General features: G+C 53.5%; 9 protein-coding genes and 3 long non-coding RNA genes across 20 annotated transcripts; 9 read left to right on the top strand and 3 right to left on the bottom strand.

The window, feature by feature from the left end:
• The first annotated feature begins 3,848 nt into the window (after positions 1 to 3,848).
• On the top strand, positions 3,849 to 11,278 carry HOXC13 (homeobox C13). The gene is made up of 2 exons (XM_007518161.2): positions 3,849 to 4,638; positions 9,814 to 11,278. The coding sequence occupies exons 1-2, from the start codon at positions 3,924 to 3,926 to the stop codon at positions 10,068 to 10,070; spliced, it is 972 nt and encodes a 323-aa protein (XP_007518223.1). The 5' UTR covers positions 3,849 to 3,923; the 3' UTR covers positions 10,071 to 11,278.
• A 3,159-nt stretch (positions 11,279 to 14,437) lies between these two features.
• HOXC12 (homeobox C12) lies at positions 14,438 to 22,735 on the top strand. 3 transcript variants are annotated; one of them, XR_009550833.1, is made up of 2 exons: positions 14,438 to 14,758; positions 20,252 to 20,388. XR_009550833.1 is itself a non-coding variant. In XM_060195214.1 (2 exons), the coding sequence occupies exons 1-2, from the start codon at positions 19,101 to 19,103 to the stop codon at positions 20,488 to 20,490; spliced, it is 837 nt and encodes a 278-aa protein (XP_060051197.1). In that variant the 5' UTR covers positions 19,086 to 19,100; the 3' UTR covers positions 20,491 to 22,735. The 3 variants fall into 3 exon arrangements, 1 of the variants encoding a protein (XP_060051197.1); XR_009550834.1 differs by lacking the exon at positions 14,438 to 14,758 and adding an exon at positions 15,163 to 15,353 and having other exon boundaries at positions 20,252 to 20,343; XM_060195214.1 differs by lacking the exon at positions 14,438 to 14,758 and adding an exon at positions 19,086 to 19,698 and having other exon boundaries at positions 20,252 to 22,735.
• A 13,911-nt stretch (positions 22,736 to 36,646) lies between these two features.
• Positions 36,647 to 40,391, top strand: HOXC11 (homeobox C11). The gene is made up of 2 exons (XM_060195213.1): positions 36,647 to 37,605; positions 38,880 to 40,391. The coding sequence occupies exons 1-2, from the start codon at positions 36,912 to 36,914 to the stop codon at positions 39,110 to 39,112; spliced, it is 927 nt and encodes a 308-aa protein (XP_060051196.1). The 5' UTR covers positions 36,647 to 36,911; the 3' UTR covers positions 39,113 to 40,391.
• A 4,640-nt stretch (positions 40,392 to 45,031) lies between these two features.
• Positions 45,032 to 48,206, bottom strand: LOC132539319 (uncharacterized). Its single transcript, XR_009550569.1, has 3 exons — positions 47,983 to 48,206; positions 47,066 to 47,158; positions 45,032 to 45,693 (listed from the first exon to the last, which is right to left on the bottom strand). It is a non-coding gene; the product is annotated as an uncharacterized LOC132539319 (long non-coding RNA).
• Positions 48,207 to 48,686: 480 nt separating this feature from the next.
• On the top strand, positions 48,687 to 53,838 carry HOXC10 (homeobox C10). 2 transcript variants are annotated; one of them, XR_009550832.1, is made up of 3 exons: positions 48,725 to 49,565; positions 51,040 to 51,252; positions 52,686 to 52,790. XR_009550832.1 is itself a non-coding variant. In XM_007518160.2 (2 exons), the coding sequence occupies exons 1-2, from the start codon at positions 48,815 to 48,817 to the stop codon at positions 52,961 to 52,963; spliced, it is 1,029 nt and encodes a 342-aa protein (XP_007518222.2). In that variant the 5' UTR covers positions 48,687 to 48,814; the 3' UTR covers positions 52,964 to 53,838. The 2 variants fall into 2 exon arrangements, 1 of the variants encoding a protein (XP_007518222.2); XM_007518160.2 differs by lacking the exon at positions 51,040 to 51,252 and having other exon boundaries at positions 48,687 to 49,565; positions 52,686 to 53,838.
• A 4,067-nt stretch (positions 53,839 to 57,905) lies between these two features.
• On the top strand, positions 57,906 to 66,645 carry HOXC9 (homeobox C9). Of its 2 annotated transcripts, none has more exons than XM_060195210.1 (3): positions 57,906 to 58,319; positions 63,392 to 63,938; positions 65,721 to 66,645. In XM_060195210.1, the coding sequence occupies exons 1-3, from the start codon at positions 57,966 to 57,968 to the stop codon at positions 65,963 to 65,965; spliced, it is 1,146 nt and encodes a 381-aa protein (XP_060051193.1). In that variant the 5' UTR covers positions 57,906 to 57,965; the 3' UTR covers positions 65,966 to 66,645. The 2 variants fall into 2 exon arrangements, with proteins under 2 accessions (XP_060051193.1, XP_007518221.1); XM_007518159.3 differs by lacking the exon at positions 57,906 to 58,319 and adding an exon at positions 58,339 to 58,890.
• Positions 58,169 to 100,357, bottom strand: LOC132539497 (uncharacterized). 2 transcript variants are annotated; one of them, XR_009550828.1, is made up of 3 exons: positions 100,335 to 100,357; positions 59,170 to 59,291; positions 58,169 to 58,303 (listed from the first exon to the last, which is right to left on the bottom strand). It is a non-coding gene; the product is annotated as an uncharacterized LOC132539497 (long non-coding RNA). The 2 variants fall into 2 exon arrangements; XR_009550827.1 differs by lacking the exon at positions 100,335 to 100,357 and adding an exon at positions 59,596 to 59,759.
• Positions 62,298 to 63,385, bottom strand: LOC107522266 (uncharacterized). Its single transcript, XR_001601416.2, has 2 exons — positions 62,860 to 63,385; positions 62,298 to 62,421 (listed from the first exon to the last, which is right to left on the bottom strand). It is a non-coding gene; the product is annotated as an uncharacterized LOC107522266 (long non-coding RNA).
• Positions 72,080 to 76,095, top strand: HOXC8 (homeobox C8). Its single transcript, XM_007518157.3, has 2 exons — positions 72,080 to 72,945; positions 74,289 to 76,095. Exons 1-2 carry the CDS (start codon positions 72,510 to 72,512, stop codon positions 74,579 to 74,581), a joined length of 729 nt encoding a protein of 242 aa, XP_007518219.1. The 5' UTR covers positions 72,080 to 72,509; the 3' UTR covers positions 74,582 to 76,095.
• On the top strand, positions 80,290 to 93,915 carry HOXC6 (homeobox C6). 2 transcript variants are annotated; one of them, XM_007518156.3, is made up of 3 exons: positions 80,290 to 80,427; positions 91,648 to 91,993; positions 92,747 to 93,915. In XM_007518156.3, exons 2-3 carry the CDS (start codon positions 91,840 to 91,842, stop codon positions 93,052 to 93,054), a joined length of 462 nt encoding a protein of 153 aa, XP_007518218.1. In that variant the 5' UTR covers positions 80,290 to 80,427; positions 91,648 to 91,839; the 3' UTR covers positions 93,055 to 93,915. The 2 variants fall into 2 exon arrangements, with proteins under 2 accessions (XP_007518218.1, XP_007518217.1); XM_007518155.3 differs by lacking the exon at positions 80,290 to 80,427 and having other exon boundaries at positions 90,203 to 91,993.
• HOXC4 (homeobox C4) lies at positions 80,313 to 119,122 on the top strand. 3 transcript variants are annotated; one of them, XM_060195211.1, is made up of 3 exons: positions 80,313 to 80,427; positions 116,225 to 117,402; positions 117,911 to 119,122. In XM_060195211.1, exons 2-3 carry the CDS (start codon positions 116,964 to 116,966, stop codon positions 118,261 to 118,263), a joined length of 792 nt encoding a protein of 263 aa, XP_060051194.1. In that variant the 5' UTR covers positions 80,313 to 80,427; positions 116,225 to 116,963; the 3' UTR covers positions 118,264 to 119,122. The 3 variants fall into 3 exon arrangements, with proteins under 3 accessions (XP_060051194.1, XP_060051195.1, XP_007518215.1); XM_060195212.1 differs by lacking the exon at positions 80,313 to 80,427 and adding an exon at positions 100,551 to 100,901; XM_007518153.3 differs by lacking the exon at positions 80,313 to 80,427 and having other exon boundaries at positions 110,644 to 117,402.
• On the top strand, positions 80,324 to 99,701 carry HOXC5 (homeobox C5). Its single transcript, XM_007518154.3, has 3 exons — positions 80,324 to 80,427; positions 95,557 to 96,611; positions 97,296 to 99,701. Exons 2-3 carry the CDS (start codon positions 96,158 to 96,160, stop codon positions 97,508 to 97,510), a joined length of 669 nt encoding a protein of 222 aa, XP_007518216.1. The 5' UTR covers positions 80,324 to 80,427; positions 95,557 to 96,157; the 3' UTR covers positions 97,511 to 99,701.
• Positions 119,123 to 135,359: the final 16,237 nt, after the last annotated feature.

Genomic DNA, 135,359 nt, shown 5'->3' with positions numbered 1-135,359 from the left:
AGGAAATAGATGGGGGCTAATGGAAGGGAGATCAACAGATGCTTAATTTTCAGAGGAGGCATTCTGAGTATTGACTAAAGGCTCTGTTAACTCCCTCTATCCTCCTTCTCCCTAGTCTAGTATTCAAGCAGCCCCCAGCTCTCAAGTGTGTGCACCAAGCTCACACTCTCCCACTGCGAAGGCTACTAACTTCCCCCTCAGACTCAGTCTTCAATTCCACCCCTTGACTTAGACCTCTACCTCTTCCCTTCCCTTCCTAGCACCTTCCTGGTGGAGGTGTTGGGGTGGAGAGGGGAGACGGAAAGGGTGTTTAAGCAGAGAACAAGATAACAAGATGAGAATGTGAGTTGAGTGTGGACACCGAGAGAGAAATAGGCCAGCAGAAATCTGTGTTTGCAGACAGAGGGGGCTGCAGGAGGGAGCTGAGTACCTTCATGAACACATACAACTGCTAGCCGAGTGCATGAGGGCTTGTGCCACAGGAGAGTCCCACACAGCACCCCACACCTACAGGCCATGCAACACACACACACACACACACACACACCAACCACCTATGCCTAGTATCTCCTCTGTGTTGGGTCCTTTCAGAAGAATTTTAGAGGTGAGCTGAGTCAGGAGCTTAGTCTGGAGAGGGCAGGCTGGCTCCTTTAGCATTTGCAAAAACAAAAACAAAAAATAAAACCCCAAGCCTGGGGCAGATTTTTCCCTGCAGAGGGACCCTGTTCTGTGCTCCCTGGATATAATGCAAAGCTTCCTCTCTCTCCTCCAAGTTCCCGCAGCTAGGAGCTCAGCAAGAGACATGGGAATACATTCCTTTTTTCCATTTCGCTTTATTTTCCCAGGATTTCGCCCACAGTCTAGCCCATAATCCCGGCCACCGATGCCGAGGTCTGGGTTCCAAGGCCCAGAAGGTCGTGGGCTGAGATGTGGCCAAGCTGGAGCTGAGCGCAGAGCCCCGTGTTCCAGCTCGCGGCTTGCATGGGCGGGATCGCTTCGGAGATGTAATTACTACGTTTCCAGTAGTGCATATTCTCCTGGAGTGTTTAATTTGGTTTTATTTGTGTCCCAGCGAGATCCACTTTTTTTTTCTTTTCGGGATAGTAGGGAGAAGCGACCATAGGCTTAAAGTTAATTAAGCGACGAGGCTCTCCTCCTTCCCACCGCCGCCGACCCCGCAGGCTCAGCCCGCCGGCTCAGCCGCCCCCCCCCCCCCCCCGTCTCCCTCCCCGCTCAGGGCGTGCCCTGGCCTCCTCTGAGTTGGAGTCGGTGAATTCGGAACCGAGCGAACGAGAACGAGCGGGGAATCACTCAAGGGCTGGAGGACTCACTCTTCTCCAGCGGCTTGCAATATCCTAAGACCCGAGCTTTCCCTCCTAACCTTCCCTCTCCTCCTAAAATTGCTTGGGGGTCGGGGGTGGGGTCTCCGAGGCTGGTTATTCTTGATGAAGGGGTTTTGGTGTCCCTGCCTTCTAGTCGCTAAATTTTGGCCACTGGCGCCCCTAATAAATGGAACTGTAAAATTGCCGGGTTAATTAAATCTATATCTCATTGCAAATATGTATAGTTAATGTCCTTATATAAACCTGGGAAAGAACGTAACATTAATTTTATTTATGACTAAGCCACCCTATACCCAGATCCTTCCCTCCATTAAACAACCCCCCCCCAAGACTGAGGGACCTGGAGGAGGAAGCCTGGTCTAGCACCAGGCACCCCAGGCTGGAGAAGGAGCCCCAGGGATGGGGTGGGCTGCTCTTGCTCTTTGTTTCTCCCTGGGGCCTGCGAAGCCGGGTCCACATAGTGGTTCTCCACTTGGACCTGACCTGACACTTCACAGGAGGGAAGCCAGGGCTTCTGCACCATCTCCAGTCCAGACCCTTGGCTTCCAGCTGGCAGTCCTGCACAACCCACCTGACCACACCAGCCTGACTGCAGGGGGCAGGGTCACAGGGCCCAGTCTAGACTGACCAGCCCAGCCCTCTGTGCCGGCTCTCCTCTTTCTACCTTGACCTTGGATTGGGGAAAATCAGCTTACCAACCAGAGCAGGCTCTTTGCAAGACACCCCCCTTTTCCTGGGGTCTCCTTATCCCCCCCCCCCCATTGCTGCTCTCAAGGCACACTCAAGTTAGCCTGCTTCAAATATTTTGGCACTTTCCTGAAGATCCTTCCCTTCCACTGCCAAGCCGATCAAACTCTAAGGTGGCCCTTCCAGATGAAGAGGATACTGATAAGAATCAGGCATCTCATCCTACCCCCCCCCCCATCCTGTGCTGGCACCCACTAAGCACCACCATTCCCCTAGGGGAAACTGAGGGAGCTGTGGATACAGACCTGGCCCTGGAGGAGTCCGTGGGTCCTGCTTAGATGGGGCAGCTCTGCATGGGCAGGCCAGGTGCAGTGTGGGGCAGGGACACCCCAGCATTTAAGATCCGAGGTACAGGCAGGAAAGCAGGAGACACTGCAGCCCTGACCCCCCCCACACCCCTTCTTCCAATGGAGGCCCAGTACCCAAATGGAACTTGACTGGATTCCACATAGATATTCCCTGGAAAAGGGGCGACTCGGTTCAGCCACTAAACTGGTCACTAGTGGCCCGATGAGCAGGGAGATTGGGAGGGATGAAGAGGGGGAGCTTTTGAAAAACTTGTAAATTGTTGGTGCCCATCCCTCTGGAAAGAAAAACAGGACCATTTTAGAAACAACCCACGCTAGCTACAACGGAGTGACCTAGAGAAAGCTGTAGCAGTTACTGTGGTGTCCAGCTGGGGACTAGGCGACTACCAGTTCCTGAGACTCTGTCCCTCGCTGTGGCTTGATCTAGGCGCCCAGGGGCCGGGGCAGCCGGGCTGGGGCTCCGCTGGGAAGGTCCCGCCTCTGGGGCAGCGCCGCAGGCGCCCCCGCGTTGTGTTCTGCGTATGAGAGCTTCTGAGCTTTCTTAGCCGGAATCATATGCCTACCCTCCAACCCTTCCTTGAAAACCTCTCGGAAGCTTTTTATTTACGTTACACATTGAGATCTCAGTTTCTTCTGCTGCCCTTGCTTCCCTCCTTTTATTTTTCTCCGTTTCTCCCCCCCCCCCACAGATTGCATCTCCTCCCGTCTGTCAGTGTATGTCATTTTTTTTTTGGGGGGGGGGTCGTCGTGCTCCCCTCCCCTCTAGGCTTGAGGGAGATTTTTCTCGCAGCCAGCGCGCATCGCGGCGGGCTCCTTCCAGCCGGGAACCGAGGGGAGCAGCCAGGACCGCGGCGCGCCCCCACCCAGCGCGGCTGCTCCATCCCTTCCCCTCTCCCCGGCTCATTTATTAAGCGGGAGAATCGGTTGCTCCCCCCGCCCCACATCCTAAGCTCGAAGCCTCACTCCTGACACTCGGGCAGCGGGGCGGGAGGGGGGTCACTCTCCACCCTGCGCCTCCGACTCCGAGGAGGCGGCGCCCAGGATCCATCCTCGACTGGCTGGATCCCTTCGCCACAGCCAAATACAGGCCCTCCCTCTTCCCGCCCTTCCCAGGGGCCCGCCTGGGGGGGCGTGACCTTGTCCCTTTAAATCCCCCAGGCTCCGCCCATTTATCACTGCGGCGGCCCAATCAGCAGCGAGTCTCTTCCTCTCCTCCCCGCCCCGCCTGAGGGGTGGGAACCCCGGGAGACCGGACCCCGGAGTCACGTGCGCGGGCAGCGTCACGTGGGCGCAGGGGGGCACGGGGAGGGGGGAAGGCGGATTTCTTAATGAAGTGTCTCCGCATGCGTAGACAGCGGGGGGGGGGGGGGTAGGGAGCCAGGAGCCGAGGAGCGAGGGAGGGAGGGGAGCCCCGGGAGGAGGAGGGGGAGGAGAGGGAGGAGGGGGGAGGGGAGGCAGCGAGGTGTCTCCCCAGATCGCTGCCTCTGGCAAGTGGAGTTTTTAAAAAGCTCGGGCAGATCATGTCATGACGACTTCGCTGCTGCTGCACCCGCGCTGGCCCGAGAGCCTTATGTACGTCTATGAGGACAGCGCGGCCGAGGGCGGCGGCGGCGGCGCGGGCGGAGCGGGGGGCGGCTGCGGCGGAGCGAGCCCCGGCAAGGCCCCCAGCATGGACGGGCTGGGCAGCGGCTGCCCGACCAGCCACTGCCGGGACCTGCTCCCGCACCCCGTGCTGGGCCGCCCGCCCGCACCCCTGGGCGCCCCCCAGGGCTCCGTCTACACGGACATCCCGGCCCCTGAGGCAGCTCGCCAGTGCGCCCCGCCGCCCGCGCCCCCCACCTCGTCCAGCGCCGCCACCCTGGGCTATGGCTACCCCTTCGGCGGCAGCTACTACGGCTGCCGCCTGTCGCACAACGTGAACCTGCAGCAGAAGCCCTGCGCCTACCACCCAGGCGACAAGTACCCGGAGCCGTCGGGCGCGCTGCCCGGCGACGACCTGTCCTCCAGGGCCAAGGAGTTCGCCTTCTACCCCAGCTTCGCCAGCTCCTACCAGGCGATGCCCGGCTACCTGGACGTGTCGGTGGTGCCGGGGATCAGTGGGCACCCGGAGCCGCGCCACGACGCGCTCATCCCCGTCGAAGGCTACCAGCACTGGGCTCTCTCCAACGGCTGGGACAGTCAGGTGTACTGCTCCAAGGAGCAGTCGCAGTCCGCCCACCTCTGGAAGTCTCCCTTCCCAGGTAAGGACGGGGCCCGAGCCCGCCGCCGCCGCCGCCGCCGCCCGCCTGCCCCGGGGCTCCGCGCCCCAGCCACCCCCGCCGTCTGGCCCTGGCGCGCCGGCTCCGCGGGGCCGCGAGGGAGCCGGCCGGGCGAGCCGCTGAGGAATGCGCGGGGGAAATCTGCTCCGACACGTTCTCCGGAGCGGCCCGGCCCGGCCCGGCCGAGGGTGAGGCAATCACAGGCGCCCGAGCGCCGGCCGCCCCGCCGGCTCTGCTCCAGACTGGAGCTCGCCGTCTCCTGCCCTGCCGGCCGGCGCCCCCCCCCCCTACAACCCGCTTAGGGCCGGGAAGGGGAGTGGGGTGGGCCTTGGGTGCCGAGGCCTCCATCCACAGCCAGCAGGACAGACCTACCCGGAAAGGGGGCCAAGTGAGAACCCACACACATTTCCTTGGCTTCGATTTTTTTTTCCAAGCTCGCTCAGAACAAGGTAGTTTTGATTTTTTAATTTGTCTTAATTAGGGTTTAATTTGCAGGGGTCTCCAGACTCACAGGATTCCCCTCTTTGATTTATTTTTAATTTGGCCGCGAAGCTTCTAAATGAGCTTAAAAAAAAAAACTCACAAAGGGGTGTGGAGAGATAGGAGTCTGCATGTCTCTCCCGGGGTATATTCTCTGCCTTCCTGTACACTAAGCTCAGAATCTCCGTGTGTCCCCACTGCCAGCCCTCCCCAGGTGGGGAGAAAGACTGATACCGCTGCAGACCCAGAAAGGACATGGGGGAGGGGAGAGAACTATTCTGGTAGGATTTGGGGAGCAGGCCCTAGTGGGGACCCCAGCCCCCATCTTGCCTGGCTATGTGTGTAGTATATGTGGGGTGGGGGCTCACCTGTGTCCTGTTTCCTTTCCAATTGAGGCTATCTCTGCCCCCAGAGAATTCTTAACCCTTCTCACACCATCACCACCACCACCACCATAACCCAGGTAGGAAAGGCCAGCCCCAGATTTCTCAGAACCACCCGAGGCAGTCTGGATTTCAAGCTATATGGAGAAATCACATTTAGGGTCTGTGAACGCCAAGCTTGAATCTACTCTGACCATAAGCAGAGCTCAGGGGAGAGGACTGACTGACAGGCTCCCTCCCCAGCCCAGGTATTAGGATTGGGGGTAGGGGTGGGGGTTGGGGATAAGCTACAGATTCTGTCTACCCGTAGTACCCAGACACCCCCATCCCCAGCTCCACAAGATGGCTCAGGTACATTTTCACTGGAAAGTATAGACTTGAAGAAGCCCTCCATCCTCTGTGTGGGCCCAAGATTCCTTCTCATCCAGGATCTGAGCAGAGATAGACTGAAAAAAAAAAAAAATCACTGAGTGATGTTAGAAAGTGTAGCCAATGCCATTCCTGTAAAGATCATGAAACTGCTCAGCACACCACAAGGAAATGTCTGGGTGTGAGCCACACTGAGCACCCCATCTCTGGCTTCCAGGAGACTTAAGACTGGTAGAATTTTAGAGCATGGTATTGTGCACTATCCTGTGTTGGCCACAGTATTTTAATTAGAATACAGTATACATTTTGTTATTAGTTGTTGGTGTGAATCACAGAATAATGTGCTTTTAGGGAGCTCTGCAGCTGTGCATTCAAGAGAGATATCCCTTCCATTTCCCATCTCACCCAGGAAGAAAACTCCATAGGAAATGGGGGGTCCCCCCCCCGCAGGAATTTCTGGAGCCGAGGGAGGCAGTAGGTCATGCCAAGGGGCCAGAAGGCAGGGAGCAGACACCCAGCAGGTCCAATGTGGGTGGAGGCACAGGTCTGGGGCAGGTCTGTGGATTTTGTGTGAAGAAATTGAGGAGAGGAAGCTGTTCTGTCATCTGTGCATGCATATGCGGAGCATGGTAGAAATATTTTTTTCAGGACTGAAAAATCTTAAGAACTCTCAGGGAAAACAAAATATTAAAAATAAACTTTTAGATTTCAGCTTCCTAGAGAAAAAAAATAGCTTAATTTTGAAAAGAAAGAAAGAAGCAAGGAAGCCCAGTTGAGATTTACCACACTTGCAAATGACAGCATGGGAATGAATGTTAGTTACTCAGTGTGGGTCAGTGCTCATACAGTGACTGTGTGGACATGGTTTCAGGGCTGATGTGTCTCCATGGGTGCAGAGAGCCAGGCAAGAGGCAGATGAAAAAGAAATTACCTTCAGACACCCTCCATCTTTGTACCCACACAGAGATCTTTTAGAAGTAGTGAGATTTCCCGATAACTCTGTCTATGCAATTGTGGTTTGCTTACCAGCATCTAGGCATAAACACTACTGTCTCTCTTAAGCGCCTCTGGCTCTGAGAAACCTCATGTATGGCAGTCTGGGCTGGTGTGTGAGGTGCAGGCAATTGGTCAGAAAGATTCAGATAATTAGGCCCAAGGTGTGTTGTGGCTTCTTCCTTCCCCCAATTATACGGACCCTGTTTCATTGCTTTTCCGCCCCCCTCATGGTGCATAGTGACATTTTTTACCAAGCAAAGCAGAATTCCAAGACAAGAGTCAGCAGAAATTCCAAGAGAGAATTAGAGCAAAAGCTGTACTGGGGGAGACATAGGGAGAGACACAGGCAGACAGAGACAAAATTCAAGGAAGGAACACAAGAGAGAAAGACACTAGACTCCTTGGACCACACTGGAAGAGTCTGTTAAGAAGTCTTTGGATTTTGATTGAGAAGAGGAACTAGGAGTTGTAATTGTCCTCTTTCAAGAGCAAGTTGGCAGCAGAACCCAGAACCCCCAGGAAGAAGCCAAAGCTTCTGACTTTTACTCTCTTTTCAAAGGTCCCCAAGCATGAAATGGTGTGTGTGTGTGTGTGTGTGTGTGTGTGTGTGTGTGTGTGTGTGTGTGTCAGTCTGTCCGTCCATATGTCCGGGCAGACTGGAGGAAGATTAGGAAAGGTCTAATTGTAGAATGAATAGTCAAGCCCCCCCCACACACACACACACTTACTTAGGCAATATTGACACAACTCTTAAATCAAAGCTTCCAAATATTTCCACATCTGTAGATTCCACCTTCTTCCCAGACGAGACAGACACAGCAGATAACCAAAGGGGACTACTTTGAGAAGCAAGACCCAGTTTGGTCTGGTCCATGATAAAAGGTGGCTAAATTAATTCTTGGCATCCTGTAGAGAGAAATAGCCAAATGTCTATACCAGCTGTCTCCAGTCTTTGGGGTTGTGCTTATGAAGCTTCACTGGAAATTTAGAACTGGGGTTAAGAGAGCTCAAAATGGGGTAGGTAAAGTGTAAGTATTTACAGAAAGTGAGATTTTTAAAAATCAGGAATCTGATAAATTTGTAATTAGTGACTTCAGGACTCTGAACCTACCTTAACCCCACTTGACTCTCCAGGAAAAAGGAGGTGTTTTCAAAGTTGGATTGTACCAGGCACCCTATTTCCATTTCAGAACTTACTGTGTCATTACATTGAGTCAGAAAAGCTGGCCTTAAAATCTGACTCTGTCCCTCTTTTTACCAACTCCAAACCTCAGAGTCCTCATCTTATAAAAAAATGGATTTTAATAAAAATGAGCCTAGAAAAAAATGGTGTGACCATTAAAAAAAACACGCCCAAGCATCACCATTTACCCTTTTTCTTTTACTTTTGTCCCAGAATAATTAATTTACCAAGTCACAGTTACAGCTACAAGAGAAAAAAAAATTGAGAACTGAGAGATTTAAAAAATTCTAGCAAAAATTCTTTTAACTTAAACTATTTTATTAAAAAATTTTCAGATTATTTTTTTACAGCTAACCTATTCCTGCATACGCAGAGAAATGTGGTGAGTTTAACATTTTTCCTGAGAAACTGTATCTACAGACAGACAAAGCAGGCCATTGGAGTTCCCTGTTCCCATATTCTCTTATTTTCTGTCGAATTTGACTGTGGCTATTTTTTTAGACAAGGGTACCGGGGAGCAAGCAGGCCCAAGGAAGTAGTCCCTGCAGGGAAGGTGTTTCATGAGAATAGAGTGAGAACAAACATTTTAGGTAGAGTTTCCTTCTGGGATGTGTTTCTCTTTCCAAAGAGTAATAGGAATGAAAAACCCCAGATATTCAGTCCTAGGTGACTTCTGTCTGAAGTAGTGTCACTGTTATGTTTTTATATCATGCAGAAAACCTACCTAGTTCCATTTTCCCCCTTCAAAGTGATGCTTTTGTCTTTTTATCGATAGAGGAAAGGATGGAGGGGGAGATAAGTACCATACATTATTTTTGAGTTTCCTATGAAATTCTCAGAGCACATAGGAATCAAACTTGTAGCGGGTGTGATGCAAATTTTCTGAGGGTCTAGGGAGAGGAATTCTGCGTGGAGTAGAGGCAGTGCCTTGTAGGAATGGCAAGGATAGTAAAGGGGGTCGAGCAGAATTTGCTTTGTTTTGGTCATCGGACATTTGTGAGGACAGGATACCAAGTTCTTTTTATAGAAGGCAGGTGGACAGCTGGTTTTGAACCCAAGAAGGGTTCTCCTGGTTGCCTTCTCTACTGGGCAGACCCTCAACTTCCAGGCCCCCGAGTCCCTGCAGCTCAGGGCCAGAGCTCCCACCTTGTGTGGTTTGAAGTGACTCACAACTTTGGACTGAATGGATGATTGGCTCAAAGGCAGGTTCTATTCAGCTAGGGCCTTTCTTTCTATCTACTAGTGCTTCACAGATTCCTAGGTTCCTGGGGCTGTGGGCTAACTTACAGCTGAATGTGTCTCTCCCTGACATTGAGGCAGAGCATAAGCTTCCCAGAGGATCTGATCTAACTGCAGGAAAGACGGGCTTTGCAGAGTACCTGCAATACTGAAAGTTCACAAGCCAGGGTGGAATTTGGAGTGAGTTCCCTTCCCAGGGCACAGCAATTCTAACTGGGTTCTGTGTGTGTGGACCCATATTGGAACCTGAGGCAAAAAGGGCAATCAGCAATACTGATTTTGGGCCCTTTTAAATTTTAATCCCTTCCCTGGTATTATTTTTTATTTATTTTGATTTTTTATAATAAGATTGAATTACAGTATTGTTTATCTTGATGACTGTGTTTGGGGCGCCCCCTTCCTTAAATTTTACTGAGGTGGCCTCCCTTCCACATAGCCTTGCTAATAACGACCTGGGCAGAAAGCTGTGCTTACCTCCCTCTCACCTTCTCTCCCCTCCCTCCCCAGACGTGGTTCCCCTTCAGCCTGAGGTGAGCAGCTACCGGCGTGGGCGCAAGAAACGGGTGCCCTACACCAAGGTGCAGCTGAAGGAGCTAGAGAAGGAGTACGCGGCCAGCAAGTTCATCACCAAAGAGAAGCGCCGGCGCATCTCAGCCACTACGAACCTCTCCGAGCGCCAAGTCACCATCTGGTTCCAGAACCGGCGGGTCAAAGAGAAAAAGGTGGTCAGCAAATCGAAAGCACCTCATCTCCACTCCACCTGACCGCCTGCTGCTCCACCAGCGGTTCTGCCCCGTCTATTTATGTCGCTGCTTTGTACCACAATGGAGCCCACAGAAGGACCCTTTGCTGATGCAGACAGATATTTAATATTAACAAGCAAGATGACTCCTGCTGTAGGGAGGCAGAGAGGAATGGAGGTCCCACACCTGACCCCACCCTCAAACCCCACCCCTTTTAGACGGGGCTTACCGGGACTTTGGAAGTGGGGCTAGGTGGGCCTGGTAGCAAGGCTGCCTGTCCTCGCTCCCCTTGCCCGCATCCCTTGCCTGGTCTGAAAGCCTATGGAAAGCAGAGAAGAGCTCAACTATTCCAACCGAAGCAGGGATGGGGGATCCCCATCCACCCCCTTCTTGCTTGAGCAGCTAGAGCCCTGTTGAGGGCTCTGTGGCACTGACAGGGTGCAGGGTCTAGTGGGCAGCAGTGTCCTTCTCCCAGTCCCACCTGCTCCCCACTCCAAAGGTTCTCCTTAGTTAAGCAGTGAGAAGATTTCCCAGTGAAGGTTTTCTGTCTCTGTGTTTTCTGTGTCTCTGTCTCGGGGGACTTTCCAAGTCCCACTAATAGATAGTGGCTAGGGGTCTGGCATTGTGAGTGGAGTGCTGGCGGCTTTCTGGCTTTTGTTCTTCCTTTCCTGTCCCATCAAAAGCTGGAACTGACCAAGGAGCTACCTATCCCCTAGAAACCATTAAACTGAATTTCTCTGGAGCCACCTTTGCCCACTCTCTGCCTCTGCCATTTTGCTCCAGGGTCACCATTCTGAAATCAAAGGACAGAAACTCCAGCCAAGCTGCTAATGTGTCTCTTCTCTCCTCTGTCTTTCTTTGGTGAGGTTGGGGGGAGTCAGACCAGGGGCAGAACATAACTGGGTTTTTTTTCCCCCTAAAGAAAGGGCAAGCCTCTCTTCCAAGGGTCCAGACAGTCCCCAGAATCCCCTTCTCCCTTTCAGCAGTAGCTCAGAAAAGAGGCCTCCCACTTTCACTTTTTCTGAGTGTGCAGAAGAAAGCGGGCTTCTTCTAGGAGGCCAAACTGGGCCCCAATTAGTCAGCTAAGGTCTATCCTGTCTAACGTTTCCCTCCTTTAAGACCAGTTTGGTGCTGGGGACCCCTTACCTCCCTTCCCATGGGCACATTACAAAACAGTGTTCTTTTGAAATGTTCATCAGAAATAGGCTTTTTTAAAAAAATAAAAACAATGTTGTGTATCTGTATATAGTATTGTGATGTCTGAATGACAATGTACTGAATGCAAAAAAAGAAAAAAATCACAAACCTGTTTTTAAAATAAAATCTTTTTTTTTTGCCTTGATTTTATTGCTCAAGATTCCTCCTCAAGCCCCTTCTGTCCACTGCCCCCCCCCCAGCTGGGTAGATTCCAGACCCATATTTTATTCCACTGAAGGGTTTTCAAGTTAGTTATTTGGGTGGGTGATACCTGGGAAGAATATACAACACACACACACACACACTTTTTTTTTTTGATAGGAGGAAAAGTAAAGAGAAATGTATTAATAACATACACCTCCCTTATTCACAGAGACTCAGCAGAGCTGAGTAGGTAATTCACAGGCTTTTCAGACAGCTTCTTTCCTCATGGTGACCAAAACAGATGGGTGTATCTGAGGAAAGGAGAGAGTCTGTGACTTGAAAAGCCAGGAAGCAGGTTAGTGAGAAAAGTATGCAGTTGCTCATTTATATTAGCAGTTGGGGTAGAGATCTGCTTCTGGATGCTGAGGAGGCAGGATCCTGGCTAGAAGTTAGACATTATGGTGGGGCTGGTGGCTGAGATAGTGGTGGGAAACTGACCATAGGTTCCTGGGGTGCTACTCTTCCCAGAGGGTCGCAAATTTCTCCAGCTAGCTCGGGGCTAGGGAGAAAGCCTGCCCTGCAGGTTTAGGCTGGTCGGTATGAGCTCAGCATTTTCCTAGATTTAGATCTAGTTTCCTAGATTGCAGGCTTGCTTCCTTCCCCATCTACCTGTGCAGAGAGCTTGAGCCACTAAGACTCCTTGGGGTCCCCAGTTCACTAAACTAGCCCCACTTTTACTTTTCAGCATCCCTGGGAACCCCAATCTTCCAGGCAATCAGGAACAATCTTGTAGACTCTGCCACTAATTTGTTTTCCTTGTCGCGTCTATCCCTGCCTATCTCCCTATCTGGCTGAGTTAATGAGATCGTTAAGTTGTCAGGTTAAGAGACTTTAACAAAGCAATATAGCCTAAAACAATGTTATCTCAGATTAAATCTTTACTGTAGTAATTTTTATTTATATATGATTTTTTCACTCTCCCAAGACACAGAAAAGGCTGGAGGCATCTCATCGGGTTGGAAATCAAGAGTTCTCCAATCCTCCTCTGCCTGGTGGCTGAAGTTTTCAGAATGTAATTTGAATAATGTTTCTGGGGGTGAGCAGACACATACAGGGGTGTGTGCACACACAGTCTGAGAGACAAGGAGCCCAAGGAAGCTGCCCTGTGTGCTACATCTACTTCTGCGCAGCCTCCACTTCAGTTCTGCCTTCACTACCTCAGAATTGTATGCTGGGTGGGGGCTGAGGGTGGGGAGCTTTGGGGGGCCCAGGAAATCTCCCAAGAATAAAATGTATTCTTAATTCCAGCTCCCTTTCCTCTCCCCCACCCACTCACCACACCAACCTCTCTCCATACCCTCAGACTCCCCTGAGACAGGAAGAGTTTGAGACTACCAGTGTGTATTGGCTAGAAAGGACTTTGGGTGAGCAAGAAACCAGGGATCCTCCCGCCTTGACTTGAGAGTGTTTTTATGTAGGGTGCTGTGGGCACCCTGGAAGTTGCAAACTCAGTGGGGAAAGAGAGGTCTAAAGCTGCCAGAGGGATTCTCCCACTGGTGTGTGAGTGTTTGTGGACACACATACAAGAGACAGACAAAGGAGCAAGGTTGCCTGCTCTGAAGGCCCATTCCAAGGGCCAGAAGAAGGTGATGGGAAAAAGAAGAAGGAACACTGTGTGCAGGCTTTTCAGGGCTGCCGTGTGAGCCAGCAGCCCAGGCAAAGGCTATTGGCCCTTTGAGTCCTCCTCTGCCTCCTGTGCCAGGGTGTTTAGGACCCTCTGGAACACCACATTAAATATGCTTGGGTTGATTTCCCCAAGCTCCCTCTCCCATAAGATGACTGACAGCCCCCACATTACACAGGGTGGGTGTGGGGGCAGGGGTGGGAGCTGGAGCAAGCGCCTTTGTGGAGCATTTTCCCCAGTCTCTCCTGAGTGTAACGTGAGTAAAGGCTGCTGTGGGTCAGCACACATCTCAGGGTGCAGAGTGAGCATTTTATCTCCCTTATTCAATATTATAAACAGCAGTGCTGGCAGTCAGGGAGGTGGCTCCAAGGAATGTAGGGACCCCGGTGGGCACAGGTCCCAGGCTGGCTCCACATCTGCCAGAACTGTACACTGGTGCTCTCTCTCTCTGATTAAGTATATTAATTAATCAATCAATCTTTTCTTTGAAAAGTTGCTTGTTCCCAATTCACTGTTTCGGTGTTTGTGTGAGGATGATGCTGCAATGACAATGCAGGTGCAAGGAGAGAGGAGAGAGCTGAAGGGCCAAGGGCACAGAAGCTCCCCCCAGACACAATCCTTCTCTGGGACTGAAGCTACAATTCCCCCTCACTTCATCTGGAGGACCCTCTCTGATCCCTCTGCACCCCCCCCCAGCACAACACAGCGCAGGGGTGTCCAGATGGGCCAAGGCTTCACAGCACTCTATTTATGAGTGACTCTCTACCAGAGTGTCAGGGAGGGCACAGTTCAGAGCTTGGGGTGTGGGACCCTGCCCCACTGTGTCTCTGTCATCTCTGTCTCTAGGCTTTAAGGCAGCAGGAAGGCCTCCAGCTGGGAGTCCCAGAGCCAGGAACCCACCTGAGGGTGCAGGGCCAGCCACCCTCAGGGGCGCCCTCCATGACTGTCTCCAGACCAAGTGCTGATTCTCAGGCTGGCAGGCAGTAGATGGACTCTGGGACACTCACCACCTCTCAGAAGAGAGAAGCTGGGGACCCTGCAGCAGCCCTCTCTGTTCAGAAAAGAATCCCCACCTCAGAATCCACATGGGTCCCACATGGATGGCCGCCCAGAGCCCCATATCTAAAAACATATTCCTCCAGGACTGGTCCAGGCAGATGTGGATCCAGACCTGTGCTTGCTGGGGAAGACTGAGGGGCCCGGGGGAGCCTGGGGCTTCTGGGAGGAGGAGAAGGAGGGGGCCAGAGCCTTTGCAACCAACCAGGCTCTTCCTCCTTTTAGCCTTGACCGTGACTAGGTCTTTCTGACCTTGACATCACAGGGAACACAAGGAAGGGGGGAGGGTAGAAAGGCCTTGATCTTCCGGTGGTCAAAGAATGGGAGGGCCGCTGGCCCCCCTAGACGCGCCATCCCCCTTCCTGCCAGAGCCCGCCGCCTCTGTATACACAGAGGAGGTGTCGCCTGCAGTCTAGACAGGGCGCTAATAACGCCCATAAAAGGCGGCCTTTCCAGAGTGCTGCGACTGGGCTCTGCACGCCGACCAGGGCCGCTCCCTCTGCCTCTCACACCCCGCCCTCCTCTGATACCTCAACTGAGCCTGCGGGTAGCCTTGGGGAGCCCCCCATGGGTTTCTAGAGACTGAAACCCCCCACCCCGCACCCTCCTGAGCCACGCCTCCAGAGAGGTAAGTGAAGCCCCTCTCTCCCAGCCTGGGGGAGAGGAGTATCCCTCATTCCTCCCCACCAGCCGCGAAGGCCCACTGCCCACCCTACCTCAACCCACCCAGTCGCACCTTGAGACTGGAGGCTTGGATTTGGGAATCGGCTGGGTATAGCTGGGTGGGCCAGACCCCAAACAGATCTCAGCCCCTCAGTGGGGAGCTTGGCCAGGCTGAGGCCCCAATCAAAACACCAGCTGCCAGCCTAACTTGGGGTGCAGGACCACACCGGGGTCCCCAACCCACGCAGGCTGAGGACTCCGGGATACACTGCAGGAGCCAGTGGGTGTGGCGTGTGATGGGAGCGATTGTTTTGAACTCGTCCCCACACCTTTGCTGACAGCCAGTCATTCACCGGGCGGAGGAGATCCTCTGCTGGCGGGAGGGGGGAAATGTCAGCGCTGGGAAGGAGCTCGCCAGCAGGGCGGGAGGAGGGAGACAAGGAGAGGGCCAGCGGTGGAGCGGGTGCTGTCCCCGCGGGTCCCTGCTTCTTCCCCACCTGCTGAATGAGAAAGGGGTAGATGGGGGTGGGGGCAGAGGACCGGCAGAAGCTCTGGAGGAGGTAAGGACGCTGCTCACCTCAGGCTGCCTTTGTGAGCCAGTGAGCTGAGGCCGACCCCCACCCCCACTCCAGGTTTCTCCAAGCTCCTCCTCCCCTTCCTTCTCGTTATGGGAACTGGATAAGAACCCGCAAAAGGAGCACCTGGGGGAGGACACCCCCAGGCTTCTCAAGTCCTGGGCTGGGGAATTGGGAGGCCGGACGGGGTGTTGCAAAGCCGGGAGGAGCTCGTTCAGAGAAGGAAGGCAGGCTGAGCCCCTGAGCTCACCCCCGCCCCCCAGCCTCGTCAGAGCCCCGCTAGTATCCAAGCCTCCCAAGCCCCAGTGGTCCCAGGAAAGCGCCCTCTCCAGCCCTACCTGCCTCCCTTCCTCGCCTCCCCACCCCAGCCCCGCTCCTGCGGGAGCCTGACCTTGCCTCATTTGCATACGCGACAGAACCGCTCTCTGTTGGGGAGGCCGTGACCTTGAACCGCGCGCGGCGGCCTAGCGAGAGCGGCCCAGCGCTGGTGATTCCGCCCTGGGGCCTCGCCCCGTCGCCCCTGTCTTTCTCTCCGGGGGCCCAGCACCAGGCGTTGTAACGAGCTGCCTTCGCCAGCTCGACTGTGCGGGAGACTCCAACCCCGCGCCGAAGCCGCAAGGATGTGGGAAACCCGGAGACGCGGCCAAGGCGACAAGGCTGCACTGGGGCCGCGTCCTGGCCTCGGGCTAAAGAGCAGAGCGGGGCCGAGCCCGCGGTCCCCAGGCCAGAGGCCGGTCACCCCTGCTCACCCCGCGCTGCGATAGTGCAGGAGCTTCGGGCAGACTTGTTACGGGTTTCCTGGTGGGTTGCGAAGTGCCAGCGGCTTGGGCTGCTTAGATGCTGCCTCCCGGAACCCCGCGCTGCAGCTCTCCCGCCCCCAGGCCTGTGCTTTAGCTGCCTTTAGATGGGAAGCCTCGCACCCGAGCCTCCCGCCGGACCCAGGGACCCAGGCTGGGAGCCGCCGCCTGGGGTCTGCGACCTCGTGCCCCAACCAGCAAGGGGCCAACGCTGTGGAGCCTTAAAAGCGACTAGAGCTCCTGGGGTCCCCCGGGGGGCCGGGTCCTCGCTGCCGTGGGTGCATGGCTGGCCTGGAGGAGCTGGACGCCGACGCAAGTGTGCCTGCCGGCTCGGAATCTGCCCGGGAAAAGCGGGGTGGGCTGTAAGCTGGGAAGAGGGGCTTGTGCAGGCGCCCGCGCCTCCGCGTTGAAAAAGCCAGAGACATGTTACTATCTATCTATCTATCTATCTATCTATCTATCTATCTATCTATCTATCTATCTTAATGGGGTCAAATCGGTCTGGGAGAAGCTGCGGTTCTGGCCGAAGGAAACCCTCTCTCTACCCTCATTGCCTGGCGCTGCTTCCTCCACCCCAGGCCGATGCTCTAAGTAGGGTTGGAAGGGCAGTGAACAACAGCTCAGGGACTGAGGTTTTTTTTGTTGTTGTTGGTTTTTTTTTTTTTTTTAATCTGGAAAGAGATGGTGAGAGACTGAGACCTAAATCCTGCATCCCCTTGGCGGAGACTGAAGTCTCTGTGTATGGGGGTGGGGGGAGAAGCTGCTGCCCCACAAGTACTAGTGGTCCTTGGATAAGCTCAGCTTCACATCCCTCATGCCAACAATAGCTGGAGAGCTGGAGGCCTGGAGGCCTGGTGACCTCACCACAGGCGAAATGTTCAGATTTGAAGCAGCAACACTATTCAGGTCACACCTTGTTTAGCTTTATAACACCCTTCCCTTTCATTTGCTTAAAAATAAATGTTCAGTGGAGTTTGTGGATACACGTCATCTCGCACAAGGGGCATAGGCAGGATCTCATCTCGGCGGTGTCAGTCAGCGAGATGCTGTCCCTGCAGCTTGCAGCCCCTCTGTCATTTAGGCACAAAGAGGCCAATCTGGCTGCTCCTCTGCTTGGTGCTGGGTGCCCCATGCTGTAGTTCTGCTTAGAGCCCACCCCCAAGCTGGCATCGCCTTCTCTGTTCTGGCTCTTGGACACACCAGTGGCCCAGGCTCTTGGAGGTGGGAAGAACTTGGCCTGGTTGGGGAAGAGGAAGCAAAGGTGAAGGACCCTCCTGGAGTTCAGAGCTGATGGTTAGCCCCAGGCAGGGCAATGCCCAGGCAGACACTGTTCTGTGAGAGTGCACAGCTCTGGTTGGGGATATGAAATCACCCGGAGAGATATGGAATTCCAAGAATCTACATCTTTCTCTGTGGAGTCCTGCAGAGCAGTGAGAGAAGGAAGGAGAATCTTCCGTTGGGTTTCCGGAGTGCTTTTTGGTTGACTATCAGATATTTTACCTTTGCCGTCTTGGAAAGCTCTCGTGCGCTGTTGGCCTTACTCGATCTATTTAATTTTCTCTAAATCATCTGATATTTTTTCTCATATTAAGATATTCACCGAACAGTTTATCTCGTGTGCATCTTAGAGCTGGGCGCTGAATAAGAGCCTAAGACCATCACATAGAAATCCACAGATTTTTTTTTTTTTTTGTCATCTACTGGTCTCCACTGGGGTGCATCTAGTTTAGAAGGTTTTTGTTTTTGTATTCATATCAGTTTTCTTGGCGGTGTCCTGAGATCAGACTGTTTCCAGTTTCCCAGATGTCAATGAAATTCGCCCATGGCTGGTGATGGGTTTTCAGACTTCTCTTGGAAGGAACCGCCAAGCTTAGCATGATAAATATAATTTTTTAACACCTCCAACAAGACCACCCTCCGGGTATTACCTAATGTCCCAGCCTCCAGCTGGTGTGAATCTGGAGCTTGGGGGTCTTCTCCACCATGCCAACCGGGAGCCCCTCAGCTCAGCTGAGGACCCAGAACCTCTTGCTACTACAAAGATCCCAGCCCTTCTGGCCTCACCCCCCCCACCCCAGCAGTTACTGGGAAGAGTAGCAGCAACCCCCAGATTTTTCCAGAGCAGACAGGTCTACAAAACACTGGTTACCTCCTTCTTCTTCCTCCTCTAACAGTGAGTAGAAGAGGTGTGAGGGGATAGACGATGACCTCCAGCTCTGACCTGACATTGGCGATTCTCCTGGTTTTTCCTGGAGGAGGGAGGCCCAGGGTGTCCCCCGGATTCCTTCAGAAGAAGAGGGGGAGGAAGAGGACTGTGACTCTAGCAGTAGCAGGGCCGGGCGAGCTGGTAGCAGAGAAACCTGTTCTCACCCTACTTCGCCTCTACTGTAAATAAACGCGGAGCCACAGGGCTCATCCGTCTCCTTAAACAGCCAGTAAACTTTATATGACACGATATCTAATAGTAATTTATTGGGGAGATATTGTAAATTCCAACGGTTTTAGTTAATAAAGGAGCTAATTAAAAAGGGACGGGCTGTGCTCAGCCAGCTGTTGGAGAGAAGATAATACATCTGGGGGGGAGTGCTGGGTGCTGAAGCTCCTTGTGTGTGTGTGTGTGTGTGTGTATTTTTTGTATTTTTTCCCCTCTTGCGACCACCTCGCTCTCTGCGTTGGCTTTTATATGAGTAAAACCCTCGAGCGCACGCTGAACCCAGCGAATAAATCTGCCCCCTCGTTTCGCTCCCCCTGCCCCCCCTGCCCCGCGAGATGGAAGTTGGGGTAGGCGCGGGTTGAGGGGGGATTCTGTCCCCACCCATCCCCCCGGCGGGGGCGCCCACGTGAGCCGGGCGGCCAATGGGTGGCGGGCACAGGTTTAACTATGTTTAATGTCAGCTAGCAATAAAGTAGACGCCGCTGGTCGGGCCTCGCGGAAATGGGCGAGCATAATCTCCTGAACCCCGGGTTTGTGGGGCCGCTGGTGAACATCCACACGGGGGACACCTTCTACTTCCCCAACTTCCGCGCGTCGGGGGCGCAGCTGCCCGGGCTGCCGTCGCTGTCCTACCCGCGCCGCGACAACGTGTGCTCGCTGCCCTGGCCGTCGGCGGAGCCGTGCAATGGCTATGCGCAGCCCTACCTGGGCGGCCCGGTGCCGCTCAGCCCCCCGTTCGGCCGCACCTGCGAGCTGGCGCGCGTGGAGGACGCCAAGGGCTACTACCGCGAGCCGTGCGCCGAGGCGGCCGGGGGGCTGAAGCGCGAGGAGCGCGGCCGCGAGGGGGCCCCGGGCGCGGGCTCCGGGGCCGCGCTGCTGCCGCTCGAGCCGTCGGGGCCGCCCGCGCTCGGCTTCAAGTACGACTACGCGGCGGGCGGCGAGGGGGGCGCGGGGCCGGCGCACGACCCGCCCTCCTGCCAGTCTCTCGAGTCCGACTCCAGCTCGTCGCTGCTCAACGAGGGAAACAAGGGCGCCGGCGCGGGGGACCCTGGCGGCCTGGTGTCGCCTCTCAACCCTGGCGGCGCGCTCCCGGCCAGCGGTAAGGCCAGGCGGCGGCAGGGAGTCGGGTGGGGTGGGGTCCCTATAAATATGTAAATGTCCCCATAAAAGAACTGCGGACATTCCCCTTTTCCTATGCCTGAGGCTGGGGCCGGAGAGCTCTGAGTCTTCCCCAGGCGTGTGTGTGTGTGTGTGTGTGTGTGTGTGTGTGTGTGTGTGTGTTATTCCTTGCACCCTTTCTTCTAAGAAAGTCCAGTGGGATGCGGGTCTAACTCTTGCCAGGGTCTTGCTAGCTGACCAGGAGTCCAGTCCTGTGTGTGTGTGTGTGGGGGGGGGTGTCCCAGAAGCGCTTGGGGAAGAGGGCGGGGAAGGAACATGGAAGAGTAGGGAGTGCTAAAGTGGGAAGTGGGCCGGGGAAGTAGAGAGCTAGACTGATAGGCGGTGACGTGGGAATGTGGAGGATGGAGGATGGGAGAGAAAGGAGCTGGAACTAGGCAGTTAGACCTAAGTGAAAGGGGCTGGGGTAAGGCTGGGGACAGGGGTCTGCCTCCTCTCGGTCCTTTGGCCAACCCTGCTGGTTCCTTTCCACCCAGGCGCGCCCTGGTACCCGATCCACAGCCGCTCGCGGAAGAAGCGCAAACCTTACTCCAAGCTGCAGTTGGCGGAGCTGGAGGGCGAGTTTCTGGTGAATGAGTTCATCACACGGCAGCGCCGGAGGGAACTCTCAGACCGCTTGAATCTTAGTGACCAGCAGGTCAAGATTTGGTTTCAGAACCGGAGGATGAAAAAGAAAAGACTTTTGTTGAGGGAGCAAGCTCTCTCCTTCTTTTAGGAGACAAGACCAGGGCACCAGTCCCAGACTGAGCCTGTCTCTGGCAGAAAGCAAGGGGGGCCCTGCCTGGGACACAGGCCCAGCTTAGAATGCTGCCCGCCCTCCCTGTCCGGCAGGCCCTCCCTGGATGTCCTCTTGTCTGTTTTGTCTGTGGTTCCCTTCCACACACCCATTGCAGGCCCTGCCAGGTCCCAGAGAGAAAGGAAGAGCCCATCCTGGGAGAGAGGAAAGCCCACAGTTCAGGTGGGGATAAGGGGCAGGGAGCAGAGAGTGCTGAGAGGCTGGGAAGCTGTGGGTTTTAGGTGGGAGGAGGCCTAGGCCTGTGACAGCATCTAGAGGGGATACCACCTAAGGTGGAGCCCCTCCTGTCACTTTCCTTCCAAGATCTGAAGTCTGTCTGTCTCCAAAAGAGTGAGAGGTGAGAGTGGAGGCCATGGGACAGGGCTCCCCAGATGGTAAGAAGCTGAGACAGTGAAGGAGGTGGGGGTGGTTAGGAGCATGTGTGATTTGGGAGAATGCATTTTGGCCAAGTCCCCTGGGCGCTGAGTTCTAGGGAACTCAGAATGGGCAGAGGAATGGATGTTGGGCCAACCAGGCTGATGACAAGGTGGTCTTTAGCCTTCTGGTCCCCAGTTCTCCCCCAATTCCCCTGTGCACCCATATCCATATAGGTGTGCTGCCATCACTCCTTCCGCCTCTAGGCAGCTGCTGGCAGGGAACCCCCACCCCCACCCCCACCCCAGAGCTGAGTGGAGACAGCCTACTATTCAGTATGCACTCCAGGCACCCCCACCTGGCCCTACCTGGAAGCTCTAGGGTCTGTGAAAGGAGTTTCAGAATGTGAAACTGGCCTAGAGAGTTTCTGGCAGCTGCTGCAGTGGCTGCTGATTCTCCCTTCCCCTCTGGCGTTCATGGTCATGGCTGGAGGCTGTACTGATGTAATTTATGGGAATTCACCTCTGAAGGGGCTTCTGGCCTCAGAGGCTCCCCACACAGCCTAGGTTTCCCAGGCTGGTGACAATGAAGGAGGGGGATGCTGCAGCCCCCCCATCTTACTCCTTTCTTTCTTTTACTCACACCCCCAATCCACAACCCCCCCCCCAATATCTCCTTTTGTTTTGAGATCCTCTGCCTCCCAAGCTGGTGAGCCACTGAGTTAGAGGACCAGAGTAGAGGGAGGCTCTCAGCCCCAGAACCCGGTGAAGAGCAGAGAGTGGCTGCTCCATCCCAGGGCCTTTGATTCCTGGTTCTCTTGGAAAGTAGTAGCCCCAACCCACAGATAGACCACCAGGCTGCCTCAGGAGCCACCTTCCTTCACTCCCCTTTCTTCTATCCCCTCCAGTCTCCCATCTGCTGGCCCACCCTGGCCCTGGCCCTGGCTGGGGGCTAGAAGACAAGAAGTAGGGTGCTGATGGGAGTGAAGACTAATCTGGACAGTGTAGAGCTGGCCTGTTGGTGGCTTGGAGTTGGAGTTGTTCTCACCTGGGGAGCATCTCCCCTAGCATACCCTCCAGAAACAGTCTCTAACTCACCCACTCCAGCACATGCTTCAAGCCCCTGTACAGGATTGTGCAGAGAAGGGGGGCAAACACATAGGTGAGCCTACACAGCACTGTGCCCACTTGTTCTCCCATTGCAGCCCACTCTCCTTTAAGCTGGCAGTCCCCCCCCCATACAGCCCTGCAGAGTGACTGTACAATCACACTCCCCCACTTCCCCTGGACTCCTGACACCCGACACTTCCCTATTCACCTCAGCTTGGTAGAAACCACAATGATTCTAGTTGCCTGCACTCCCTTTCTTTGCCTGGTGAGCCAGAGAGGCCTCCCCCCACCACTGCCCTTTGGGGAGCCCCCCCTCTCAGCCCCTTTTGTGACTTTGGGTGCTTAATTGGAGTTCTCCTACTCTAGCCCCCCCCACACACACACACACAGCCTGCTAGAGAAGAAAGACCAGAAAATGCCAACAGGGGCGGAAGGGTGAGGGGACAAAGATATGCAATATTCTCTTCCTGTTGCTTTAAACTTGACTTGTGTGAACTTCTCTGTCAATCTGTGTCCTATTCTCTGTGTGCTGCTAGAACCCAGTGTAGTCCCTGTGGGGTGGGGGGGCACCCTCCCCAACTCTCCAGTGTGCCCTCCTGTGCAAACGTCTGTCTCTAGCACGTTCTCCCATTGTATAGTTCACATACAGAGTTGCCTCATCATATTAATATCAATAATAATATTAAACCATGACTGGGTGATGATGTGTGTTTTTTTTTTTTTAGGAAAATGTCAAAACTCATACCTCCCCCTCCCCAGCATGGTCTCTTCTGCCAGAAATACACAGGCTCACCAGCCCTCTAGCTCTTCTCTTACTTGATATTCTCTAGCATAGGTGGATAATAAAGATAACAGATGCCTGTTGGTAGAGAAAGAGCAGTCAGGGCCACAAGAGGTAGAGGAACAGCCAAGAGAGCTGGTACTGCGCTGTCTCCAGTTCCAAACAATTACTAGCCAATAGAAAATTGGGAGAAGGTAGATTAGAGGGAAGGAGAGAGAGAGCTGAAGATTTCAGTCCTTGAGCATTAAAAAAAAAAAAAAGTACAGTGTGGGCAGCACCAAAGAGGTTAAGAGCAGCCTGGGGGAGGGGAGAGGTCTGAGGTGCAGGAACTCCACAAGCTAAGCTGGGGCTAGAGTTTAAGAAGATTGGAGCTAGGATGGGAGAGTGTCCCTGGATGAGGCTAGGCACTGGAGGGTCCACTCTTCTATTCCATCACCCTAACCCATGGCATCACTCTGAGAGCACATCCAGTGCATTGTGTGTAGCAGGGCAGAGGGCTAGAGACCTCCTGTAGCTGGTGAAGTAGGATCCATTGATGATAGAACACTGGGAGTCCCAGGTGCTTGTACCTCCACCCTGTCCTTCCAAATGGGGCACCCCTTCTTGGCCTCCAAGCTTGTGCCTCTGGTTCCTGGGTTTCAATCATGGAGTACACCCCCATCCCATTTCCAATCTACTCCCTGAATAAGAAAGACCCCACTGAGCCCAACCTTAGAGCCCAACCTTAGAGCCAGACTTCCTACTCTCCCTGCACAAAAATATTTATTTCTTCCTTTTCTTATTTCTGCAGCTAGAAAAACTAGCAAATTGAGACCAAATACCATTCTTTTTATTCTTTCTGCCCCTAGTCCCCAGATTGGGGGGGGGGGGTGAGCAGGAAAGAAATCTCAAGCCTTGGAAAAATCCTTGGGGTGTTTAAGCAGAAGCCCCCACCCTCACATTTGCTAAGTGCAGCTGAAGTGGGAGACCAGTTAGCTCCTGGCAGCCATATACCAAGGGAGGAACTTGGTGACTTGTCTGAATAAAGGAGAAGGGTCGAAATTTATTGGATTCAGGCAAGACTACCTCCACAGGTCTCTTTAGGAGGGTTCCAGTAGTAAAGGCATTGCTGGCTAAAAAGAAAGGAGGGGGTTCAGGGACATCAAGAAAAAATCGGCCTTGGTTTACCCCCTTGGTTGATTTATTCTGAAACCTTATAGTTACAAGAGAGTTGTGCTTTGTTGGGTTGTGTCTTAGAAGGTTCAGAGACCCAAGAGGGAGGGATTCTGCCAGAGAGATGCTATAATCTCATTACGATGATTAAAAAAAAAAAAAAAGCCTTAGGCTTCCAAGCCAGAGAAACTCCCACTTGCTGTTGGTGCCCAGACAAGGTCCTCCAAGGCTCAGCCCCCAGACCCTGGTTCCACTCTGCCACATGCTGTCTGGTTCACTTCCCCCAACCCCCCAGCAAAGCAATCAGTGTTCTTAATGGAGTCTCTCTGGAGGTGCAAGAAGAAGGGGGTAGAAGTTTCTGCATGATTCTGGTAGAAAATAATCTCGCTATTGTGTGCTGATATGTTTATACCATCCAAACCGATTATGAGCACAAGCATGGCGGATTATGTGCCCAGCCATACCAGTGCTGGCTGCATAGACAGCCCTGTGGCCGCTGGGGCGGTGGGCCCAGCTGCCTGGGTTCTGAGGACGCTGATACAGCGGAAAGTCGGGTGCCTGGATCCCGGACTCCAGTCCGCAGACAAAGCAAACTCCCAGGGGCCTGGGGTTTCGGACAGGCCAGAGCCCTCGACCACTCTGCATCTCCCAGACCCACCAGAGGACCTGAAATTGGGCCTCGGCCTGAAAACACTAGCAGGTCCACAGGCCCTGGACGACTGCGCGCGAGGTGGGCTGCAGACTCCAGAGTCCCGGCCTCACAGAGGCTGAGTCCTGCGTCCCAGCCGCCGCCCTCTGCTTCTGCAGCCCGGTCGGGACGCAGGGGCTGGTTTTCTGGGGAGAAGCACCCCCCACCAAGCGCCCCCCTTGTCCGGCCAGCAGCTGCAGCCTGCGCCGCGAGGCGCCTGCCAGAGACCTAGACAAAGGCCGGCCGCTAGGGATGAGCCCGCGCCAACAGCGCCTGCTTCCACGCCCACCCGGGCCCCTTGGTGTCCCGGTCTGGCGAAGCGGCCCTGGGACCTTGCTCGGTGCCCGCGGGCTGCTCCAGGGTTCCCAGGGAGTGAGCCGCTGCTTGCAGGCCCGAGGCCTAGCCGCTCCCTGGGCATAATCACAGGCCGCTGGCCAGAGGCCCGCATGACCCCTGCTGGCCCGAGCAGTGGAGGCCGCAGGGGCTTGAGAGCCCCGAAGCCAGGGGACACCCCGTGAGCTCACTGGAGATCTTCTGGAGACGCTGTGGGGTCCCAGGTGCTGGCGCAGTGGCTGGAGAACTGGAATTTCTCCCCTGCGTCCTCCCGGCTTGCTCCCCGCAACCCTGCCCAAGGTTCCTGCAGCCTCCCGCAGTCGCCGCCCTGCAGCCGCGCAATAGCGGACACGGCTTGGAGAGCAGACAAAGTGGGCCCATTAGCCAGAACGCTCCTTGCCGATCGGATCATCGGGGTAGGTTCTCTTCTTGAACCCCCAGCTGCTCTTCCCAGGACTCTGAGACCTGCTTTCACTTGGACAGTTTCTTAGAGCAGGCCTGGAGATGGACCTTCTAGAACAGGTCTGTGGAGGGGACCCCCAGGCAGTTCTTGCTGGGAGACTTTCCAGTGAAAGGTGCACAGTTTACACCAGAGCAAGTGCAGCCTAAGCCACAGGGCGGCATGACCAATATATTGCTGCAAATGTGCTGGTAGCTACAATGCATGCACATTCTGGACACTAGATTGTCCTAGAAAATACACAAACAAAAACACTTTTAACCTACTAGGGAGAAACTACACATAGCATCCAGCACATGTAAAACCCACTGACATATACCAACAGTACACTTGCATGTACTTTACACAAGGAACATGCAAACCCAGCTCTATGTAGTTCCATGGTGTCTCACTCTAGGACATATATTGTATGTAAGGAATGCATCCAGAGAAATCCACATTTTACAAAAGCAGAGAAAATATGCTCTATGCATGCATGAAGTGTGTAAAGATAGACAGTAATTGTTTGCATATATGCTGAGTGTAAACACTGAAATCCATTCTTTGGGTTTACATTTTATTGTGTTTATCATACATGTTTCTTGAGCAATCTTAAAAGCAGTAGCGGAGGCATTGGCAGTGATGAGTTCCTTCAGTTGAGCCTGTTTTCTGTCCTGTGTTTCTATTATTTCTGGCTTCCAAACCCCCTTCGGCATCTACACAGATCATTCATATGAGCCAGCTCCTCCGATTCCCCTTTGTATCTCTTGTCTGAAGTCAAGTTCTATATTGAGAATACTAAGCCTTATTTGCAGCAGGACCATGCCTGCATGGAGTTAGCATCATACAATGGGGCTATGATCCCGCATCTCTGAATGTTTTTCCCCCAGATCCGATGTAAGTGTGTGACAGTCACTCTAAGATGTCCGCTTAGGAGTGAGGGGTGGGGGAGAGCAGAGTAGCCTCTCTCACAAACAGACTGGTTCTAGGGGCTCTGGAGAGCTAATTCTTATTTGAATTTTTAAATTTGGTTCTTCATTCTTAAGTGTGGGGAGCAGCCCTGCTTCCAGTCACCCAGAGCTGAGAACATGTTACACTACCCTGCTTCTGGGATCTGGTTCCCAGCTTCAACCTTGGGCTGGGCAAGTGTGCACACAAGCTACAACAGAATCCACACCCCAGGCCTTCTGAGAGGTTAAGACAGGACAGCTCCAAACACTTTCTGGCACTGAGCTGACTCTCTTTTCACTCCCTAAAAATCAATTCTCCTTAAGTCTTTCTTTAGCAGCACCACCTGCTAAGGGAAGAAATCTTTGAGAGGCGATGCACTCCCAGCCAGCTGAGAATTTTCTTCTGAGTAGGTAGGTTCTGTGTAGACTCAGCCATATTTTACTGTCCAAAGGAATCAATTAATTAGTGCCTCGCCAGCCCGGTCCCCCCACCAGCCACTGCTGCCGCTTGGCTGAGCAGGAGAGACTGAGATAGATGTGCGTGGCCAGCCCGCTGGACTTGTTAACAAGCTTCATCATAAAGATGAAGATGATAAGGAGAAGGGAGAACCCTCATAGCCAGGGGCAGGATGGGGGGTGCTTTGTGAAGGGCCCAGCCTAACTGCCTGGGACCTAGCAGCCCTGCTGGGGTTCAGGCAGCATTCCACCCTTCTGAGGGTGTTCCTAAAGCCACTCCGATAATTTCTTCTTCAGTTCAGTTCCCCTGAATGCACCCTCTTCTTCACCACACTACAGTGATAGCAATGTAATGAAAACACAAAAACCTCTGTCCCGGAGCACTCTTGTCTGTCTGGTCCTCCGCCACCCACAGCCTCCTCCTTCCTCCACGCGGTGTTCCTTTCCATGGCCCTCTGCCGCTCTCTTCTCTCCTCTCGCTCTTTTTCTGACTTCACAGTTGCCTTTTCTACCAGGTTGGCGCTGGCGCAGGCCCCAAAGAGCTTGTAAAAAAAATAATAATGCAAACACTCCCTGGTTATCTTGCTATGAACAGGATGAACAGAATGAACATTCCCAGATAAACCAGCGGAAGTGGGGGAAGTCCACATATGTAATTGCTGGTTTGGGTTGCAGCACTTAATTCTGTTTATCCCCACCAATGTGCATACTTAACGAAGAGATATTGATATTAAAGGGCAGGGGGGAATTAATTTTACTTTTATAGTCATCTATTAAGAGAAAGAGATGATCTGAGTCTCCTTTAAAGGGACCAAAAGAGAAGGAGGGAGGGAAACAGAAAAAGAGGCAAAGGGAGAAATATGACTGAAGGCCGAACAAAGATCTTTGCCTGAAGAAACAATGTAACACTAGACAGAACTATAAAGTCTGGGAATGTAGGAGCAGGGGGACTCTCTGGCTTCCCCCATTTGGAATCCTGTCCCCTACACTTCCTGCTGAAACCCCAACCCTGACTACACAGTGGTATTCAAGGAAGAAGTCATGCAATTATCTGGATAATTGTAGGGGGAGAGAGAGAAAGCATTCCCTTTTATTGTGTGTGTCTGTGCAGAAGAAGTGGGGGAGCGGGTGCATTGTATATAGAGGAAGATGAGGTGCTAGGCTCTCCCAATATCATCCTGTTCACTGTAGCAAGGTGACTTCTCAACCCCAGAGGTCTTGGGCAGACAGACACTCACCGATTTCAGATTCCAGAAGACAGTGAAGATGTCATGAAGCTCCAGTTTCATTTTCTAGGATATTTGCTCGATTTGACTTTGTCTGCATAGACCTGCCTCATCTAACATTATAATTATAATAAGAACGTGAATAATAGATAATGACAGGGGTGCTGATAATTTCATTTATTTTATAGCCATACAGGATATGGTTAGAATTACTGTCAGAGACTCCACTGGAGCCTGGGAGGCAAAAAGTCAGGCCGGCCGGGAGGCCATTATGAATGTGCTTCTCCTTACTTGTTTGTATGTGTGATTATTATTATTCTTTTATTTAACCAGGCCACTGATCAGCTCTGGCTTAGGGTGGTGTAGGGGATTGAACCTGGGACTTTGAAGCCTCAGGCATGAGAGTCTTTTTGCATTGCAATTATGCTATCTACCCCTGCCTTGTTTGTGCATTTTCAAAAACTCTTAATTGTATAATTTTTTTCTTCAGATGTCTTTTTAAATTTTATTTGTTTGTTTTTGGATAGAGACAGAGAGAAATTGAAAGAGAAGGGGGAGATAGAGAGGAAGAGAGACAGAGAGACACCTGCAAACCTGCTTTGCAGCCTGTGAAGCAACTCCCCTGCAGGTGGGGAGCGGGGGGGGGGGGATTTGAACCAGGACCCTAACCGGTCCTTGTGCTTTGTGCCACATGCACTTAAACCGCAGCGCTACCGCCCGAGACTCCCTCTTCAGATGTCTTAAGGGCAATAACTAAGACTTTTGAGGTCCAGTGTGCAGAGAAAGCCAAACAGTAACTTGTTACTCAGTGTCCTCCTTAACCTTCTGCTTTATCTTGGGAACAGTAGTTTCCCTCCAAGTGCCCTCAGTAATCAAGGGCCTAGCCCTTTCTTTAAGACCAAAGGGTCTTAGAAACTGCTAGCAGGTGAGAACTGTGAGAGAGGACAGGGTCTTGCCAAAACCAAGTTCATTGTCATTCCCACTAGGCACTAAGCACAGTGAAGCCTCCTTAGAGCCTGAACTGGCTTTCTTTCTCCAGATCTTTTTCCTCGGGGACACCTGGCTAAGGGCAGAATCAGACTAAGATTGTGGTAGTCAGTGGGGTGGAGATGGGGGTGGGGTAGAGCCTAAAACATTTTTCTTGTTTCCAGGATTCAAGAGACCAGAAGGCTGCCAAAGAAAGAGAGAAGGGGGGGGGAGGGGTAGGCAGGTAAGAGAATCCAGGGAAACCATGGATAGGAATAAAAGGAGTGAGTCAAAGAAAGGAGGCAGAAAGAGAGGAATAAGAAAAAAAAAAAGATGAAAGAAATAAAGAGGAAAGGGTGGGGGAGAGAAAGAAAGAAAGAGGCGGGAGGGGGAAATGTGGAGAATAAAAAAGGAGTGAGGTTTGAAAGAGAAAGGAAGACAGGAGGCAGAGGCAGGCACTGCAGACTTGCTGGCTGCCTGCAGCGGCCTGGGTGGGCGGGGTGGGGGGCGTCAAGACAAAGTGAAGGTCAAGTTAGCATCGTACCTTATAAGGAAGGCGCCGATCCTCCATTTCAGCCTTTCTTTCTACTGAGACGTGGCCATGGGATTTCTGGCCTTGTAAACACAGGACTCCTTGGGGTCTTAAAAAGAAAGAAAAGACCCCCCTCCTTCCTTTATTGGGGGCAAGCTCGCTGGCTGGGGGAAGCATCCGAAAGAAGTCAACTAATGAAGACTCGGGAAACTTTTCTTTCTTTCTTTCTTTCTTTCTTTCTTTCTTTCTTTCTCTCTCTCTCTCTCTCTCTCTCTCTCTCTCCTCTCGCCAGTTGGGGCCCCCTCCCTCCTCCCTCTCTCCCTCCCTCTTTCCCTCCTCTCTCCCTCCTCTCTCCACCCAGACGCCTCTGTTTCTCTCCGTATCTCTCAGTCTTCTGCCTTTTCTCCCAGCTATGATTTGGGGCTCTTCACTCCCTCTCCCCACTGCAGACCTCTAAATCTGTCCCCTTCCACCAGGAAGCTGAGCAGGCTGTCAGGACTGGAGAGAAAATTAAGCTCACAAAGAACAGTTCCCTCCCAGCTTACATGTCTGACTAATGAGACTGCCTTCAGAGCACAAGGCGGTGCTCCCGGTAAGGAGGAGAGGTGAGGCAGGCCGAGCAGGAGCAGGGAGGGCTGAGAGCAGGATACTGGTGGTTCTTGCTGAGATCTAGAGGCAGAAAGAAGGGGTGAGAGGCTCGAGGTTTGGGGGAGGCCTTTAAATCCTGAAGTGAGTGAGCAAGTGAGGGCTGCTGCAGGAGTGGAGACAGGAAACTCAGGGACCAGCTTCTGAGGCTATGATCTGTGGTGCTGGGCCTAGGCCTTCACTTCCAGAAACAAGTCGATTAGGTATTTGTATTTGTGGGTCTCGGAGGTGGGGGAGAATCCTGGGAGGAAGGGAGAGACAGAGAGGAAGGCAATGCAGAGCAGCCCACTGGAGGGAGAGAGAGAGAGAGAGAGTTCTCGGCAGAGGGGAGCTGGGCAGGCACAGCTGAAGACAAGGGTGGGAAAGGAGCCTGCGCATGAAGAAGAAGCTTTTTAATTTTTTTAATTAGAGGGGGGAGAGGGAGATGGGGTGCCTGTAGATGGCTCACTTTCTGTTTCCAGGACCCCACAGATTGTTTTTTCATCCTCTGTAGTTCCAGAGCCCTGGCCTAGCCATTGCTTTATTATTTTTTTTAAGGGAGTAGTAATGGCAAGACAGAGAGAGGGTGACTCCCAAAGCAGCAACAAGGATGCTACTAGTTAAATCTGCTGCTCCTAAAATTCCTGCCGCTCCTCTGGAAACCCAGCCTCAGGGAAGGGGATACCCTGGCTGGGAGTGTCCGAGGGGGACTAGGGGCCTTCAATGGACCTGGGCCCCAGGTGAGAGCCATCCAGAACTCAGGGGTGGCTAGTGGGGCTCCCGGGATTCGATGCCTCCAGCACTCCCCCCCACACACACACACACTGACACTGCAAGCTCATGAGGAAAAACAAAAGGTCAGCGTTTGATAGTTTTTGCTGGTGTTTAAAGGTCCTGACTTTCAAAACAGCTTCTGACCCTGAGATCTAAGGAGCTGAGCCATTTCTCCACCAGAGGTAGTCTGGGCAGACTTACTGCTCTGCTCCAGGGGGTGCAGGGTGGCTTGGGTGAGGATTGGGGGGTGTTGTCGGGATGCCCATTTGAGCTTTATCTAAAATTATTCAGAGGACATTGTAAAGGGTGAGAGTGGACTGGGGTGACCCTCCCTGATGTGGTTCTCAACCTAGCAGGAGGAGCCCTGGGAAGTGAGAGGGTTTATGAGTTGGGACATTCCCCTTCAGAGTGAGAAAGATGGGGCCAGTCAGACCTCTACTCCAAATCCATGCTTCTTGTGTTTGTGACAGAAATTCATTTGTAGCCACTTGATGACTTAAGGAGCTAGTGAGGGATGGAGAGAGCCAGGCCCTCTGGTGAGGATGGGGCCTGAATGGTGACTTTGGGGGATGGAGGAGCAGGACTAGAACTCTATCACCCAGCTACTTTCCCTCAGAACACACACACACACACACACACACACACACACACACACACACACACACACAGGACTGACTCCAATATTGAAACACACCAGATGATCTGCTTCTAAAGGACAGGAACAGGCCAAGCGGATGCAGGTTAATAAAACCCGAAAAAACCCAGACAGGAACACTTAAAATGTCCCCAGAAACAAAGCACTCCGTGACAAATCCTCACTCCACACACCAGGGCATGCACCAGAACTCTCGCCCAGGAACCCCTTCCCTGCTCAACCCCCCATCCTGGGATGCTCCTGTGTGTATGCCCCCCCTGCACCAAGCATAGAGGAGTCTCAGACCCATCCTCAGAACCGCAAGGGATGCAGTGCAGAGACCAGCACTGGCTGCAGAGACACCCTCCCTCCATCCCACCCTCCCAAGTCAGGCTCCTGTCTCCTGAGCCTCCGTAATGCACAATCCATACCCAGAGATAAAAGTCTAGACAATAGACGGCTGTTTATGACAACGAGGCTCTCTAAGTTCGGGCCAGGTGATAAATCTCTGGCGAATCTTCCTGTAACTCAACTTCTGGCTGTAGTGACTGGAGAACCTGGGAGACCGCAGAGTAGAAGGCAGCATGAAGGGAGATTTATAAATCCTGAGCAGAAGGCGGCTGACATCCCTGGCTGGGAAAGGGGGCCAGACCACTCTGTCCCCGCACTCGCCCCATGCAGCGCGTGTCCACACTGTGGGAGCTGGTGCTCTGGCTTCAGGGCTTCAGAATGCAGGCGAACAAGTGGAGGACTTCCCAGCACCTAGGCTGGACTCGGCGAATGGAGCTGGTGGACAGCGGCTCTGGAGACTGGGACAAGCCCACCAACCACTCCTGCTGGAGCCAGAGGGTCTTTATCTGTTAGTGACCAGAATCTTCTTGCTATGTGTCACCTGAATTATTTCACCTCTGAATTATTTCAACCCAATCTGTCTCTGTCCTCCCCTCTCTCCATCTCCTGCTTTTTCTTTGGATAGACAGGCTGTTTGTTCCCTTTTGCATTTTCAACCCAGGAGTCTGATTACAAGCAAAGAGTCACTGAAGTTGATCTCATAAAAATGCCGAGAGCTTACTTTGATCTGTGCGGACTGGGTCCCAGCCTAACTAGGCGCTAAACCCCGGGGAATGAGTGCTGGGGCCAAGCGGGCTGTCCGCTCTGCAAGGCTGGTCTGAGATGGGGCACCCGCCTGCCTGCCGCATGCACAGCCTGCCCTGACAGCATGTGTGTGTGTGTGTGTGTGTGTGTGTGTGTGTGTTTGGACAATTGGGTATGGATGGAAACCATGGCCCATTGGTAGTGGCTCCATTTCCAGACGACTTTAAAGACATTTCCTTCATTTTAGAGCATTTGGTGAAGGGGCCAGTGAAACTGGCTCGTAAAAGGGGACTTTTATGGGGAGAAATAGGGTCGAGTTGCTAGCCTCCCAGGACAACCCCTCCTTGAAGGAAGGTTGGTGGGGTAGTGAGGGAGAAGGGGGGCTGCTTTTCTGCCTCCCCCCTGTCCAGCCCAGGGAGGACAGCAGCCTCTGAGGGGTGTCTTCTGCTTAAGCAACCTGACTTGGAATTTGGAGCTTGGACTAGTGGCTGGGTTGAAGAGTGATAGGCTGTGGGTGCTAAGAACTAGCACCCCACCCCCTGCAGCTCAGTGGCTGGGGGCTGGAGGTATGGGGTGTAGGATAAAGGACTAGCCTGTGAATCCTACTCTAAGGGAGGAAGAATGTGACCAAAAAAAGAAAAGAAAAAAAAAAAAAAAAAGCCCAGGGCTCCTCTGGGCCAAGTGGAACTGCTGAGGGGGTCCTGCACTCTCTGCTTATCTTCTCCCAGACAGGAGCTGAGCTCACAGCATCAGCACACTAGGATTGTAAGATACCCCCCCCCTTTCTTCTCCCTTCTGGCTCGACATCTGTGTGGCACCCTTTTCTCCCCACCACAGTCTGCTCTCAGGACCCTGTAGCAACAGAAGGCGACAAGCCCCGGGGCTTTGGGTGTGGGTGCCATGCTGGGGTTCTGGGAGACACTGCCCCTCTTTTAAGCAGTGTCTGGTGTCTGTGGAAGGAAAGGATTCTGGGGTCAGTGATGACACTGACTAGAGGGCAGAATTAGCTGCTTGAGCTGCCCTCTGGCTGTCCAGCCCTGTAGGATAGTTACTGAGTGGCTGAGAACCCCAGTGGGGTGGTAGGGGGCGGTGAACCCCTCCAGCAAAGGAGCTTAGGGGAAGTCCGGGTGGTGAGATTTGCCAAGATTTTTAGGGGGTTGTTTGGGGCCACAGATAGGTCTCCTGGCAACAGAGACATCCATGGTCTGGGGTGCAGCCTGAGGTCCCAAGTATATGGCTCAGAAGACAGGGTGCCTTCTCCCCAGACCAGCCAAGTTGACTGGAGCCCACACACACCTGGGGCATTAGGCCTTTAATCAACACCTCCCTGATATCAGCTCCCGGTGCCTTTGCTCCTGACCCCAGCAGCAACTTTCAGCTGCTGGGGATATTTTGCAAGCTGTTGACAAAATTAAAAGCCCAAAAGCAGAAGGAAAAAGAAAATCAGACTTAGTGCCTTCCTTTTAGGAGGAAGGATATGCATTGTCCCTGCTGCACATCAAGTCCTTTGACACATTTTCTTGCCTTTTTCTTTTCTTTCTTTCTTTCTTTTTTTTTTTTTTTTTTTTTTTTTTTTGTTGTTTGTTTGTTTCAAGGAAATAGAGCCGCCAGAGGCTCCTTGGAGCCAGGTGTGTCACTTTTATGGTGGCCCCAGCATAAACTTTGGTGGTCAAATTCAAGTGCTCAGACCCACAGCTGTCTCCTCACGGGAAGCACACCCCCGTCCTGTCCCATGGTGGGCCTGGCCCTGCACAGTTTGCCTTGGAGGCTTGGGCCCCACACTGCCCTGCAGGCCAGGATGGGGGTGGAGGTAGGGACTTGGGGGAGAGTGGGGCCCCCAAGAACTGAGACTCTGAGCTTTCATCCACACCTCCATCTTGGTGAGGGGTGCCTCTCACCTCTCTCTTGCCTGCCCCTCTTACTATTAGGGGGAAAATTTGCCTCCAATAAACTAGAGTTTAATGAGGTCAATACAAACCCCATTAAAACCATACTCCATAGTTCCCCATCATTATAATTAAAAATGCTGGCCCCTTATAAAAACCCGCCTTATAAAAAAAGTAGAAAAAGGAGGAAAAGCAACAGATTCCCTCCCCCCCTTTCTGCAGCCTGCTGCTGCCTATGAAGTTTCAGCCTCCGACATAACTCTTGTTTGCTTCAGTCAGAACTAAGAGGGTTTGGGACACAGCACCCAGCAAGGGATGGTTAGAGGGATACTGGAAAATCTATTCCTGATATTCCTGAGCTCCCAAAGAATGGAGATGGGATCATAATAGGCAGGCATTGCGCTAAAGGCTGAGCAAATCTGGGGCAGTCACAAAATCTGAGAACTCAGGGCATTCGCATCTGGGGAGCCCTCACTATTGTTTTGTGTATGTGTCTTCTTCTCCTTCTGGTTCTGGAACTTGCAGAACTGAACGGTGTTCAGCAAGGAATATCAGATACAAACATTATTTTTCTTATTTCTTTCTTTCGTTGTTTTTTTTTTTTTTTTTTTTTTTTTTTTTTTTTAGCTGAAGCCCTTGTTAACCACCAAAAGCTTGGGAGGTCAAAGGAGCATGGGCCATCCCTGGCCTTTCCCTGAGCTTGCACTGAGCTGAGTTCTTCCCTACCTGAACAGATCACACTCCTCCTCCTCAGATCCAAGGTTATTTTCTGCTCCTGGTGGCAACTTTGGCCCATTGGTCCCAGTCCAGAGCCTTTCAATAAGTGATAGTCAACTGCCCATGTGTGTTCTGTGGTGCCCAGAGGGAGGAAAGCAGGAGGCAGAGGAGGGCAGAACCACTGGGTCCACTTCCTGGGCTGCAGCCATCCAGGAGGCTGGCAACCACGGAGGAGAGCAGGGCAAGGCTGAGAATAAGAAAGGAGTCCTGGGAATGGGGATGGGGGTTCCTACTGAGGAGTGGCCCCTGCTGGTCCAGCCCTGCTGGCCCAGATCTCTCAGCTTCCTGCCACTGTCCTGCAGATCTGTCCCAGAGACCTACAGCTGCTCCCACTACCCCCCACCCCCACAGTTATTTCCCAAATCATTCAAGAAAAGGAGCCTCAAAGCCAGCCCCCTCCATATCTTCCCTAGACCCCAGCACCAGGCTTCTTTTCAACCATAAGCTGAGAGGCTGAGCCCCCAACCCAAAGGACCCCAACAGAGAAGACGGATAGACAGATAGTTCTTTTTCCAACCTCTTTTTTTTTTTCCCCTCCTTTTCCTTGGGGCATGGAGATTTGAAAAATCCACAGTGGATATAGCTTTCTGCGCATTGATTGACAATAAAGGCAGGCATGAAATATTCACCCAGGGCCACTCTCTCGTACTAAATATTTAACACAACATTAGAGAAGGTTTTTCCCAGACCTCGCCAGGCACCGGCTGGGCGGCTGGCGCACTGCTCGCCACTCTGTTATGACTAATCCCAGTCCCTCGCTGCCGGCAACACAGAGAGCCAGACAGAGTTGGGACACTGGTTTGCTGCTGGCTGCCTCACCTTTGGGAAACTTCAGGTACTCTTCTGGGGAGCCTTGCACAGGAAGCAGGAGTCTGCACACCCAGGTCGGGCCAGGAAAAGAACTGAGTTCTTCAAACTCTCATAAACAGGCAGTGGCACTGGGTGGGTTGTTGGGGTGAGCCTGCTTGTTAGTTGGGGTGGGGGGGGGAGGATTCACATCTCTGGCAAAATCAAGCAGTGAGAAAGGAGGTCCTCACTCCCATCCTACTCTTGGGACCCCCACCCCCAAACCTGAGAACCCTCTTCTCTCTCCCCACTCCAGGATTGGGGTGGGGGGAGTGTAGCAGCAGCTAGGAAAGAAAAAAAAATACAATTACCCCCTCTCAGCTACCGCCCCCGCCCACCCCACCTCCCACCCCACCCAACCCTCCCTTTCTCTCTCTCTCTCTCTCTCTCTCTCTCTCTCTCCTTTGCTGCCGGGTAGAATGGAGAGGAGAGGAGTGAGGAGAGAAAAACGAATACAAATCTGCAATTGATTTTCATAATGTTTCTGCGGTGTTTGCAAACCAATCGCCTGAACGTCCCCATCTTACCTAAGAGAGAACCCCTCCTACGTCTACGAAGTGCTCCGAACTGATATATGACAATATCTACTTTGGATCACGTGCTCTGGGAGAGCAAGAGACTAAGACGGATAACGCGTCATCTCAGCCTTCCCAAAATTTTCCCCCCTCGCTCGACTGGGTCCAAACCCTCCTCCTAGAGACGGCAGAAGAAGAGAACGATGTTTAACTCGGTCAACCTGGGCAACTTCTGCTCGCCGTCGCGCAAAGAGAGGAGCGCCGACTTCGGCGAGCGAGCGAGCTGCGCCTCCAACCTCTATCTGCCCAGTTGCACTTACTACGTGCCCGAGTTCTCCACCGTCTCCTCCTTCCTGCCCCAGGCCCCCTCGCGACAGATCTCCTACCCCTACTCGGCCCAGGTGCCCCCGGTGCGGGAGGTGTCCTATGGCCTGGAGCCCTCGGGAAAGTGGCACCCCCGGAACGGCTACTCGTCCTGCTATGCGGCGGCCGACGAGCTCATGCACCGCGAGTGCCTGCCCGCCTCCACCGTCACCGAGCTGCTCATGAAGAACGAAGGCTCATACGGCGGCCACCACCACCCCAGCGCCCCGCACGCCGCCCCCGCGGGCTTCTACCCCGCGGTCAGCAAGAACAGCGTGTTGCCCCAGGCCTTCGACCGCTTCTTCGACAGCGCCTACTGCGGCGGCGGCGGCGGCGGAGGGGACCCGCCGGCCGAGCCCCCCTGCCCCGGCAAGGGCGAGGCCAAGGGGGAGCCCGAGGCGCCCCCGGCTGCAGCCCTGGCGGCCCGCGCGGAGGCCGGGGCCGAGGCGGAGGCCGAGGAGGAGAGCACGAACCCCAGCTCGTCCGGCTCAGCCCATTCGGCGACCAAGGAGCCGGCCAAGGGAGCCGCCCCCAGTAGGTAGCGGCGGCCGGGCGGCTGGAGGGGGGCGGCGGGGGAGGCCGGGCGAGCGGGGGGGGGGGCGCGGGGCCGTCCTCGCGTTTTGGGTCAGTCTGATTTTTATGTGGAGTTTTATAAGCATTCAAAGGATTTTATTATAACCTACAAAGCCCTCTCTCCCAACGACTTGACTTTTTACGATGAAGAAGGGGTGGGGAGGGAGAGGAAAAGGCTCTTTGGAAAAGCCGGTGGACACCCCCCCCCCCGCACACACTCCCTCCCGCCCTCCCCGTTATCTCCCTCGGTCTGTGAAATTTTTAAAAGCGCCACCATCGCGGGTGATATTAACTTTGATCGTGAACTTAGAGGAGCACTGAAGAAAGAATGGGGAGCCGGACCGCTGGGGGTGGGAGGGAGGGGAGGAGGAGGGGGAAGGGGAGGACGAGGGAGAGGAAGGGAGAGGGGGGGAGAGGAGGGGAGAAGGGCGATGGAGCAGAACCTGAGGCCGGAGAGGCTTGCCAGGGCGGCTCTGCTGTTTTAAAAAGAAAGAAAGAAAAGAAAAAAAAAGAAAGAAACCTCTTTATTTTGCAATGTTCAAACTCTGGTGCGCGGCCCCGGGAGCAGAGAGCAGAGCCCCACAGCCCGGGCCCGCGGTGGGGGCTCAGGGCAGGGCGCGGGGGCCCCGGGCGAGCGAGCGGGGGGCTGCGCGGTGCTCCGGGCCTGGCCCGGTGGCTCTGTGGTGGGTCCCGGACCCGCGCCGGCCTAATCCCACAGCTCAGAAGGCGCGGCGGGCTGGCCGGGCATCCCGGGGCGCTGGGGGGCGCCCCGGAAGTGGCTCTTGGGTGTCTTCAGTGCTGCTCGCTCGCTCCCTCCCCGCCTCCCCTCTGCCCTTGGCCTGCCCGCACTCCTTTGTGCCCGTTCTCCGCAGTGGTCGCAGATTTCAGGGGGGTGGGCTGGGTTTGGGGGAATCACTTGGAGGAGAGCGGCTCAGCAGGCCGGCACCCAGGGGAAGCACTTGGACCCCCGCTTTGGGCCCCCCGCCGCCGTCTTTCCTGCTTCCCCAGCTCCCAACAGCTAGGGCGCAGGCCTGAGGTGGGGGTGGCCCAGGCTGCACCCCGCGGGGTCTCGGGGTCGTCCGGCGCTACGCCCCGCGCCGGGGAGAAGGCAGGCCCGGCGGGAGGGCGGCCGGCGGCGGGGCTGGGAGCTGGGCCAGAGCGCTGGGCGGGCTGGGGTCGCCCGGCTCTCACGTGTCTCTCTCCCCCTCTCCTCGCACTTGCCTCCCCCCCTCCAGACGCCCCCCGCACCCGCAAGAAGCGCTGCCCTTATTCGAAATTCCAGATCCGGGAACTGGAGCGTGAGTTTTTCTTCAACGTGTATATCAACAAAGAGAAGCGGCTGCAGCTGTCCCGGATGCTGAACCTGACTGACCGACAAGTGAAAATTTGGTTTCAGAACAGACGGATGAAAGAAAAAAAACTAAGCAGAGACCGGCTGCAGTATTTTTCGGGGAACCCTCTACTGTAACCTCAGGCCTGGAGGGGGCCCGTTTGGGGAGGGAGGGAGGGGAAGAATGGGAGAAAAGGGAGATTATTTTATTTTATTTTTTATTTTTATTTTTTATTTTCTGACTCGCCTTCTCTTTGCGGGTGGAAAATAGGACCGTGGCTGGGGAGGGGTGCCCACCACAGCTGCCCCAAGCTTCTCTCCAGAGCCTCCTTCACCTGGGTGGGGGTCCAGCCTGAAAAGGGGGTTGCTGGGGGAAAGCTGCCCTTTGGTGTGTACACCGCTGGCTCCCAGGCCAAGACTCTACTTAAAAAGAAAACACACCTCACAGCTCTGTCTGGCTGCTCAGATGGGGCAGGGGAGGGGTGAGAGCTGGGTCACCAGCCTGAATAACCCTGGAACTGAAAGTCTCCCCTGACCCACGTGGACAGAGCTGGGACCCCGAGTGTGCCTGCCTGGGGAGACTGCCTGCCCCTCCCCACCTCCCCCTGCTAGGGGGCAGCTAACTGTGATTCTGCCTTGCTGTGAAGTCTCTGTCCCCTCAACCTGGTGTTAGGTGTGCAAAGTCTGTGTCCTACCTCCATCCGCACCCAGGCCCTTGCCTGAACCTGTCTGTCCTTCCCCTGAACTGTACAGCCCACCTTGGACATTTCTCAACTGGTGCATTGGGGTTCCCTTGAACCTCTCCGTGGATTTATATAGCTAGACTCTATGCAGTTGGCAGTTGTTACTTTTTTTTTTTTTAAGAAAAAAGATTGGTGTGGAGGAGGTAGCAGTAAGATGGGATGGGGCCTCCCCCTTTGTCAGGGCCTGAATTTTTGTAAATAATTTTCCCAAGCCTTTCTTTCTAAGCTGGGGGGGGGCAGGGGAGCAGCGAGAGCAAGGCTGGAGGGAGGCTGAAGGGCCGACCACCATTCCCTCTCCCCAGGTGCCCCTAGGGAGTGTGCACTCCCGCAGGCCCTGGGACTCCCACCTCACAGGGGTCGCTGTGAAGTGTTTTTCTGTCCCCCCCTTTTTGTGACAAATAAAGATATTTCATTCTGTTCAATATTATGATTTTATTTGACCTTTTATCAGCCCTTCTCTTAAAACCCTCAGTGTTTGTTGCAGGATCTGAGGAGAAGGAAGGCAGGAAGGCAGGGCCCAGGTGGGGAAGCCAGGCTGGTTTGTGAAGGTGAGGTAGGCTCAGGCTGAGGGCTTGAACCCCATCTCACTGGTAGAGGACCCCTCCCATCCTCCCTCTCTGTCTCTCTGTCTCTCCCTCTCTCTCTCTCTCTGGGGCTGAGAACATCCCACAGTGGCTCTTTTCTCACGTGCAGCTCAAGAGCTGTGTCCAAATGCCCAGCAACGCTTTCTGTTTAAGTACACGTTTGTGGTGGAGTTAATTGTAACCATCATCGAATTTAAATTTATAGGAATTTTCTTGGCTCCACTGCTCTCCCACCAGATGTCTCCCTCTGTCACAGTTAAATGTGTACGGTTGAGGGTAGGGCTTTTTTTCCCCCCTCCATGAGAAGACTGTATTGGAATTTTTATATGCAGTCTTGCAGGAAGGAGGGGAGAGGAGGAGAAGCCAGACCTCTAGCTCCCTCCATCTCAACATGGTGGTTCCTGATGAGGGAGGAAGGTGGGATGGGCCTCTTCCTCTCCAGCACAAATGGCAGGGATATTTAGATCTGGGGCCTTAAAGTATAGAAACCCCCAGTAAGATGGTGGCAGGGCTTGGGTCACTTATGACCCCAGGGCCAGTGGCCATACCCACCTCTTTTTGCTGCATCTCTCTCCCATGTAAAGACAGCCCTGGGCCTTGAAGCACTTTGCCCCAGTCTGTTCCAGGTTCTTTACTGGAGCAAGGGCCAAGGTTTGGAACCTTTAGCATCCCCTCCCCTTTGCAACTGCCCCCCCATGTGATTTGAAGAAAACAAATGTGTCAATACAAGTCTGTTGAATGAAAGAAATTAGCATCAAAAGACTGTGGACTTTCCCATCTAGGTTCCGTCGCTGATTTTTGGTGGCAGGGAATTCCAAAACTTAGGTCTTTGAAAGTGTGTCTTTTGGGAACTGAGGGGTCTCTGCAGCCCCACACTTCCCTCTTGTGCCCATGCACAAGTGCTTTACTCAGGCTGGCTGGGGTGTCTGTGGTGCAGGTGTGGCATGGACCTGGTAGCGTGCATGCCTAGAGTTGGTGTGCTCCAGGTGGTGGTGGGTAGTGTGGCCACCCCAGTATTTATAGCCCCTCCTCCCTGCAGGCCACCTGAGCTCAAGGGCCTTCCAGTGAGAGCTGGTGCTGGCCTGCAGCTTGAGGGTGGGGGCTGTGGTCACCCATCCTGGGCTATTAATTTGTGAACCAAGCTGGGCCCTGCTCAACGAGGCTGCATCTGGCACTACAGTACAAAGCTGCTTCTGATGGAAAACCTCAGTTGGCAAATGCCTCCTGATGTTGGAGAAAAATAGTTGAGACCTGAAATTACCACTTTCCCCATAATAAGGAGCCTAGGAAAGCCCCCAGCTGGAGAAGTGATATCTGAAGGAGTATGTGTGCATAACAGAGACCTTACTGGAAGAAAGAAATAGGCTTCTGTGATGCTGGCTCAGGAGTCTGTCTGCACTGGTGGGAGAAAGAAAGAAAAAGAGAGAGAGAGAGAGAGAGAGAAAGAAAGAAAGAAAGAAAGAAAACAGAAAGGAATAATAAAAAGAAAAAGGGTTCTCTGTCCTCCCTCAAGTGCAGACACCTTGGGCCCAGGGTTTTCAGCCCCCCTCTACCGGTCAGGGGCACTCTGCACTGGCCTGGGCCCTCCCGGTAATCCCCTGCAGCCACGGTGCTGCCCTGGAACAAAAGATCCTAGTCTAGACGCCGCCATAAAGCGCCCCCCCCCCCCCAGCCTCTAAAACCAGTTTCATTTTGCCCTTAACGACCCAGTCTGGCCTGTGTTAGAAAACGCTTCCGCCCTAAATAGTAAACAAACCCACGGTGCAAGGTCTTGGCAGCCTGGGCTCCCCCAGCACCCCAACCCCCCCCACTCCATTACTCCCTTGCCCCACATTCCCCCCTCTTCTCCTTCAGCCTTTCTCAGATCCCAGCACCCCAACCCCCTCCACCTCACCCACCCATCCCCGAGTAAATAAACCCGAGGCCGAGTTCAAAGTTTCCCGGAGCTGAGGAGGAATGTTAGTCGTAAAAATCCAAGTTTATAACGCACGTGGGAGTTTACAAGGGTATTAAGTGGTGTGGACTGAGCGAGAAAGCACTGTGGGTCCCCCCACCCCCACTGCACTGGACTTGGGTGCAGGGGGAGGGAGCCTGGGGGGACTTGAAAGGAAAATGGGTGGGAGTCCGCAGTCTGTTGGGGTTTTCTTTGTCCCTGAGACCCTTAGGTGGCTGGACAAGGGGGTGGGGTCCTGGGAGAGAGCTTACAGTCTACACCCACCCCACCCCAGGTACCTGAGAGAAAATCTAGGGTTCCGGGTGCCCCGCGTGAGGGCTGGGTGCTCTGTTGGGGTGGGGGGAGCAAGGAGGCTGCCGCCCAGGCGGGTGCAGGAAGCGCGGCGGGGCCCGGCCGGGGAAGCAGCCCAGGAAGGTTCTCGAGTGGGCTCGGGCGGGAAGCCTCTTCTCACTCAGGCAAAGAAGAACTTTGAACTTCAAGCGAGTCAAGGGCACCACCCCTCGCCTCTCCCCGCCCCTCGCCGGAATCCTCTGGGCAATTCCCGCCGGGTTAGCGTCCCCGCAGAGGCGGCCCCTGGGGCTTTCCTGGCCCGGGTTGGGGTCCGAGGGGGCGTCTGGCTGGGCCTTCCCCGCGCCCTGCCCGCGGCCCAGAGCACGCGACCGCGCGCTTTATTATCCACATAAACCTCTGAGCCCGCCACGCCCGGGAAGTTTTTATAACTTTGTTTGGCATAAAAGTTTTTACAAGATTCCTCCTCCTCCTTTTTTTTTTCCCCCTAACTCATAATTTGGGTCTTGCCCTGAGAAACAATCTCGGGGTGTTGGAGAAGTTGAGGAGAGAGATGCTGGAGCCCCAGTGGGACCTTGGGGGGGGGCGCTTCCTTGACCTCCCAAGGTGGAAGTTATGCTTTCTGGGGGCCACGCTGGACCTGGCTTTGGGTCAGTGGGAGACTGCCAATTGTCAGAGCTTCTGGGGACACACCCCTAGTGAACTCTAAAGTTTGTTTGGACAAATGTGAAACTAGCTTATCCTTTTCATGTTCTCCTATGAACATCCATCTCCCCCCCCTCTCTCTCACACACACACACACCACTACACACAGCAGAGACACATAACCTTGACTCAGACCACTAACTTAGAATCTGGGAGGCTCTCTCTCACAGCCTGAACAGTCTACAGAGCATCTGAAGACAGAATTCAAGACCCCACTGGAGAAGGCCCTGCCTGAAGGCTGCAGAAGCTTTGGGTTGGAAGGACAGAGGGCGGGTGGCGGGAGCTCTGGGGAGCAGTGGTGCCTGGGCTGGACACTCCCAGGACTGCAGGCAGCTACCCAGGGCAGCCCTCCTGCAAGCTCTGCCTTCCCCAGGGGCACTGGCAGAACCTCATTCCTACATGTCCCCTGACCTCAGCTTCTGGGGACGCCAGCTGGGCTCCTGTGGGCCAGGTCTCCTGTTTAGTTCTGGAGGTCGGGTAGAGGTAGAGCAACTGCTCCAAAGGCAGGCCTGGAGGGCTGCACTGGCCATGGAATTGAAGTGCCACTGCTGGAGTCACTGAGTCCAGGGAACAGTCTGCCTCTCTGTTCCTCTAATGGCTACCGCCGGGCAGTCTTACCCTTCGCCTTGCAAGGAGCTGAGCGAGGCTGCAGGCGGGAGAACGTCAACTCCAAGCCTTGACTGCATGGAGGGGACCCTGCCTGGTCTCCCCGGCACTAAGCCCAGCACCCAGCACCTCTGAGTAAAACAAGAAAGACCAGGGGAGGAAAAGAAGCAAGGAGGATGGAAGAAAAAAGCAAAGAAGTTAAGAAGAAAAAGAAAGAACGGAGGAAAGGGATGAATAAACAAGACAATAAATTCAGACGAGAAGAAAATAATATACTGCAAAGGAGAAAAAGAAGGAGAGAGCAATGGAAAGAAGCAAATAAGGCAGGGAGAAGAGGATTTTTTTTTTTAAGGGAAGGAGAAAAGGAAATAAAGAAGAGACAAGGGAGAGAAAAGATGGGAAACCGATCTTCTGGGGAAAATATAGCTGGTGAGGGGTGAAGGGGTTTCACAGCCAGCCTACACCACCTCAGCCCTGACTCTGGCTGGAAAGTCAACCTACATGGTACAGCTTAGAAGCAAGTCCTTTAAGTGGGGAGCAAGGCCCTCTCACCCCAACATCCTTTTGTCCATCTCTTCCTCCCAAAGCTTCTCTCTCCGAAGTGTTCACTTTCGGTTCAGAGAATGCCGGCTTCCGCAGGCCCTGGAGCAGTTGTGGGAGGTTATCAGAGTTCTGGATTCAGGCTCACAAGGAGTGGTTTGGGATTGGTTTTTTTTTTTTTGGGGGGGGTGGGGAGTGAATGAGGATTCGAGTTTGCACACATGAAATTAAGGACAATCAACGTAGTTAAAAGCAATCTGTGTGTGAGAGAGTGAAGTCCACAGCAGCTGGGTGCAAGTGTGCTCTACATTCAGACCAGAAAGATTTCAAAACCGGGTGGGCCCAGCAGACCAGGGGTCCCCTCTGTCTGTACCTGTCTGAGTGACTCTTTGCTGGACTTGGGAACTGTCTTCATTGTGCCTGGGGTTCCCCAGAGGCTTCTGGCGGCTCCTAATTCAGCCAGAGCAGGAGCAGAGAATGCGATTAGTGAAAAAGAAAAAGCGTCAACCTTTCCTCTGTTTTGGGAAGAGAATAATTTATCTGGGTCTTCCCCAACAAGAAAAAACCCTGTACATTTTCACACACTCCCTAGTAATGGTAACTTCCATTTTGCTCCAACAGAATTCAGTCTACACACTTTGTTATTATTTCATTTTATTATTTCACCACAAAAGAAAAGAAGTACCCCCCTTTTCCCTTTTGGAATTTCCCAGATGGGGTTTTTTTGGGGAGGGGTGCTGACAGTGCGTAGCACCACTAATTTTCCTTGAAGGAATCAGCGTGTTTGCTGGAGGTGCTTTGAGGTCTTTCGTCCAAAACACAGTGAAGTTCCTTTCTGTTGTTGTTGAGCACTATTTTCCAGTTCCTGTTTTTACAGTGGGGACCCCAGCTCCCCAGCTCTCTGGAACCTGCTCCCAGAGGCACTGGATACCCTCTCCGCCCGGTCCCTGCAGCACTTTTTCTCTCTGGGTGATAGGGAAGGAGGGAGGGCTCTTGGGGTGTGGGAGATCTATCCAGACACAAGCATGCCCCTCTCCCCAACCCTGGTCAGTCCCTAAATTATCTCCCCTTCAAGGGGGGGGTGAAGGGGACCCCAGAGACAGAAGCACAGGTCTCCAAGGATCCCCATGAAGTTGGGGGAACACACCTTGTCCAGTTCCCCCTGAGTGCAGGGCTGAGGTCTGGTCCTTGGGCAGGGCCGGTGGGCGGCAGTGGTGGCTGGCAGAGGTGGCTGTAGCAGCCCAAGTGCCTTTGAACGCCAGGCTAAAACAATAGGGTGGAAACAGCCTTTGCTCGTGGCTGCAGGGGAGACAGAGCCCAAGGGGGCAGGACTGAGACCCACACGCAGCTGGGCTGTCTGGGACCCCCACAAGCACTGACGTCCCCCTTGTGCCTTCCTTCTTCTCACTTCCACTGCTGCAGACTCCCAAAGTCTGCAAACCCTCAAGTTTCCTGAGAGTGTGTGTGTGTGTGTGTGTGTGTGTGTGTGTGTGTGTATGTCCGCACCCACCCGCCTGGAGGGCTCCGTTTATCCCGCGTTCATCCCGCGTAATTAGAGGTAAACATTTGTCCCACCGGGGGTCCCACTTAGGTTGATGAATTTGATTTCTTTTTTCATTAATGGGCCTTGTTTATCATACTTCTAATTATTTCAACTTTAAACACTATTCGTTCTGGTGAGGAGCCGAAGGTCAGGCTCCTCCTCTGGGGGAATTCTCTCCCAGAATGCCCGCAGGGACTCTGTGTCCTGGGCCCCCACAGAGGGAGGTCCTGAGTTGGGGTTGGGGACCCAGCTGGTGGTGGTGGGAGAGAAACCTAGTGACTCCGCTGCATTCCCGCCTGTTCCCCAGGTTAAGCCTTTGGGGCTCTATGCTTTTGAGAGGGAATCTGGAGTTTGTCTCTTGCGCCCAGCTCTGCCACTGCCCTCATCCCTCCCCGACTGGGCCAAGACTCTAAACCTGTCTGGGGCAGCTCAGCGACCTCTGGCCACCCTGCCTGCCTGGTCCAGCATCACTGTCCAACCCAGACAGAGGCTGCGGGAGTTAGGGCCCCAGCCTCCAGCCACTAAAACCCAGATGCCCCTCAAAAAATATAATAAAAGCACACACACACACACACACACACACACACACACACACAAAAAGGAAAAGCTGATATGGCCCGGCAGCCCCTGAATGTGGAGGAGAGAGTTTCCTAGGCCCCAAAACCCAGGGAGTCAAAGGCTGGGTACTGGGCCACCAAACTTCTGGGACAAGCATTCCAGGCAGGAAAATAAAGGCGACATGAAAGAAGGGGGGAGGGAACCCCCCAAAGCCATATAATTCTCAATTGCTTTGGTCTTTAATTTCATCGCCCCATAAATGAGGAAATATCAGTCCCCATACTAAATTTTTATCCCTGGCTGATAAATATGACGGGGAATTTTCGTTGAATCCTCATAAAAGCGAACAATTTCGATCAAACTGGTGGGGAAAGACTTATGCAGATAATACAAACAGAGTGGCCATAAAGTCGCCAGCGTTTCCCGCGGGGGGTGGGCGGCAGGACAAATGGCTCCCTGGATGGACTGTTACCGGTGTCCCCAGTCTCGCCTGAGGCCTAAGCATCTAACCTGGTCTAGGCCCACCCCTGCGCCGACCCCTGCAAAAGGAAACACAAAACCATCTCTCACCTCCCACCGCCTGCCCCCTGCACAGCCACACTGCACCAGCTCTGCCAGTCTTTGCGGGAAGTTCCGGGACCTGGCGCCTGATCCTTCGCCCTCCTGTGTGAGAAAAAATTGGCGAATGTTTTTTCTCAGTAGCTCCGGCTGGGTTCGCTGGAAGCCAGGCAGCCACCCCATTCCTGCCCACTCCTCCCTGCTCGGTCCTTTCCCCGCCAGGTTTCGGGCCCTCCGGGAGAGTGGAAACCCAGGGCTTCATGTGGGGACTGGAAAGACAAGTTGGTCTCCAGATTCCGTTTCCTGAGGAAGGGGGTGGAGAGCTGCGTTCGCTTGGGGAGAAGGGCGAACTGGAGAAACACGGAAATTATTATTGGAAACGGACCCAATCCTCTATATTTACCCCCTCTCGTTTGGCTTCCCTTTATTAAAAAATAATAGTAGATAAATAAATAAGGCCACTACCAACAAAATTAGATTTGTCCCTCCTTTCCGCTAAAAAAATAATAAGCTCATTAGTTCTACAAAAAATAAACAGTTCTCTGAGTCAGATTTTTTTTTTAATCGCATGATATCCCGGGTTTCCCGTGTTATACGTGACTCCCCCAAACCAGGGCGATTCCTCGCTCTTTCTCCTTCCGGGAATATTCCTTGTTTTTAGTGAGATGCAAGGTCAACTGGAAGGTAAGGACCGCCAGGCCTGGAGCAGAGCTGCCCAACCGACAAGGCCAAAGGCTTCCCGCCATGGGCACCCCAGCGCCGGACCAGGCCGCCGTGCGTCCAGCCAGAGCCTGAGCTAAAGGCCACCAGGGTCCTGCTCCCCAGACCCCCAGGTCCAGTGAGCAACGCCTCCCTGGCCCCAATCCACCCTGGAGAGACAGTGATCCTCCTCCCTGACCCTGCCGGACAGCAGGGACCCCCTCACCCACCAGCTCCCCCGGGGCAATGGCAGCCAGCTCCGGGGCGGCGGTCCCCACGCTGAGCTCCGGCCAGGGCCCAGCCCGCCGCTCAAGGCGCAGCACAGCAGAAACTTCACTACTGCTCGGGACGCCTCAACTTGGTCTCTGCCCACGGGGCCCTCCCCTCCCCCCTCAACCTCGCCTCGCTCCCAACCCCCTGGAAAAACCGGGGGGCGGGAGCCAGAAGGGGGAATAAGGGGGAGGTGAAGAGCGGGGAAGAAGTACCTGAATCCTGTCTTGACCTTTTACATTTGAATTTGACTGTTTTGAGCCCTGACTTGCCTCACTGTCTCCTGCACCCCCCCTCCCTCCAGGATACCCTCTCTCCAGGAATTGCAGGCCCATTCCAAGATAAACAAACCCCATTCTCCCCAACAACCTTTCCCCACCCCCCAGTCTCCCACCCCCAACCCCCTCCCATTCCTGCCGCCCGGGGGGCGCTTCCTTTGTTCGCGGGCAAGGGCTCGGGCGCCCCTACCCCCGGGCGGCTGCTAGGTGGCGCTGTTACTCCACGCTGCGCGCTCCGCCTGCCGACAACTTGACCCCGCTGACGTCACGGCCGTCTGAATCATCAAGGCCATTTTCAAATCCCATTGGTCTAGCCGTCACATGGTGAGGCCCGAATGCGCTGATAATTATGGAGCTGATATTTCTTCCCCCCTCCCTCCCTCTCTCCCCTTCCCCTCCCGCCCCTCCAACCAGCCGTTCGCCCACCCCCGCCCTCCCGGATGGGGAAAAAAAAAAAAAAAGATGTCAGCTCCTCCGCTGTAGTATTGCTCCTTAAAAACCCCTCTCTCTGAAAATGACATGCCCTCGCAATGTAACTCCGAACTCGTACGCGGAGCCCTTGGCTGCGCCGGGCGGCGGCGAGCACTTTAGCCGGAGTGCAGGCATGTATATGCAATCGGGGAGTGACTTCAACTGCGGGGTGATGAGGGGCTGCGGGCTCGCGCCCTCGCTCTCCAAGAGGGATGAGGGCAGCAGCCCCAACCTGGCCCTCAACACCTACCCGTCCTACCTCTCGCAGCTGGACTCCTGGGGCGACCCCAAAGCCGCCTACCGCTTGGAACAACCTGTTGGCAGGCCGCTGTCCTCCTGCTCCTACCCACCTAGTGTCAAGGAGGAGAATGTCTGCTGCATGTACAGCACAGAGAAGCGGGCGAAAAGTGGCCCCGAGGCAGCTCTCTACCCCCACCCCCTGCAGGAGTCCTGCCTCGGGGAGCACGAGGTGCCCGTACCCAGCTACTACCGCGCCAGCCCTGGCTACTCGGCGCTGGACAAGCCGCCCCACTGCGCCGGGGCCAACGACTTCGAGGCCCCCTTTGAGCAGCGGGCCGGGCTCAGCCAGCGCGCCGAACATCTGGAGTCGCCCCAGCTCGGGGGCAAAGTGAGTTTCCCTGAGACCCCCAAGTCCGACAGCCAGACCCCCAGCCCTAGTGAGATTAAGACCGAGCAGAGTCTGGCGGGCCCCAAAGGCAGCCCCTTGGAGGGCGAAAAGGAGCCGTCCAAAGCCGCCGACTCCAGCCCGGACACCTCGGATAACGAAGCGAAAGGTAAGGCCGCCTGGGCCGCAGCCCGGCTTGGGCGCTGGGGCGCTGCTGTGCCTGGGCGCAGGGGTGCAGGATGCTTGAGCGCCGGGGTGCTGGGGTGTCTGTGCTTAGGGGCTCCGGGGAACTGAGATGCTGGGGCGCTGGGGATCCGGCGCGCTGGAGCGCGGGGTCTTGTGCGCTCCTACGTGGGCAGCGGGAGGGCTGGGCCCAGAGGCCCTGCACGGCCCTGGGAGCGGAGCCCCAGCTGGCGACCCATGTCTGTGTGGCGCCGGGCTGGTGGCCAGGCATTTGGAGAGGGGAGGTGAGTCGGGGAGTGAAAGTGGTGGGCGGCAGTGGGCGCCCAGGCCCGGGAGTGGTGCACCCTGGGACCTTGTTCCATCCAGGGCGCCGGCAGGCTCAGGTTTGCTCATTCTGTGCTGCAGTCTGGGTGGGGGGTAGTGTCCCTCTCACGCCCCCCCCCCCCCCAGCTCAGATTTGAGGCTTGCAAAAAGCTTAAAATGGCGATCTTGGGCCAGGGAGCAGAGAAAGCCTGGTAGAAAAGGAGTTTCGCTTTCCTGTGTTTCCCCAGTTAAAAATTGTATCCTGCAGAGCCCAATTTGTTACTGGTGGGTCTGACTTGTGCTTGTGGCTGGGGCTTCTGCGGTTTGGGGCTCAGCAGTTAAAGCCGGAAGAGGTGGAGGTGAAGGGCCTGCCACGTCCCTCCCTCCCCAGATGCCTGGCTTGGAGGTGGCTTTGGAACAAGGCATTTGGAATGTTCTGCGTGGTTGGAATTTTTTTTTTCTTTCTGTCTCCTCTTTGAAGTGCTTTTCTTTCTTTCTTTCTTTTTCCTATTAAATTAAAATGTCTTTTTCATTGGTTTCCAAAAGCAGCTTACAAACGGGTGCTCAGGAAATGTCTGTGTGCGTGGCAAGCGGTTTTCTCCTGAGAGGGAGTGTGGCTGTGCTTGGATTTTTCATTGTGATTTGGTCTCGGGAGAAAGTGCCCTGATAGAGTTCAAGCTCAGGGTTCAGAATTCACTTCTGCTGCAGGAACGGGGACCTCCCCCAGGATCCTCCTTTGACACCTGGAGAAAGACTGGGGTGGGGAGCAGTCTGGAAAAGTTAAAGCAAAAATCATCTGAAAAGGCCCAAGGGGAGGGGCGGGAAGAGCCGAGGACCTGCACCCAGACCCTGGCTGGTGGGGAGTTGGGCGGTCAAGGTGCATTGGGTGGAGAGCACAGGCAGTGAGGACTGAGTGGGCTGGGGTGGCCTGGACCTTGGGGTGCTTTGTATGTGAATACACACGTGTACATGTACATGTACACATACACAAGCACGCATACATGCGTGCCTGCTGGCTGGCAACCTGTGTCACACTCACACATACCTAACATGCTCTGCACACACACGCATGCACACACAGACACTTTGGACAGGTAAGGGCATGACCCCTCTGGGGTCTTTGCAAAGGTGGCCTTGGCTAATCAGTTCTTCCCTAGGAACCCTGAGGGGAAGAGGGAAAGTGAGGTGCACTGCACTGCACGCACCCACAAAGGCTTCCCTGGGACTCCTGTGCCTCCAGGGAGTTTCCTGGTAGACCTTTTCCCAGTCCTGGTACAGACTGAGGGCAGAACAGACTGCATATGAGCCCCACCAAAACCAAAGTCAAGGCTAAGGAATCTGCTATTCACACACACCGCCCCCAGATTCTGGTAGGTAGGCTCCCCATTTTGTTCCTGCTACACAACCCCCACCTTCCCACCTCACCCCACCTCTCTCTGGCTGCACCTCCCTCTGTGCTTGTTGCCTCCCCCTCACTCCCCATTCAAGGATTTCCACCAGACCAGAGGCAAGAAGGTTTCGGATGTACCTGTTTGCAATTCCCCCCAAGTCCAACAGCCCCATAAGAATGCCAGCAGGGTAGCATCAGGAGGTGGAAAGTGATTCCACATGAGGCTGCAGGTGCAGAGGCGGGGGGGGGGGGGGGGGGGGGAGCAGAATCCAGGGTATTCAGATGGTTTCAGCTGCAGCTTCAAGTCTGCACTTTGCTGGTGTCCCTGGTTCCCCAGGCCCTCTGCTGGCCCCCTTCCCATTGAGATGAGATCCAGAAAGCTAGAGATTTTCATTTAGTGTAGAGGGAGGCTAGACCACCAGTATTGGGTGCCCCTCTCTGGTGTCTGGATTCTGGCAGGTTTTCCCTAGAAAAATGGCCAAGGAAAGTCTCTCTTGCCCCCACATCAGCCAGAACATGTGTCAGAAGGTGATGGAGAACATACAATGGACATTTAGCATCTCCTTGTCCACACAGACACATGTGCACATGTATGTGGGGTCACCTGTCTCTGTGGGAACACACATCTCCACAGACCACGCAGGCAATCTCCAGGAGGCTCCCCTTTCCTCAGGAACACTCTCACTTGACCTTAGGTCCTATGGTGAGGAGGACAGTGGTGGAGCTGCTCTGCTCCCCAGCAGTGCTGCCTGCCCAGGCCCCCTACATTAGCCGCCCCCTCCCAGTCAGAGGGAGAGCTGGCACTGAGGTGAGCAAATGGAGCACTCTTCTCTGGGGCTCCCCAGGTGGGAATGTGGGCCATCCAGGGTCTGGCCCAGAGACAGCTGCAGGGGCCTCTAACCATGGAGATGGAGGGTCCCCTCCCACTGAGCTGAGAGGGGTCCATGCTCTCTGGGAACTGCACAAGGAAGTAGCAATAGGACAGACCCTACCCACCTGTCTGGGGCCTGGAAAATGCTTTTTCCTGCCAACTGGATTTGTTCTGAGTCCCAGTGGGGCAGGGCAAAGGGAGTGCTATGCATTGCATTGAGAGCGTCCACCAGGGCCAGCCAGCTGCAGGAAGCATCAGCATCTACTAGGTCAAGGTGATCTGGGGGGTAATTGAGATGTAATAAACACTCTGGAGGCTGGACACTTCAGTCTTCCTCCCCCTGTAAATCTAGGCACTCCCCTTAAGAAATTCTAAGAGTCCCTAACCCAGAAGACCCCTACCAGCCAGACCTCTGGGGCAAGAGCAGCCCTCTCCCTGTGCCTCCTCTGACGCCCCAGGCAGGCTGGCAAATGCTGCAGAGAGTGGCAGCAAGGGGTTGCCTCTTCCTGGGATACTTATGTAAATAATGTTATTTTTAACAGAGGAGATAAAGGCAGAAAACACCACAGGAAATTGGCTGACAGCAAAGAGCGGAAGGAAGAAGAGGTGTCCCTATACTAAACACCAGACGCTGGAATTGGAGAAAGAATTTCTGTTCAATATGTATTTGACGCGAGAGCGCCGCCTGGAGATTAGCAAGACCATTAACCTTACAGACAGACAAGTCAAAATCTGGTTTCAAAATCGCAGAATGAAACTCAAGAAAATGAACCGAGAGAATCGGATCCGGGAACTGACCTCCAATTTTAATTTCACCTGAGCACCCAGCTTCTCTTCCCTCCTCCCCTCTCTCCTCCTCCTCCCTCCCTCCCCCCACCCCTCCTCCCTTTGTGCCTGGTGGTATATATATTTTTTCCTCCCTGAGTATAAATGCAACGCGCCTGCAAAGAAAGAAAAAAAAAAAGGCAAAGACCTCAGACTCTCCTTCCGAGGGACCTATGGTTTGTGCTTCGAAGATGCATCTTCCTAAAGCATGAGAAATGGGTTGCCAGGGGGCTTGGGGTGTGGTGGCCTACCTAGAGGAGGGTGGGAGTGTGGCTGGTGTGTGTGTGTCAACCCCTCACTCTCCCACACACCCCCACACAGCATACTCTTCTCCCTGAAAAGTTAAGGTCGAATCCACCAGGCTATGGGGGAAGAGGGGAGAGGAGGGGAGAAAAAAAGGAAAAGAAAAAGAACCAGAGGTCTGTAATCTCACAGAGCACAGTCAGAATCTCGCCTTCCTTGCTGCCTTTCCTCCTTAGAATCATAGGTGTTTCTGGAAAGTTCAGCTAGTGTTTGTGTGTTTGTTGTAGCATCCAGCACCTCCACCAACCCCTCTCCCCGTGTCTTGACCTCCCAGTCTCTCTGAAAGTCTGCTTGAAGTCTCCTATCTGTACTGCTTTCTGCTTTTTCCCTTTCTCCCAGCACACTCATGCCCCCCCCCATCCACTGACATCTCAGAAATTCCATCCAGAGGATAAAAAAATTGTCTTAAGACTAGAACATAGTAAAGCAAAGGCAGAATGCCCCCCCACCTCCATCACCTTGCCCTGTCTGGGAGTTGTGTTATTTAAAGATATTCTGTATGTTGTATCTTCTGCATGTAGCTTCCTTAATGGAGAAAAAAATCCTAATAAATTTCCAGAATCATAATCTACAAATGGGTGGCTTTTGTTTGTTTGTTTGTTTGGGGTGCATTTTTGGCGACCCCTCCCTCCATGAGACTGAGTGTGTGAATGTGTGTGTGTTGTGTTAGACTCATCTCCTCAAGCCTTTCTAGAACATCTCTTGGCGGGTTTAATGTAAGTGAGAGACCATAACGTTGATTTAAATATTATCCAGGTGACCACAATAAGTCAAGGTCATAAAACAGTAATGTCAGGACGGTCTTGGTGCGCGCGAGAGGTGGATTTTATGATCTGCAAATATAATGTGGTGCCGCAGTAAAAGATGCATTTAAAGGTGACTGGAGGAGGGAAAGAGGCAGAGAGCAAACTGCAATCTTGAGGAGCAGACGGATCTGATTGCCTGGGGTTCTGGGCCAGGCACACCCCACCATTTCTGGGGGGGACCCCAAGAGTCCCCCACCTATCTGAGGAGAGGAATAAACCTAACCGCCTGAGGGGAACAAGGAGCTCAGCCCCCACCACCCTCCTCACACAGCACAGCGGCTGGAACAGCGGAGGCAGGAGGAGGAGGAGGCGGCAACAAGGTAAGAGAAGCGGTTTCTTGTTCTTCTTGGGGCAGCGGCGCGGGGGTGAGCGGCGTCCCCAGGTGCCGGGGCGAGGCAGGCTGAGCGGCAAAGGAAGGTGTTGGGGCACCGGTGCTCACCCAGAGCTCAGGTTTGCCCAGTGGCCACTGGCTGGCTGCTTGGCAGCAGCAGAGGACAGTGGCCGAGAGCTCTCTCTTCCTCACCCGGCCCCTGGCTGTGTGGTTCGGTGCCTAAAGGGGTAAACTGGTGGTTTTTGGCTTCTTTCTCAGCTCGGGCACTTGGGCTTGTCTTGAGGTGCACACATGGCTCTGGTTGTCCTTCAGTCTGACTGTCTGCTGGGGGAGAAGAGGGAGGGTGGGCTGCAGAGGGCTAGAGCATGGCTCTTAGGTTTGGCTGCGTTGGAGGGGAGCCTCTTCCAAGCTCTCAGTCCCCAGGCTCTCTAGACAAGGGGCTCTGACAGACTGAGGGACAATCACCCAGAGGCCTGGGGTGCCAGAATGGTGCTGAGAGAGGGAGAGAAGAAGAGGGGGTCCAGGAGGAAGAGCCAGATGGACCAGCCAAGAGACCGAGCTCCAGAGTAGAAGGGTGTCTAGCTTCCCCCAGGGCAGGTACCATTCCCCCAGCACACGACTCCCACCCCTGTCCCCAGCAATTTTCTTTGACCAGAAGCTTCCTAGGCAATCAGACCCCCTACCTACCCAGCTGCCCAGAGTCTACTTTCCAGTCCTAAGGGAGGTTGTGAGGGGTGGAAAGGGGGAACGGGGCTGAATTTCTTCTTTCCCCAAGCCCCTTCCCTTCCCCTCCTGAGAAGTGCAAAGCTGAATCTCCCGCCCTGCTTGCTCAGCTGATCTGTGGCCTAGGTAGTTTCATGTTGTTGGGATTGAGTTTTGAACTCGGCAACAAGAAACTGCCTGAGTTACATCAGTCGGTTTTCGTCGAGGGCCCCAACCCCTATCTCACTCCTTCCCTCCCCAGAGCCCCCTCCCAGACGGGTTCCAGTGGGTCCAAGGCTGTGGGAGACATGCTGGAGGAGGGCCCCAGGACCAGTCTGGAGAAGCCCAGCTATCTCCTGTCCACCCCTCAGCCCAGCCCATCCCAACCCCGGTGGCTGGCTGAGGGAGAGTTTCTCCAGCAGCTATTGTTTCCTGGACCCAGCTGATGGAGACAGACAAAGAAGGTCTAGCCAATTCCAAGGAAACCCCGGAATTTGAGTACGAGGTGGCCTGGTCAGCTTTCTTGGGCAGCAGGGTGGGGCAGGACCATTAGCTGGGAGAAGAACACAACAAGAAAGGGGGGGTCTGTGGAAGGGTTAGTTCTCCTTCCCTTCCCATTTTGGAATAGGTCCTTATAGATACCTCTGGTTAACTGTGCTGGAGTGTCCCCTTAGAAAAGCAAGATGCCGGGGACCCCAAGAATTTAGGGGGTGTCTTTATGTTCCTGATGTAGTTCTATCCTCAGAAGAAGTGTGTGTTTAGGGTTTTAGGAGCTTAGAAGGAAGCCACCAAGTCCAAGGAGAATCCTCCCATCCCCACCCCAGACACACACACAAACACTCTACTGGGAAGCTGCAGGCAGGAGCATGGCTCTGGTCTCTGGTCTCTGTTTGGCTGTCTGGGACTGTAGGCCTTGGTCTGTGGTGTCTGTTGCTGGCAGGCAGCTGCTTGTCTGCTGTGTGAAAATGTTTAGGCGAGTCGAGGCTGTTGGGGGGCATTATCGTATTGTTGAGAAGGTTGTTGGCTGATACCAGAGGAGGAGGTGGGCAGTGCTTGGGGGGGGGGGGAGCTGAGCAATGTGAAATCCCAATTTCTAGTCCTGGTGGTGGGAGAGAAGGCTCTCCAAAGATGTTGTTTTACCTGAGGACCATGGAGGAGGGGGCTCAGAGAGAATGAGGAGCTACACCTCTGTTCTCAGGGGGAAGATGGAGAAAGAGAACACCAAAAGGATACAGATGGGTTTTGGATTCTGGCTTTGATGGTGTTATGATGAACTTGATCAGACAGGAGAAGAGCATGGCCCTGTGACAGAATTTCTACCTGGGCTGTGTGTGCTGGCCATTGGTTGTCTGCTGGGTGATAGAAACCTCACATGAGTGTGTTCTCTGTGTCTCCCCAGGCTCCCTTGAGCCCTCTGTCTGTGTGCATTTTTCTCTTTTTCTTAGAAAAAAGATTCTTTAGACTTTCAAGTAGGTTAGAGGAGAAAATAGGAATAGAGCTTTTATTCTTCCTAGTTCACCCTATCTGCCCTGCCCTATCTGTCTCCTAAACCCCCCCGTTTTGGGGGGGAACCTTCCCTTGGAGGGAAAGACTCAAATCTCCCTTTGACTCCAAGGAAAATGGGGCAGGTTCCCATTGAGAAAGACCAGCTGGTACTAGGCTGGCAGTGGTTCCCCTGGTCTTGGAGCCCTCAGGAGTTCCAGAGTCTCCAGGCTGTCAGAGACAGAGGGTGGTGGATAGAGAGAGTCCCAGGCAGGGGCAGGATGCCCAGGAGTGCCCAGCATGGAGACAGTGTCCCTGATGGGCCGAAATTTGCCAATGAACTGGCTTCTGCACTTGGGTACTTTCTGTGCTCACCCCCCTCTCAGAACTGGTGGCCTTCTGGAGGTGGGGGGAAGGGAGGCTAGACACAGAGCCACTGGCTGCCCCCCCTTCCCCAAACCTTGGGCAAGGAGAGGTTTTTCTCACAGGGCCAAGGTGAGGGCCAGGCTGGTGGTCAGCATTTACCCAGGGACCCTGGAGCCATGGATTATGGCTAAGGCGACAGTGGTTATTTATTCGCTTCGCTGGAAGGGAGTCTTCAGAAGAAACAGCGTGAAGAGGAGAGAAAAAAATTATCTCTCTAGTCGGCAGATATTAAGATGGATTTTTATTTCTTAAAGGACCCTCCCCGCCGAGAGCGCATAAGCGTAAACTTAATATATGCTCCACAGCCCAACTCCAGAAACCGCAATAAAAGTTAAAACCTCCCCTACTGGTTTTTTTTAATTATGATATGGGGAAGAGGAGTAGGATTTATAGAGCTGAACTCTCGGCGTGAGTGTTGCAGACTTGAGGGAGCGTCAAAGGCAAGAGCTCGCCCAGACAAGCTTTGGTCTCTGAGAGAGATCTCGCCTGCTCCTGGGGCTCCGACCAGCCCGGTGGATCTCTGGGGCCCCCTCCGCCCGGGACCCCAGCCTGGCCTCGGCTTGAAGATCGGTCTTTCTGGCGAACAGGTGAAGGGTAGCGGTGGCGGTGACCGGGCTGGGGGCGTGTGGCGGGTGGCGGGTGGCGGGGCTTTGTGTAGGTGCGCGCAGGACAGGGGTGCGGGCCCGGGCGCGGAGCTCGGGCAAGGTGGCCCGCGTGTGGACTTGGGCGGCGGCGGAGCGGGGCGGGCTCCGGGGCGACTGCTGGCGGCGAGGCGAGGCGGGAGGGCGGCTGGATATGCGGCGTGGAGGGAGGACCTGGAGGTCTGCGGGGCTCCTGGAGGCCGGGGAGGGGGGGCGGCGGGCGGGGCGCTGGGGCAGGCAGGCCCGCACACCTCTGCGGTCGCCCCGCGGCCCGGAACCCTCGCCCCAGGCTCAGCGGTGGGCAGAATGAGAGGGAAGTGCAGGGCGCTGGGCGCCTCTCTCTGCCCCCCGCCACAGGGCCTTGCTGCGCGCTGTCTTTCCGAGATACCTGGACCGGGTCCAGAACAGGTTGCCCGCGGGAGGGCCCCGCGAGCGGCGGCGCGCAGGGAGGGAGGAGGGAGGGCGAGCGCGGGAGGGAGGGAAGGAGGGCGGGCGGCGGCGGCCGGGGTCTTCCCTCCCCGGCAGCGGGCGGCTGCCCTGCCTCTGTGGCCGCGGGCAGCCGAGGAGCAGGTAACCCAGGCGCTTCCCGAGGCGGGATCGGACCCAGCCCGCGGCGCCGAGTCTTGGGGTCTCTGCCCAGAACCCTGGAGGGGAGAGAAGGTAGGATCGGCGCCTGCCGGCCTGGCAGGAGCGCCTGCGCTGTGTTGAACCTGTCTTTGAGTTCAGGCTCACACTCATGTTGTGAGTCTGTCTGCCTGCCACCCCCAGGTGCGGTATGTCTGTCTTGTCCATCTGTGGAAGAGTTCCCAAACCCTAGGCTCTTCTTCCAAAGGCTGGGGGCAGGGGGGGGGGAGAGAGAAAATAGGGGAGAATTCGTCAAAACGTGCACTTTTCATTCACTGCTGTCGCTGCAACTCTTGGGACTGCTGGCTGTGCCCCCAAGTTAGAAGGGAGCTTTGCTCCAGCTGAGTACAGGGTACTCGGCTCCCCCCTCCCCCCACACACCCACAGCTGGGGGTAAGCTTCCGGCCTCAGGTTCGTGGTTTGCCCTGAGGTTTCAGGCCAGACAGCTCCCAGTCGAGCTGGGAGGGCGGGGGAGAGTAGAGCGGCTCGGGCCTCTTAATTGTACTTCGAACCCGTTATTGCCTCTCCTTTTGCCACCTCGGCTTCCTCAGTCTGGGCTCCAAAGTCACTGCAAATTTCCTTGTGACACACATCACAGAAAGATCAGGTAACCAGGCGCGCGGGGCCCTGGGGGCTCCAGAAAGAGGGCACCGTGAGTTGGGGTGCGGGTCCCCCCCTCCAGCCACTCCCCAGGCTGGGAAACGAGACCCGGCTGGGGGAGCCTGAAATAGCCCGGTAGGAGCCTGAAATAGCGGGCTGTGGGGTGGGTGGGGGGCAGCCGGCAGCAGGCCATGGCGTTGAGAGGGCCATGTTCACAGGCCCTAGAGGCTTCACTCCTCCAGGCTGAGGGGCCTGGCAGCGGGCATGCCGGGACCCCGATACCCACCTGGGGTGGGGCAGGACGCGGGTCTCCTCGCCGCAGGCCTAGGGAGTTCAGTCTCTGTTTCCAGCGCAGGCCTGAGCTGGGAGGAGTTGCGTGTGGGTGTGTTTTTCCCAACAAAGAAGGATCTGGAGAGAGAGAAGGGGAGACGGAAGAGGGGAGTTAGAGAGGGGGTGGGGAGGGGGAGAAGGCAGTGGAGGGGTGAGATGAGCCCATTTCAGGGGGAGAAGGAAAATGAAAGCAAATGGAGTTCAGAGGCCCGGCATCCGCGGAGGGTCTGAGAGATTCCCTGCCTAGGCGAAGGCAGCCCGCTTGGGGACACCGGGAAAGCCTGTTTTAAATTTAATCCGAACTTGACGGTGTGGATTGAACCGGAGGGAATTTAAATCACTGAAAGGGAGGTGCAAGGCGAGGGGAGGGGAGGGCTCTAACCTGTCTTTCCATCTGTCCTTCCCACCGTGGTGTTAACTTGTCTGTGTCTTGAGGTGATGGAGCGGGGGCTGCCCCTCCCCCCTGGGGGGTTATCTGCGCCCAGTGAGATCTCCTGGTGGTAGGAGAGGAACACTTAGAACCCCAGTGAGCACAGAGCTGCTAACTAGAGCTGGGGTGCCCCCTCCCTACAGGGTGCAGGTCCCTCAGGAAAACTGAAGGGGCTCTGAGAGGGGGTGGGGGGGACCTTAGGGTCCAACAGATTGAGCAGAAGCCTCTGAAGCTGAGAAGATAAGCCCCTCCTTCTTAGAACCCCCCACAAACTCTGTGTTCTCCGTGCCTCTGGGCCTGGGTACCTGGGGGGCTGTGGGTCTGCCACACCACCTTCACATCCTGAGAAGGGGGCACAACCCACAGGTAGCTGTGGACCCCCAGGGACCTCAGCCTGATGACTCTCTTGACAGCCCCCCCACAAGGTCTGAGCAAAATGGGGTGGGGAGGGGTGGTGGGCAAGGCCTTGCTTGGGACCCACAGCTGTGGCTGTGCTGGGTGGGGAGGGCCTGGGTGACAGCCTGCCCTTAGCTTCAGAGTTACTTGAGGGGAACAGAATCTGTGGGTGCTGAGTCTGACTGCTGGGTCTGTAGGGTGGGCATGCAGCTCCAGGGTGGAAAAGGTGGTGGCCAAAGGGGGTAGGTGAGAAGGGGGCATCTGTTTCCAGCCACTATGTCCCAAACAGCACAGGCTCCTGAGAGAGGGTCTTTGGGGGGCATCCTGCCTCCAGGAGAGCTGAGGTTGGGCAGCTGCAGAGGGGGAGTAGGGTGTGACAGTGTCCCCTCTTACATCTTGCTGGCTTCTGGGCTGCAGTGGGGCTTGGGCCTCCAGCTACCTGGATGGCTGCCTAAGCTTGCACGGGGGACTGTGCCATGGTCACACACCCGCCTCCCCCCACCCCCCACCCCCCTACCCCCCCACCCCCCCGCCAAGGGCCAGGGAGGAGGCCTCTTTCTCCTTTGTGTCCGGAGGACAGAAGTGGCTGTGGCGCCCGGCTGCCCGCCTGCCGGGTCCCTCTGCCCGCAGAGGCCGAGAGCCCGGGCTGCACAATGCCACGGCTGCTTCCTTTCCGGCCTGCCGCCTCAGTCGCCCTGGTCTCCCCGCGCTCTCGGCACCTTCTTGTCCCCCTACTCCCATCTCTTTTCATCTCTCCTCCCTTCACTTCAGCAGTCCTCTCCCCTCTTTTTCTTTTTATGCTAATCCTCCATTTTCTTCTCTCCTTCCCTTCTTCCTTTCTAGGGGCCTGGCGCCACATTTCGGCCGTAGTCTCCGGCTATCTCAGGCTCAGTGTCTCTGAGGCTCTGTCCCCTGACATCCTCTGGGTCAGTCTGGCCATGGGGGCCCGCAGGTCTGCTCATTGCTGGGAGCAGCCTCCTAGCACCCGGGCAGGGTCTCCCTAGGCGCCAAGTTGGGGGAGGTGCTGCTGACCTGGCCTGCCCTGGGGGGTGGGGTGGGGAGGAAGGCTCTGTGGGAGCAAAGACACCCTATCTTTTCCTTAAACTCATGAGGGAGAATTTCTGACTGACAGCTGACCCAACTCCATCAAGGCCAAAGAGATATTCCACACCCGGTGTCATTTAGATTTCCCAGGCCCCTCCGGAGCAGGGGTGAGTGAGACAATTGCAGCCGGGGGTGGAGGACCGAGGCCCTGGGCCGCCTCTCCCCAGCCAGGGGCTTCTCTTCTCTGCTTTCAGCCCCGCTAGACCGAAAAAGAAAGAGCCCCAAGGCGAGGGGGAAGCAGGGGCTGGGAAGACCTGGCCAGCTGGGTCAGAGCTTGGGGATGCAGATGTACCCTTCCCCCCAACTTTCATGCCCCCCAATTCTCTCTCAATCTCTCTCTCCCTTTCTATTCTTCTCCCTGGGACACCTCTCCATAGCCCTTCCCCAGCCCAGAAGACACAGGTCAACAGAGGTGCAGAAGAGAACCCACCCCTGCCAACAGCATCCCCTCCCCAGTCCTGGCATTTGGTTCTCTGCTGGGGACATGAGTGGGAGAGGAGGGCAGGCATCCTGTGACTGGGAAGTGTCTTCCTGCTGCCTCAGTGCCTGGCTCTAAGTCTCAGCTCCTGCCTAGGTCCCTAGTGCAAACTGGGGTTCTTCCCTCCTGATCCTGAAATGGCACCCCCTCTTCCAGACTCACTGAGCCATGCCTGGAGACACCACCTGCCCTTCTACCCCCAGGCCACCTGCCCTGTTCTGCCCCCTCCTTGACACCCACCCTGGGAACTGCCTGCTGGGCTGCAGCCTACCTTTCATCAACCCCAACACGGGACAGGCAGGGGTCAGGGAGCAAAGATCTGGGCAGCAAACCCCAAATTCAAGGAGGAGGGAAGCAACCAGCTTGTGGTGGGGAGGGGTCCTGGTGGCCTGAGCCTCCCTGCATTCACACTGCCCCCTCTAGAAGTCCTGCATCCGACCCCAAAGAAACTACTCTCTCCCAGCCCTCCGTTGCTCTTTTCCCATTCCAAAAACAGCCTACAATTTTATTTAATGAAAGACACATTTATGAACAATCAAATGATCCTCATAAAAATTTTATTGAAGGATGTAAAAACAAGCTACTTGCCCACGACCGAGGTCGCTCCCTTGCCTTGCCCGCTCCTCTTACCCTGGCTCTCTGCAGGCAGAGCTCACAAAGTCACTTTTTTTTGGGGGGGGGGTTCATGGTGGCACAATGATGGAGCTGGGGCGTGGGTGGAAGCAAAGGAGGGTGACCAGGAAGACTGGATGAGGACGCCCCACTTAAGTTGTGTAGCTCTCTTCCTCCACTTCTTCAAGCTGGCAAAGAAAGATAAATAGATGAAGACAATAAATTTCAGAGAAAGACGCTTGCCTATCTGTGGGCCCAAGCCAAGAGAGGACTTCTGAGGAGAGAGGTGTGTGAGGTCCGCAGGTCCCACCCCCTGGGTCACCTTCCCTGAGTCCCCCCCTTAGCCCTGAATTTGGGTGGCTGAGGCAGCCAGGAACAGAAGGATGCTCCCCTTCCTCTCCTTCTCCTCCCTCCACCCCAGTTTCTCCCAGTCCCCTCCCACCCTCCCTCCCTGGCTGCTGCTGCAGCTGCTGGAAGAAATACATACATACGCACTATTTAAAAATGCATTTTAAAAAGCCACGTTCCCCACTGACAATCGCAGCTCCGGGCTCGCTCGCGCAGGGACTGCGGGCGCGTTGGGGCGACAGAGACGGATTACGTCAAGAAATAGTTCCTCCACCTACCTCGGCGGCCTCTCCGCCCTGTGGGGCTCCAGCACCCAGTGCCGGGCTGCCCGGGAGCCGGCGAGGGCGGGGGAGCGGGGGGCTGCGCACACGCCTGTCACCGGGCGCCGCAGTCCTCGGGGTGGCAGGCAGGGAGGCTGGGGGACCCCCGCGCGCGTGTGTAGAGGGGTTGCAGGGGCCAGGGGGTCCTCTAAGGAGACTCGAGTTGCCCTGGGAGTGAGGAGGAAGAAGGGGGGTGCCCGGAGCCTGGGGTGCAGAGTCGCGCACCCCCCCTTGGCAGACGCAGGTCGCGGGGTTCGGTGGAGAGAGAGAAGGGGGTGGGAAAAAAGGGGGGGAACCAGGGGAAGAGGGGGAAAAAAAGCTCCTGCGCATTGATCCGCGCCGTATTTTTGGGTAAATACGATCACGTGGGGGCCGGGGAGCCAATGAGCGGCGGGGAAAAGGCTGGAAAAATAATTACCTGCCTTGATTGTTCTGTGAGCAGATAAAAAGTACATATACAGTTCATACAATAATCTTATGTATGTAAAAGCCCGTTACGATGTCGGCGACGGGGCCCATCAGTAACTATTACGTGGACTCGCTCATCTCGCACGACAATGAAGACCTGCTGGCGTCCAGGTTTCCGGCCACCGGGGCGCACCCGGCCGCCGCCAGACCCAGCGGCTTGGTGCCCGACTGCAGCGACTTCCCGTCGTGCAGCTTCGCGCCCAAGCCCGCCGTGTTCAGCACGTCGTGGGCGCCCGTGCCCTCGCAGTCGTCGGTGGTCTACCACCCGTACGGCCCCCAGCCCCACCTCGGCGCCGACGCGCGCTACATGCGGACTTGGCTCGAGCCGCTGTCGGGCGCCGTGTCCTTCCCCAGCTTCCCGGCCGGCGGCCGCCACTATGCCCTCAAGCCCGATGCCTACCCCGGCCGGCGCGCCGACTGCGGCCCCGGAGACGGCCGCAGCTACCCGGACTACATGTACGGCTCGCCCGGGGAGCTGCGCGACCGCGCCCCGCAGACCCTGCCCTCGCCCGAGGCGGACGCGCTGGCCGCCGGCAAGCACAAAGAGGAGAAGGCCGACCTGGACCCCAGTAAGTTGCGAGCAATTTTCCTTTACGACCCGGCGCGGGCGGGGTAGGGCAGGGGGTAGGGGGTGAAGGGGGGGCCGGATTACAGCTCCTCGGAGGAGCTGCAGGGGCAGCGCGGGAGAGAGGGGGGGCAGGGGCGCTCCATAAAAGAGAATTACCTTGGGGAGCTGGAGGCAACCCCCCCCCCCAGCCAGGTTGGGAGAGGGCCGCCGCTAGCCGGCCGCCTAGGGGGGCTCCTTTCCTCTCCCAGTGGCTGCCTTTGGTGAGAGACCCCCGCCCCCCCCACCCCCATCATACACACACGCCCCTCAGCTCAGGCTGTTGGGGCTCTGTAGCTACTTTCCAAGAAAGGCAGGCAGGGCCAGGGGCTGGGGTGGGGGGCGAGGTGCCTTTGATGGTGTGAGGTGTCATGAGGGAGAGTTCAGGAGGCCACTGGGGACAGGGAAGAAACACACACACACACACACACCCTGGGAAGAAGAATCACCCCAACTTCCCAACCAGCTTGGGGCTCCAGATTGGACTGGAGACTCAGACAGCAGAAAATCCAGAGGCTTCCCTCCCTTCTCCCTCCCAGGAGCCCTGGGTGAGGGGTCTGGGGCTTGCACAGCCTGGGAACTTGGACAGGTCAGGACTTGCAGAGTTGAGGAAGGGAAGTGGGGTCCCAGTCTCCTGCAACTTGAGAGTCCTCTTCTGAGGGTCTACAGCAAAGGGGTTGAGAAGGGGGGGGTCAAGGATGAGGGCTGAGGGGGAGGCATATCCCCAGCACAGACAATCTTGAATACATGCACATATATACACTCACAGCACACAGCCCAAGGTGGGAGGCTGAAACCTAACTAGGGCATTGGTAAGTATGGGGGTGGGGTGGGGCAGGTGGGAGCTGCAGGACCAGAGAAAGGGGGGGATCAGGGAGACAGCAAGGGAGGGGTGCAGCCACCCCCACCCCCATGGGGCATGAGGAAGTGTCTGGGGGAGTCCCAGGAGGGGGCTGCAGGAAATCCTTTCCTCCAGCCCCATCAGGGGCCAGGGCCTAATTATACCCCTCTGAAGGCTTCCCTTCTTGCACTCAGTTACTCCCATAAACCTGAAATTGGAGGCTTGGCTCCTGCAGAGCCTGTCCTGGGGGCTGGCAGGAGGAGGGGGTTGGCACTGGAAATTTAACAGGCAGCTAAGATCTGGGGACCCTGTTCCCCAGGACTACTAAGTTTCTGGAGGAGAGGAGCTAGGCACCCCCATCCCAGCATCTCCCTAGAATTCGCCTCAGCAGGGTTGAAAGCTAAAGGGAAGACAGCCGGGTGCTGGAAAGGGCTGGGAGACTCTCAGGGTCAGGAAACAGAACTGCTGAAATTTCAGGACTTGGTCCTGGGCTGGGAGGGTGGGAGGGGGCAGGGGAGGAGGCAAGTGGGGAGGAGAGAGACCTTGCTATAAAAATAAAAAACAAGAGACAGAAGCGTTTATGGGCCTATGAAACGGTTGGGAATTTGGACTTTTTTATGAGGATATTCTCGAATTACTACTCTGGAAGCAGAGGACCAGGCTCTAGGGTCTGGATCCCTTTGATATAGTTTAGGTGCTGGAAACTCAAGAGGGATGAGAGGTGGAGGGGGGTAGAATGTAAAAGGAGGCAGGGAGAAAATTCCTCAAGAAAAAAAAAAGGCCCCAAATTCAGGTTCAATCCTTGGGTTTGAGGAGTCTGGTTAAAGGCTGAGGGTGGGGTGGCAGGGGTCCCAGGCTGGGCTGGAAAGGGGCTCCACTGACCCCTGCCTGTGTTTGGCCCTCCAGGCAACCCCGTGGCCAACTGGATCCACGCCCGATCCACGAGGAAGAAGCGCTGCCCTTACACCAAGTACCAGACGTTGGAACTGGAAAAGGAGTTTCTCTTCAACATGTATTTAACCAGGGACCGTCGGTACGAGGTGGCCCGGGTTCTTAACCTCACCGAGCGGCAGGTCAAAATCTGGTTTCAGAACCGGAGGATGAAGATGAAAAAGATGAATAAAGAGAAAACCGACAAGGAGCAATCCTAAGGCCTGCCTGGCCTGCCAAGGGGAGACAGAACAAAACAAAACAAAATAGAAGCCCACCAAGCACCGCAGCCCAGGCGGGGAGAGCAAGAAAAGGAAAAGGAAAGAGCAAGATAGAGAAAAGCCAGTCAGCTTAAAAAAGAAAATAAACAATAACAATAAGGGAGGGAAAGGAAAGCTCTTGCGGTTTGGGAGGGTTCAGCGTTGAGATATTGGGGTTGTAGAGTTAGTTCTACTCAGCAAGGAGGAGGAGGCAGGGAGAGAATCCACATTCTCTGCTCCCAGCGCAACTGAAATAAATGACACACACAAATGTGATTTTTTTCTCCTTTCTTCAGAGAAGCCACTACTTGAATTGTTATATCTCTATTTTTTTTGTCCTGTATTGTATTTGGTCCAGGCTGTCTCTCCTCAGGGCTGGGGGTGCTCTGTGTGCAGATTTTGTACAAAAAAAAAGAAAGACACATAACACACACACACAATAAGGACTTGCAGCCCAGTAGCTTCGGTCGAGAGCCAGCTCCATGCCGCAGGCTGGGCCCGCCGGCGCTGGCCAGTGCCTCGGGTGTGTACATAGTCGTTTCGTCCTATCCCGGCGTCTGTCCTGTAATGTGCTTCTGTTTGTTACGGTAGAACAGCTCTGTGTTAATATATCGAAGTCACTTAAAAAACACAAAACCCAACTGCATCCAGTTCTCGTTATTTTTCCTCCCTGTGGCTCCCAGGCTGCTGCCCTGGAAGAAACAAGTGCCTAGGTCTCTGGGGGAGGGGGGTGGTCAGAGCCAGAGAAGGGGCTCCCTCTACCATGGAAAAGCAAGTTCCTGCCCAGTCTCTCCAGGCAGGGTGGGGTGGGCTGAGGGAACCCGGGGAGATGCAGGCCGCTGAGGCCCAGGCCCAGCTTGTGCTTGCCCGCCTGGCTGCCTACCAGCTCCCTGGGAGCCATCTGAGTGGTGGGGGGAGTGGCATAAATGGTTTCTCTGGTTGTAATTAATTGTAATAATTTATGAGTACATGAGATCGGAGAGAAGAGATAGGTGAAGATGAAAGTTGGGTGCTGGGTGAGGGCCCGGGGTGGCTGGATTCTTGCCTGGTAGCACTGGTCTTTCCAGGAATTGGGGGGGGGGAGTGTGAACAGTGAGAAGGCTGGCAGTCAGGTTGGGAGAGTTGCATTCTAAATTAAAGAGGGAAGAAGTAGAGAGGGGAAATGGGGAAGAAAGAAAAGGAGGGGGGAGAGAGAGACAGGAAAAGAGGAGGGAGAAGAAAGATGGCAAAGCCAATACAATCAGGGGCAACTCTGGCTTCTTCTTCCCAGCTTCCCTCTGTCCACCTCCCCCTTCCCTGCACTTTTCAGCCTCTGCCTCTCTGTTAGTTTTGAATATTGGTCTGGGAATGGTTGGGGGTGGTGAGGTCCTGTTGCTGCTCTGAAATATTTGAGGGAACTGGGCAGGGAGGATGATGTTGTAAGGACCCAAGGAAGCTGCTTAGGGATTAGACAGGCATGGGATACCTACCCCCCACCCCAATATCTGAAGGACTTCTAGTCCAAGGGTGTGGGGCTGGGGCTGGTCAGCTGTGTTGCCCCCCAAAGCACCCTGCCCAAACAGTTTTCATCTGCTAATCAGAAGCAGATTCTACTGCTGGGTCTGCCTGAGTCCAGCGCCCCCTTTCTTGGAAATCCCCCAAATCTGGAAACTATTAGATTCAGGCTGCTTGAAATACAGTCCTTTAATCCCTCAGGCTGCCCACTCTGGCAGGGGCACCGGGTGTTGCTAGGATTACCTGGGGGTCCGCCATAAAAGCCAGTAAGTGGCTCCCCCTGGCTAGCACCTTGCAGGACCGGCAGGGACCAGCCCCTTCCCCATCACTTGAACCCCCATTCCTTCCTGCCTTCTGTGTGAACCTTGCCTTCAGGGACTTTTTGGGAGAGTGGCCAGAAGTGAGCATTTTATTTGGATAACCTCTGGTGAGGGGATCAAAAGTCACACACCACACTTGGGTTTTCCCACTCAAAGATGCATTCACTTCTCTTTCCCTGCTTGGGAGACCTCTTCCTCCCCAGCTCCAGAAGCAATTGTTTCCTTGGTCCTTTGAGGAGGTGATTTGGCTGTGCTTCTTCTCCCTCTTTCCTGGCCTCTTCACTCCTCTCATCAGTCTTTTTGCTGTGTGGGGGACAACTCACACCCCAACCGCTTTTTGGCTCCCTGTGAAGGCTGGGGCACCCTTGCCCTTAGGTGCTGAGGACAGAAGCCCAGCTCCTCTCCCAGCCCTCTGGCGTTTCCGGGCCTCCACCCCGCCCCTGCTCCCAGGCCCTGTCGCCTCCTCTGCCCCGCTGTCAGCGCCGCCTGCTTCCTGCAGCCCGCCCCACTGGCCTGACTGCCAGCAGGAAGGAGGGCCGCGGAGCCCCAGAGTTCAGGACAGAGCTGGGGATCCAGAGCAGGCCCACCCAGCCCAGCCCAGCCCAGCCCAGCCCAGCCCATCACTTAGAACAGCTGAGCCTCAGCCTGCAAGTCAGGATTGGATTCCAGTTTTATTTATTGCGATTTGTGCATTAAAATAGCAACAACACAGCAACAACATACATCTGGGCAGAGAGAACTCAAAGCTGGTGGTGGGGGATAGAGGGGTTTAGCAAGCACCCTTCCGCCCTAACCAACGTCCCCCCGCCACCCCCCACCCCACCCCCGCTCCTTTGTCAGAATCACAAAACTCTAAAGGGGGTTCCACTTGGGAAGGCAGAGGGTAGGTACATTTCCGCGGCCCCGAAATGCCACTTTTATGGCGCTGTTTGTCTCCTAGCGCTGGATTCTGAATGGAGACGAACAAAACAGCAGCGCGGAGCTGGCTAGACGTCTGGGCTTAATTGTTTTATGGTTTAAATAAGGTGGACACTCTTCCCTTTGAAATCGGATTATAGGAATGTTTTGTCTATGGCCCACAGAAAACAGGACCTCACTGGCTGGGAGGGAGAGGTGGAGAGAGAGAGCGCACGTGAGAGAGAGAGAGAGAGAGAGAGAGAGAAAATGAGAGAGAGAGAGAGAGAGGTTGGGAGCAGGGGGCGACCCGCCGCCTGCACAAGTCCGAGTCCCGCAGCCAAGTCCTGCAGCCGACCAGGCGGTGCAGAGGCCGCACGGAGGGTAAGAGCAGGAGGATGTGTGTGCTTGCGTGCGGACGGGCGGGCGGGCGGGGTGGGGGTGGGGGGTTCGCCGCCGCTGCGTGCAACTGCTGGCAGGGCTGTCCCAGCCAGGAGATGCGCCGCCAAAGTGGGGCGCGAATGGGTGGGGAGGGGGTCGCCGCCTGGGCTCCTTGGCTCAGTATCTTAGGTACAAAAAGGGGAGGGGGAGAAAAGCGTGCGGAATCTTTGGCGAAGTCTGTCTAGAGAACTTGGAAGGAGAAAAAAAAAGAACAGCGATCGTGGTGATGGTAGTGGTGGTGGTGGAGGCGGCATCCCTCCCAGCGACCCCCCTTTTGTAGCACACCCACTGGGAAAAGCCTTCCCCACCCTCTCTACCTTTGGGTCAAGCCTCCCTCTAGCTGGTGGCATTCCTTCCGGCCGGATTGCATTGGAGAAAGTGGACGCGAGGTGGCGCTGTTGCTCAATGTTAGAGACGCCGGTTCCCCCCCCACCCCCCACCCACAGGCCGGCCTGGCCACACAGACATTTGAGGCCAGAATCTCAACGGTGGCGAGAAGGCCCAGCGCCCCCGGCCCAGCCTGGCCCCGCTGACTCTGAGCAAATCAATCCTCTCACCTGCGAGGTGTAAATAAATCGCGAGTGGTGGCGGGAGACAAGCCCTCGCTCTGGCAGTAGGATCGGGAGGCTCTCGGAAGGGAGAGCATAGCAAATAATCTCTTTGCAGAGGAGATAAGCACGAAGCAGGCTGCGCGTAATTAACACAAAAAGGCAGGATGACCCGGACAAACGAACATAAATCCGTGGTACCTAGGAGGGTGGTGCAGACCTCAGGGCGAGGAACACAGATGCTCCGGTGAGGATGGCTGCTGGCAGTTCTTTTTTTTTTTTTTTTAATTTCCAGGATCCTGGATCGAAATCAACCAGACATTTGTGAAAAGGGGGAAAAAGTCAAATGAAAGAAAGAAAGAAAAGGCAAGGAATCTCCCCAATGGGGGAAACCGATTCCATGTGAGGGGTTTGGGGACTGATGGGCTCCCTGAACAGGCTGTGGTGGCGGTACACCCAGGACACTCACATTCCAAGACACAAAGGCCCGGAAGAATAGCTCTGTGGCAGGATTCTCGCTGGACCATAAAATGTGGAGATGTACCCCCACCCTCTAAAAGATAAGGCACAGGCCTCACTGCTGAGATGGCTTGCCCAGACTTCTTTTTCTAGGTCCAGAAGAGAAAGTATTTATAATGATCCCCAGTGTGGGACTCAGGAACTGGGGGGCTAGAGTCCCCAGTCACTCAGCTCAGTCCCCAAGACTCAGACAGGGAAGGCAAGGCTGGGACCAAAGTTGGACCACACTCTGGAAGGGAAGGCTGAACTTACCTCTGACCTTTCTCCCCTGCTGCTCTGAACTGGGAAAGGGTCCTCTAACTCCCAGGGAGGTGAGTTGGGGTGGGAGGCTCCAAATTAGCAGCTCTCCTGTAAGTGTCTGTTGCTGAGGCACAGTAACTCTTCTTTGGGACTGTGGCTGATGGTGGCCACTTTTGGGGCAATTGCTATGATAAGATGTCTTGAGAGGCTGGTTTTTCTGTGGACTCCCCTCCCCTCCACTTCCACTCCTTCCTCTATCCCCAGAACTGAGCTGGGGACAAGGAGGAAAAAGATTGCTTTTCTAACCACCTCCTTTCTTGTCCAGCCCTGAAGCCCCAGGAGGTGGGGGGAGAAATAAGTAGCACATTTCTGTTTCTTGCGAATGCATGCTCAGGCACTGTGCTCCTGTGTGTGCACATGTGTGCTGTGACTCGGGTGACAGGGCTGCTTCTGGACACCCATACTGCTTCATCAAGCCTACATGTGATGTGTTTCTGACTAGAAGTGTGTGTGTGTGTGTGTGTGTGTGTGTGTGTGTGTGTCTAGTGTAGCCCAGTGTGGACTGACCTTACACACTGTAGCCCCCCCCCCTTCCTTTTTCCTCTGCCTCCCTTCCACACCCTAGAGCCACATGCCTGCCTCCCCCTCTTCTCTGTCTGTGCCCTGATGGTCAGAGGTGCTGTGCTGATGGACTGGGGTGCTTTTATCCAGAGAACTAACTTGAATTTAACCTTTCTTGGAGAGGGGAGAACCCCCCAGAGAAATCCTGGATAAATATTTAAAGAGTATATGTTGACAGTTCCCATCCACATCCTGGCCTGGGCAGCAGCCTGCCTGGGGAAATGTGTGTGTGTGTGTGGGGGGGGGGTTGGGAAGTCAGGGGGCTTCTAGGTGAGCTGGCCTTTCTTATGGGGTCAGGGCTGTGGGGCCCAGTGAGAGGCCTGCTCCAGCAGAAGGCCCCCTACTAACCAGGGTTTGCCAAGAGCCACCCTCTCCTCTGTCCCTGAAAGTAGCCAAGCTCCTGTCCATTTCTTGGACTTCTTGCCTTGGGTAGGGGGTGTGCAGCCCTGAGGGAGGTAAGGAGTCAGCCCCCCAGACCTGCCCTTTCCTCTCTGCAGGGCAGGCTGGCAAGAGGGTCTTAAAGATGGAGAGAAATCAGGGAAGCTTTCCTTCCTGGAGAGGGGCCAGATGCATGGGGGGAGGTTATGATGTCTGGAGTACTGAAGGTCTGACTCATACACACACACACACACACACACACACACACACACACACACACACTGCCCAAAGTCCCCAGAGGGACTGACCCCCTCTAGAGAGACCATCACATCCCCAGGGCTGGGAGCATACTCCCCCTGGCTGGCACCTGGCCTCAGGGGTGCTTGTACCTGTTGAGGTAACCTGAGTTGACCTGCTAGCTCAGGTCTCTGTTTCTCTCTCCCTTCCTCTCCTTCTCTCTCTCTGGAGGAAGGAAAAAGGGGGGGTGTGTGAGGCACCTTCAGATCTCCCTGTACACCTTGGAAAAACTGGCCCCAGCCACCAGCTAGGGCTAGCTCACCCCCCCAACACAGACACCACACCCCCATCCCTCCCCCTTCCTCCCCTCCCCTTCCTCCAGGTCCCCCCCAGCCTGAACCCCTCAACCCCCGCCAGCCATCTCCTCTCTCTCTCTCTCTCTCTCTCTCTCTCTCGCCTGTCTTCATGTCGTGGATTGATGAACGCGAATCGCGTGTAAGCGCCGCCACCGCCGGGAGTCTGAGGAATTCGCCTGGGCTGTTAAAGGGAAGAGCGAAGTGAGGAGAGCGAGCTCTACCTACCGTCAGTGAAGGGAGCCGCCGCCGCCACCGCCGCCCAGCCGGGAGCTCGCGGAGCCGGCCGGCCGGCACCCAGGCCCCCACCTGCCCAGCCCGGCCCCCAGCCCAGCCCAGCCCAACCCAGGGGGGCCAGCCGGCCTGGGGTTCGCTCCCGGGGGGAGGGGAGTTTCGGGGGTACCGGGCGGGGGAGTCGCGAGCCAGAGGGGAGGGGGCCGCGGGTTTTCATGTACCCAGCATGAGCTCCTACTTCGTCAACCCCCTGTTCTCCAAATACAAAGGCGGCGAGTCCCTGGAGCCGGCCTACTACGACTGCCGGTTCCCCCAGAGCGTGGGCCGGAGCCATGCGCTGGTGTACGGGCCCGGCGGCTCGGCGCCCGGCTTCCAGCACGCCTCGCACCACGTCCAAGACTTCTTCCACCACGGCACCTCGGGCATCTCCAACTCGGGCTACCAGCAGAACCCCTGCTCGCTGAGCTGCCACGGAGATGCCTCCAAATTCTATGGCTACGAGGCGCTCCCCAGACAGTCCCTTTATGGGGCTCAGCAAGAGGCGAGCGTGGTGCAATATCCCGACTGTAAATCCTCCGCCAACACTAACAGTAGCGAAGGACAAGGCCACTTAAATCAAAACTCGTCTCCCAGCCTCATGTTTCCATGGATGAGACCCCACGGTGAGAAGCCTTTTCTCTTTCCCCCTTGGTCTCCCGCGCTCCGGGGTCTCCCCCCTCCCTCGCCTCCTTTTTGTCTGCCCTCGCTTTCCCTCCTGGCTTTGGGGTCTCCCCTGCCCCACCCCTGTGCCTGACTGGGTTTCTGGAGCTCGGGTGGGTCAGCTGGGGGGTGGAGCGCGGGGGCTCAGCTGGGATATTTGGGGGGCTGGGGGGTGAGTGGGGGGAGGTGGTGCCTGGGAGCAAAGGGTTAAAAGATCACTCTGTCTCCACCGCTGTCTACCCGCCTGTCTCTAGTTCTCCCATCTCCAAAGGCAAAGTTGGGGAGGTGACTGGGAAGGGAGCCCCCCCACCCCAGGACACTATGCTTGTCAGCCTTTGGAGCTAATCAGTCTCCCCAGGAGACAGAGCCTCCTCCACAGGCCAGCGGAAGCCAGGGAGACTCCTGCTCCACTCCCTGAGCTGGGTCAGGGGTACAGAGACCCCAAGGACAGGTGTTGGGGCTTTCTGGGAGGACCCCAGAGCCTCCCCCACAGAGAACATGCCTTAGGGCCAAAGCCCAACTTTGCTTCACTTGTGGCAGTTGGAGAGAGGACAGGGAAGCAGAGGGGAGGAGGTAGAGCACAGAAAAGAAGAGAAGCCACTCAGAGGAGAGGGCTCTGAGGGCCAGAGGACCCTGAGCAAGTCTTTCCCTCACCCTCAGGAGAGGTTTATGGGTTCTTCTTGAGATGCCCTGAGCAGATCAGGTCATGAGCCCCTTCAAGGGTGGCCCCTCATGGCCCAATTTCGAAGCAAAAGGGGAAGCGGGAAAGCGACAAGTTCCAGCAGGGATGGCCCGTGATTGATTTGCTGGTCTCCAGTTAGCAATCAGGCCAAACAGTGATACATTCCAGGAGATCAATGATTGTTCTTACTGGAACGACATTAAGCACAGGGATCCAAGGAGGGGCTTCCCTGGAGCAGCCCCCTCCCTTTCTTTTGGAAGTAGTCTCTGTCTGTCACATTGCACACCAAACGCCACTCTGCACTTGTAAACAAAGCTGCTGCCAGCGTCAGTTTCCTGGAGCTGCAGGCCTTGGTGGGGGGGAGAGACTTTACAGTACTGTCCTGCCCTTGCAACCCCCTACTTTCTAGACAGACCCTGTCCCTGTGCCCGCCAGTTCCCAAGGTGAAGCCAGACCAAAACAAGCCCCCCAAACTTTCCTGCCCTTGCCAGCTTTCTCCAGCACTTTACCGAAAGAGGGAGGGGAATGGGGCAAGCAGAAAGGGGAAGGTTTCAAGAGAGGGAGAGCTGGAGACAGGCAAGCCCCCACCCAAACATAACCACACTGGGGTTCTGTTCTGTCCAGCTCCGGGGCGGCGCAGCGGAAGGCAAACTTACAGCCGATATCAGACCTTGGAACTAGAAAAGGAGTTTCTCTTTAATCCTTATTTGACACGAAAGCGCCGGATTGAAGTCTCTCATGCCCTGGGACTGACTGAGAGACAAGTGAAGATCTGGTTCCAGAACCGAAGGATGAAATGGAAAAAGGAGAACAACAAGGATAAACTTCCTGGAGCCCGAGATGAGGAGAAGGTGGAGGAAGAAGGCAATGAGGAAGAGGAGAAAGAAGAGGAGGAAAAGGAAGAAAACAAGGACTGAGCAGAAAAAGAGAGGGACCCCCTCACACACACCCTTAGCAACTCCCTTGAAGTTTTGTTTTATGGTAGCGGATAAATTGAGAAGTTTACGACTGTCATTTGCTTTTATAGAGAATAGAATGACACTCACAACCCTAACTACCTGTCAGATACTCGCAGCTCTGGTTTTATTACCTTTGGACTTCCCCCCATCTTTATTTGTTTGGGGACTGGAGGAGGAAGCCCAGCCCCAGACACTGCAGAAAGTTCGGGCTCCGTCTTAGTCCCCAACACATACTTGCCCCCATCCCACCCTCACCTGCCACCAGGTCCTTCCTGGGTGGAGGGGAGGTTTGAGATTTGGCTTCTGTGCCTCCCTCCCCTCAGTCCCCTTCTTACCACACTGCACCCCCCCTGCTTCTCTGCTATTTATTTTTAGAAGGGAGCCCCCCAAGTGTGTGTGTGTGTGTGTGTGTGTGTGTGTGTGTGTGTGTATAGGCATGTGGTGGGGGAGACCCATGGCTTTGTTTTTTTGCTAGGGTGAATTTATTAGATTGACTTTTTTCTTTCCAAAGGAAAGGGAAGAAAAAAATCAAAGAAAGGAAGGAGAAAAAAAATAAAAGAGAAACTGGAAAGAGAGAAGAGACTGATAGGAAGGAATAACTCTTCTCCCTCCTTGGGGCTCCCCTGTTTAGAAAAAAAAAGGCCCCCTTGACTTTCTCTGGGAATCTGAGGGATGCCTGAGAAATGTGTGTCTCTCCCCTCCCCACCCCACCCTCCAGGGGTAGCTTGGAGCCTGTAGTTGCCCAAAGGGGGGGTGGAAAAAATCCTACCTAGCCAACCCATGGCCACTCAGGCCTATGCCTGCCTTCCTCCCCTCCCCTCGCTGTCAGATTTCTGTTGCTGGGCCCAGCTTCCACTAAGCCAAATTAGTCTTAGCGCTCAGAAATCACCCTGATCATGAAAACCAAGTATGATGATAATATTAGTACCGATGATGAATCTTTTAACATACTACCTAAAGGGAACCTGCAATAATCTTGAACCATGAAAAGAAAAAAAAAATCCTCATAGAGAGAAAAAAAAAAAAGAAAAATTCAAAAGAAAAAAAAGAAAGAAACCTCCAATGTATTTTATCACTACCTATAGAGAGACATCCTGCTTTGAGAGCATTTGTAATGCAGTTTTGTCGTCGTTTGTTGCTGCTTATTTCACTAAGAAAAACCCAACAACTAAGACTGCCTATCCCGCCGGTCCTGTGCGCTTTTATTGTGCTTCTAACCCCAGTAGAGTAGAATTAAATTGCACTGAATGTATAGTTAACTCTGTCTTGAATTCTCTGTTTATGCAATGTGCTCGAAAGAAAAAAATGTTGAAAAATATATCTATAATAATGATTTTTTTTTTTGGTCCTTGGTCTTTCTGTCCAGCTATGAATGTAGACTTTGTGTCCCGGCAGCCCTATTCCTGGTCCAAGTACTTTGTATTGTATACGTGAGTCATAATAAAAAAGAAAGAAAAAAAAGGAGGAAAACATGGAATGACTTACTTTATTTCTACAGTGCCTCCCCTTCCTGCTCCCTCACCTTCTCTCCATTCTTCTTTCCCAATACTCCAGAAAAAAGGTAGCCTCTGCTGGGACTATGGGGGGGGCATGAGCAGATTGTTGGCTGCACAGGGCTGGCAGATGAGGGGGAGAAGAGGAAAAGCAGGAGCTCTTGGGGACCTGGGCTCCCAACAGAGCAGGTTTCTCAGTGATGCCAGCACCCCTCTTACCTATCTTCCTCCTCTTCCTCACTGGAGCTGGTGGGCCCAAAGACTGTAACCCCATGCCCCTCCCCCCCAAGCCAGGCCTCCTGCTTCTAGGGACTGGCTAAGGGCAAGGACGTGGGGTTCTTTCTGGCATTCACAGAAGCCCCCTGATCATTCTTTGGCACCTAGCACCCAGCACTAGAGCACTGAATGGGGCTGGAGAGATGTGGGGCTGGGGCAGATGCTGAGTGTCTGTTGGACTTGACTGGGAGATGCCTAATGAAATGGGGGGAGGTTACTAAGGCTGGGGGTTAGGAAGCTTAAACCTGGTAACCTGGGAAAGGTGAAGGGGGAGTTGGGTGGGTGAGCAGTCAGGGGTGACTTTTTGCAATTCCAAGGACCAGTAGTGCTGACTGGCTCAGCCCATGACATCTCCTCCAGCCTCTGCTCTGGTGGCTCTCAGCCCTCCTGGCTTCACCTTGGCAGTTGGGCAGTGGTCAGGCCACTGGCCCAATGGGGGATGGGCCTGTCCAATGACCAGTCCCCCATCTGGGCCACAGAAAGGGGAGCAGTCTTCATAGGACTTATCACCACCCCACCACCCCAATAAAGGGTGAGAGACAGAGGAGACTTGTGGAGGGGCAGAAGGGCGCCTCTTTCTCTTCAGAGGGTTCTGGGGAATCTGTTTATATCAGTATGGTTCTGGTCAAATAATACCGAATTCCTGAGATGTAAGTCGCCTGACTAGAAGAAAGGAAAGAGGAAGGGATGAGCTCTTCTGGGATTAAAAACCAGACCCCCAAAGCTTTAAGTATTTCCAGGCCAGATATCTCTCTCCTTCCTGGTCAGTGGGTTCTCAGTTTCAGGCCCAAGGCTGATTCTTGGTTTGTGTCATTTCACTGTTGGCAGGCGAGCGGGCCCCTAACCCTTCTGAAAGAGGACCCCTATACCTGGTTATATCAGTACCAGAGTTGGGGAGCCCCCAGAGCCCCAGGAGGCAGCCGGTGGAAGCTTGCACTGCGGTTTATCCAGATAACTTCTTTGAACAGCTCTGGGGCAAAGCTTTCAGAACCTGGGGTCCCCTGTTTTCTGCTGCTGCGCCAGACAGGTAACCCTATTTGCTTCAGGAGACTCCCAGTAATGGCCTGGGGAGACCCCGAAAGAGGGCATTTGCAGTGCACCCCAGTACCTCTTGCAGGCGGCTCCTCCAGAGCCTGGCGGAGGAGACCTGTTTCATTTTTAGATGTGGATGGCTGCGAGCTAATTGCTATTAATAAGCATCGCGGGCCCAGGAGCCCAGTGTTGAGCTCTACCCGAGGCGCTTCAAAGGACCTGGTGGAATCTGGCGCACCCCAAGTGGCGCGTCCACGCGGGCCCTGTGCAGCCTGCCGGGGCCCCAGTCCGCATCGGAGGGCGCCTGCGGCGGGGCGACACTGCGAAGCCACGAGTGGGGCAGAACCGGGGAACTCCAGTCACCCCCTCAGGCTATACCAACTCTCCCACCTCTTTTGCATACCCGCCTCTGTTTTCTCATTTGGAGAGGAAAGGAGGGAGAAAAACCGTTTTATGGAGAAGCTTTAATTGCGAGAGAGCGGACCGGCGCTCTTGGGGGACGCGGTTCCTCCCAAGTACTCCCAGTCCCAGATTGAGGATCCTTAGTTGGGTGGCGGCAGCAGAGGGCTTTCGCTCATGCTTTACATTTTTTTTTATTAGCCAATCAAAGTGGCTTCCGAAAGCTATTTGTGATTTGTGAAAAATTGTAGCTTTCAAAACGCTGAGTCGAAGTATCTCGCTCGTTTCGCCTTGGATTTATTATTCCAATCTCCACCGCTAAGACGGGATGATGCAGCTATTAAGTTGGGAGGAAAATTCGTTTATCCTGTGGATTTTTTCCCCCCAAAAAATGTGTCTGCCTGTTCTCTCCCTCTCTGCTTCATTGCAAGGGGTCCAGGGACAAGATAGGGCTCTCCTGGGGGTGGAAGGGGATTAGACCAGAACGTGCAGTGACCATCCCCAAATGAGATACCCCAGAGGTGGCAGCCAGGTGGACAAAGCCACCCTACCCCAATTAGAGCAATGTGGGGACAGGCTGTGGCACAGACTAAAAGTAAAATTTCCGGCGAGCTGTCCTCAGTGCTGTCCCATTCTCCCCGGGACCCATTGTGAAGAGCTGGCCCAGCACTTCCCCGTTGTAATTTTTAACTACCTGTTATAAAATTTATGGGTGGGTTTGTAAAAGAAACGAGGTCCCTGCATCCGGCAGAGGGAAAGTGGAGGAAGTTTGGAGAGGGGGAAAGGGGACCCCTGTGGGTTGTGGTGGGGCACCCTGTCCTGTCAGGGGAGTTGCCTTCTCCTTCCACTCAGCTTGCAGTATGACCAGGGTTTGCAAACCTTGGGTGGGTGGTGAGAGTGGAGAGTGGGGGGCTTCTACTGACAGAGTAGCTTTGGTGTATGATAATTGACTTTGAGTCCCCCCCCCACATGCACTAAAATCAGGGACTTGGAGAAAGTGGGGGTGGCTCAGGTGCTCAGAATATAGGCAAAGGTGGCATTGGAAGAGGATTGGAGTTCTCTTCCATGGCCTCCAAGGTGGACCTCACCATCACCCACTGGGGCCCTTCTGCAAAAGGCTGGTTGGATGTAGTAGGGAGAGCTAGCAAAATGCCTACCCTCCCCCCCCCCCAGGAAAAAAGAAGCACGGGACCAAGATTTTGGGCCTTGGCTTTATTTTTAATTCTAGACCTATTAGTACTCAGCTGCCATCTAAAGGTAGGAAGGAACCAGATGAACTTACCCTAGGGCTGGGCTTGGAAGAAAGTATTTTGTTTATTATTATTATTTCCCTATGAGAAAAAATCTAGGGGCAAGGGATGCTTTGGGGGTTCTAGAGGCTATCCCCCCAATTCCTACCTCCCCATCTTGCTGCATCAGAAACACTGCCCTAGGCTGCCTGAGCTCCCTCCCACCCTCAGCCCTCACCGGGTCAGGCTTGCCTGGGCCTGCCTCTGCTGCTCCAGTCTGGGGTAGGGGGTGGGGGTGTTGCAGTGGGGCTCCCAGGGCACCCCACTAGGAAGGACGTTACTATCTTCCTAGAAAAAAAATAGTTTGGTGGATGGAGCACCCCTTCTCGGTCCCCTTCATTTACCGTGTCGGCTTTCTCCACCCTAGCGCTCCAAAAAGCTGTACTAAGCTGCCACGGGCCCCCCCAGATCCAGCCCGAATACCCCCTCTCCTAAAGGACGTGTTGAAATTCGGCCTGGCGGAGGGAAAAAGGTGACTGTTCCCCAGAGCACTCCCTCTCGTTCTCGGAGGCTCCCCTCTGCCCTTCCCAAGGTCTGAGCAGCCGGCCCGTGGGGAGTGGGGTGGGTGGGGTGGGGGTGGGGGGGATGCTCCCTCTCTGGGAGAAATGGGTAAACATGGCGACCGCGGCGCCCATTTGCACACGCTACACAAATGCATCGCATTCCCGGTTGTTTGCAGAAAATTTACAGCTGAGTAATAAAAGTTTACGATCGACTCACAAGTTGGATTGGCCACAAGAAGTCATGTGGATTCCATCCATGAACGTGAACTTTTTATTGTGGTTTGTCCGTTCGGAGCGCTCCGCAGAACAGTCCTCCCTGTAAGAGCCTAACCATTGCCAGGGAAACCTGTGCTGGAGCTCCCTTCATTCAAAACATATATTTTTTATTAATCTGATTAATAATTATTTTCTCGTCCAATTTCCCCCCCTTCAGGTGGAGTTGCCTGAAGCTGGGGGCAGCCGGGGCTGGGGGAGGAGAGGCAGCAGTAGAGGACGCCCCTTTCTCTCCCCGCCAGATCCTCTAGTCCCCCAAGGGGCTGTAGGGGTGCAGCGGGCTGAGGTACGGAGCCGCAGATGCCTCGCCCCTCCCCTCCACCAGGCTCTCCTCCTGCCCCCTTCTCGCAGCTCCCCCTTCATTTTATTTAGATTTTTGATTACTGAGACTCTTCTTTTTTATTGTTTAAATATATAGAAAGCATGTGTGTGTGATGGAGCTGAGACAGGCTCTGCAACGGCACAGAATAAGGGAAGACGAGAAAGAGTGGGAGAGAGAGAGAGAGGGAGAGGGAGAGGGAGAGTGACAGCAGCGCCCGGTAAGTGTTTCCTTATTGGTTCAAATATGTAACTAATGGTCCGTAGCTGGGTGGCGGTTTCAAGATAAGGACAGCAGCGGCTTGTCGCGGTTAGAGAAGGGGGCTGGAGAAAGGGCTGGGAGCCCCGGGTGCCATGATTGGGAGGAAGAGTGGGGTGGGGGTGGGGAGAAATGGGGCTCACTGCAGAGTGGGAGTGGGGGGGCATGTTTTCTGGATGTCACTGTGCGCCGAAACAGTGGGTGGAGTGAGGGGTGGCAGGGATGCGCTGGGATGCGGGTGGTTGCAGGCCGCGGTCTCCCGCGTTGACCCGCGTTCGAATCCCGCCGCGTCTTTACCTGCTCAGGCCTCTAGGCTGATGGGTCTGGTAGGGGGGTAGTAAGGGGGTCTGAAGCGCACGAACCCCGGAGGCTGTAACCATTGCCCCCACCCTGAGCAGTCAGCCCCCGATTCTGCCAACAAACTTTCTGGCTCCCACTCGCTGCTCCGCAGCCCCCTCGCCCCCTCCCTCCCGGGGAGCGCGGCGGCGGGAGCTCACACATGCGCAGTGCAGCCCGGCCGGCAGCAGAGCAGGAAGAGGGCGCGGGGAGGCGGGCGGCGCGGCCTGTTAATTGGCAATTAGGGGGGAGGCTGGTGGCTGGTGCGCGTCAGCCCCAAGCGGAGCCTCTGCCCACCCCCTGTGCCCGCCCCCACTCGCGCGGAGGGGAAGATGGGAGGTGCCCGGCGCTGCGGGTGAATGGGTAGGGATGGGGGACGCGGGACTCAAAGCCATCTTGCGCTTGGAGAAAAGCACCCAATGTGCCTTCCCTGCCCAGGGCTGGTGTCCCCCAGCGCCCAGCAGAGGCCACCCCCTCGCAGGACACCCACTGGGCTGCTCCCCCAGCATTCCTTCGCCCTTCTGGGCTGGGAACTGCCCAACAGAAGGTGGAGGTGGTTATTGAGGTCACTGGGGCCCCAAGCCAGGAGGTCCAGGCCTCCTGGTGAGAGGAGTCTGGGAGGGAGGACTCCAGGCCCAGGGCGGCTGGCTCCCAGGGTGGAGACACCAGAACTGGGCGACTGGGAGCATCCTGGGCGCTGGGGAGCGTCCTAATAATTGGTGCTAATGGTGTGTTGTAGTCTTAACCTGACACATCTGGTTTCATAACACAGTGGCTTAATTTCTTCCAAATGTACGTGGCCCTGAATGTGTTGCTGTTTGATGTATGACCCCACCCTGCTCCCCGGCCTGGCTGGCCAGCAGCCAGCACCTCTATGTGTGAGCTGCTCTGTGGGGTGGGCGAAGGGCAAGGCGCACTTACACGCCTGCCGGCCCAGGCAGACACACCCAAGGGCTGGGCAAGGGGGCTCTGAGGGCCAGACTCACCTTTAATGTGAACCAAGACCCCCGCCCTCCCCGCAAAGGTGGACCGGGCTTCCCGGCTGCACACCAGTGGGGGAGGGGATTGTTCCTGGATTTCCTGTTTAAACCCCCGACACGTTGCCTAGGGTGTGTGGGTGGTGGTGGTGGGGAGCTGTTTTTATTAAAAAAATTTTTTTTTTAAATCGAGTTGGATTGTATTCAAAGCAAACCCCTTGGGCCTGAGTTGAAGGCGAAGCTGTCCTCCCCTCCCCCACAACCCCTTTCCCTTCTCTTGTACCCCCCCCCCAAATTCCCCTTTCGCAGTCGACATAAAGGCCCGGGAGGTATTCTCCGGGGGGAAGAAATAGCATTTTCTCTCCCCTCCCCCGCCACCACCACTCCCAAGGACTGGTGTGTAGGCAGAGGCATCTGCCGAGGGGCTAATTTCGCGTTCTTGTTTACGATCGAGAAAAACGCTCTGCTCTCCCCAAATGGGCCCAGCCCGCCGTCTGCTCCGGCTGCTCCGCGCTCTCCCGGCCTGAAGGCTGACGCCCAGGGGAGCCGGGGGAGCCAGGCCGCAGCCGCCCATGCCCGAGAATGTGGGACCTGCAAAGGGCCAGGGAGTACAGTGGGTCCGTGGAGGGCCTCCCCCCCCCCCCGGAGGCCTGAACATGGGAGCTTTTATCCTGGCGTAATGTGGGAACCAGCGACCGGTGAGGCCTCTATTTCTTTCTCCTGCATTTTGTGTGCCCTCTGCTCCTGCAGAGGGGGGTCTCTTACTCCAAGAGGGGCGCAAGACTCCTTTGTCCGCCCCCCCCCAGACAGCTTCCGGAGGAGGTCTTTTGGCCAGTGGGGATTCACCTGGGATATGGGGGGGGGGGGCTCCTCCCTTCCAAGGGGTGGACCCAGACCAGGCCGGGCTATTGCTCTGGGCCTCCAGCAACCTCTCCGAATGTGCTCTTGTGGAAATCCTGGGTGTTGATGATGTCCATGGTTGATGGGCTTATAGCCCCCTCCTGAGGTAGCCTTCTAGGATATGTTTATCCGTTGCTTGTGCGCCCCTGACCAGGACCCCTAAAGGTCCCCATGGCCTTCACCCTTAGACTCCTTTACATAAAATGAGAAAAAGAAAACAGAACATTTGGCTCTGGTGTTCCTGTTTTTTTTCTAGTCTAGCCAGGATAACTCAAAAGCCAAAGCCAGCCCTCTTACTATCTTTCCCTCCGCACTTTCGATTTTTCTTTCTGGTCTTTATTTTCTGGTGCTCAAACAGAATCGCAGGAGGACCCAGCAGTAGGCACTCCTGGCCTCCTCGAAGAAGCCTCTTTGGTGTACAGGACCTTCTTGGGTGATCTAATAATAGCCAGGGCTGCTGAGAATAGAATCTAGCTCAGGGCCTGCACACCCATGGCTTAGCCAGGGCAGAGATATTCATTCTCTGAGTCAGGCTCTGCCAACAGTTTCTGGACCCCAGGCCCCCCCAGGACCCCTCTCCAAATCTACTCTTTGGGGACCTTCGGACCTGCCCCTTGCTGGCTTTGTCAGCCCTGCCACAGGCAGTATTTCTTTCATGGCCAGCCCCTCGCTAAGGAGAACTGGGCAGAGCAAACCCTTTCTCTCTCTGGTTTGACCGTTGTGATCCCCACAAAGAATGTGACCTTGTTTGACGAAGGCAGGCGGGCCTTGTTGTGTTGTGTTATGTTGGCGGTTGGTAAGAGCCCCAAACCAGGCTTAGTCGCTGCTTTCTGCATGTGCAACGTGCCGCCTCCAATGTGCAGGCCTAGGTTTCGGAGTGCATTTAGGCAGACTCGGGTTTCCTTGGTGGTTATTGTATACTGTCGTGCCCATGTTCGCTTAAAACCCCCGCTTTATGTGCGTTCGAAATTTTGTGAGCCCTTCTGGGATAGGAGTGAAGCTCAAAGAGTCACTGTGTGCTCCCTGGAGGTCCTCACTGAGTGTTCTGCAGGAAGCGGGTTTGGGCTTGTGCCGGAGTAAGTGGGTGCAGTGGCCGGCAGATGTCACAAAGACTTCTTAAGATCTTATTGCCTCCGCTGCTGCTGCAGCTGAGCTGAGGAAATGTCTGATCCCGTCTGCTTTCTCTCCACACCTCCCCCAAGCCCCCTCAACTCAGACCAGGGGCACCCACACAGTGGTGGGAAACCAGCTCAGTGGAGGTTCTCTCCTGGCTGCAGTGGGCCTGCCAGTGGCCTGGCTGGGGTGCTGGAGGGGACATAAGGAGGCCTCTGGACCTTCCTCTGGGGAGACTGCTGGCCTGGGTGCTGCAGCCCAAATGCGGAGGGGTGTGGTGAAACCAGCTCCCTACCCCAGGCCACTGCACCCCAGATTTGTTTGCATCTGTGGGGGCAGATTAAGAGCAGTTTAAGTTCCCTAAAAGAGCTGAGGGATGAGGGAAGGCTGCATCATAGTCCTCCTGGCTTCTCCAAGCAGTGGGAGAGAAGGCTGAGGGGAATTGGCCTGGCCTCCCGTGGGCCTGCAGCTCAGGGCTGAGAAATAGCCTGACTCTCTCTCCTGGCCTTTCTCCCCACTGTGGCCAGGAAAAGGCACCAGGGAGCAGCTGGGGAGATGCAATTGTCCATGAACAGACAAACACCAACATGAAAAAAAATGCAGGCCTGCAGGAGAGGGGCTGGTGGTGTTTCCTGATCCTCCTGAGGTGCTCCTGCCCAGACACGCTGAGGCCCTGAGGCCTGTCCTCCGGAGGGTCCCCACAGTGTGGGTTCCCTGCTCTACCTGGGACTGGGGAGGGGAGGTGGCTAGGTTACCCTGGGTGCTGGGGCAATGGTCTGTCTCCTCAAATTCTGTCCCTTCTGGGTTGTGGCCCGGGCCTGGGCGCCACAGCCGGCCCTGTTTATTGTGTCTGTGAGTTGTTTACTTGTTTTGTCTGCTGCCACCCTGCGTCGGAAACCCGCCAAACCAGAAAACTAACCCTGGAGAACAAAGTGTGGGCGCAAGCCTCAACTCCCTCCCCTTGGACACCTAGCTCCCGCCATTACCACCTCTCCAGGGCTCCCTTCCTGGGGGAGGAAGCTGTCCCTAGGCAGGGCGGCTGTTTATGGGGCCAGGGAATTGTGGGGATACCATAAATCTAAATCTGGGGAGGGGGTGTCTTAGGGGTGGAGAGGCTTCCAGTAGCCCTCCTTTTGGCCTCAGCTTCTCTCCCTCCTCCCCTGGCAATGGCTTAGTTTAAGGGGTGCAGGCTCAGTGGAAATTGAGCCCCCCTCTTGCTGGGTCCCCCCACTCCTTTCTTGTAGGTATTTACTCTGAGTCACAGGTTGTTGGGTTTTAAATCAGAGTAGTGTAGTGGGAATTCATAAAGCTAGATAAAGCATGTCCTTCTCCCCTTGCCCTCCCTCCTCCTCAGCCCCCCAAAACAGCTGTGAATTTAAGTAAATCCTACAAAATTAAATTGCCCCTACACTAAAGATGCTATAAATCAACCACAGCACAGGTGTAGTCAGCTAGGCCTTCGCATGCCTCTGATTTTGCTCCTAGCTATCAAATCCAAAAGAGTATCACTGAAGTAATATTCTCCTTTCGAAAATTAATCCCCTCCTCATCTCTCTGTCTCTCTCTCTCTCCCTTTCTCTCTCTTTTCACCAGTACAGATTAAATGGTTCTTTCAGATCTGCAAACAAAAAATGATAAAATTATTTATAGGGAAATGAGGACGATGTTTCATTGTTGGTTTATTGTTCCAGAACATAATAACGTTTTATTTTCAAGTGGAAGAACTTAAACCAGGGAGAGGAGGAGAGGGAGTGGGGGAGTAAGGGGGAGGCAGAAGCCCCCCAACATAAAAATCCCCACTATATATAACTTTTATGACATTTACGATTTCCTTTTGACAACTTACTGTGATGTCAGAAATGCTGTGTTCTTGAATTTTACAGTTTGTGTAAGCCTCCAAACAGGTCAAACAGTGCTGGGTGTGGATGGATACGAGGGAGCTGGGGAGTTGAGGATCCTTTGGGAGGCACACCTTGCTTTCCACTCCTTGCTCATCTGTATCTAGAGATCATGTTTTTTTCTTCTTTCTTTTTTTTGGGGGGTGGTGGTGGGGGGGGTGGTGCCAGAGATATTCTGGAATTTAGTTTTTCCTCCTGGGCCAAGCAGTCTCACTTGCTCTATAAGTGAGACTTGGATGGCACTACAGTGCCCGAGTCCCTTCCCTGTTCCTGATGGGTGGTGCAAAGTGTGCCAAGGCTCTCTGCTTGCCCCTTCCTAGGTGAGCATCAGCCCCTTAGACTAGAGTCTTACAGAACAGGCCCCAGGGCCAAAAAGGGGTGCTTCCAGAGAGAGCAGGAGACGACTGAATGGAAGTGGTTGGGGGACTTGGGAGCTATTTTGTTTTCTAACCTTCAGTGAATGGGGAAGCCAGCTCAGAGGTGGGAGTCTGCCTGCTGGTGGTGGCATCATTAAGTGGAGTGGTAGGAAGGAAAGGTTGGGGAAAAGAGAGGGGGGAAGAGAGAAGAGAAGGGAAGGGAAGGGAAGGGAAGGGAAGGGAAGGGAAGGGAAAATATTACATGAATTAACAGAGTCCTTTCAGCTACCTTTCTTCTTGGTTTAATTGCAAAGAAAGCAAAAGCAGCTTGGGCGGTTGGGCTGTGATCAGTGTCTTAGCTGAAAAGCCCAGTCCCAGCCTGGGGTTTCTGTCTGAGTTGTTTGGGGGAACTCTCAGGCAACTTGACACACTCCATCTGATCTTTTCCTCTTCTCTCTCCCCATTCACCCCCAACTCTGTCCAGCCAGCCAGCTTGGGCTCTGTCTCCAGAATACAGTACCTCCAAGTGGGGTGCATATCCAGATTGGATGTATGGAACCTTACTACAGGTTGGATGTGTGGAATCTTACTACAGGTTGGATGTGTGGAACCTTACTACAGGTTGGATGTGTGGAATCTTACTACAGGTTGGATGTGTGGAATCTTACTACAGGTTGGATGTGTGGAATCTTACTCCCCTCCCCCAAGTGTCTCTCTGCTTGAAGTCTGAAAGAAGGAGCTTTCTTTCTTTTTCTTTTTTCTTTTCTTTCCCTTTTCGGAAGGTGGTGTGCACATGGGGAGGTATGTGCTCTGCCGGCTTCCCCGTTGTATTTGAGGACCTGGGCTCTTGGAGCAAGCTCTGCTTTGGTTTTCCGGGGCTGCCCTGGTCCCCCCACAGTCAGGTCCTCTGGCTGGAACACTCTCTGTAGCCCTACCACTCTGGCCTCCAGAGATCAAATAAGCATGTACACAAAACATTTGAAGTCGGCTTTTTTTTTTAACATAATTAAAAAAAAAACCTAAGTATTAACCTAGTCTGGCCAGCCAAACAGCCACCATAGAACAGCAAAGCCTTAACCAAACAGTGTGATTGGGAGGTGAGCTAAACCATTATTGCAACTCAGCTTTCTTTGCAAAAGGGATTCCAGCCCTTACCGAATGGCACAAAGGGGACTGGTTGGTGGGCCAGCCACCTCTCTCTCTCCCCTGAGAAATTGGGACTTGGGAAGGGGGTGTCAGCAGCTGCAGAGGCTTCCAGGCAGCCAAGTGCCAGGCAGTGTGTCCGGTCCTGCTGCTCCAAGGTCTGGGTCTGAGCAGCCTCCGGAGGCGCCACCAGGCAGGGATGGTGTCTGCCTGCGGGGCTTAGAAGTCACCTCTGCTGGAAGCTGGGAGATTGGGGGGAGGGGGGAGCGGTTAGGGAAGGGGAGACTGGAAGGATGCAAATTAAAGGGGGCTGCTGGAGAAGCTGGCCCCCAGATCCAGACTCTAGCTCTCCCTCTGCCATTTAGCACCAGGCAGACACTTGGTCCCAGTATGTTTGGGGAATTCCCCAGCGCTAAAGCAGGCAAGGTGAGGCCTGCCCACAAACCCCTTTCAGGGCCAGAGCCCAGTCCCACCCTCTGCCCACTGCAGAGCTACACAGGCTCTGTCCCCTGGCCTGGAGTAGGGCATAGCTGGAGCAGGAGCCCCTGATTACCCTGGGAACCCCCCCCTCCAGTCCCCAGCCTACACTACAACAGTCAACCTTGGGGACTTCAGGCCAGTGACTGCCCCTTACTGAGGCCCACGGCCGCCTGTAGTTAGTTCCTTTCCTATAATTAACGCTCATGAGAAGCATGTGTTTGGGGTTGCAAGGGGGCAGCTGAAGCAGCAAGGGAAACTTTCCCCCTTTATGCCTTTTCAGTGTTTTCAGGACTCTGCTTTTGAATCCACTAACTACAGCTCCCCGAAAGCAGGAAAGAAAATATCCCCTCTCTCAGTCAAACCCCTCAGAACTTCCAGGGGCGGAAGCAGGCAGAGCAGCTCGGAGACCTGAGGGCCTGAAGGTAGTGACTGTGGTGGGCAGTGTTCTCCAGGCTCGGTTTATAGAAACAAAGACCAAGTCTTCCCCCCCCCCACATACACACTTGTGCATATTTACAGAGCTCAACTGCAGTTTTAATAAAACATCTGTTCTTGCTTCTGCTGATGAGTCTCCATAATTGTTTTCAGACAAATTTAACAGGAAAATAGAAATATATTTTTAAAAAGCCCAAGTCCCAATTCTTCCCCCTGACAGAAGTCATTCTTCCACCCCAAATAGTATGAAATTAATGTGAACTGAGCAAAAGGAAAATAGGGTCCAGTGGAGGAAAGTCCAGGCTCATGTGCTCTGCTCTCCCCCTTGGAACGAATGCTGCCAATACATTTCAGCTGCATAATTAAAGACCTGGCTCAAACAGGGAGACTTCTTTCCAGGGGAGTCTCAGGAAGGTGTTGGGTGGTGTTGAAAATTAATTCTGCCAGAGGTCTTTAAGTATGGGGGGGTTATTTGTAGTTCTGCTTCCCTGTCTCTCCCCCCTTGGAGTATTTCTGCCTTTCCCCCCCAGCAGCTGGTTTCTGTTCATTATAAACTGAGACCTTTCAGTCTTTGCCCTCTGTTTAGGGGGCATAATAAAACACTTAACTTTCCGGGGTTGGGGCTTACATCTGCTCCTTAGGTCGTCCCCCCCCCAAAGGCCCCCAAAGAGACTCTAACTTTGGGACCCCCTCCCCTCCAGACGCGGTTTAAGAGGGGACGCAGAGCCCTCATTGGGAGAGCTGCAGTACATGCTTGACCCGAAGCCCCTTTTCACCCCAAGTTCCTCCTTCATCCAATCCAGAAAAAGAGATTTTGGGGGGGAAAGAAATCATAGAAAATCAACACTCATTGAAAGTGAAACCTCATTAAGACATCCTATCTTCCATCATTCAATTTGTTGTACGTTGTAACAATTTAATATCTTGAAGGAAATATCACTGACATGATTTATCTCTCTAGCAATCTCTCTCTGCAGTGTGTGTGTGTGTGTGTGTGTGTGTGTGTGTGTGTGTGTGTGTGTGTGGAATTTATTCTCTCTTCCGGCCTGTTCTACATGTTACACCTCTATGCCTGGGGGCACAGATGAGGCTGGGAACTATGAGAGTGACTGTTTGTGTCCAGGGGTACACTGACTTGTTCCTTAGCACACCCTCCCCTGGGTCTTCTCACCTAGTCTCTCTCCCTCATCCTCCTGCCCTCCAGGGGGCTTGGAGTCCCAGCCAGCTGTTGGGAACCCAGGCTTGCCCTAAATTCAAGGACTGCTGGACTCTAGAGTAGAAAAGAAAAGAAAGAAAAAAGAAAAGAAAAGAAAAGAAAACAACAGGGCACCTTGGGGTGCTAGTGTACCTGCCCTGGATGAGTGCTCCCCCCAACAGCTCCACAACCCTTTTTCAATTTTGTAGTCCTCTTCATAACCCTTTCACCTTCCTCTCCTTGGGGAGAAGAAAGTATGATCCGCAAGGTGGGGGGGCGGGGTATCATTAAAATGGTATTTTCTCCTCTGCTGTTTAAAGACCAGAGCATTTACCTTCTTTCTGAAGCAGATCCCTCAGAGCTGTGTTTTTTGTTTTGTTTTGTTTTTTAAGCCACCACAAATTGCCTGGCAAAGAGACACTTCATGCCCGCCACGAGCTTCATGCATTAACTAACGTGTTGTCTCCACCGGCTTCTGCACAGTCTGCTTTTGGGTTCGAAACTTTATTTTTCCCCTCCTAGTGACACTCCAGGGAAACCTTAACGTTACAGAAGATGAATAAACGAGTTTTTTTTTTCCCAGAGTAGTCCCGTTTATGGCTTTATTGCTACCCATTGATTACTCCGCTTTGTTACACAGAAGGAAAAGATCATAAAATCCCGAGACATCCGGGTTCTTGTTATAGCCAGTCTCCCTCCACCCCAAAATGGTGAGGGGGAAAATATGAGCTTTTGTGGGGCTTCCTTTGCCCCCCCCCACCATTCCCTCTTTGTCAACTCACAGAGATTTCAGTCTATGTCTCAATAGCAAATGAAGTTTGGGTTCATCAGAAGAAAACCCCTAGATGCCTGCTTCAGTTCCTTCCTTCCTTCCTTCCTTCCTTCCTTCCTTCTTTCCTTCCTTCCTTCCTTTTTTCCTCCCTCCCCTCCTTCCCTCCTTCCTGTCCTGGTTCAGCTCCTCAGACTTAGCTGCCTGTCCCCAATCTTTTCTCCCACCCTCTCAACCCCAAGGTAGAAAGGGGGGGTGCTGCTAAGAGGCCCGGGCCTCACCAGGTGTTTGAGTCCTTGGGCCAGAGTCCTTTGCTGGAATCTCCATGCCCCAGAGTTCAGATCCAGAGGGCTCCTCCCTTGGCAGGCCAGGGTCCAGAGGAGGCAGGGGGCTTCTGACTTGAGCAGGAGGCTGAAACCTACAAGATGCCAACTGTCCATCAGAGCCCCTGCAACCCTTGCAGCCTTCTCTTCCACAGGCTGGATCCTGTGTAAATTGCCCCACCATCCCTCGCTGCCTCGAAATCATAAATTCTCACCAACATAAACAGGAGTCGATGTGTCCAGGAAAGACTTTCCCAGTTCTTCCCTCCTTGCTCTCACTCTCAGCTTTGATCTCCTTTTTTCTAGTGCAGTTGTATATGTATTTTCCCTTTCAGGCAAAAATGCTGCAAAAAAGTTCTCCCAAAAGGGAGCTCCTAAGGGGAGGGGGAGGAGGAGGAGGAAGAGGAGGAGGAGGAGGATGGCAGATGCATGGCCCTTGTGCCCACTTGAACTTTTACCACTGCACCCCAATGCCCCACCCCTTCCCCCATTATACCTTGTTGCTCCCATACCCCAGCTCCCCCAACCCAAGACTCTCAATCCCACTCTCCCTGCTCTGAACACCATCTGCAATGCCTTCCTATTTCTGCTTGTCTGGTTATTGGGAAATATATGCATGTACTACTGTGGGGATGGGGGACTCTCCATGAAGTGCCAGACCAGGATTTCCTACAGGATTTCTGGGAATTCCCTGAGCTGGGAGGGAGCTCCTCCCATGGAGGAATCAGGATGTGATTTTCAAAGGGAACAGAACTGTACAGATGAAATCAGACTGGAAACACACAGGAGTCTGTCCAGCCCTAGTTCTGGCCAAAGCACAGCTAAGTTAGCTGGTGCTGAGAGACCAGACCGTCCTACAGAGGCAGCTGTCCTTCCCTGCCCTCCCCCTAGGTCCTGCTGGTGGGCACCCCACCCTCCTTGCACCTCCACATCATGCCCCCCCATATATGTTTCAAAAAGAAATCCAAGTCTCACTTCCAAAGCCCACACTTAGTCTCAACTAGGGAATCAACAGAAGCAAAAGCGATTTTTTTCCCCCTTCTTGACATCTGGCTTGCGATTGGCTGGAAGGGGGTCAGCTGACTTTGTCATTTTGTCTGTCCTGGATTGGAGCCGTCCCTATAACCATCTAGTTCCGAGTACAAACTGGAGACAGAAATAAATATTAAAGAAATCATAGCCCGACCAGGTAAAGGCACAGGGATGAATTCCTACTTCACTAACCCTTCCTTATCCTGCCACCTCGCCGGGGGCCAGGACGTCCTCCCCAACGTCGCCCTCAATTCCACCGCCTATGATCCAGTGAGGCATTTCTCGACCTATGGAGCGGCCGTTGCCCAGAACCGGATCTACTCGACTCCCTTTTATTCGCCACAGGAGAATGTCGTGTTCAGTTCCAGCCGGGGGCCGTATGACTATGGATCTAATTCCTTTTACCAGGAGAAAGACATGCTCTCAAACTGCAGACAAAACACCTTAGGACATAACACACAGACCTCAATCGCTCAGGATTTTAGTTCTGAGCAGGGCAGGACTGCGCCCCAGGACCAGAAAGCCAGTATCCAGATTTACCCCTGGATGCAGCGAATGAATTCGCACAGTGGTGAGTTTTACAGCTCCGAGATATAAATTAAATAAACTGAACTGGCTTTATGACCGGCTTCCCTAGAAGAGCGGGCGGAGAGAGTTTTTTATGGCCCCATAAAAACAATCACGCTCGTCGCCGACTCCGAGACAGGGCCCTCTCCTGCCCCCTCTGCTCACCTCCCCATCCGCTAGCTCACAGGGGCCTGGCCCCCTCTGCCCCTGGCAGATCGGGGGGCTCCAGGTCAAGCTGCTAGGGCAGGAACAAGGCAGGGAGTGAAGGGAAAGGAAAGGGGGTGAGGCGCCCCCCAAAGTCAAGTCAGGCTGAGGAGAAGGAAGGGGGGGGAGAGAAGGAGGACAGAGAAGTGGGGAGAAGTTTCCCCAGGAAGTAGGGTGCTTGGGGGATGAGGGAGCCCAGTTTAGAGAAATGGAACCCTCCTCATTCCCAGTGTTTGTTTTTTTCTTCTTTTTTTTTCCTTCTTCCAAAAATTAGCTTTTAGACTTACAGCTTCTGCCTGTTTCTGCCCCCCCACCTTTTTTAAGGGGGGTGGCACACACCTTCCCACCTACTTGGGACTGGATGAAATTGGGGTCCTTGGCTGGACCCCCCAGTGGGAGTGGGACAGAGCAGGAGGTAGAAGTTGAATCCACCCAGCCATCCACCCCCCTCCTAAGGGCCCCAGGGCTGCGGCAAGGTGGGGAGGGTGAAGGCTGGGCTGGGAGCGGGTGCCTGGCTGATGGTTTTTAGTGTGTTTTGTGCCCGGGTCTCCAGGGGTCGGCTACGGAGCGGACCGAAGGCGCGGCCGCCAGATCTACTCCCGGTACCAGACGCTGGAGCTGGAGAAAGAATTTCACTTCAACCGCTACCTGACTCGGCGCCGGCGTATCGAGATCGCCAACGCGCTCTGCCTGACCGAGCGCCAGATCAAGATCTGGTTCCAGAACCGCCGGATGAAGTGGAAAAAAGAATCAAACCTCACATCCACGCTCTCGGGGGGTGGCGGAGGGGCTGCGGCCGACAGCCTGGGCGGAAAAGAGGAGAAGCGGGAAGAGACTGAAGAGGAGAAGCAGAAAGAGTGACCAGGACTGTCCCCGTCACCCCTCTCCTCTTCCCCTCTCGCTCCTCCCAACTCCCTGGGCATCACACTCTGTATTTATCACTGGCACAACTGGTGTGTTTTGACTCCCTATGGGCAAAGTAGGGAGGCAAAAATGGACCTGAAAAGTCCGCTCTGGCCCCTCTCCCTCCGCACAAACTCTTCTCTCCACGCGCCTCCTTCTCCTCGCTCCCTCTCTAGCTTGCTTTCCGCTCGCCCGCAGGACCCTTCCCCCGCCCAGGCCTGGGGCACAGCTCCTGAACCTTGCTGTGGACCCCCAGGTCTCCCTCCAAGTGAGGACTTGACCTCCCTCTCCCTGGCAGTCCTCCCCCCCACCCCCTTTCCTGAGCTCAGAGCCTGCTCTGGGACCCTGGGCCTCCGCTTTGGGGCCTCAGGGTCTGGCCTGGCAGCTGGGGAAGGTGGGAGGCCCAGGAAGCCCCGTGGAGCCCCCCCCAGGAGCCCCCAGGCCTCTCCGTAACCCCTGCCCGGCCCGCTGCCCCAGCAAATGTCCAGTCCAGGCGAATTGTATTTAAAGAATGGGGGGTTCATTATGGCATATTACAAACTGTGACCGTTTCTGTGTGAATATTTTTAGCTGTATTTGTGGTCTCTGTATATTTATATTTATGTTTAGCGCCGTCCGTGTTCCAATCCCATCACTTAAAAAAAGGAAGAAAAAAAGAGGGAAAATCATAAAAAGAGAGAAAAAAGTGAATGACGTTTGTTTAGCCAGTAGGAGAAAAAAATAATAAAAACCCACCCTCGTGTTACCCTCCTGTATAAATTCGACCTCTGGATCCGTTCTCGAATATTTAATAAAACTGATATTATTTTTAAAAGTTTATACCGGGTTTCTGTGGATTCGCTCGCCTGCCAGCCTGGGGTGTGAGTGAGGGCAGGCTCAGAGCTTTCGCCGTCTGTACCCACCCCCACCCCCCAGCCCCGAACTCGCCTTCCCAGGCATGGGGGGCGGCCTCCCGCTTCTCCTGGAGAACGTGCTGAGGGTGCTGGGGGGGCTTCTCTGAGTTTGCTACACCCAGCAATAGTCACCCCACAAAAGAGGCCGCCTAGGGTCTCGCTGGGGGTGGGGGAGAGCCCGGCTGGTCGGGTTGGCCTCCAGCCCCAGACAGGCCTTTCTTCCTGCCTCCGCTTGTCTGGGGGGGGGGGGGGGCTCAGCTCTTGAACCTGGACCCCCAGCACCCCCAAAGGCCAGGCTACAAGCATTATCCAGGCAGCTGGGCCACACATTCCCTGGAGAGAGGAGGGTGTGCAGAGCGAGCAGCCCCCCCCCCACCCCCAACCCGGCCTGCGCATGGCCGGCTGTTGCGAAACGTGGCAGAGGCGGAGAGCCCAGGGCCAGGCCCAGTGGCGGGGCCTGGGCTGCAAGGGCGTCTGGCTGAAGAAAGGCTGGAAGCGGAGCTCTCGCTGCAGCGGGGCTCCTGGCTTGGCCAGGCCTCCTCCTTCCTTACCGCCCCAGACCCGGCCTGGCTCAGCTCTTTCTCCTCATTGCTGAGGCCCCGCAGCAGCCCCTGACTCACCCCAGCACAGGCCTTCTCTCCTTCAGCCAAGGCAGGGAACTATGAACCCACCTAGGAGTGAGAGAGTGAGGGGGCTCACAGAGGGGGCAACGCTCCAGCTCCAGAGTTTTCCAGGCCTTTCAGATCCCAGCCATCACCCCCTGCATGGGACTAAAAGGAGGTTTTTCCAGGCAGGGGCAGATATTTCCTGGGGGTGGCTGGGAGGGAGCAGACAGGAAAGAGTAGGACTTGGAGCTGGAGGAAGGGAACCCCATAGGGCCAAAAGGAGCCCCAGGCTGTGAGGGCTACCCAGGCCCCTGCCTTCCCCTTCCTTTAGCCAAGTTCTTTTAGGGGCTTCAGGGGCCTAGAAATTGCTCTCCTGTGCACTTTCTACTCCCAGACCCCCAAGAAGCCTGACCCAGAGACTTTTCCCACCAAAGGGCACAAAGCAGATCTTTTCCCCTGCCTTTCTCATTGCATTTTTGTGGAGGCTGGACTCTTGCCACCACCCCCCATACACACACCCCTGTGCCTTCGATTATCACCTAGTTCCCCTTCACAATAGTCAGCATAGATACCACAAGAAGGTCCAACACAGGGATGCAGGGCAGCCCTCCAGTCTATCGTGTCTGGACACACACACACAATCACACAATTCTTGCTGCCAGCCTGGGGACCCTGGCATGGTAAGGTCTGTTCATCTTTCATCAACTCCTCATGGCTCTTTCCCTCCATATTCATGCCTGAGTCCCAGCACCCTCAGCCTCCTGACCAACCCTCCTTCCACCCACCCAGGCCCCCTACTGAACATCCTGAGCCCCTCTCCACAGGCTGAGGGTCACACTCCCTTGGTGACAGGCACAGAAGTAGAAGTTGGGGGAGGGGGCTCTGAGGAGCTCAGGACCTTTGGTTTGGAGAATCCAAGAGAAGTTCTCTCAGCTCTCCCTATCTTACTCCCCTTCCCTCAGCCACCCTTGAAGATTAACAGAGACTGAAGAAAGGGGAGACAGGGCTACCCACTACCAAAACCACCTCTGGGCCTCCTGAGCGAGGCTTCACTTCATCTTAAAATCAAGTACGATTTAAAAGGCCACTTCAGAGGTTTGTGGCAGCAACAATCAGCTCCTTTGCAGAGCACATCCAACTGCCTGCTGGCGAACTGGAACGCAAGGATGCAATGCCTCCAAACAGACACCAGGTGTCGCTGTGGACTCGTTGTCCCGGCTACCCCCCAATTCAAGAACCATCCCCCCCTTCTCTCTTTTTTTCTCTCGCACTCCCTCTCCCCCCCCCTTGGTTGGGCTTTGCCAACATATCAAGATGCGTTTCGCCGGCTTCCATCACTAACCTCCCGGAGGTCATCAAGCCAAATTTATGAGTGGCCGCTGGAGTCACGTGACTCTATTTAAGGCTCCCTTATTTGGGAAGAGCGCATAGGATAAAGAAAGAGATATCTCCACCTATAAATTGTGCACTTTGGAGAACAAAAAACCCCCTCAACTTCAAAGAGTCACAAATCACCCTTCATCAAAAAGGGTGCAGAAAAAAAATTTTGGGGCCCTCCCCATCATGAGCTCCTACGTAGCCAATTCATTCTATAAGCAGAGTCCCAATATCCCTGCCTATAACATGCAAACTTGTGGGAACTATGGATCGGCCTCAGAGGTGCAGGCATCCAGGTACTGCTACGGCGGATTGGACTTAAGCATCACTTTCCCACCGCCTGCGCCTTCCAACTCTCTCCACGGGGTAGACATGGCTGCCAACCCCCGGGCTCACCCCGACCGCCCCGCCTGCAGCGCTGCAGCCGCTCCGGGACACGCTCTGGGCAGAGACGAAGCGGCTCCTCTGAACCCCGGGATGTACAGTCAGAAGGCGGCTCGCCCGGCGCTGGAGGAGCGAGCTAAGAGCAGTGGGGAGATCAAAGAGGAGCAGGCGCAGACAGGGCAGCCCGCCGCCCGGAGCCAGCCACCGGCCCCGCCACAGATTTACCCGTGGATGACCAAACTGCACATGAGCCACGGTAAACTTTAGGACTTCATTTTGCGCGCTCGGGTCCGCCTGGGTTTTATAGGCCATGCGGGGCAAATAAAGAAAAAAAAACCTGCGGCCATAAATTTTACGATCCAGGCATCAATGGCTCGTAAAACTGTCCACTAAAAGGCTTAGAGGCTGTGTGCGCCCAAATTTACGACGACATAATTGGATCATAGGAACAAAACGTGTATAAAAGGCAATATTCAATTTTTGGGGGGAGAGGGAGGGAGTTAAAAAAATAGAGGGACCTGAAGGGTGAGGCACTCGGGGCTCCAGAGCAGGGATCCCCCCCGCGGCTCCCTCCCTCCTCCCGGGTGGAGCCCGCTCAACGGGGCAGGGCCGCCGGGAGGATCTTAGCGGCCCGGGAAGGGTGGAAGGGGGTTCCCTGGTGCACGGATCTCGAGGGTGCTCATTGTTCGGTTTGAGCCTGGGTCTCCCACTCCCTCCACCCCCTCAGTGCCTCCAGCTGCCCAGTGAAGGCAGCAGCGGCTCAAAGTTTCCAGCCCGGCGGAGGTGCCTCTCCCTGGGTCGGGCCTGTCTGGCCCCGCTGGCCTGCTCTCTTTCCCGCTTCGGGTTGGTGGCCTGGGCCTGGGGTGGTGACTTGGGGAGGGAGGCTATGCACATTATTCACCCAGGCTGGGCTTGTGTGTGGGGGGGGTTTATGTTCCAGAGACGGACGGCAAGCGGTCCCGAACCAGTTACACACGCTACCAGACTCTGGAACTGGAGAAAGAATTCCACTTTAACCGCTACCTCACCCGCCGTAGGCGCATCGAGATCGCCAACAACTTGTGTCTCAACGAGAGACAGATCAAGATCTGGTTCCAGAACCGCAGGATGAAGTGGAAGAAAGATTCCAAAATGAAAAGCAAAGAGGCTCTTTAGAGGCAGTGGAGGAGGCCCGCAGAGGGACCCCCACGGCCCGCCCAGCCTGTTTGGCCCCCCGTGCCTGCCTTCCCATCTGCGCTTTCCTCCCTCTAGGTTTTAGGGCAGGACGGGCCAAGCCTGGGTGCCCGGGCCTCCCGGACAAAAGCGCTTTCCCTTCACCGTCTGCATCCCTACCCCCCAGCTTCCCGAGAGGGGCCACCTGCCCTGCCCAGACTCCCCCCAGTTCCGCTCAACACCAAGGTGCTAGGGTTGGTGTCACAGGGGTTCCAGAGAGGGCTGTGGTGGCAGGTAGGCTATCAGGCCCCCAGCCCCATCGCAGCCCACCGAGCCAAGGTGAGCTCTTGGACCACTGCAGGCCCTGCACCCGACGCTCTGGCATCGCCCCCTTCTTTGTTTCTGGCTAGACTGAGTGGCAGCCGCGGGCTGGTGAGAGTACTTGTGCCGGACTGGCAGAGTCATGGTCCCCATGCTACTCTCCAGACTTGGGGAGCTTCTTTGTGGCGACTACACCGCATCTTCATTGTGTGGTGATCTGCATATGAAAGGGGCTCCCTCGGTGGCCCTAGGCTTCCCAAACCTACACCCTAACCCTCCAGGTCCAAACCTAGCTCATCCTCTCTGCATGCCCTTTCAGGTCCCTCCATTTTCAGGACACTGAGTAGCTCAACAATTGGGGTTCCCTACCATGGCCATCAGGCCCCAACAAGGAGTCCCGAGGCTCCAGGCTATCTAGTTGTCTCTGTTACAACTTTCTGTGCCCTCCTGCCCCATTGCTGTTGCCCAACTATTTATTGACTCTTTCCTGAGACTATATTTTGTCATATCAAATAAAGACAAAGAGAACAGGATGCCAGGCACAACGGCTAGTCTGTTTGGGGCAGGTCCCGGGAAAGGTCTCTAGGTGAGCTGTGGGGCTGTCTCTCCTTTTGTAACACTGTGGGTGCTTTAGGAGACAGGAGAGGCTTAGCTGCTTTCCAGATTTCTGTCTCCAGGAAGGGTCCCTGGGGCAGGGGAAGGCAATGGCCTCTGATTTTCTTTAAGCTGTGACCATCCTTGGCTAGGGCCCCCTCCCCGGGCTCCAACTTGGCTGAATGGGCGCTTCATGCCAGAACTAACTTGCTGGGCCAGAGATGGTGGGGAATGGGGTTTTCCCTGCCCCAGGGACTGGACACACTGGGAGAGCTGAGCCCCCAGTCTAGGGGCCCCTTTTGATCTTAAAAAAGGACCCTCAGAGTTGGTGCTGCTTGGTAAAGTGCTGGGGGAAGCTGGGGGTGTGTCTCAACTTTCTGAGCTTGGGAGGGGTGGGGGGGGACTCTGTAGTGTGTACTTACTTGCCAGCAGGAAGTGCTGGGGACCTCCCCCCCCAGTGCTATGCATCGCAAGGCAATTTGCTGGGGCAGGAGCTGTGGAGACCAGTGCCTGAAGCTGTCCGCCACCTTCATTTATCTCAGTCTCTGGGAATGTGTAGGGGGGAGGGGGCCTAGAAGTGAGGGGAGGAGGATCACTCAGGTGAGGCCTGGGGATGCCCCCCCCCTCCAGGCTCTTAGGATGAGAGGGGGAGGAAGTACTTTGCAGGAGAAACAAATGTAGGAAGGGTCCATAAAAGGTTACTTCATTTCCTCTCTCGCCTCCCACAATAGCCCTGGAGCCAGGGCTAGGCCCCCCACACCGTGTGTGTGTGTGTGTGTGTGTGTGTGTGTGTGTGTGTGTGTGTGTGTGTGTGTGTGTGTTGGGGTGAGGGTTCAGATGTGGGGCTGGAAGATTACACCCGCAGTCAGGAGGGAGAAGGAGTAGAGTTCTGGGGAGGGGCAGGGGTATTTATGATTATTAATGCTGATGCGCCCTGGATTTATTGGAAGGGAGGACTTTTCGGCATGCCACAGCCTAAGCTACCTGTCAGCCACTTTCCAATAGAACCCACAACCTTCTTTCCCCGTCCTGACCGGTGCCCCACACAGAGGAGGGCTCCGCAAACTGGCAGGCAGAGCTGCACCTCTCACCACAGCTCTCCACTCCTTACTGTATGGAGGGTGACAGGCTGAGGGGACCCCCACAATGGGAATATCTCTGCTGGACTGGCCCACAACACTCAGCCGCACCCCAGCTGATCGCTCTCTCTCCCTCTCTCTCTCCCCTTCTTTCTCCCTCATGCCCTCCCTCTCTCAAATAAAACATGTAATTTCCTTCAGGGAGTTATTTTAATTTTTTCTCCATGCTGAGTAAAACTATTGGGCACGCGGTGAAGCGTGGAGAAGCACCGGCGTCTCCGATGGGTAACAGTTAACTAAGAAAGAGGCTGGGGTGGTGCCCACGATTGATCAGCAGGCCTGGGACTCCCCTTGTGTAGGCCCTGTTCTTCCCCAGGGCACGCTCTGCTCTTGGGAGATGAGAAGCCTAGAAACCAGGGTTCTGGGGCCTCGCTTTGCCCCAACGGGGCTGGACAAGCCTGAGTGGACCAAGGCTGTGCCTGCCGGCTTGCCCCAGTCCTGACTCAGCCCACAGGCTGGTAGGCCTATGCCAGGCCCCAACCTCTGCTTTACTTGCCTCCTGGCTACACAGGGCATGGCCTAACTCCCACTGCTTTGGGAGTGGGGAGCCCCCAGGCCAGACTCTTCTGCTGTGGAGTCTGGGATGTTTCCCCCACCAACCGGACAGCCTCTTAGAACCCCCTCAGAGCACCAGAGTTTGGCCTTGCTCTGGGAAAGAGTTAGTGGAGAGGCTTTTGGGTCCCAGACACAGAGACCCGGGCAACCAGCCTCTCTTCTTGGCCCTGAAACCCACCCCCTCTGGCAGAAAAAGAGGCACAAGAAGAGTGACTTACCTTCCCTTCCCGGGGGAGTAGGGAGAGGGGGACCCGGCCCCACTCTGAGCAATTAGAGGAGAGAGGAGGTAAACAAATAGGAGGACAAAAATATCAACATGACCTCGGAGGCGACAGGTCCTTATGGAAATAAGTAAGTAAATAAATAAATAAAGATCCACCCTCTCCACCCCCCCCCCCGCCCCGCCCCACCCTGAAAGGAGGGTTGGGAGGGGCGGGGCGAGGGAACAGCTCTGGGGCCTTTTAACATCAGGGAAATTCGCAGGGCTTCCTTGTGAATTTAGGAGTTTGAAACTTTTGGAGGTTATTTATGTGAATGGCCTGAAGGCAAGCCTGTGAGTGGCTCTTGGGGGACCACGTGATGTCATTAAACCAAGTTTTATGGTGTAGGGAGAGCTGACAAACCCACAATATATTTACATCATATATAATCTTAACTGTCCAGCCACGCAGCTGCTGGTGAGGTTTAATGCTAGGACAGAGGGCCAGGCAGTTAGAGGGGATTACGGCGCTGGGGATGATGGTGAGAGAGGTTACATCTTCGCAAATGAATCCCAGGCGAACGCTGTAAGTTAATTTTCTCTCTCTCTGACCCTTTCTCCCATTTTCTTACACCCTCCCGCCCCCCACCCCCAGGAGAGAGGGCAGGTCCCACTTATGAGGGAGAAGTGAAGGCCTCCCCAGGCTGAGCTGGGAGAAGAGAAGACACGACTGGGAGAGGAGGGAGGATCAGGATCGGAGAGCCTATCTCTCCAGCTCTCCCTTCCCAGCTCTTACTCCCACATCAGCTGCAAGGCCGCTGGGGCAAACCTCCTGAGAGGTTCGGCAGATATTCCTGGAGCCCATCTCCAGCTGGGAAGACAGAGCTACAAATTCAGGGTGTTGGGTGTTTGTTAAGAGTATATGAACTCCAGGCACAAGCGCAAAGTGTCTCATGGGCTCTGGGTCGGGATGGGGAGGGACCCGTGCAACCTTTGGCCTGGGGCCCAGAGCCCGGCACAGGTAGCCTCAGAGGGAGGCAAGGAAGGAGGGCTCTGAGATTTCTCACACAGATGTTTCTAGGTGGCCGGTTGAGCCTGGGAGAGGGAGGCAGCCATGCTTTCTCACCACCAGGCTTGGCTAGGCTCTCTCGGTCACCACAGTTGTGTTCAGGGTCTTTGTGGGCAAGGGATTACGGTGGCTTCATAGCAGTGCCCTCTCCTTCACCTCCTTCTAGTTCTTTGGGCCTTTACTGGCCCTTTCCTAGCCCTTGCCTGAGGGCCAGCTAGGCCTCAACAGGCCTAGAAGTTCCTGCTGTGGTGGTGTGTAAATGGGTAGGGGTGGAGGTACTGTCTTTGTTAGGGCCTGGCCCCCTAGGGATGCAGCCCCCAGGGGCTCTAAGGCAGTTTCCCATAGGACTTCCTCCTGGCTTCTTTAAAGGGCCAGCGGAGAAAGCACAGGCCTCCTGTGAGTGAACACACACACACACAGTCACTCTGAGCTAGCCCTGGTTCAGACTCTGGAGGGTGAAAGAAGGACCCTAGCAAGCAACTTTTCCAGGCCTCTGGGGAGAGAAGGGGGCAAACCTGAGAGAAACTCCCTAGCAGGGGAGGGACAGCCTAGGGGTCCAAGAGAGTCTGGGCACTCTCTCTGTGGAGAATGGATGGGCCAGTGGGAAAGAAGAGTGCTAACAGTGCCCTGTGGCCAAAAAAAGGGACCAGTGGGAGAAGCAGAAATGGAGCAATCCCAGGAAGGGTTGAGGCAAGGTCCAAGGACAGGAGCCCCTCTGGCTTCTGTGGTCTCTTCCCTGCTGAGCCTCTAGGCCTCAGTGCACAGTGGAGACCTGGGCCCTCGCTCCCCCCCACCGCTGGGTGGAAGAGGGTTTCTGGCAGGGAAGCACGGGTAGGGGTAAGGTCGCAGAGATTTCTTCCTGGTCTCAGTTTCTCCGCCCTTACCAGTCCCCAGGGCTCTCCTCCTCACTGTGATTCTGGTGCTTTCTGGACCTTTTCCATCCCAGCAGTGGGGAGAAGGGAGTTTCCCTGGGCCTACAACGCCACACTTCCCCTCCCTCCTGTCTCTTGGGCTTTCGGGTGTCTGTGGCCAGGCTTGGAGCTAGGACCGGGGTCATATAAGCCCTGCCACAGGCCTGGCCGTCCAGCCTGCCCATCTGGCCTGGTCTGGCTGTGCCCTTTCCGTTTTCTGTGTGACAGTTTTACAGAGCATCCCCCAGTGTCTCTATGCCTTCCACAGCCCTCTTTCTGCTGGAGATTTAAAAGTTCCATTTAAACATCGTCTCCTCTTCCCACTTACACAGATAGCCTTTTCCCCCTTCAAACTATGTTCTCTTCCTTCTTTTCTTTCTCTCTTCTTTTTTTCCTGTCTTATAGGACAAATACTAAAGGAAGTAGGATATATACAACTGTGGCCTGAGAGCCTTGGCTGCCCCCACCCCTTCCTCTGTGCTGGAATTGGGGGGGAGGCTCTGCAGTGGGGGGATGGGCGGTCAGTCAGGTACCAAGGTGCCTCATCAACCCGGAAAGCTTTTAGTTTTGTTCCTAGGACTTTTCACCCCAGAAGAGGTCAGACAGCCAATCAGGAGTGTGCTCTACAGGGTCATGTGGTCCCCAGCAACCAATCAGTTCTGAAGTGTCCGGTCTCTTACTCACTCTCTCTTCCTCCTGCCTTCCCTCCCTCCCTCGCTCCCCATCACCCTTTTCAGCTCCAGGGTTTAGCATCTGTCAGATGCTGAGTGTTTTCCTTCTATGCCTAAATAATCTCTGAGGAGTCTTTGGCTTGTCCTCCCAGCTTCTCCCAAAGTTGTAACTGGGGTTCAGGTGTGGGGAATTGCTCTGGGTTATTCCTCTTCTCCAGTGTGCTCACATCAAAGCTGTGGACTTTGCGGACAATGTACCATAGGCTATGGAGCAGGTGTGGGCAGAAACTCTTAACCCAGAAATCAAATGCTGACTGTGATGATTTGCTAGCGTTTACTTCTGTCAAGTTCTGCTGATTTCCTGGGTGCAGGTTGGGTGATTCCAAGAGACATCTTTTGATTGATCTTTCTGGAAGTGCTCCAGCAGTCATTAGCTTTATCAGACTACCTCAGGCATGGTTGAGGAAGGGAGCAAAAATATGTCTTCTGAGGTTTGTACTTGGGACTTTGAGTTTGTTGAATAACTTGGAGCCAGATGAAAGAGAGGCTTAGGAAAAGAGTATATGCCCTGTCAGGACCCCATCCCCACTCCACCCCCATCCATAATAAACAGATTATGGATTTTTTAAAAAAGATTTTATTTATTTACTTATTTATTATTTTAAAAAGACAGAGAGAAATTGAGAGGGGAAGATAGAGAGGGAAAGAGACAGAGAGACATCTGCAGCCCTGCTTCAACACTCATGAAGCTTCCCCCTACAGGTGGAAACCAGGGCCTTGAACCCATGTCCTTGCACACTGTAATGTGTGTGCTTAGCCAGATGCATCACCACTTGGCCCCAACAGTTGATGGATTTGCTTAAGTGCCTCTTCAGTGCTTTAACAAGACTGTTGTTATAATTATTATAGACTAAGTGCTTATCTTGTGTCTTGGCCAATAGCTCTTAGAGAACATAGCTGCTGAGGGTGTGGGTTGTGGTGCTTGTGTTTACATGGGCCCTGTGGGGAAGGCACTGGGTGCAAAATCATTTCTGAACAAGAGGAGCTGATGGCACAGAGCGTGTACATGTTGTGACAGAAATACTGGTGTTTCCTGACTTGGGAAACATTTTGATTTGGGCCCAGAGCCAGCTCACTCACAGGTCTATGACCCAGGCATTCCCTTCCTTCAGTCTTAGGGCTTTGTAGAAATGAGAGTTAAGTATTTTTTTTTAGACACAAGATGAGAAGCAGAGAGGAGGAGAGAAACACCACAGCTCTGCTCTAAAGCTTGTGAAGCTTCCCTATGCAGGTTCTCCCATGTGGTGGTTGGGAACTTGAACCTGGCTTGTCAAGAATGGTAAAGTGTGTCATCTATGAGGAGCTCTATCTCTTGGCCCAGAAAGTTCATTTTTTTTCAGCTTGACCTCCCCTCTGCTCCCCTTCTCTTCCAGGTCTCCTGTCCTTGAAATGACTGGGGTGGGGGGAAGGGGCTCTCTGATGGATTGTGTCACTCAGATTACTGAGCCCTTCTCTGGGGCATGAAGGATGCAGGGATGGAACAGCCCTGTACCCCCTGCTTGTCCATTTTCTGGGTGGATCTGTTTTGGAGACAATCCCATAGGCCAGGTAAAAGAATTAGGACTAGAAACCAGAGAACTCTTCCTAGAAACTGAGTCCCCACTTTCCAGTCACCTCCTATTACTACAGCTCCATTTACTTCTTTTGTGAGTTGGAATTGAAACACACACACACACACACACACACACACACACACACATTAACCTGGAGAATAGTTTGGTAGTCTTGATGGGGGGGTTACTGTGGAAAGAAGCACTGAGAAGAGTTTTCATTGCCTCAGCCTCTCCTAATATCCAAGTAAAATGTCTCTGTCTGTCTCTCTTGCTTTCCCTGTTAGTTTTGGGATGGGTTTTTGTCCTGAATATTATTATCATTGTCTTCAATTCTATGCTTCATTCTGCTGACAAGATTAGCACCTCTCGGAGCCTCTTTTTTGGTGGGACTGGAGAACTTGGAGATGGAGAAGAAAGACTGTCTGGATTCAGAACTTCAAGTTAGGGCTTCGGCAAGGTCAGAGATTTAGTTTAACACGAGACTAGATTGTTAGAGTATCAAGGAGGTGACTTATTGGGTTCTTAGAATCTTGAATAGTATGTCTGTTTTGAAAAAACCCTCCCTGAGCTGCTTCTGTGGACCTCAGGAGCCTGAGGAAGTGGGGTCTTAGAGAGTACTCAGCCCCTGAGTCTTACAGAACTCTGTTCTCTGTCTCCCACTCCCAGTCCCAATACTCACCAAATGGCAAAAGAGGAACAGAGATATTCAGGATGACTCACTCTGTGTGTAGTGGAGGGGACAGAAGGCTGGGGGTGCCATTTAGAAATTAGGAAAGTTGGACTGGGTTGTGCTTGTTCATCTTCTGATGAGTAGACCTTAGAAGCTAGAATGCAAGCTTGAATGGAAGGTTCTAGACATGCTGGGGACCCAATGCTGGCAGGAGGTTATTTTTCGTTACCTGACATGTGTACAAAGGAAATGCTTCCATGATTTTTTAAAAGATTTATTTATTTATTTGAGAGAGAGAGATTGGGAATGAATTGAAACACCAGAGCATCATTCTGGCACATGCAATGCTGGGGCTGGAACTCAGAACCTCATTCTTGAAAGCCTAAGACTCTACCCACTGTGCCACCTCCCAGGTCACTTTCTTCATGAGCTGGGTAAAGCATGTGGGCTGCTGCTTGGTGAACCTTCAGCACTGGTGTGGCAGCAGCTCTCACAGAGCCAGCAGGCTGGAGTCTGCCCCAGAAAGATCCCTGCCTCTCCCAGCCCCCAGTACTAAATATCACGACACCTGAACACATGATATAGACATATGTGCCCGAAGTCAGGAGTCCAAAAAGGACTTAGTGAAGCAGACCTGCATCAGCTTTCCATTCCTTACCCTTCCCTGTCTTTCCTTCCTTCCTTCCTTCCTTCCTTCCTTCCTTCCTTCCTTCCTTCTTCTTTTTAAAAATATTTTATTTCAAGCCCCCAGCTCCCCACTTGCAGGGAGTCACTTCACAGGCGGTGAAGCAAGTCTGCAGGTGTCTATCTTTCTCTCCCCCTCTCTGTCTTCCCCTCCTCTCTCCATTTCTCTCTGTCCTATCTAACAAGAGGACATCAGTAATAACTACAACAACAAGGACAATAAAAACAACAAGGACAACAAAAGGGAAATTAAATTAAATTTAAAAATATTTTATTTATTTTAAGGAGATGGGAGAGAGGGAGAATGACCAGAGCAGCTTTGGTTTATGATGCTACTGGGAATTGAACCTGGGACTTTAGAGCCTCAGGCATGAAAGTATCTTTGCATAACCATTAAGCTCTCTCCCTGCACTACCACCCCCTTTCCCTTAGCCTGTCAGCTTCCAGTCTGGAGGCCACTTGTGTTCCCTTGTCATCCCTGCCCTCCAGCCCTGGATGATGTCTTAGTTTCTGTCTTTCTACCTTCCTGAGAGGCCAGAACCTTGAGGCAGCCCCACACAGATGGCAGCAGCCAGGCTCTTGGTAACCTTTGGTGTCTGTTGGCCTGTTGGGTTGTGGGGGGTTGGAAGGCAATGAAGAGCTAAAGGCCTGCTCCTGCTCTGATCACATGCCCTTTCCCCAAGGTCCCATGCTGAAACCACAACTCACTCCAAGCTGCTTTTTTTGCTCAGTAAAGAAAAATTTTAAGGGTGGTGTAGATAGCCTAATGGTTATGCAAAGAGACTCTCCTGCCTGAGGCTCTCGGAAGTCCCAGGTTCAATCTCTCACCCCCCCCAACCACCACAATAAACCAGAGCTGAGCAGTGCTCTGGTGTTTCTCTCTTTGTATTTCTCTCTCAAATATAAAAAAAAATAGTGGTCCGGGAGGTGGCGCAGTGGATAAAGCATTGTATTCTCAAGCATGAGGTCCTGAGTTCAATCTCTGGCAGCACATGTACCAGAGTGATGTCTGGTTCTTTCCCTCTCTCCTGTCTTTCTCATGAGTAAATTATTTAAAATAATAAATAATATTCTTAAAAAATTTAAGAGAAAATATACTTTCCCCCCCTTTATTGGGGGGATTAATGTTTTACATTTAACAGTGAATAGGATAGTTTGTACATGCATTACATTTCTCAGTTTTCCACATAACAATACAACCCCCACTAGGTCCTCTGTCATCCTTTTCCAGGACCTGTACTCTCTCCTCCCCCACCCACCCCAGAGTCTTTTACTTTGGTGCAGTACACCAACTCCAGTTCAGGTTCTACTTGTGGAAAAAAATACTTTTTTAATAGCCAACTTTCTAACTGGAAGTGTGTGTGTGTGTGTGTGTGTGTGTGTGTGTGTGTGTGTGAAGAAAGGGAGGTTCAGTTCCCTTATTTAGGATTGTGCCTCTCTCCTGTAGGCAGAGGAGGGGGGGGGGTGGGGACCAAGCTTTTATTGAGGGTGCTTTTCCTGTTGGGAGTAGAACTGGGTCATAAAAGCATAGAGGAGGCTGTTTTGATGTGGTGACTTCTCAGGAAGTGGCATCTGAGGTCTGGCTTTGTAAATCACTCTCCCCTAAAGTGGCCAGCTAGCAGGGATTACAGTCCCCCAGCCCACCTGGAGCCCCTCTTGGCCTCCCTTTCCCTCTAGTGAATCAAAAGAGGAAAATATGGAAACCTCTCAAAGTTTTCCACCTCTGATAAGCAAAAGTTCACCAATTACCCCCACCTACCCACCAAAGTTCCATCCAAAGTTCCAGATTAAAATAAAAAAATCACACCACCTTGTATTTCCTTTGGCCCAGGATGCCCTTGGTGCCTTAAGCCCTCAGTTCAAAAGGAACTGAATCAGTTACTTTACCTGGAGGTAGATTCTGATTTCGGGGTGTGTGTGTGTGTGTGTGTGTGTGTGTGTGTGTGTGTGTGTGTGTGTGTCTGTCTGCTTTCTTGAGGGGTGGGGTGGGAACAGGGGTGGGCTTCAGGTGGAGAAGGAAGGCAGAACTCATCAAGAGTGGAACTGGGAGTGAGGCAGGTAGAAGGTCCCCACCTAGACGCCAGCCATATTTGAGTTACATGACCTAGAGGGGTGGAGGGTGGGGGTGGAGGGAAATCTTTTCAGACCAGTCTCCAAACAAAACCATATCTTACCTCAGTGGCTCCAGTTTGTAACGTTAATGAACCCTCCTCTCCTACAACTACCCCAGTCTTCTAAGCCTTCCGCTGGAAAGCTGCGGGGGACCAGCCAAGCCCTCTCCTTCTTGGGCCACTTCAAGTCAATTCGCTTTCAGACTTTGGGGCTCCCATGTGTTGCAGCCAGAGAAACATACCTATAGGTTGGAAAGGACCCCGCAGAGTCTATGACTTCCCCAGGCCTCTTAGCACTGGTGCAAGCTCTACTTTACCGCCCTCAGTTTCCTGGAGGAGTCTGGGCTGGGACATCCCAAGCCCACAGAAACTAAAGAATCTCACTGATCCCTAAGACTCGGTGCATTTCTTTACAGAGAACTGGGCTGTATATGTGAAAAATGTATTTATAGATTTCCTACGCCTACATAACAGGATGTGTTTTACATCCCCTCTGCTCCACACAGAAGCACCGATTTATTGATCAGTAGATTTATAGATCGACAGTGAAGGCAGCAGTCTTCTGTTGGAACTCCTGTGTGTGCTCTACCAGTCTTTCTGTAGTGGTTGGATGTATACGCTGGGATGTACTGGTTCAACTCTCTCCAGACAGCGAGATAACTACTTGTATTTATTTTCTTTTAAGAAAAAAAAACCTACGCATATACATTGTTCACTCTCCGATATCATTTAGATATGCACAAGGGTTCCAATTCATAAACTAGCTACATACTGAAGCTACTTATTTAGAGATCTTTTATGGTCTTTGCGGTTTTGCTACAAACTTAAATATTTGAGCAAACATTTAGAGATGGCTCCATAACCCATATGTCTCTAGGCTGGGGCATAGCTCTTCCAGAAGGACTTAAACTTAAGGGATTTCTCTAGCACTGAATCCTTTCCTTTGTGATCTAGACAGATACCAGGTGAGAGCAGGTAGAGAGCAAAACAGTCTTCCAGATGTTTGATTATTCAAGTGAATGGTTCTATTGCTGCCTCCAAATCTAGTCTGCCCCTCCCCCCAAGAACACAACCTTTCTCCAGGTGGTCCCTGTGACCTGAAGTCCCGGTGCAGGCCAGACCTGCCCAGAGACTTAGTCAGCATGAGGGAGAGAGAAGAGTTCTGCTCTGGGCTCAGGCTAGAGAGGCTGAGTTGTGGCTTGAAAGGTCTCCATACACCCCTCCAACTGGGCCTCTACACTTTTGATGGAAAGATGTTCAAGTCTCTAACTTAAAAAAAAAAAAAACAATTGGGGGGGTATGCTACCCTTATGGTGCCAGGGTCCTTGCCGGCCCATCCGTCCCTCTTCCAGTTGTTCTGTGAGCCTGGGGCCCAATTAAGCAGCCGCCTCACTCTTGCAGCCGCTCTCGCTCTCTTATAGGCAGGGATGGATGCTTTGGCGGTTCCTGTATATCATTTCCAAGATTTTTTCTGTCCAACTCTTCGGCTCCTTTGGCTTCCGTGGCTTTGACTAATGATTGCTACAGATGCCAACGTCTCTGGAATCCTAATAGTCAGGCTGGCGAGACTCTGATTTACCCAGCAACATTGCTGCTGGGGGTGTTGGTGGGGGCGGGAGAAGAGGTTGGGAACACTGGGGCTGGGGTGCTGTCTGTCCAGGGATGGGGAGAAGGTTCGGAACAAGTCAAATTTCACAGAACTTCTCCCCCCATGTGAACGGTGTCCCCAGCTCCTTCCTCTCCCTCAAGGGTTGGGGGTTTCTTCATCAAACGCAGCTATTAGCGACTCTGCCTGGCTGGACAGGATCAAAGCCGGAGCCCGACGTGTGAGAGAGTAATCAGAAGTGTTTATTAGCTGTAAATAGAGGCGCCATGAAGCGAATCCCCAAGGTTTAAGGGGCAAAGTGAGACTCTTCTAGAGGAGAGAAAGGGTAGGAGCCGGCCTCTATAGCGGTGAAGGGGGTCTTTTCTTGATTTCAGTGGTCACTCAATCTCATAAATAAAAAAGTTCTCCCCCCTTCCCCTCTCTCCTCCTCACCTTGGGGTCTCCACGCTGTCTGGGCGATGTTCAGGGCTGCCCTGATGTGGGTGCCTGGGGCCACCTCCAGATGCCAGTGTGTGCCCCCCCCCCCCAGCGGCTCTCCGTGGGTCTGGGGTGGCGTCTAGTGCCGGGGATCTGCGGCGCAAACTTGCTGCGGGGTCTGTTGATCCGCTCGCCCGGCTCGGTCAGGTCTTGGGGGACAGCGGGCGACGCGCCCCTAGAGTCCGCAGCCCGCAGCCCGCCGGACGCGGCCCGGCCTCCTTGCGGCCCCGGGCACGGGCTCCCAGCGTGAGGGTCGGGTCCCCGCGGAGCAGAGCCGCTCGGGAGGCGAGTGGGCGCAGCGGCCTCAGCCCGCTAGCTCCCGGCAGCCGAGCGCCAGCCCGCCAGCCCGCAGCGCCGCAGCACCGCGCAGGCCCGCGGCCGGAGGACCATTTCCCTGAAGTGTAGGGCGAGGCCGCAGCGGACCCTGATCCTGCGCTACTCCAGCCTCTCAATTACTGCCCTCCAGCAGGAAAAAAAGAAAGAAAGGAAGAAAAGAAAAGAAAAGAAAAGAAAAGAGAAAAGAAAAAAGGTGTGTGGGGGGATTTAAACAGTCGGAGGCAGAGGCGTCCCAAAACGGCCAAAGCGAAAATCAATCACATAATTAAAACGGGGAAGAGGCGAGGCTGAAGCTAGGGGCCGAGGATGCTGAGGGCACTGCCAGACCACAGCCGGGGCGGCAGGCCCAGGGGCCGCTGGAAGTTTGACGTAGATCTTGGGGCATCCCCGCTAGGCTGGGATGGGAAGCAGAGCAGGCCAGGGCTCCTCTCCCAAGCTGGATTCTGGAGCCAGCGATGGCCCCATTCTGGGGCTCCCCCATTTTTGTGGGGTTGTGGCCTCCAGGTTCAGGGTTGCTCCCCCAGGCACCAGTGGTGGCACGGATCTGTCTGGGCAAGTGTTGAGGGCTGGGTCTAGGGAGCACCAAGACCAAGACGCTACCTCTGGGTTGGACGGGGCAATGTAGGGAGATGGCACCCTAACTTCAGGCATCTGAGTAGAGCCCATCACCTGGGTTTCCCATCACCAGGGGTCTAGACTGGCTTCCATATAAAGACCCAGGCTGGGAAGGGAGCTGGGAGGTGGGGGGCACATTCAAGAGGGAACTTGAGGCTAAACAGACTCAGACTGAAGCCCTTTGGGCAGGGCAGGGAAAGGGGCAGCTCCTGGGAGCCAGGGGAGGATGGTCTTGTAATTGTGGAGGTTAATGGTGGTGACTGTCTGGCTGGTGGTAGTCAGTCCCATGCTGTCCTCCCCCCAAAAGTCAAGGGTGCTTCAACTTGATGTGATTGGGAAGAATAAAATGACCTTCCCTCACTTCTCTTGCCCTCTTCCACTCCTTTGCAGTTCCAGAAAAAGAGAAACCTTTTAAGATCCGCCATCACCCCCATCCTGTTTCTGTTTCCTCCAGTTCCGCTAACATTCACCATCTCTCCCAGAGCATCTCTGTCCTGGTGAGCGAGCTGAGCTGGGGTTTGACTTGCTGGCACCTTGTCCAGTGAATTCATAGCTTCCTGGGGATTCTGTGTCTGACCCTGGAGGAGACCTAGGACTCTCTTGCCTGCTCCAGGGAGTCCTTCCTCTGTCCTTAGCCTCCTTGGTCCTGCCTGCCTGACTCCAGAGGCACCTGACAGTTCAGGGAGCAAGTACAGATCAGGTTTTTTTGAGATGCAGCCCCACCCCCTAAAGGGTTCTCAGATTTAGCTTGGCTCCTTAATTCTGGGGTGCACCAGGCACAAGCCATCCTAAAACTAACCCAATTCCTTGGTCTTTCAAAACCAGTATTTAGGCTTCTTAAAAAAACAATAAAAGTCTTTCTCCCCCTCTAATGGGAAAGTTTAGGTGACACAGTTCCAGCAGCACAAAAGTCTTGCAGCCATAAGTCAAATTCTTAACTGACAACAACAATAGTGATAATAATAATGATGACAGTGTGAACCAAAGGGAGAAAGGGACCCTGCCAGTCCAAGTTTTGGGGGTGTGTGGAGTGGAATAACTCAGCAGCCTTGGATGGGAATGGGGTTCTGCATGGCCAGGATGAGCAAGGAAGGGGGTGGGGAACCCAACCTCTAACTAACAATTTCTCCAGCATAAAAATGAAACATCAAATTCGTTAGCCCAGGGCCTTCATTTTTCCCCTTCTACATTATAACTAGTTATTGAACTCACTGGAAGATCTAAAGGCCATTTGCGAAGAGACAAATTTCAATGGAGTTTCCCCATCAATAACCCCATGGCAGTGACCTATTGGAACAAGTCAAACACCCGAGGTGAAATGCAGGTCACTCTGTCTAACCAATATTAAAATGCGGCCACTTTTTAAAAAGCCACTTTAAACGAGATTTAAGGAAAATTGAATTCCAAGGAAGGGAAGGCAAGGTGGGGTGAAATCCATGAGAGGACCTTGCCTATGGTCTTGGAACAAACAGGAGAAATTTATCTTTAATATTTTAAAGGGGGACAAATTAACATTCCATGATTGCTTTTTTTTTTTTTTTTTCTCAGACTATAAGCGATTCCAGGAGAAGGAAGGAGGGGGAAAAAAAGGTTGAGTATTTTTTCTGGTGACACATCCGGCTTATTAAAATCATTTTAGACCAATCCATTACTTTTACTGACAAGAGAGTTAAGGAAAAAAATCAATTAAGCATTTGCATATTCTTTTGCATACATTAGCCCTGCCGACTGGCTTTAGGAATGGACACACACACACACACACACACACACACACACACACATATACCATCCACGCACAAATGGGGTAAGAGTCTGGGATTAGTGTGGCAGTTCAAGTAGCTTGGAGAAAAAAATAAAAATAATGACTTATTGCCTACCATCTAAAAGTCAATTTATTTGAAGGAGAGAAAAGAGATACGGTACATTTTTTAATCTATAAAACAACAGCAAAACACATACACACCACCATACACACACACCTTACATACATACAAAACAAAAAACAAAACAACAACAACCACACACACACACAACACTCAAAAGCCCCTGCAGTGCTGAAGGGGGGGTATGTGATTCTGATGTTTCCTCCTCTTGCTCTCTGAGTCCTGAGTTGGCTCTCCCATTAATTTTTTTCTCCCTAGGAAAATAATCCAGGGAGTCTGAAGGATGAGATTTTCATGCAGCACAGAATCTGTGGAGCCGCTGAGGTCTCTCAGCCAGCAGCCTGCTCCTGGGGCGGGGAGGAATATGGGTTATCCAACGGTCAGTATGGTAATCTAGGCACAATAAGGCCTCCAACACAATGGACACGTATTTTTCTTCAGCAGTGTCAGAAGGGAAGCGCTTTGTACTGAGCCATGTTTCCAAAAGAGAAACCAGATCTCGAGATTTGGGAGAGGGTTAGGGGCTCTTGCAGAATGTTTGGGTGCTGGCAAATGATGGTCAAGATTAAAAATAAAATTAAGTAAAATTGGGACAGAGAGAGGTGAAGCAGGGACCTTTGAGCTGGCTAGGCAGAAGGCTTGCACAAAAGGAGAGAGGACCCCGTACTAGGATCCAGCACAGGCAGGAGCCCAGTCAGGACCCCCATCTCCACCTAAACCAATACAAAGGGTAGGAGCTCTTGGAATGGATTTTAGCTCTGTGTTTATAAGAATGTCCAGGTGAAAGTGTGTATGTGTGTGTGTGTGTGTGTGTGTGTGTGTGTGTGTAGTAGAGTCTGGCTTGCTATTTTTTCCTTAGTGGCTTCTTTGCTGTGAAGCCCAAAGAATTTTCATTTTTATTTTATTATTATTATTATTTATTATTATTTTGTAAATGATGTAGATGGGTGTGACAAGCTTGAGGCATTTCACCTTCTGGATGGATATGCATGTCAAATTAGTCTTGCAAACTGGAGGATGAAAACCCTGCATATTTAGAGCTGTGCATGGCGAGATGTCAGATTTTAATAAATATGGAGAGTATGGAGGCATATGTACTTGTTAGCCGTAAAAGCTAAAGACAAACTTGAAGGCCAGTGGAAGACTCTCAGTAGTGCTCCCACAGGCTGGGCTTGGCTGGGTTTCTAGCTCCTGCTTCCTGGTGGGTCCCACCTGCAGAAGCTCAGGCCCCTGGGATGGGAGTGTAGGATGGGCAGTGTCTGGGAAGGACTCCCAAACAGACCCAAGAACCTAATGAAGGAAAGAGAGTTGCAGCTCTCTCTGGGAGGAGGGGAGCCAGGCTAAGATCTCACCTGGCCAGGTGTGGCAGAGGCTCTCCTGGCTGCCAGCAGTAGGGGGAGGGGCAGCCCATCCAGATGCAGGCCCAGAAAGGGGGGCGGGTAGGGGCTAGGGCTAGAGGATTTCTCCTCTCCCATCAATCCTTACCCTTCCATTCTAAGAGAACACCCTGGAACTTGGGTTCTGACTGGTCAGTCTGGGGCTTGAGTTGAGACTTTTTATTTAAGAAAGTATTCAGCATTGGCTTCCCTTTACCTCCTTCCAGCCACTTGGAATTACCAGCGTCCCCCCCCCCCAAAAATACTAAAATTCAAAGCCTTACACAGTCCACAACTAGCAACTCAAAGCAGCCATCTCATCCTCTTTACAATTTCAAGTTCCCCTTCCAGTCAAACCAGCCAGCCCTTTCCAGAAGTCTCCCAAGTCAGTCATGAGTGGGCAGCAAGTCTGGGCATCTCAAGGAAGCCTTAGTCCACCTCCAGGGGATTCCTGCTCACCCCACAACCTGCTGATGGGGGGGGGGTACAGTCTTTTTAGAGGAACATATCTAGAGAACCCCATCCCTGAGACCTGGGGAGCCTGGGGTGAGTGTTGGGGCACTGGAGGAGGGGAGTCCAGGCACCCCTGTCCTTCTAGCCCTTAGGGCGAACCCTTATTTGAAGGTGGGGACCCTCTGCTGTAGACCAGAGGTGAAAGGAGACAGAATGGGAACCTCCAGCCTCCCTCTCACAGGGGCTTGATTTTTTTCTTCCCTTTCCCTTCCTCATTCTCTTAATTGCAGATGTTCTAATTAAACCCTCAAATAGTTGTTATGCCATTTTAAAAGGTACTTATTCAAGTGTCAACCAGGCTGGGCTGGGAGGAGGCAGCGTAGGGTGGCGAATTAAAGGTAGATTGACTAATCAGGGCGGCGATCATAATAATAAAATCAGAGGGAAAAAAATCACATTACGACTTTTCGTGGAAAGGAGGGAGCAGGCAGCCAGCGGCCGCCAGCCCAGTGCCGCTGCCGACACAAAGAGTGCGGGCTATTCCGCGAGACTGATTTATGACGTTTTACAGCCCTATAAAAGCTGTAGCGACGAGGCAAGCGCTCCTACCACCGCTGGCAGATTTAGTCTAATAAATAAAACATAAACAGTTAACTTTATGTGTCACTTTTATTGTTATCAAGTAAAATATAGCTGAGCCCGGCAAGCTATGATTTTAAACTATAATTGTTATCAAGTACAACAAGGGGACCCGGCTCCCTCCCTGGGCTCTCCCTTCTGCCACCCCCCCCCACAACTATGAGTTATGGGATCAGTTAATTGGAATCGGTGGCATGAGGCGGCCACCCGAGCTGGGGGGGGGGGTGTTCTGGAAAGCAAACCTTCCCACCCACTCCCAGCCCTCCAGGGTATTCCTGTGGGTGGGTGAGTGAATGGGTAGGTGGGGGTGATTGAAATGAGCTGGGGACCTCCAAGGCCCACCCTGCTTCCCCAGTGTGGTAAGCTAGCCCCTGGGTTTCTGCAAGGCCTCCTAGAGCTGGCCCTGGGGAGGGCCTGTTTACATGTAAACGCATAGTGTTACATACATACAGCAGCCTGGCCTGGCCTGGCCTGGCCGGAAGCAGGCTCTTCTCCCCAGGCAGGCCGGGTCTGCCCTTTGTGGGGATGGAGGGAGCAGAGCTCCCAGGCCAGGGCTGGGCACCATGGCTGGCACTGGCCTGTGGCAGCCACTGTCCTCTTTGCCCAGGTTCCTTGGGAAGCAGCTTTGAAGGAAGTTGTCAGCAAGCTGCAGGTAGACAGTGTGGAGAGGGACAGGGCAGCCTGTAGCAGAGTGCCTGGGCCCTGGGCTGGGTCAGGGAGGGCCAGCATGTCCTCAGGGGAGGTGGGCAAGGCTTCTGAATTCTGCTTTTGCCAGCCACTTCTGTCTCTCTTCAGTGGGGGGGGGGGCAACTCCCCAGGCCTCCAGCAATGACATCAGAATCCTCTGCATCCAGCTACCTCTACCTGCCCTGGTTCAGCCAGGATGGCCTTGCCTGCCCCTTGGCCAGAGGGCTGCGTGAGTGTGGACAGGGAAGGGAGCTCGACACTGGGGTCCTTGGATGGATGGGGGGGGCACTGCCAGCTCTCCAGCCTCCAGGGCTCGACCTGTGCCCCTCCCCATCCAATCTCCACTCCAGTCCACATTCAACTTCCTCTTCCTGTGAAAGCCGGGCGCTGCCAACTGACCTCCACCGCCTGAGACGGAATGCGAAGAATGAACACTTCTGTAAAGGCCTGGAGACCTCCGCAGAGTTCTGAGCCCCAGTCTCACCACAGCCTCCCCAATGCCCAGCCTTGCAAGGGAAGCTGGGGGCTTCCCATCTCTTTTTGCAGGGGGGCTGTCAGTCCGCGGAGATGGTACTGGGGACCCCCGCCCTTGCCAGACAACCCCCCATCACCACCACCACCACCACCCCCAGCAGCAGCACCACCACCAGCACCACACACACACAAAAATTGGATACATTTTGAATAAAGCGATTCGGTTCCTTATCCGGGGACTGGATTGCTCCGTGTGATTGGCCGGTGGAGTCACATGGTGAAAGTAACTTTACAGGGTCGCTAGCTAGTAGGAGGGCTTTATGGAGCAGAAAAACGACAAAGCGAGAAAAATTATTTTCCACTCCAGAAATTAATGATCATGAGCTCGTATTTGATGGACTCTAACTACATCGATCCGAAATTTCCTCCATGCGAAGAATATTCGCAAAATAGCTACATCCCTGAACACAGTCCGGAATATTACGGCCGGACCAGGGAATCGGGATTCCAGCATCACCACCAGGAGCTGTACCCACCGCCGCCTCCGCGCCCCAGCTACCCCGAGCGCCAGTACAGCTGCACCAGCCTCCAGGGGCCGGGCAGCTCGCGAGGCCACGGGCCGGCCCAGGCGGGCCACCACCACCCCGAGAAAGCCCAGCCGCTCTGCGAGCCGGCGCCGCTCTCGGGTGCCTCTGCCTCCCCGTCCCCAGCCCCGCCAGCCTGCAGCCAGCCAGCCCCAGACCATCCCTCCAGCGCCGCCAGCAAGCAGCCCATAGTCTACCCCTGGATGAAAAAAATCCACGTTAGCACGGGTAGGCAACTTTGGTTTTTGCTCTCCCCCCTCCCTCCCCTCGGCCCTGGCGCTCCCCACCCTCCCTGGCCCCCTCTGCCCCCCGTCCTCTTTTCTCTCCTTCCCCCCCCCCCCTCTCTCTCTCTCCAGGAGCGACTCTGGGTTAGCACAATTGAACTGGATTTACGAGCGAGAATGGGTAATTACATCCCCCATAAATTTTATGGCTTAGCTACTCTGGGCAGTCCGAGCCATGTGCTGCGATCTGTTATGTATGTGTGAAAACTATGCTAGCTTTCTAAGGGCGTATAAATAATTCAGTGTCGTTACAATGAGGATCCCCCTCTTATTACACTACAAAGTCTCCAGTTCCCTTCAACTTCTTTATAACCCATTTATTTAGCTTGATGACTTCATTCCCACCACCCCTCCTCGGGTTCCACAGAGGAGCTGAGGATGGGGTGAGCCTGGAGGGTTGGGGGGAGCCTGCTGCCTCTGAACCCCACTATTTGCTTTTCCCCTCCCCCCAGTGAACCCCAATTATAATGGAGGGGAACCCAAGCGCTCGAGGACAGCCTACACCCGGCAGCAAGTCCTGGAATTAGAGAAAGAGTTTCATTACAATCGCTACCTGACCCGGAGGAGGAGGATCGAGATCGCCCACTCGCTGTGCCTCTCTGAGAGGCAGATTAAAATCTGGTTCCAAAACCGACGCATGAAATGGAAGAAGGACCACCGGCTCCCCAACACCAAAGTCAGGTCAGCGCCCCCGGCAGGCGCTGCGCCCAGCACCCTGTCGACAGCCACCCCGGGTACTTCTGAAGACCACTCCCAGGGCGCCACGCCGCCCGAGCCTCGGGCCGAGGACATCACCAGGTTATAGAACGCAGCACACCCTCCCCTCCCCGCGCCGCCCTCTCCTCACACACAAATTGACTCTTATTTATAGAATTTAATATATATATCTATATATTTTTTGGTTCTTTTCTCGCTCCCTCCCACCTTAGTCCTTGTCCATTCCAAAACAAGACTCACCAGATAAACAACCATCCCCCTCCTTCTCTCCCTCCTCCCACAACTAAGGACCCTTGTAAGCATGTGATGTTGTCTTAGCATGGTACCTACTGGGTTGTTGTTGTTTTGTTTTGTTTTTTTTCCAAAGGCAATTTTTTGGGGGGTATTTATTTTTTAAGGAAAAAAAGCTACAAAAATTATATATTGCAAGGTGCGATGGTCTGGTTTGGGTGAATTTCAGGGGGAAATGAGGGAAAGAAAAAAGGAAAGAGATTTTTTTTTTCTTTAAAGCCAGTCCTCCTCCTCCTCCTCCTCTCCTTCCTCCTCCCCCTCTCCCCTCTCTATCCTTAGGCCTTTTGCATTGAAAATGCACCAGGGGAGGTTAGTGAGGGGGAAGTCATTTTAAGGAGAACAAAGCTATGAAGTTCTTTTGTATTATTGTTGGGGGGGAGTCAGGAGGAGAGGGGAAGACATCAGACAAAGCTAAATGCATCTGGAGAGCCTCTCAGAGCTGTTCAGTTTGAGGAGCCAAAAGAAAATAAAAATGAACTTTCAGTTCAGAGAGGCAGTCTGTAGGTAGAGTCTCCCTCCCTTCTACTCCCCACCTTGGTCATTGTGTTTTTGGACTGAATTTCCTTGATTATTGTAAAACTTGCAATAAAGAATTTTAGTGTCGATGTGAAATGCCCCGTGATCAATAATAAACCAGTGGATGTGAATTAGTTTTACGTCAGTGTCTGATGGTTTCTTTTGATCCCCCTCCTCCTTCTGGCCTGGTAACATCCCTCCTTTTCTGTAGTTGCCTAAGTTTACTCTAAGCAAACACACCATTCCCAACTCTCAACTCTAGTCTCCTGAAAGGGGGCTGGGGCAGGAGCTGCTCAGAAGAGGGGGTGGAGAAGACAAGGACTGGTTCCTCCTGCCCCTTCCCTTGGAGTCTGCAAAGAGCCCAAAGTCTCCTGGGGGGACTCATAGTACAGCTTGAGGAGGGGAGGGAATTTTTACTTTTCTCTAGTTAGAATAGGTGCCCTCTTTTTGTCTATTTCTCTCTCCTTACATCTCCCTCCTCTTGGCTAATTTTTGAGGTTAGTTTAGGGAAAAGGAAAGGAAAAGAGTTCACTGGAGACGGGGGTAAAGGAAATTGACTTCCTCACCTCAATATGCATGTTATCCTCATAAGAAGAAAGATTTGATTCTGAAGCAGCAGAGCAACCTGACCTGTTGAGAAGGCTTCTCTGTTTGTTTAGACTTAGAAAGAAGGGTGAAGTAGAGGCCAGAGGCCTGGGAGGCCTCCTTGCATGGACAGGCCTCAAAGTGTGATGCCTGGTGGAACTTCTCTCTCTCTCTCTCTCTCTCTCTTTTTATTCCCCAATCTCCAACTTTTACTGTGGGCCTTCCAGGTGAGAAAAGGCACTGGGAGAGTCCGGAGTCACCCTCTTCCCTTAGTTCTAAGGTCCGATCAAAGCTTTGGGAGGGGGGTGGGGGGAGCCAGAGTGAGGCTCTCTTTATACAAAGAAGAGACAAAATAGTTTTTAATTGTCTCCTTGGGGCTTAAAAAAAAAGAATAATCTGGTCTGGATTACTTGAATGATTAATTTAAAGCAAGCCTCTCAATTGCCTCTGGTCTCTCAAACCAGGCCCTGTGCTAGGCCTGCTCAAATTGGTGCTTGTTCAATGGAAGAAAGTAAGTGTGTGTGTGTGTAGGGGCAGTTAGTCAAAGTCTCAGACAGTTTATCTAAATTTTAGCATGGAGGGCTATCAGAAGAGAGGGAGGAAAGAGCCATAGAGCGCAGGGTGTCTGGGTACACTCTTCCTTACTCCCTAGATTCTATTGTGAAGGGGGTGACAGAGCCAAGTCATGGCAATCTGGCTGCTGTGCTTTGAATCCATTTCCCCTTGAGCCATTTGCAGGCTGGTACTTAGAGTGAAGTGTGAGTGTGTGTGAGTGTGTGTGAGTGCGTGAGTGTGTGTGTGTGTGTGTGTGTGTGTGTGTGTGTGTGTGTTGGGGGAATCACTTGGTCCTAAAGGTCTACTTTCTCCTCCCTCAATGGTGCCCAGGAGACAGTGAAACAAGCTGCTTACAATGTGGGGAGGCAGGGTCAACAATTATCTGCAGTTATTCTGTATAACCAAGTGAATTAGGGGCCAAGTCTGATGAGAGTGCCTATGGGTTAGAGAAAACAGCCTTTGGGGGCAGGGGAAGGGGGTAAGATTTGAGGGATGAGACCTGGGTGTCTTTTTCAATCCAAAAAGGAAGCTATAAAGGAACAGAAGGAGCACAGTCCTCTTCTAACTTTGCACATTTGGTCTTAGGGGGATTTATTTCCTCTCTTCCCAGAGTGGATGGAAGAGATGAGAAAACAAGGAGAGGGAACATCACCCTAGTTTATGTCCTAAGCTTCTCTCTGAACTTGCTGAAAGGACTTTCTTTCCTTCCTAAAAATTAGCAACCTATAAGGATTGGCATAGCTATTTTATTTCCCTCCCCTACCCACCAGTTATTCTCTATTTTCCTGACCACCTTGATCTGACAAATCCTAATTCTTGACAAATACAATGAAATGTGAACACTTTCCATTTGTGTCTCTGGAGGTCTGGGCCTGTGACCTTCCTCCTAAAGGGCCCCATTTTCTCCAGTACCCTCCAAGGTTCTCTTTGCCTGGGACCTGGCCACATAGCATGGGACTAGGCTGCAGGAGTGGGGGACAGGATGGGTCCTGGGGAGCAGCCTGGGTGGGGTCCCTAGCTCTCAGGCTCCTGTTCCAGGCTGCTGGTCCACCCAAGACTGCTTCAACCTCTCTGAGAGTCTTACTTTACTCAAGTTGGGCTGAGCTGAGGGGGACAGGCTGGAGGGGTGGGGGTACGCAGCCCAGGTTCACGGGGAGGACACTGCATTTTCTCTCTCAGCGCCTTTATATTCCGCAGCCAGCGCCTCTGACCTCTCCCCCACCCCCATCTCTGACCCTCTGGAACCAGCCCAGGCTCAGCCCCTGGTCTCCAGATAGGATGCCACTGCTTTTGTGGGGCTGGGGATTCCTTGCCCAGAGTAATGGGAGAGGCGAGGCGCATGAATGCCGGAGAGCACATTGTATCTCGCTCTCACTCCGTCAATGGCTAAGTGAAAAGAAGACTGAGGGAAAAGCGACACCAACCTTCTAAGGGCCTTCTCTCCAAAAGAGCCCTATGGGTCAAACCCTTTTGCCATGTAAGTAGTTAGCACTCAGACTGCTCTGCTGGAGGTGGGGGGGGCGGGCGGGTGGCAAGGGGCACAGCAGTTTCAATGTGCTATCTCTGTTTGCCATTTGATTTTTAGCTCAACTCTATGTCTTGAGGAGGGGAGGCTGGAGAGCCAGTTATGAATGGAAGGACTTTGCTTGGGGTGGTGGTGGTGGTGACTGGGGATGGAATTTCAGTGCTGAGGTGCTTACCTGGGGGGAACAGGGGGTAAAACAAACTTGGTTCCAAACTGAGAGTGAGAGAGCCTGGGGAAGGAACTTTGTCTGAGGTCTCTCACTGCAGTTGGGATGAAGTTTCCTGCAAAGTTTTCTCCACAGTGTGTGTGTGTGTGTGTGTGTGTGTGTGTGTGTACACTTGGCTTATTGAAATCCAGAGACATCTTCTTGCTGTTCCATGATGTGTGTGCACGCTCATTTGGGGGTATGGGATGAGGAGATAAAAGATTAAGGATTCTTCATAGCTGGGGGGGGGGGGGTGTCAGTGCCCTGCCCTCTACTAGGGCTGGTGTGTGCTTTTAGAGATCAGGGGAGACTGACTTTAAGGGGACCCTAAGATACAGGGTGCTGTGAGTGCCAGGATATGTGCACAGGAGAAGCAGTGTGCTGGGCAAGTCCACCAGCATCCTCGCTGCTCTCTGTCCCATCCAGGGGAGCATGGTGGTGCCCTCACAAAGTTGCCTCTGGAATTTTTCCAGATCTTTGCAAAGCGAAGTGTAATGACCATTCTCAGCCTTGAGAACAGAGAAGGGGGAATCCCCTGCCTCCAGCAGCCACCAGGGCAGAAAGAATATTTATGACCTCTCTGGATATCATTACCTAAGAATACAATTTTATGAACTTCCTAATCTGTCCGCTTGATTTATCTGGATGGGCAGGGGACCAACATAAACATTTGGGGGGGGGGGAGAGATTTAAGAGAAGAAAAATCCTTTTCCTTGGACTGATGTTTCTGACGGAACTTGCCAGCTCCCCTCAGCCCGTGGTCTGCAACCTCTTGCTGGCCTCCTTCAGCATTTCTCTGGCCTTTGGCGACTTCACAAAGCATAGCTTTTGCTGCCTCTGGATAACTGAACATGATATCGGGTACTGTTGGGACCAGAGAACAGAGGGGGTTCCCACCACCTAGCATTCTGGGCAGTATCAGGAGTCAGGATCCCTCTTGCAAGTGAGAAGCAGAAAGAACCTAAAGCCAGTCCTGAGGAGAGCTCACTGCCCTGGCTCCAGGAGCTTTTCCTCACACCGGGCTTGCCCTCTTCTCCCCAGGATTTTTTCTCTCTGGTGTCAGCTCTGGAGACTCCTTAGAAGACTGGTGGGTGCAGACAAGGAGCCCACATCCACCAAGCAGGGGTGCTGGCCTCTGTCTCCTGCTTCCTACAGGCCAGGCGGAGAAAGCAGGAGGCCAGGCCAGGCCAGGCCAGGAAAGGTGGGCAGGGTCTTAGAGTAGGTATGAGGGTGCCAAGGGCAGCAGAGATTTCACAAGCAGGAAGGCACAACTCTGAATTTCTCGCCTACAGCAGCAGTTACATTGACAGGTAGGGAGGACCTAATGCTTAGGGGGCGTTGGGTTTTATCTGTCTTGGCTATCCTCGGTCCTCGGGGAAGGCATCTCCTCTGCTTGTTCCTTCCAGCTTCGGTCCTCCCAGCATTGGGGATCCGGAGAGCCAGGTCGGTTGGAACTTCCGGGAATCAGCCCTAAAGCGAGCTTGCAGGAGGCCCTGCCCCACAGAACCCAGCCCCCGGGGAGGCTCAGCGCGCAGTCCTCACCTGAAGGCCGCAGCTGCCCTGCTCCGGGCGGCGACCCGGGCCCAGGAGTGGAGCGAGGGGGCGAGAGGCCGCGGGCGGTGCGGCAACTCCTCCCGGGTGCAGACCTCGTCGGCCCCGGGCGCGGGGTCGCCTGCAGCTGGGTCACGACCTCGGCAGGGAGCGCGGACAATGGGGCGCGGGGCGGGGGCCAGGCTGCGGGGCGGTGAGCGGGTTCACTGAGCGGTGAACTCCGCTCCACCTCCGGGGCTCACCGCATAGCCCCAGCTCCCTCTCCCGCAACTGCCAGTTGTTTTCGGAGGAACACAGCCGTGAGCACCACCAACAAAGGTTAAGAGGTGAAGGGAAATTGTCTTCCCATTGCAGAAGGAGGCAATGGGATGGTGTCAAGGCTTGTGTGGTGACTGAGAGGAGAGGTCTGGTGATTCCCCAAAACCGCATTCCCAACTCAGCAGACCCCCAGGTCTCGCCTACAGCTTTCTTGGTCAGAGTGATTTCAGGCCTCCTCCTCCCACCCTAAATCTGGGCCCTGGCCTTTGTCTCTAGGTACCACTGCGGGATTAGGGCTCCCACAGAGGCAGGAGAGCTCTCCAGCTGGCCAGGCAGGGTCTGGGCTGGGCAATCCCCAGGGGGTGGGGTGAGGTGAGTCATCTGGGATAGGTCCCCCAACCAGTTTGCTCTGACTGGGGCCTTCTCTTTCCACGCAAGTGATCCCCTGGCTCTTTTGTGTACAGCTCCATAGGAACAGTGTGTGTGTGTGTGTGTGTGTGTGTGTGTGTGTGTGAGAGAGAGAGAGAGAGAGAGAGAGGCGGGGGGGGGGGAGGGAGAGGGAGAGACTTTGTGTATGTGACATCTTGGCACTGAGCTGGAAGGGACTTTGGAAAAGAAGGTGACAGAACAGGCCTTGAGTTCCAGCTGTGCTGAAAAAGGGCAGAATGCTTGGGGAAGAGAAGGTGAGGGTGATGTGGACTCTTCTCAGTGGATGTTTATTTCTCTTTCCTCCCACCTTACCCTTGCCTGTCTGGTTGTGAGGGGAGGTGCTTTCAACATAGACCATGGTCTGTCTCTTCATGCAGTTGCTTGAAGGCCTGTTCCTAGCACTTGGGCTGCTTTCTTCACACCATTCCTTTCCCCAAGTCCTGCTCCCCAGGCTGTTCTCATCCTGCCATAGGTCTTCTGTCCTCTAGGACAATGGCCAACCCCAGTGTCCCCTATCACACCCCCAGGCCCCCTCCAACTGAGACAGCAGAGGAAGAGGAGCCAAAAGGTGGATGTGTGGGTGTGTGTATGTGCAGCAATTTGGAGGGACACTTAAGGGTCAAAGGTTGCTGACTGAGCCTGCAGTCCCTGCCACCTCCAGGCTGACCTCAACTCTCCAGAATGGCCTCCAGGCCAGCAGCGAGGGGAGCCAGGTTTTACAGCCAGGCAGATGTTGGTTTAGCCATCTCACCCTGCTCCCCTTCATCTCTTCTCCACCAAAGAGGCTCCTCACTCTACCTTTGTTCTCTTTCCTCTTTCTCCTCCTCCCCCTTTCGCTCCCCTGCTTTTGATCCTGCCTTTCCCCCCTCAAATTATGTCTTTAGATCTGGAAGCATCTGTTCCTGGCAGCCCCTCCCCCATTCCCTCCTTTCCTCTCCCCCCCCCCCACCTCAAGCAGTCAAAGAAGTCCCCCAAATGAGGGAAGGACCTATGGCTTTTAACCTTATCTGCTACCCCAGAGACCTTTGAGACAAAACCTTGAGACCCTTCCCAAGCCCCCCCAGTCATTTTCATTTCATTCTCCCAGCTGGAGAGTATCCTGAAATTTCACAATCGGGAGTTCTGGGGTTCTTTTCTCTTACTAGGACAGTTACTCATTAAATTCAGATGAAAGCAAGGCATCAGAGGCTGAAGGTTTTGATGCTGATCATTGTGCCCTCTGTTCTCTGCTGAGTCCATTGGACTCTAGGTGTTGAGTGTCTCCTTCTATTCCACCCACAGAAGGGAAATGGATTTTTAAAAAATAAATTTATTTATTTATTTTTGTTGCCCTTTTTTATTGCTGTAGTTATTGATGTCGTTGTTGGATAGGACAGAGAGAAATGGAGAGAGGAGGGGAAGACAGAGAGGAGGAGAGAAAGATAGACACCTACAAACCTGCTTCACTGCCTGTGAAGTGATTCCCCTGCAGGTGGGGAGCCGGACTCGAACCGGGATCCTTATGCTGGTCCTTGTGCTTTGCGCCACCTGGTTTAACCCAGGGTGCTACCGCCCAACTCCTGGGAAATGGATTTTTGTAACCTCTGCCTAGTCATTCTTTGCACCTTCTCCTTCCCTTTTCTGAGTGACCTTTCATTTCTCCAAGAATCCCATAACCTAAACTGAACAAACCAAGGCAGTGTGCCCATTGGAGGGTCTCCTTTCTCTGTCTTCCAAGCAATGAAAAGACATACACCCCCCCCCCTCAATTCTTATCCTGGAATATGTGGCTTCCAGAGGCTGAAGGAGAAGGTGGTAACCAAATCAGGGTAGAAAGTAGTTTGTCTTTCCCTCACTTAATCAACCTCAGTTGGGTCTGAGCCCAGATAATTCAGACTCAAGATACTTGAGCTCTGTCTGGTCAACCTGTCTTCACCAAGAACCCACTTATTATATGCCATAGTCCCAGACTGGACTATTCCTGAGATCCCTGCCCTGGTGCTTGCCCTCTGTGGAAAAGTGGTAGAAAAAAGTAAACCTCCTTCCTCCCTCTCTTCTCTTCAGCTCTATCTTGAGACTCAGCCCTGACTGGGGTCCTGCCCCTGCTATGCTCCTTAAAGAGTGGTGTTGGTCAGGAGCCCCAGTCAGGCTCCCAGTGGTTCTGCCACTCAGTTTCCATGGCAACAAGAGGTAACTAAACTACCCATCCTCTCCCACTGGATGGACCAGCCTGGACCAGCCTGAGTGTGGGGCTGGCGGCTGGGTAGGGTGGGAGCAGGGGAAATAAGTTGAGAAAGAAACAGGAGATGGGAGCCTGTATTTAGTTAGACTATCTTTGGATTAGTCCAGATGAAAGAAGAAAGACATGGAGAGTTCAGTACAATTTCACACAATCTTTCTCCCTGTATGTTTTTCTCAATTTAAAAAAATTTAATTAATTTATTACTGGGTAGAGATAGAGAGAAATTGAGAGGTGAGGGGGTGATAGAGAGACAGAGACACCTGCAGCTCTGCTTCACCTCTTATGAAGCTTTCCCCCTGCAGATGGGAAACGGGCTTGAACCTCTGTCCTTGCACACTGGAGTGTGTGCACTTAACCGGGTGCACCACCACCTGCCCCCCATATGTGTTTACATTAGAGAGTCACCCTCAAAACATGCATCACACACACACACACACACACACACACACACACACATGCAAAGGCTACCACATGTTCTTGTTCTTGTTGTTGTTCATATATGCAGGAGCAGGTGACTTTGCTAATGGTGATGTGTGTGTGTGTGTGTGTGTGTGTACAGGTAATGAGTGACAGAGAATAATATCCCAACTAGAGCATCTGGGAGCCTGTTCTTTGCCTTATCACTGAGGCCACTGGGAACAGGTTTTTGCTGTCCTCTTTTCTTCCTTTGCTTCTCTTTTGCTAGTGACCGCATGGCCTTGATCCTGCATATGGATACCTTAGGCCTGGGGGAGACACTGAAGAAGGAGACAGGAATTTGGGCTTCCTGGAAGGTCAGACTCTGCACTTAGTATTCTTTCTCCTCATCCTCCTTTCCTTTTTGTTAGGGGCAGAGAGAAATTGAGAGAGAATGGGAAGAGAGAGAGAGGGAGAAAGAGAAAGAGAGACACCTACAGTACTGCTTCACTATTCCTGAACCCCTGCAGGAACCTGGGACTTGAACCTAGGTCCCTGCATACAGTAACATGTGTGCTCTACCTGGGACTTGAACCTAGGTCCCTGCATACAGTAACATGTGTGCTCTACCTGGGACTTGAACCTAGGTCCCTGCATACAGTAACATGTGTGCTCTACTGCTTTGACCCCTTAATACTCTTACTTCTTTTTTTTAATATTTACTTATTTATTGTTTTTTGTTGTAGATATTATTGTTGTTATTGGTGTTATTGTTGGATAGGACAGAGAGAAATGGAGAGAGAAGGGGAAGACGGGGGGGGGGGGGAAGACACCTGCAGACCTGCTTCACCGCTTGTGAAGCGACCCCCCTGCAGGTGGGGAGTCAGAGGCTCAAACCGGGATTCTTCCACTGGTCCCTGCGCTTTGCGCCACATGTGCTTAACCTGCTGTACTACCACCTGACTCCCAATACTCTTAGTTCTATGTCAAAGTTAAAATAAAGCTGCAGGGGGCCAGGCAGTGGTGTACCCAGTTGGCTAAGTGCACAAGTTACTTTGCACAAGGACCCTGGTTTGAACCCCACCTACCCACTGCAGGGGCGGAGGGCAAACAGTACTGCAGGTGTCTTCTCTCCCTCTTTCTCTTCCTTCTCAATTTCTCTCAGTCTTATCAAAGAATTAGAAAGGAGAAAACAAAAGAAAACAGGAAAAACTGGTGGCCAGGAGCCATAGATTCGTAGTGTCAGCACCAAGCCCTAGCAATTACCCTGATGGAAAAAAAAAAGCCAGCTGGGTGGTAGTGTACCAGGTTAAGTGCACATAGTATGAAGCACAAGGACCTGTGCAAGGATCCTGAGTTGAGCCCCTGGATCCCCAACTGCAGGGTGGTCACTTTCTCAAGTGGTGAAGCAGGTCTGCAGGTGTCTATCTTTCCCCCTCTGTCTTCCCTTCCTCTCTCAATTTCTCTTTGTCCTATCAAACAACAACAACAGTAACAAATAACAACAACAAGAGCAACAAAAAAATGCAGACATTGGCCTCCAGGAGCATGGATTCATAGTACAGGCACTGAGCCCTAGCAGTAACCCTCGAGGCAAACAAAAACCACAGACCAGGGAGATAGCATAATTATCTATAAATATCTATAGTTATAATAATTATCTACAAATATAATAATTATCTATAAACAGATAATTATGAATATTGGTTATGCAAAAAAGACTGTGATGTTTGAGGTTCTGAGGTCTCAAATTCAATCCCTGGAACTAGTATAAGCCAAAATTCAACAGTCCTCTGGAAAGAAAAAAAAGTCACATTTACCTATCCCTCCCAGCTACCTTTTTTTTAAAATATTTATTATTTATTTATTTATTCCCTTTTGTTGCCCTTGTTGTTTTATTGTTGTAGTTATTATTGTTGTTGTCGTTGTTGGATAGGACAGAGAGAAATGGAGAGAGGAGGGGAAGACAGAGAGGGGGAGAGAAAGATAGACACCTGCAGACCTGCCTCACTGCCTGTAAAGCGACTCCCCTGCGGGTGGGGAGCCGGGGTTCGAACCGGAATCCTTATGCTGGTCCTTGGCTTTGCACCACCTGCGCTTAACCCGCTGTGCTACAGCCCGACTCCCCCAGCTACCCTTTTATGCCTATAGGTGGTGTGTAGGTGGGACCTAGGAAACAGATACCATCACAGCATGAAGCCACACTAGCAGCAGCAACTGTAGAGCAACGTTCTCCTAGGGCTGTGGGTTAGGGTATCGGAGGATGAACTGGGTTAATGTGAAAGAAGACTTAGATGGGTGTTTGCTATGCAATAAGCTTTACAGGCAAGGACCTGGTATCACTGTTAGTAACAGGAAGCATTTTATCAGAAGCTTATATGTACCTGGCATGTGGCAGGGTGCTCAGTTCATCATCTCCCCTCCAGTCTTACAACACTTGTACGGGGCTTGTTCTAGTTGAGTGCGGCCCTAGAGGCTGACGATACACCTAGTGACCAACGCAGGACTCCAATCTGGCTTGCTCAACTGCAGAGTAGGTGCTTCGTTTTAAAAGTTTTATTTATTTATAAAATATTTATTCCCTTTTGTTGCCCTTTTTTTATTGTTGTTGTTATTGATGTCATTGTTGTTGGACAGGACAGAGAGAAATGGCGAGAGAAGAGGGGAAGACAGAGGGGGAGAGAGAGTTAGACACCTGCAGACCTACTTCAATGCTTGTGAAGCAACTCCCCTGCAGGTGGGGGGCCGGGGGCTGGAACTGGGATCCTTACCCGGTCCTTGCACTTTGCACCACCTGCACTTAGCCCACTGGGCTACCGCCCAACTCCCAAAAGTTCGTTTTATTTTTTATTATTATTATTTTTTGATTTAAAAATATTTATTTATTCTCTTTTGTTGTCCTTGTATTATTGTTGTTGTTATTGATGTAGTCATTGTTGGATAGGACAGAGAGAAATGGAGAGAAGAGGGGAAGACGGGGGAGAGAAAGACACCAGCAGACCCGTCGCTCACCAGGGTTATTGTTGGGGTCAGTGCCAGCACTATGAATCCATCTCTTCTAACAACATTATATATATATATATTTGTTTTTTTTGTTTATTTATTTATTTATTTTTGATGGTACAGAGAGAAATAGATGGGGTGGGTAATAGAGAGGGTGAGAAAAAGGGAGACACTTGTCGCACTGCTTCACTGCTCATGAAGCTTTCCCCTGCAGGTGGGGTCCAGTTGCTTGAACCGGGGGTCCCTGTGCATTGTAATATGTGTGCTCAACCAGGTGGACCCCTGGCTGGACCCTAAGATATATTTATTTATTAACATGAGAGAGAGAAGAGGAGAGGAGAGGAGGGGAGGGGAGGGCAGAGGAGAGGAGAGGAGGGGAGGGGAGGTCAGAGGAGAGGAGAGGAGGGGAGGGGAGGGAAGGGGAAGAGGGGAGGGGAAGAAGGGAGGGGAGGAAGGCAACCAGAATATATTACTCTGGTACATATGATGCCAGGGATCAAATTCAAAACCTCATGCTTCAGAGTGCAGTGTTCTAGCCGCTGTGCCACTTCCCAGACTGCCAGAGTGTATCAAATCATTCCAGTACTTTGCCCATCATAGACAAAGGTGCTGATATTTCCCCCCAGAGCACTGCTTGGCTCTGGTTGTTGGTAGAGAGGGGGATTGAATCCAAGACTTCAGAGTCTTAGGCTTAAAAGTGTTACGCATCGGGTTGTGAAAATAGCATAATGATTATTCAAAAAGACTCTCATGCCGGAGGCACTGAGGTCCCAGGTTCAAGCCCCAGCACTACCATAAGCCAGAGCTAAATACTGTTCTGCTGTTTCTTTCTGTATCTATCATTAATATAAAATAAATAAATTTTCATTTAAAAAGTCTTATAAATCATCATTGAGCTGTTTTTATTCCATCTGTTGGCTTATAGGGTGGGACTGAGCTTGGCAGGAAACACTGGTGAGGGTGTGTATGTGTGTGTGTGGGGGGCAGCACTGGACTGAAGGGGAGCAGGACATAAAGTGGGTTTTTTTCTTCTATTTTTTTATTGTTGTTGTAGTTATTATTGTTGTTGTTTTTGATGTCATTGTTAGATAGGACAAAGAGAAATGGAGAGAGGAGGGGAAGACAGAGGGGGGGAGAGAAAGACAGACACCTGCAGACCTGCTTCACCGCCTGTGAAGCGACTCTCCTGCAGGTGGGGAGCTGGGAGCTCGAACCAGGATTCTTGTGCTGGTCCTTACGCTTTGTGCCACATGCGCTTAACCCGCTGTGCTATCTCCCAACTCCTGGCTTTGTTGTCTTGACAGGTTCTTGTCTTCATTGGCAACAGCTTCTCACCTCCTGTTTCTCAAACCACTGGTGTCAGGACCCCTGTGTATTTTTAAAGACTGTTAGAATTTCAGAGCTTTTTTTTCATATAGATTTTGCTTATTGATATTTATCTCATTAGAACTTAAGGCTGAAACCTTTTAAAAATTTAAAATAATAAATAATAATAACAACTAATAAATAATAATATATAACAGGGGCTGGGTTATGCAAAATGATGCCCAAGGCAAGGGAGGTCCCAGATTCAATTCCCAGCCCCACCATAAGCCAGAGCAGAGCAATGATCTGGAAACAAACAGACAAGGGCTGGGTGATAGTTTACCTTGTAGAGCACATTTAAAAAAAATCTTTATTTATTGGGTAGAGACAGCCAGAAATCAAGAGGGAAGGGGGGTGATAGAGAAGAAGAGAGACAGAGAGACACCTGCAGCACTGCTTCATTGCTTGCAAAGCTTTTCCCCTGCAGGTGGGGACCAGGGGCTCAAATTTGCGTCCTTGTTTATTGTTAACACATGTGCTCAACCAGGTGCGCCACCACCTGGCCTTATTTCACTGTGCCACCTCCCAGACCACTAGGCAAGTTTATTTAATATCTCTTAGGAGTCTCATGTATGCTATTTTGATTGAACTTAATAAAGTAGATAGCTGATGTGCAGTTGGCAGAGGAAGGACCTCACAGAGCTCTGGAAAATGTCTTCAGATGCTCTGGGGGGTGGGGTGGGGGTGGGGTTCCTTGGATCACCCTTTAAGGACCCTGATCTAACCAGATGAGAGATCCAGCAGAAACTAATCCCCAGTACCTCCATAAGCCAGAGCTGAGCAGTGCTCTGCTCTTTCTCCCTCTCAGTAAAATAAAATAAGTAAAGTATTTAAAAGAAAGGAAGGAAGGAAGGAAGGAAGGGAGGGAGGGAGGAAGGGAAAAAGGAAGGAATCACACAGAAAAAATAATGACATGCTCAGCAAGCGGGCATGAACTGAACTAGTGCTCCTGACCTCTGACTAAGTTTGTGTTCACTTACCCCAAATTCCCTTCTCTCCCTTCCTCTCTCCCTCTCTCTTCTTTTAAAGATTTCATTTATTAATGAGAAATACAGGAGGAGAGAGAGAAAGAAGCAGACATCACTTTGGTACATGTGCTGCTGGGGATTGAACTTATGCTTGAGAGTCCACTGTTTTATCCACTGTACCATCTCCCAAACCATCCAAACTTCCTCTCTAGAAATATATCTGCCTCACATGAGTGTGGAAGGTGGGTGTGTGCCAGTGGCATATGGAAGTGTATGTGGTGGTTGCACTCGTCTGGGAATATCTCTGTATAAGAGGAAAGAGACTATCTTATACATGCGTATGAAGTTACACTTTCCTAGAGGAGCCCAAAGCCTCAGTCTGCCAATGTACTTCCTTCCTCACCAAACTCCCCTGTGTCTGTGTTCCAGGGGTCAATCTGTCCTTTGACAGGGAGAGCTGCTTCCTGGTCCCTTGTTGGCTACATTCTCACTGTACATGTGTAGGTGATTCAGCACGTCACCTGTGCAGACAGAACAGATACACTTGGGGGTAGCGATCTGACAGCCTTTTATTTATGTTCCCTTGTATATTGTGCCTAATACACCTATTCAAAATATGTGATTTACAAGTCTACGGGGAAAAGCATAGCCATATGAACTGAGGGGTGTGCGTGTGTGTGTGTGAGTTTGTGTAAGCATGTGTGTGAGCGTGTGTGTGTGTGTGTGTGTGTGTAAGTGTGTATGTGTGGGTGTATGTGTGTGTGAGCGTGTGTAGGTGTGAGCGTGTATGTGTGTATGTGTGGGTGTATGTGTGTGTGAGCGTGTGTAGGTGTGAGCATGTGAGTGTGAGTGTGTGTGTGTGTATGTGTGGGTGTATGTGTGTGAGCTTGTGTGGGTGTGAGCATGTGTTTGAGTGTGTGTGTGAGCATGTGTGTGTGTGTGAGTGTGTGTGTTTATGTGTGGGTGTGTATGTGTGTGTGAGCGTGTGTGGGTGTGAGCATGTGTGTGAGTGTGAGTGTACCCGCATGCAAGTGACGCAGATGTGAAGCCCTTGGGTGTCCATTTACTTGTCTACGTAAGCCCCAGGCAAATGTATGAGCAGCCAGAGCCATGGTTCTTTCATTAATCTGATAATATTTATTCACAAATTATATGTCTATTTTTCACAAGTCCTATATTTTATGACTGCATTTATGTTTATGCAGGCTCATGTTTATGCAAGATGCAATGAGGAGAGCCCACACTGGGAAGTCAGGCAGCCTGATCCTAGTCAGAGATTTCTGGTCCCAGTTGCCTTAAGCAAATCACTTACCCAGTGAGAGCCTCCACTTCCTCATCCATATAATGGGGGGAAATAATTACAGTCTTAGCTCCATTTCCAGATGGGGGATGTGGTAGGAAAAACAGTAGCAGGTGCCCCAGTGTCTTACAATAGAGACAAGTCCAGGCAAAGTAATAGGGAGAATCATACAGTCAAACATTCATGTGCCCATCACCTTAATTTATCAACTAGTTTAATTGATGAAACTAGCCAACCTAGTTTCATCTCTATAAAAGCCAACACGACCCCATATGTTTTGAAGCATATTGTGGAGTCATCATTTCACTTCTGTGAATAATTCATTGCACATTTCTAGGAAGTACTTTTTTTTCTTTTTTTGCCACCAGGGTTATCTCTTGGTGCCTTCATGAATCCACCACTCCTGATGGCCATTTTTTTCTTTCTATTTTTTAAATTATTTATTTATTTATTCCCTTTTGTTGCCCTTGTTGTTTATTGTTGTAGTTACTATTGTTGTTGATGTCATCGTTGTTGGATAGGACAGAGAGAAATGGAGAGAAGAGGGGAAGACAGAGGGGGAGAGAAAGAGAGACACCTGCAGACCTGCTTCACCGCTTGTGAAGAGACTCCCCTGCAGGTGGGCAGCCAGGGGCTTGAACCAGGATCCTTATGTAGGTACTTTCGCTTTGCGCCACCTGTGCTTAACCCACTGTGCTACCACCCGACTCCTTTCTATTTTGTTTTAAAGATTTTAAAAATATTTGCTTATTTATTTCCTTTTTTGTTGCCCTTGTTTTTTATTGTTGTAGTTACTGTAGTTATTGATGCCATTGTTGTTGGATAGGACAGAGAGAAATGGAGAGTGGAAGGGAAGACAGAGAGGGGGAGAGAAAGACAGACACCTGCAGACCTGCTTCACTGCCTGTAAAGCGACTCCCCTGCAGGTGGGGAGCCGGGGACTTGAGCCGGAATCCTTACACCGGTCCTTGCGCTTTGTGCCATGGGCGCTTAACCCACTGCGCTACCGCCCAACTCCTTCTTTCTATTTTTATTTAACAGGATAGAGAGAAATTGAAGGGGTGGGGAGATAGAGAGGGAGAGAGAAAGACACCTGCAGACCTGTTTGTGAAGTGTATGTACCTCTTGCAGGTGAGGAGTGGGGGCTGGAACCCAGGTCCTTGCACGTGGTGATATATGTGCTTAACTGAGTGCACCACCGGCCAGGAGAAATGGAGAGAATGGGGATCACCTCCAGGAATCTTCTTTTCTATGAAGGTTCATTAAAAGTGGGCTGAGTGGTCCGAGAGGTGGTGAAGTAAATAAAGCATTGGATTCTCAAGCTTGAGGTCCCTGAGTTTAGTCCCTGGCATCACATGTGCCAGAAGTGATGTCTGGTTCTTTCTCTCTTCTCCTATCTTTTTCATTAACAAATAAATAAAATCTTTAAAAAAGAGAAGGGACCCTGGAAGTCTCAATGTGGTAGAGTTCACCAGAAAGGGGCCTTAGAAGACACCTAGACTTCATCTTGGGCAAAAATATGTTGGAGATGGGGTGGGGCTGTTATGAGTAGAGCACCCACCCAACCACAAGCCAGTGTCATATTTCATCCTGGACCTGCAAGGCATTTGGGTGATGTCTGGAGGTCTCACTGGAGTTACTCTTCTCCAGAGACATGCATCTTCATGCAGAGAGACCCCAAAGGCATGGCGTGGAGGTGCAGGCAAATCCACCTGCTCGCCATGCACAAATACATGCAAACACTCAGAAATAGATGCAAATGTTTGTGCACAGCAGCAAACTCGGTCATGTGGGAGAGCACAGAGGCGCAGGTACAAGCAATATATATATGGCTGTCAACATGCAGCTCCTGGAACAAAAATACAAAAAGTCAGGAGTCGGGCGGTAGCGCAGCGGGTTAAGCACACGAGGTGCGAAACGCAAGGACCAGCTAAGGACCTGGGCTTGAGCCCCCTGGCTCCCCACCTGCAGGGGAGTTGCTTCATAGGCAGTGAAGCAGGTCTGCAGGTGTCTGTC

The sequence above is a fragment of the Erinaceus europaeus genome, chromosome 7 (assembly GCF_950295315.1).
Source record: "Erinaceus europaeus chromosome 7, mEriEur2.1, whole genome shotgun sequence".
Classification (NCBI taxonomy): domain Eukaryota; kingdom Metazoa; phylum Chordata; class Mammalia; order Eulipotyphla; family Erinaceidae; genus Erinaceus; species Erinaceus europaeus.
Note: the sequence above shows the minus strand (reverse complement) of the source record. Positions and strands in the feature narration are given on the sequence as shown.

Coding starts and splice junctions, on each gene's coding strand:
- HOXC13 (XM_007518161.2), top strand. CDS start 3,924: ATGACGACTTCGCTGCTGCTGCACCCGCGCTGGCCCGAGAGCCTTATG. Junction 4,639..9,813: donor CTGGAAGTCTCCCTTCCCAG/GTAAGGACGGGG, acceptor CTCCCTCCCCAG/ACGTGGTTCCCCTTCAGCCT.
- HOXC12 (XM_060195214.1), top strand. CDS start 19,101: ATGGGCGAGCATAATCTCCTGAACCCCGGGTTTGTGGGGCCGCTGGTG. Junction 19,699..20,251: donor CGGCGCGCTCCCGGCCAGCG/GTAAGGCCAGGC, acceptor CTTTCCACCCAG/GCGCGCCCTGGTACCCGATC.
- HOXC11 (XM_060195213.1), top strand. CDS start 36,912: ATGTTTAACTCGGTCAACCTGGGCAACTTCTGCTCGCCGTCGCGCAAA. Junction 37,606..38,879: donor GGCCAAGGGAGCCGCCCCCA/GTAGGTAGCGGC, acceptor CCCCCCCTCCAG/ACGCCCCCCGCACCCGCAAG.
- HOXC10 (XM_007518160.2), top strand. CDS start 48,815: ATGACATGCCCTCGCAATGTAACTCCGAACTCGTACGCGGAGCCCTTG. Junction 49,566..52,685: donor CTCGGATAACGAAGCGAAAG/GTAAGGCCGCCT, acceptor TATTTTTAACAG/AGGAGATAAAGGCAGAAAAC.
- HOXC9 (XM_060195210.1), top strand. CDS start 57,966: ATGAGAGGGAAGTGCAGGGCGCTGGGCGCCTCTCTCTGCCCCCCGCCA. Junction 58,320..63,391: donor AACCCTGGAGGGGAGAGAAG/GTAGGATCGGCG, acceptor TGTATGTAAAAG/CCCGTTACGATGTCGGCGAC. Junction 63,939..65,720: donor GAAGGCCGACCTGGACCCCA/GTAAGTTGCGAG, acceptor TTGGCCCTCCAG/GCAACCCCGTGGCCAACTGG.
- HOXC8 (XM_007518157.3), top strand. CDS start 72,510: ATGAGCTCCTACTTCGTCAACCCCCTGTTCTCCAAATACAAAGGCGGC. Junction 72,946..74,288: donor TCCATGGATGAGACCCCACG/GTGAGAAGCCTT, acceptor TGTTCTGTCCAG/CTCCGGGGCGGCGCAGCGGA.
- HOXC6 (XM_007518155.3), top strand. CDS start 91,594: ATGAATTCCTACTTCACTAACCCTTCCTTATCCTGCCACCTCGCCGGG. Junction 91,994..92,746: donor GCGAATGAATTCGCACAGTG/GTGAGTTTTACA, acceptor CCGGGTCTCCAG/GGGTCGGCTACGGAGCGGAC.
- HOXC5 (XM_007518154.3), top strand. CDS start 96,158: ATGAGCTCCTACGTAGCCAATTCATTCTATAAGCAGAGTCCCAATATC. Junction 96,612..97,295: donor CAAACTGCACATGAGCCACG/GTAAACTTTAGG, acceptor TTTATGTTCCAG/AGACGGACGGCAAGCGGTCC.
- HOXC4 (XM_060195211.1), top strand. CDS start 116,964: ATGATCATGAGCTCGTATTTGATGGACTCTAACTACATCGATCCGAAA. Junction 117,403..117,910: donor AAAAATCCACGTTAGCACGG/GTAGGCAACTTT, acceptor CCCTCCCCCCAG/TGAACCCCAATTATAATGGA.